The sequence below is a fragment of the Erinaceus europaeus genome, chromosome X (genome assembly GCF_950295315.1).
Source record: "Erinaceus europaeus chromosome X, mEriEur2.1, whole genome shotgun sequence".
NCBI lineage: Eukaryota > Metazoa > Chordata > Mammalia > Eulipotyphla > Erinaceidae > Erinaceus > Erinaceus europaeus.
The window spans coordinates 2,666,191-2,799,436 of NC_080185.1; the positions used below are offsets into that span (position 1 = coordinate 2,666,191).

The 133,246-nt window shown below is 53.2% G+C and overlaps 3 protein-coding genes and 1 long non-coding RNA gene across 7 annotated transcripts; all 4 read right to left on the minus strand.

Annotated features, from left to right (window-relative positions):
• Nucleotides 1–44,866: 44,866 nt before the first annotated feature.
• On the minus strand, nt 44,867–46,883 carry PNMA6A (PNMA family member 6A). The gene is made up of 2 exons (XM_060183219.1): nt 46,370–46,883; nt 44,867–46,300 (listed from the first exon to the last, which is right to left on the minus strand). Exons 1-2 carry the CDS (start codon nt 46,682–46,684, stop codon nt 45,242–45,244), a joined length of 1,374 nt encoding a protein of 457 aa, XP_060039202.1. The 5' UTR covers nt 46,685–46,883; the 3' UTR covers nt 44,867–45,241.
• Nucleotides 46,884–67,715: 20,832 nt separating this feature from the next.
• PNMA3 (PNMA family member 3) lies at nt 67,716–71,776 on the minus strand. The gene is made up of 2 exons (XM_007539071.3): nt 71,398–71,776; nt 67,716–70,893 (listed from the first exon to the last, which is right to left on the minus strand). Exon 2 carries the CDS (start codon nt 70,818–70,820, stop codon nt 69,531–69,533), a length of 1,290 nt encoding a protein of 429 aa, XP_007539133.1. The 5' UTR covers nt 70,821–70,893; nt 71,398–71,776; the 3' UTR covers nt 67,716–69,530.
• Nucleotides 71,777–75,225: 3,449 nt separating this feature from the next.
• LOC107523650 (uncharacterized) lies at nt 75,226–88,519 on the minus strand. Of its 4 annotated transcripts, none has more exons than XR_001601872.2 (6): nt 88,325–88,519; nt 87,080–87,230; nt 86,091–86,582; nt 77,101–77,149; nt 76,627–76,778; nt 75,226–76,535 (listed from the first exon to the last, which is right to left on the minus strand). It is a non-coding gene; the product is annotated as an uncharacterized LOC107523650 (long non-coding RNA). The 4 variants fall into 4 exon arrangements; XR_009547464.1 differs by having other exon boundaries at nt 87,080–87,302; nt 88,325–88,352; XR_009547462.1 differs by lacking the exon at nt 88,325–88,519 and having other exon boundaries at nt 87,080–87,804.
• A 12,366-nt stretch (nt 88,520–100,885) lies between these two features.
• On the minus strand, nt 100,886–104,475 carry PNMA5 (PNMA family member 5). The gene is made up of 3 exons (XM_007539072.2): nt 104,384–104,475; nt 103,685–103,740; nt 100,886–103,538 (listed from the first exon to the last, which is right to left on the minus strand). The coding sequence occupies exon 3, from the start codon at nt 103,433–103,435 to the stop codon at nt 102,116–102,118; it is 1,320 nt and encodes a 439-aa protein (XP_007539134.1). The 5' UTR covers nt 103,436–103,538; nt 103,685–103,740; nt 104,384–104,475; the 3' UTR covers nt 100,886–102,115.
• Between the last annotated feature and the right edge of the window lie 28,771 nt (nt 104,476–133,246).

Below are 133,246 nucleotides of genomic sequence, written 5' to 3' on the forward strand. Positions count from 1 at the left end.
CATGAGAACTGAACACGTGTGACTCTGCTAGCTGGTAAATTTGTAGACCCCTCTGTGGGGTGGGAGGGGGGCCCCAAATATTGAGAGCAGCTGTTGGCCCAAGGCCAATGGTTCCTTGTTACGTGTGGATATTTCCACGTGTGCCCACCCTGTGATAACTAGAAAAAGGTGGAACGAGAAGTGATCGGGGTCGCAGACTCTCCCTTTGCTTGGAAGGGTGTCCGCGGCCCAAGCTTAAGCATGATAATAAAGGCTCTTGCTATTGCGTGTGATTCTGGTCTTCTTTGCGTGAGATTGGGACTCGAACATCTGGGCACAACACCCTCTACAGCCATGAACAGCCTTTACCAGAGCTGATACTTGTTTATCTTACGGGATTAAACATTTGATGACTATACTCAGACTTTATGGACCTAGCGTACTCTGGACCCTTGATGATAATTGCTTATTTTGCCTTTTACCTGCTTCACCCTAATAAAGCTTGTATTGTTTACGCCAGTTCCCAGCTCCCCGCTGTGAATTCTTTTACATGCCTCAGCAGCCCCACAAACCACTTTTTTTAAGTTAAATTACAGAGAAGGAGACTCCAGGCTCCACAAGGGAAGCCAGCACAGGGCTTGGGGCTCATGAGGGTCTGGAACCATTTATCTCTGCCGTGTAGGGGCTTTGCTGAAGGGAGTGACGGCAGAGGTGCTGGGAAGGCCAGAAGAAGGGACTAGTCTGCTTCCACTTAGTCCCCAAACAGCCTGTAAGAGGATTGGACCCAGGAAAACTGGTGGCCGGTCTTGCACAGGCACAAGCATGCATCTGGCTTTCTTCTCTAGAAAGTTCATTTTTCCTGAGTGAGACTTACTCGGGATTTTTAGGAGGACTACCATGCCGAACAAGCCCAGAGCTTATAGGCCTAGGAGGTTCCCTTAAGAGAGCTGTAACAGGAACAGCTCAGTTTCACACTCTCCAGGACCAAGGGATCTGTTTCCCCCGTAACACCCCCGGTGCCTCTAGTCCTGAGGGCACTGCTGGTGGAGCAGGTGACCCAGAAAGGCTGCTGCTCAGTGCTCTTCCCAGGCACCTCATGGCGACCTGGGCATCTGAAGGATCTGTACTAGGAGCATGTGCTTGCTGGGCACATTGCCCCAGAATCTCCAGGTAGTCGATGGGGACCTCTCTGCGAAGGACACGAGGACTTCACATGGAAACTCAGAGCTACTAGAGGCAGCAGCCACACCAAAGCTAATCGATGAGGCAGAAGCCCAGAGTGAGTCAAGCTGTGCCCTGGAACGCATACACCACCTCAGCTTGGTTGGCACCACCCCCACAACCATGCTCAGCCTGGCCAAGGTCACCCTGGTAGAGGACTGTTGGTTGAACTCTGCTGCTCTTGGACCAATTCAGTACTTAGCGGTCCCTGCTCCTGCGCAGAACTCCATTTCATCAGGCAGTAAGTATCATATCAAAGATGCTTGATGAGTCACTCCCCTATGAAGTCCGGAGGACATGTTTAATGTTTGATAGAGACCCAGTGACTGAGGCAGCCTCTTGCAATGATTGGGCATGTACCCACAACTTCCCCAGGGAGCGTCTCGGTCTGTCCAGTAGGGACCTTCCTGGAATGGTGTGAACAGGGACTCAATCGGCCCTCAGGCCAGACCTGACACTCCCCACACCCTGCCCCAAAAGGCAGAGTCCCACAGAGCACCCACGTGTCCCCTGCTGCTTTTCCAGGCTGCCAGGATGTGGTGGGACCTCTTGAGGGACTTGGCAGGGGCCTTTCTGTAACATCCCAGGAACTGGGCTCAGGGGCTCCCAACAGTTGGGAAACCAAACTCCCCTTTAGCTTTCTCTAGTAACAAAACTATAGAAAGGATCCCCGAAAGTATAGTCTTCCCCCTTAGCTTTCTACCACATCGCTGTAACCTGGACACTAAAGGGGGCCCCACATGTACTTAATGCAACCCTTCACTGGGGGGGGGGGTTGGGGATGGGATGGGGGTGGAGAGTGGTGGGGTGGGATGTGGCTGCCGACGGAGCCGATCGCTAAGCAGACGCACTACTACCGGATGCAGGCCCAGGTTCAAGCCCCCACACCATCCACAAGAGCCATGCATCACGGACGGACACGCACAGCACGATTGCAGGCCTTTCTCCTTGAACTTCTATCCTACCAAGGAACGAGCGCACACCACCCGGCCCCACCCTGAGCACCAGCTGGAACAGAGTTCCAGCTGCGGGGAGTTCCAGACCCCATCAATCACCCAAACAAACCCGCATGGAAGGGGGTGGAGAGGCCCACCCTCAACCCGATACCCACAGGAGAAATTGTCATGGGCCCCAAAACAGGCTTAACACCACATCGTGTCAACTTTTAATACTTTTATTGAGTAGAGACAAACCAAGAAAAGAGCATGTAAAGGAATGACACCTGCAGCCCTGCTTCACCACTTGTGAAGCTTCCCTGCTGCCGCTGCCCCCCCTCCCCGTCGCCACCGCCACATCATCGTCCACAGCTGTAGGCTTGTTTCAGCGACACCGCCTCAGCGCTCCTTCAGCTTGTCAGCCAGGCGGTCAGCAGCTCCTTTAGTGTTACAGCCAGCTCCGCGCAGCTCCACGAAGCTAGAGGCTCTGTAGCAGTGGGGACACTGCTCCCCCGACCCCAAAGGCACCATCTCGCCACAGGGTCAGCGCTGCACAGCACTCCGGCAGCCTCCTGTTCCTGCCACGAACTCAGGCAGCAACAGCTCCAAGAGTCTGGCGGGCTTCTGCTCCAGCTGCTGCTTCTGCTCCAGCTGCTGCTTCTGCTCCTCCTCCTGCTCTGGCTGCTGCTCCTGCTTTGAACTCGACCAGTCAACAGCTCACAGACTGGCGGGCTCCTGCTCCTGTGACACAGCCTATGTAGACCACCGCAGGCTCGGGCTCCAGCTCCAGCTCCCCCCGCAGAATTCAGCCAGTCAACAGCTCAGACTCTAGCGGGTACAGGCTCTGGCCACACAGCACAGCTCAGCCTGCCAAGAGCGCCTGCAGATCCCCGTGGGCCCCAGCTCCAGCTCCCCCGTGAATGCCTCGGCCATCCAACAGCTGGCTCACTCTTGGTGGGCTCGGGTTTAGGCTCCTCCTGCGGCACAGCTCAGCCTGGAGGCAGCTCACTCCAACTCCGGCAGGTTAGGGCTCCTCAGGCAATACAGCTCGGCCTACAACAGCTCACTCTCTCCAGCGGGCTCCAGCTCGTCACACAGCACAGCCCGGCCTGTAACAGCTCGCTCAGACTCTGGAGGGCTCCAGCTCCTGTGGCAGCACAGCTCAGCCTGCCAAGAGCTCACGCAGACCCCCGCGGGCTCCAGCTTCCACTGCAAACTCAGCCTCTAACTGACAGCTTGCTTTCTCTTGGTGGATTCGGGTTCTGGCTCCCCCTGCGGCACAGCTCAGTCTGGGACAGCTCTCTCAGACTCTGGCAGGCTTGGGCTCCCACTCATCACGCTCGGCCCGCAACAGCTCTCGCAGACTCACGTGGTGCCTGACCTACACAGCCCCTACAGATCAGGGTCACAGCTCTGTCGGACTCTCAGTGTCTCTGTAATGGCCTCTGAAATGACCCACACACCGCCCCGAGCAGACTTCTCGGAGGCTCCTGGAATCACCTGTTCAGAGGTGTCCCAGTGGGAACTTCAATGGCGACTGCCCGCAGGGGAGCTGCTTATATAGGATGAGTGGGCGGGGCTAGCCTCGCTTTATGCAAAGCAGGGATTGGCATGTGTGTCTGCCTGTGATTGGTGGACACTTCTCTGCGCTGATTGGTGAGCTTTCCCTCCTGCACCTCCCACCCACGTGGTCCCCTTTGCACCTGCACAGGCTTAGCCAGGCCTGGCCTGCCCAGGAGCCAGTGCATGGACCCTGCTCTCCGGGACCGTCCTCCCTGGATATGGGGTGTTACCTGACTTGGGGTGGCCCCAAGTCTGCACTTTCCTCCGGTAGCCTCCATCACCTTCTGGACAGGCTGGGTACACGCGTGCCCACAGATCACATGGACTGCTGGTGCCTGGGACACGGGGCTGGGGGGGAGCAGGAGCAGGGTGGGGAGGGAGAGGGAACCTGAAAGGCTGCTCAGTGCTCTTCCCAGGCACCTCATGGCGACCTGGGCATCTGAAGGATCTGTACTAGGAGCATGTGCTTGCTGGGCACATTGCCCCAGAATCTCCAGGTAGTCGATGGGGGCCTCTCTGCGCAGGACACGAGGACGTCACATGGAAACTCAGGGCTACTAGAGGCAGCAGCCACACCAAAGCTAATCGATGAGGCAGAAGCCCAGAGTGAGTCAAGCTGTGCCCTGGAACGCATACACCACCTCAGCTTGGTTGGCACCACCCCCACAACCATGCTCAGCCTGGCCAAGGTCACCCTGGTAGAGGACTGTTGGTTGAACTCTGCTGCTCTTGGACCAATTCAGTACTTAGCGGTCCCTGCTCCTGCGCAGAACTCCATTTCATCAGGCAGTAAGTATCATATCAAAGATGCTTGATGAGTCACTCCCCTATGAAGTCCGGAGGACATGTTTAATGTTTGATAGAGACCCAGTGACTGAGGCAGCCTCTTGCAATGATTGGGCATGTACCCACAACTTCCCCAGGGAGCGTCTCGGTCTGTCCAGTAGGGACCTTTCTGGAATGGCGTGAACAGGTACTCAATCGTCCCTCAGGCCAGACCTGACACTCCCCACACCCTGCCCCAAAAGGCAGAGTCCCACAGAGCACTCACGTGTCCCCTGCTGCTTTTCCAGGCTGCCAGGATGTGGTGGGACCTCTTGAGGGGCTTGGCAGGGGCCTTTCTGTAACATCCCAGGAACTGGGCTCAGGGGCTCCCAACAGTCGGAAAGAGGAACTCCCCTTTCGCTTTCTCTAGTAGCAAACTATTGAAAGGATCCCCAAAACTATAGTCTTCCCCTTTAGCTTTCTACCACGTCGCTGTAACATGGACACTAAAGGGGGCCCCACACGTACTTAATGCAACACTTCACGGGGGGGGGGGGTTTGGGGGGGGGGGGGGTTGGAGAGTGGGGGGGGGGTGGGATGGGGCTGCCGATGGAGCTGATCGCTAAGCAGACGCACTACTACCCCACGCAGGCCCAGGTTCAAGCCCCCACACCATCCGCAAGAGCCATGCATCACGGACGGACACGCACAGCACGATTGCAGCAGGCCTTTCTCCTTGAACTTCTATCCTACCAAGGAACGAGCGCACACCACCCGGCCCCACCCTGAGCGCCAGCTCGAACAGAGTTCCAGCTGCCGGGAGTTCCGGACCCCATCAATCACCCAAACAAACCCGCATGGACGGGGGGTGGAGAGGCACACCCTCAACCCGATACCCACAGGAGAAATTGTTATGGGCCCCAAACCAGGTCTAACACCACATCGTGTCAACTTTTAATACTTTTATTGAGTAGAGACAAACCAAGAAAAGAGCAGCATGTAAAGGAATGACACCTGCAGCCCTGCTTCATCACTTGTGAAGCTTCCCTGCTGCCGCTGCCCCCCTCCCCGTCGCCACCGCCACATCATCGTCCACAGCTGTAGGCTTGTTTCAGCGACACCGCCTCAGCGCTCCTTCAGCTTGTCAGCCAGGCGGTCAGCAGCTCCTTCAGTGTTACAGCCAGCTCCGCGCAGCTCCACGAAGCTAGAGGCTCTGTAGCAGTGGGGACACTGCTCCCCTGACCCCAAAGGCACCATCTCGCCACAGGGTCAGCGCTGCACAGCACTCCGGCAGCCTCCTGTTCCTGCCACGAACTCAGCCAGCAACAGCTCTAAGAGTCTGGCGGGCTCCTGGCTCCTGCTCCAGCTGCTACTTCTGCTTCTTCTGTCTCCAGCTCCCCCGTGAATGCCTCGGCCATCCAACAGCTCGCTCACTCTTGGTGGGCTCGGGTTCAGGCCCCTCCTGCGGCACAGCTCAGCCTGGGGGCAGCTCACTCCAACTCTGGCAGGCTGGGGCTCCTCAGGCAATACAGCTCGGCCTGCAACAGCTCACTCTCTCCAGTGGGCTCCAGCTCGTCACACAGCACAGCCCTGCCCGTTACAGCTGCTCAGTCTCTGGCGGGCTCCAGCTCCTTTGGCAGCACAGCTCAGCCTGCCCAGAGCTCAAGCAGACGCCCGCGGGCTCCAGCTTCCACTGCGAACTCGGCCTCTAGCTGACAGCTCGCTTTCTCTTGGTGGATTCGGGTTCTGGCTCCCCCTGCGGCACAGCTCGGTCGGCAACAGCTCGCTCAGACTCTGGCAGGCTCGGGCTCCCGCCTATCATGCAACACAGCTCGGCCCGCAACAGCTCTCGCAGACTCAGGTGGTACCTGACTTACACAGCCCCTACAGACCAGGGTCACAGCTCTGGCGGACTCTCAGGGTCTCTGTAATGGCCTCTGAAATGACCCACAGGTACAGCCTCCGCCAACATCTTGGAGACTCCTGGAAGCACCTGTTCAGAGGTGTCCCAGTAGGAAATGCAATGGCGACTGCCCGCAGGGGAGCTGCTTATATAGGATGAGTGGGCGGGGCTAGCCTCGCTTTATGCAAAGCAGGGATTGGAGAGTGTGTCTGCCTGTGATTGGTGGACACTTCTCTACGCTGATTGGTGAGCTTTCCCTCCTGCACCTCCCACCCACGTGGTCCCCTCTGCGCCTGCGCAGGCCTAGCCAGGCCTGGCCTGCCCCGGAGCCAGTGCATGGACCCTGCTCTCCGTGACCGTCCCCCCTGGAAATGGGGTGTTACCTGACTTGGGGTGCCCCCAGGTCTTCACTTTCCTCCGGTGGACACCACCACCTTCTGGACAGGCTGGGTACACGCGTGCCCACAGTTCGCATGGACCGCTGGTGCCTGGGACACGGGGAGGGGGGGTGAGCAGGAGCAGGGTGGGGAGGGAGAGGGAACCTGAAAGGCTGCTCAGTGCTCTTCCCAGGCACCTCATGGCGACCTGGGCATCTGAAGGATCTGTACTAGGAGCATGTGCTTGCTGGGCACATTGCCCCAGAATCTCCAGGTACTCGATGGGGACCTCTCTGCGCAGGACACGAGGACTTCACATGGAAACTCAGGGCTACTAGAGGCAGCAGCCACACCAAAGCTAATCGATGAGGCAGAAGCCCAGAGTGAGTCAAGCTGTGCCCTGGAACGCATACACCGCCTCAGCTTGGTTGGCACCACCCCCACAACCATGCTCAGCCTGGCCAAGGTCACCCTGGTAGAGGACTGTTGGTTGAACTCTGCTGCCCTTGGACCAATTCAATACTTAGCGGTCCCTGCTCCTGCGCAGAACTCCATTTCATCAGGCAGTAAGTATCATATCAAAGATGCTGGAAGAGTCACTCCCCTGTGAAGTCCGGAGGACATGTTTAATGTTTCATAGAGACCCAGTGACTGAGGCAGCCTCTTGCAATGACTGGGCATGGAGCCACAAATTCCCCAGGGAGCTTCTCGGTCTGTCCAGTAGGGACCTTCCTGGAATGGTGTGAACAGGGACTCAATCGGCCCTCAGGCCAGACCTGACACTCCCCACACCCTGCCCCAAAAGGCAGAGTCCCACAGAGCACCCACGTGTCCCCTGCTGCTTTTCCAGGCTGCTAGGATGTGGTGGGACCTCATGAGGGACTTGGCAGGGCCCTTTCTGTAACATCCCAGGAACTAGGCTCAGGGGCTCCCAACAGTCGGGAAACGAAACTCCCCTTTAGCTTTCTCTAGTAACAAACTATAGAAAGGATCCCCGAAAGTATACTCTTCCCCTTTAGCTTTCTACCACGTCGCTGTAACCTGCACACTAAAGGGGGCCCCACACGTACTTAATGCAACCCTTCACTGGGGGGGGGGCTGTTGGGGGGTGGGGAGTGGGGGGGGTGGGATGGGGCTGCCGATGGAGCTGATCGCTAAGCAGACGCACTACTACCCCACGCAAGCCCAGGTTCAAGCCCCCACGCCCCCATCCGCAAGAGCCATGCATCACAGACGGACACGCACAGCACGATTGCAGGCCTTTCTCCTTGAGCTTCTATCCTACCAACGAACGAGCGCACACCACCCAGCCCCACCCCGAACGCCAGCTGGACCAGAGTTCCAGCTGCCGGGAGTTCCGGACCCCATCAATCACCCAAACAAACCCGCATGGAAGGGGGTGGAGAGGCCCACCCTCAACCCAATACCCACAGGAGAAATTGTTATGGGCCCCAAAACAGGCTTAACACCACATCGTGTCAACTTTTAATACTTTTATTGAGTAGAGACAAACCAAGAAAAGAGCAGCATGTAAAGGAATGACACCTGCAGCCCTGCTTCACCACTTGTGAAGCTTCCCTGCTGCCGCTGCCCCCCTCCCCGTCCCCACTGCCACATCATCATCCACAGCTGTAGGCTTGTTTCAGCGACACCGCCTCAGCGCTCCTTCAGCTTGTCAGCCAGGCGGTCAGCAGCTCCTTTAGTGTTACAGCCAGCTCCGCGCAGCTCCACGAAGCTAGAGGCTCTGTAGCAGTGGGGACACTGCTCCCCCGACCCCAAAGGCACCATCTCGCCACAGGGTCAGCGCTGCACAGCACTCCGGCAGCCTCCTGTTCCTGCCACGAACTCCGCCAGCAACAGCTCCAAGAGGCTGGAGGGCTCCTGCTCCTGCTCCAGCTCCAGCTCCCCCCGTGAATGCCTCGGCCACCCAACAGCTCGCTCACTCTTGGTGGGCTCGGGTTCAGGCTCCTCCTGCGGCACAGCTAAGCCTGGAGGCAGCTCACTCCAACTCTAGCAGGCTGGGGCTTCCTCAGGCAATACAGCTTGGCCTGCAACAGCTCACTCTCCAGTGGGCTCCAGCTCGTCACACAGCACAGCCCGGCCCGTAGCAGCCGCTCAGTCTCTGGCGGGCTCCAGCTCCTGTGACGGCACAGCTCAGCCTGCCCAGAGCTCAAGCAGACGCCCGCAGGCTCCAGTTTCCACTGCGAACTCGGCCTCTAGCTGACAGCTCGCTTTCTCTTGGTGGATTCGGGTTCTGGCTCCCCCTGCGGCACAGCTCGGTCGGCAACAGCTCGCTCAGACTCTGGCAGGCTCAGCCCACAACAGCTCTCGCAGACTCAGGTGGTACCTGACTTACACAGCCCCTACAGACCAGGGTCACAGCTCTGGCGGACTCTCAGTGTCTCTGTAATGGCCTCTGAAATGACCCACAGGTACAGCTTCGGCCAACATCTTGGAGGCTCCTGGAAGCACCTGTTCAGAGGTGTCCCAGTAGGAAATGCAATGGCGACTGCCCGCAGGGGAGCTGCTTATATAGGATGAGTGGGCGGGGCTAGCCTCGCTTTATGCAAAGCAGGGATTGGCAAGTGTGTGTGCCTGTTATTGGTGGACACTTCTCTACGCTGATTGGTGAGCTTTCCCTCCTGCACCTCCCACCCACGTGGTGCCCTCTGCGCCTGCACAGGCCTAGCCAGGCCTGGCCTGCCCAGGAGCCAGTGCATGGACCCTGCTCTCCGGGACCGTCCCCCCTGGAAATGGGGTGTTACCTGACTTGCGGTGTCCCCAGGTCTGCACTTTCCTCCGGTGGCCTCCACCACCTTCTGGACAGGCTGGGTACACGCGTGCCCACAGCTCGTATGGACTGCTGGTGCCTGGGACACGGGGGGGGGGGGGAGCAGGAGCAGGGTGTGGAGGGAGATGGAACCTGAAAGGCTGCTCAGTGCTCTTCCCAGGCACCTCATGGCGACCTGGGCATCTGAAGGATCTGTACTAGGAGCATGTGCTTGCTGGGCACATTGCCCCAGAATCTCCAGGTAGTCGATGGGGACCTCTCTGCGCAGGACACGAGGACTTCACATGGAAACTCAGAGCTACTAGAGGCAGCAGCCACACCAAAGCTAATCGATGAGGCAGAAGCCCAGAGTGAGTCAAGCTGTGCCCTGGAACGCATACACCACCTCAGCTTGGTTGGCATCACCCCCACAACCATGCTCAGCCTGGCCAAGGTCACCCTGGTAGAGGACTGTTGGTTGAACTCTGCTGCCCTTGGACCAATTCAACACTTAGCGGTCCCTGCTCCTGCGCAGAACTCCATTTCATCGGGCAGTATCATATCACAGATGCTGGAAGAGTCACTCCCCTGTGAAGTCCGGAGGACATGTTTAATGTTTCATAGAGACCCAGTGACTGAGGCAGCCTCTTGCAATGACTGGGCATGGAGCCACAACTTCCCCAGGGAGCTTCTCGGTCTGTCCAGTAGGGACCTTCCTGGAATGGTGTGAACAGGGACTCAATCGGCCCTCAGGCCAGACCTGACACTCCCCACACCCTGCCCCAAAAGGCAGAGTCCCACAGAGCACTCACGTGTCCCCTGCTGCTTTTCCAGGCTGCCAGGATGTGGTGGGACCACATGAGGGACTTGGCAGGTGCTTTTCTGTAACATCCCTGGAACTGGGCTCAGGGGCTCCCAACAGTCGGAAAGAGGAACTCCCCTTTAGCTTTCTCTAGTAACAAACTATAGAAAGGATCCCCGAAAGTATACTCTTCCCCTTTAGCTTTCTACCACTTCGCTGTAATTTGGACATAAGGGGGCCCCACACGTACTTAATGCAACCCTTTACGGGGAGGGGGGGTGTTGCGGGTTGGTATGGGGGTGGGGAGTGGGGGGGTGGGATGGGGCTGCCGATGGAGCCCATCGCTAAGCAGACGCACTACTACCCCAAGCAGGCCCAGGTTTAAGCCCCCACGCTCCCATCCGCAAGAGCCATGCATCACGGACGGACAGGCACAGCACGATTGCAGGCCTTTCTGCTTGAACTTCTACCAATGAACGAGCGCACACATCCCAGCCCCACCCTGCGCGCCAGCTGGAACAGCGAGTCACAGAGAGAGTCAGGCAGGCGGGTGGGCAGGCGAGCATGTGGGTGGGTGGGCAGGCAGGCAGGCAGGCAGGCAGGCACACACGCACCAGGACACCACTCTAGCCTTTGCAGTCAGTGCTGGGATTCAAACCTGGAGTCTCCCAGCCCTCCCCATCCCACCCCCGCAACGCACACACCCCTTGAAAGTTCTGTGCTCTGCCTGCTGAGACACTGCCCAGGCCAAAGCTGTTGACACTTTTCAGGCAGACCCCAGCTTTATTTTCTGTTCACCCACTTAAGGTGCTTTCTTAGTTCTCCAGAGAAATCAATGTGAAATATGATTCTTGTAGCAGAAGGTGTCTTGGCCTGCCTGAGGATTATTTACCCAGATTATATAGCCTCTTTCAATGTTTACCTTTACAGCAGATGTTTGGTCATCTGACGTGTATAGAGAGGTAAATGTGGGGAGGGGATGGGAGGGGAAAAGGGAGGGGAGGGCCATCTACAGCGCATCACTTCAGCAGGTGTGGCTTAGGGCATGGGATACATCACTTCACACGCACGCCAAGTCCTATCACATAGCACTGGGTCACTTCCTTAGCCGGTCTGCTTGCAGTTTCCTTCAGGAGATCCACTGTCCTTGTGTCCCTGAAGGCAGAAGTTCATGTGCAAGGGGAGGGGGAGTGGGAGGGCAGCAAGTGACTCCAGGCAGTTGACCAAGAGCCTCCTGTGTACGGGTCCTGCATGCTCACTACCAGCCTCATAGGTTAGAGTCTGAGGCCTGGGCTCTAGCCAGGGCTCTCTTCCGGCCTGTCCTCAGGGCTCCTCCTCACGCAATAAGGGAGGGCTGCTTCCACTAGGTGGCGGCGGCCAGTGGGGACTCAGCACATCAGGGATGACCAACCCACATCTGGTCTGTGGGGCTCAAACGCCATCCCGTAATGTGCCTATGAGCAAGATGAGCTGACCCAAAGCAGGGGTGACAGAACTAATCACAGAAAACTTGTTTAAAGCCAGCTTTCTGTCGCCCCCCCCCCCGCCCCGACTCTGGGCTTCCCCAATATGGCATCTCCACACAGCACCAGTGACTCCACTGAAGGATCCCCTCAGAGGCTGCCTGAAAGCTGTACTCAGACTACCCGGACCAGGAGGGGTCTATACTGCTTCCTACGTAGGAGCAACGGTTCTGCAGCAGCCCGTGAGGGGCAACGCCAACTACTCCAACTGGGCCCCCGCAGGGTGCAGCACGGGTAGAAAACACCCCGAATGGCGCTTACATTGGCGCAGGGGGCGGGGCTAGATCTGCTTTATGCAAAACCTGCTTTGTATGAGTTCAGTTCTCATTGGTGGAGAGCTGCCCCGCGGTGATTGGTGGACTTTCCCTTCTTTGCTTTCCCTTGTTGGTGGTTTCTTTTCTGTGCTTGTAGTTTTCCTCTTCTTCTCCTTCTCCTTCTTCCTTTCGTCCTTCTTCTTCCTCCTCCTCCTTCTTTCCCTTTCTCTCTCTCTCTCTCTCCCTCCCCCCTCCTTTCATTCATTCTTTCTTTTTTCATCCAGGAAAGTTTTCGTGAACTATTCCATTCAATACTGATTCGTGCCTTTTGCTCCAATATCTTGTTTAAAAAAAAAACGAATTTGATCTCTATTTACTTACTGGATAGAGATAGGCAGAAATTAAGAGGGAAGGGTGTGATAGTGAGGGACACAGAGAGAAAGAGAGACACCTGCAGCACTGCTTCACCACTCACGAAGATTTCCCCCTGCAGGTGGGGAGCGGGGACTCAAACCTGGGTCCTTGTGCATTGCAACATGTGCACTTAACCAGGTGGGCCACCACCCAGCCCTCCAGTTACAATCTTTATCGTGACTTCTGTTACATGCACCTTCGGTTTTTTTCCTTTTGCTTGTCATCTGTATATTTCTGTCTAAAGGGCTCCTCGACTCTGTTTATAACAGACAGCTTTACCTTTGTCTGTTTCTGTAGGCGTAAAAGTTCATTTATTTACCTTAGTCTTGATTTCTGAAATTTGAAAAGATGTTTTCAACTCTTTTGTCTTTTCTTAATCTCTCCTGAGTCTACCCCCTAATTCCTGAGGTCTTTATTTTAAAAGCTTTCCTTATGTGTTAAAGGAAATAGGAGAGAGAGAGGAACAAGCAAGCATCACTCAGGCACATGAATCCAGGGAGCCCGATACCTTATCCACTGGACCACTTTTCCAGACAAACGAGGTGTTGTTTTTTTTTTTGGTTTTGTTGTTTTGTTTTCCAAACTCATGCTTTTCTTTCACGTAGTTAGTCATCTTCTTAATCCCTTTAATTAGTGTTAAGCTCCGTGTGAACTGCACACATTTCTTTCGGGGGTGTTCTCACTGTCTAGGGCACTTGTGTGGTTCGGCGACCGTTCTTCTTTTGGTCACACTGTTGTACGACTTGCCTCTGATCCACTCATCTCCTACCTGAAATTACTTTTCCTTAACTTGTGAAAGTGGGTATGTCATGGGTGTTGTGGTTTCCCAAGTGGCCAGCACAGTTGATTTTTTGTGAGCTGTCAAAACAGAACTGCTTCCTGAGTATGGCCTCAACTTCCTCTCGCTCACGTTTTCTGAGCTTCTCCTTTTCCTCTGCCACTGCTGTTCTCCTATGTGCGCAGTGTTTCAAGTGCCTATTCTTCAATGGATGTCTGTCCCGACAGCAACTCTGAGGGTTCACTGGGCCTTGCCGATCTCAGTCTTTGGACATTTGAGGGGAGACCACCCCTTCCTCTAGAAGTGCAGAGGTGCCCGCAAAGAGCAGTGGGAGGGGCCCCCCCGCCCCGCCCCACACTGCACCCTCTCCCTCCCCTCCCCGCTCCTGCTCCCACCACCACCCCATGTCCCAGGCACCATCAGTACATGCGAGCTGTGGGCACGCGTGTACCCAGCCTGTCCAGAAGGTGGTGGAGGCCACCGGAGGAAAGTGCAGACCTGGGGACACCGCAAGTCAGGTAACACCCCATTTCCAGGGGGGACGGTCCCGGAGAGCAGGGTCCATGCACTGGCTCCTGGGCAGGCCAGGCCTGGCTAGGCCTGTGCAGGCGCAGAGGGCACCACGTGGGTGGGAGGTGCAGGAGGGAAAGCTCACCAATCAGCGTAGAGAAGTGTCCACCAATAACAGGCACACACACTTGCCAATCCCTGCTTTGCATAAAGCGAGGCTAGCCCCGCCCACTCATCCTATATAAGCAGCTCCCCTGCGGGCAGTCGCCATTGCATTTCCTACTGGGACACCTCTGAACAGGTGCTTCCAGGAGCCTCCAAGATGTTGGCCGAAGCTGTACCTGTGGGTCATTTCAGAGGCCATTACAGAGACACTGAGAGTCCGCCAGAGCTGTGACCCTGGTCTGTAGGGGCTGTGTAAGTCAGGTACCACCTGAGTCTGCGAGAGCTGTTGTGGGCTGAGCCTGCCAGAGTCTGAGCGAGCTGTTGCCGACCGAGCTGTGCCGCAGGGGGAGCCAGAACCCGAATCCACCAAGAGAAAGCGAGCTGTCAGCTAGAGGCCGAGTTCGCAGTGGAAACTGGAGCCTGCGGGCGTCTGCTTGAGCTCTGGGCAGGCTGAGCTGTGCCGTCACAGGAGCTGGAGCCCGCCAGAGACTGAGCGGCTGCTACGGGCCGGGCTGTGCTGTGTGACGAGCTGGAGCCCACTGGAGAGTGAGCTGTTGCAGGCCAAGCTGTATTGCCTGAGGAAGCCCCAGCCTGCTAGAGTTGGAGTGAGCTGCCTCCAGGCTTAGCTGTGCCGCAGGAGGAGCCTGAACCCGAGCCCACCAAGAGTGAGCGAGCTGTTGGGTGGCCGAGGCATTCACGGGGGGAGCTGGAGCTGGAGCAGGAGCAGGAGCCCTCCAGCCTCTTGGAGCTGTTGCTGGCGGAGTTCGTGGCAGGAACAGGAGGCTGCCGGAGTGCTGTGCAGCGCTGACCCTGTGGCGAGATGGTGCCTTTGGGGTCGGGGGAGCAGTGTCCCCACTGCTACAGAGCCTCTAGCTTCGTGGAGCTGCGCGGAGCTGGCTGTAACACTAAAGGAGCTGCTGACCGCCTGGCTGACAAGCTGAAGGAGCGCTGAGGCGGTGTCGCTGAAACAAGCCTACAGCTGTGGATGATGATGTGGCAGTGGGGACGGGGAGGGGGGCAGCGGCAGCAGGGAAGCTTCACAAGTGGTGAAGCAGGGCTGCAGGTGTCATTCCTTTACATGCTGCTCTTTTCTTGGTTTGTCTCTACTCAATAAAAGTATTAAAAGTTGACACGATGTGGTGTTAAGCCTGTTTTGGGGCCCATAACAATTTCTCCTGTGGGTATTGGGTTGAGGGTGGGCCTCTCCACCCCCTTCCATGCGGGTTTGTTTGGGTGATTGATGGGGTCCGGAACTCCCGGCAGCTGGAACTCTGGTCCAGCTGGCGTTCGGGGTGGGGCTGGGTGGTGTGCGCTCGTTCGTTGGTAGGATAGAAGCTCAAGGAGAAAGGCCTGCAATCGTGCTGTGCGTGTCCGTCTGTGATGCATGGCTCTTGCGGATGGGGGCGTGGGGGCTTGAACCTGGGCTTGCGTGGGGTAGTAGTGCGTCTGCTTAGCGATCAGCTCCATCGGCAGCCCCATCCCACCCCCCCCCACTCCCCACCCCCCAACAACCCCCCCCCCCAGTGAAGGGTTGCATTAAGTACGTGTGGGGCCCCCTTTAGTGTGCAGGTTACAGCGACGTGGTAGAAAGCTAAAGGGGAAGAGTATACTTTCGGGGATCCTTTCTATAGTTTGTTACTAGAGAAAGCTAAAGGGGAGTTTCGTTTCCCGACTGTTGGGAGCCCCTGAGCCTAGTTCCTGGGATGTTACAGAAAGGGCCCTGCCAAGTCCCTCATGAGGTCCCACCACATCCTAGCAGCCTGGAAAAGCAGCAGGGGACACGTGGGTGCTCTGTGGGACTCTGCCTTTTGGGGCAGGGTGTGGGGAGTGTCAGGTCTGGCCTGAGGGCCGATTGAGTCCCTGTTCACACCATTCCAGGAAGGTCCCTACTGGACAGACCGAGAAGCTCCCTGGGGAATTTGTGGCTCCATGCCCAGTCATTGCAAGAGGCTGCCTCAGTCACTGGGTCTCTATGAAACATTAAACATGTCCTCCGGACTTCACAGGGGAGTGACTCTTCCAGCATCTTTGATATGATACTTACTGCCTGATGAAATGGAGTTCTGCGCAGGAGCAGGGACCGCTAAGTATTGAATTGGTCCAAGGGCAGCAGAGTTCAACCAACAGTCCTCTACCAGGGTGACCTTGGCCAGGCTGAGCATGGTTGTGGGGGTGGTGCCAACCAAGCTGAGGCGGTGTATGCGTTCCAGGGCACAGCTTGACTCACTCTGGGCTTCTGCCTCATCGATTAGCTTTGGTGTGGCTGCTGCCTCTAGTAGCCCTGAGTTTCCATGTGAAGTCCTCGTGTCCTGCGCAGAGAGGTCCCCATCGAGTACCTGGAGATTCTGGGGCAATGTGCCCAGCAAGCACATGCTCCTAGTACAGATCCTTCAGATGCCCAGGTCGCCATGAGGTGCCTGGGAAGAGCACTGAGCAGCCTTTCAGGTTCCCTCTCCCTCCCCACCCTGCTCCTGCTCACCCCCCCTCCCCGTGTCCCAGGCACCAGCGGTCCATGCGAACTGTGGGCACGCGTGTACCCAGCCTGTCCAGAAGGTGGTGGTGTCCACCGGAGGAAAGTGAAGACCTGGGGGCACCCCAAGTCAGGTAACACCCCATTTCCAGGGGGGACGGTCACGGAGAGCAGGGTCCATGCACTGGCTCCGGGGCAGGCCAGGCCTGGCTAGGCCTGCGCAGGCGCAGAGGGGACCACGTGGGTGGGAGGTGCAGGAGGGAAAGCTCACCAATCAGCGTAGAGAAGTGTCCACCAATCACAGGCAGACACACTCTCCAATCCCTGCTTTGCATAAAGCGAGGCTAGCCCCGCCCACTCATCCTATATAAGCAGCTCCCCTGCGGGCAGTCGCCATTGCATTTCCTACTGGGACACCTCTGAACAGGTGCTTCCAGGAGTCTCCAAGATGTTGGCGGAGGCTGTACCTGTGGGTCATTTCAGAGGCCATTACAGAGACACTGAGAGTCCGCCAGAGCTGTGACCCTGGTCTGTAGGGGCTGTGTAAGTCAGGTACCACCTGAGTCTGCGAGAGCTGTTGCGGGCCGAGCTGTGTTGCATGATAGGCGGGAGCCCGAGCCTGCCAGAGTCTGAGCGAGCTGTTGCCGACCGAGCTGTGCCGCAGGGGGAGCCAGAACCCGAATCCACCAAGAGAAAGCGAGCTGTCAGCTAGAGGCCGAGTTCGCAGTGGAAGCTGGAGCCCGCGGGCGTCTGCTTGAGCTCTGGGCAGGCTGAGCTGTGCTGCCAAAGGAGCTGGAGCCCGCCAGAGACTGAGCAGCTGTAACGGGCAGGGCTGTGCTGTGTGACGAGCTGGAGCCCACTGGAGAGAGTGAGCTGTTGCAGGCCGAGCTGTATTGCCTGAGGAGCCCCAGCCTGCCAGAGTTGGAGTGAGCTGCCCCCAGGCTGAGCTGTGCCGCAGGAGGGGCCTGAACCCGAGCCCACCAAGAGTGAGCGAGCTGTTGGATGGCCGAGGCATTCACGGGGGAGCTGGAGACAGAAGAAGCAGAAGTAGCAGCTGGAGCAGGAGCCAGGAGCCCGCCAGACTCTTAGAGCTGTTGCTGGCTGAGTTTGTGGCAGGAACAGGAGGCTGCCGGAGTGCTGTGCAGCGCTGACCCTGTGGCGAGATGGTGCCTTTGGGGTCAGGGGAGCAGTGTCCCCACTGCTACAGAGCCTCTAGCTTCGTGGAGCTGCGCGGAGCTGGCTGTAACACTGAAGGAGCTGCTGACCGCCTGGCTGACAAGCTGAAGGAGCGCTGAGGCGGTGTCGCTGAAACAAGCCTACAGCTGTGGACGATGATGTGGCGGTGGCGACGGGGAGGGGGGCAGCGGCAGCAGGGAAGCTTCACAAGTGATGAAGCAGGGCTGCAGGTGTCATTCCTTTACATGCTGCTCTTTTCTTGGTTTGTCTCTACTCAATAAAAGTATTAAAAGTTGACACGATGTGGTGTTAGACCTGGTTTGGGGCCCATAACAATTTCTACTGTGGGTATCGGGTTGAGGGTGTGCCTCTCCACCCCCCTTCCATGCGGGTTTGTTTGGGTGATTGATGGGGTCCGGAACTCCCGGCAGCTGGAACTCTGTTCGAGCTGGCGCTCAGGGTGGGGCCGGGTGGTGTGCGCTCGTTCCTTGGTAGGATAGAAGTTCAAGGAGAAAGGCCTGCTGCAATCGTGCTGTGCGTGTCCGTCCGTGATGCATGGCTCTTGCGGATGGTGTGGGGGCTTGAACCTGGGCCTGCGTGGGGTAGTAGTGCGTCTGCTTAGCGATCAGCTCCATCGGCAGCCCCATCCCACCCCCCCCCCCTCTCCAACCCCACCCCCCCCAAACCCCCCCCCCCCCCCGTGAAGTGTTGCATTAAGTACGTGTGGGGCCCCCTTTAGTGTCCATGTTACAGCGACGTGGTAGAAAGCTAAAGGGGAAGACTATAGTTTTGGGGATCCTTTCAATAGTTTGCTACTAGAGAAAGCGAAAGGGGAGTTCCTCTTTCCGACTGTTGGGAGCCCCTGAGCCCAGTTCCTGGGATGTTACAGAAAGGCCCCTGCCAAGCCCCTCAAGAGGTCCCACCACATCCTGGCAGCCTGGAAAAGCAGCAGGGGACACGTGAGTGCTCTGTGGGACTCTGCCTTTTGGGGCAGGGTGTGGGGAGTGTCAGGTCTGGCCTGAGGGACGATTGAGTACCTGTTCACGCCATTCCAGAAAGGTCCCTACTGGACAGACCGAGACGCTCCCTGGGGAAGTTGTGGGTACATGCCCAATCATTGCAAGAGGCTGCCTCAGTCACTGGGTCTCTATCAAACATTAAACATGTCCTCCGGACTTCATAGGGGAGTGACTCATCAAGCATCTTTGATATGATACTTACTGCCTGATGAAATGGAGTTCTGCGCAGGAGCAGGGACCGCTAAGTACTGAATTGGTCCAAGAGCAGCAGAGTTCAACCAACAGTCCTCTACCAGGGTGACCTTGGCCAGGCTGAGCATGGTTGTGGGGGTGGTGCCAACCAAGCTGAGGTGGTGTATGCGTTCCAGGGCACAGCTTGACTCACTCTGGGCTTCTGCCTCATCGATTAGCTTTGGTGTGGCTGCTGCCTCTAGTAGCCCTGAGTTTCCATGTGACGTCCTCGTGTCCTGCGCAGAGAGGCCCCCATCGACTACCTGGAGATTCTGGGGCAATGTGCCCAGCAAGCACATGCTCCTAGTACAGATCCTTCAGATGCCCAGGTCGCCATGAGGTGCCTGGGAAGAGCACTGAGCAGCCTTTCAGGTTCCCTCTCCCTCCCCACCCTGCTCCTGCTCCCCCCCAGCCCCGTGTCCCAGGCACCAGCAGTCCATGTGATCTGTGGGCACGCGTGTACCCAGCCTGTCCAGAAGGTGATGGAGGCTACCGGAGGAAAGTGCAGACTTGGGGCCACCCCAAGTCAGGTAACACCCCATATCCAGGGAGGACGGTCCCGGAGAGCAGGGTCCATGCACTGGCTCCTGGGCAGGCCAGGCCTGGCTAAGCCTGTGCAGGTGCAAAGGGGACCACGTGGGTGGGAGGTGCAGGAGGGAAAGCTCACCAATCAGCGCAGAGAAGTGTCCACCAATCACAGGCAGACACACATGCCAATCCCTGCTTTGCATAAAGCGAGGCTAGCCCCGCCCACTCATCCTATATAAGCAGCTCCCCTGCGGGCAGTCGCCATTGAAGTTCCCACTGGGACACCTCTGAACAGGTGATTCCAGGAGCCTCCGAGAAGTCTGCTCGGGGCGGTGTGTGGGTCATTTCAGAGGCCATTACAGAGACACTGAGAGTCCGACAGAGCTGTGACCCTGATCTGTAGGGGCTGTGTAGGTCAGGCACCACGTGAGTCTGCGAGAGCTGTTGCGGGCCGAGCGTGATGAGTGGGAGCCCAAGCCTGCCAGAGTCTGAGAGAGCTGTCCCAGACTGAGCTGTGCCGCAGGGGGAGCCAGAACCCGAATCCACCAAGAGAAAGCAAGCTGTCAGTTAGAGGCTGAGTTTGCAGTGGAAGCTGGAGCCCGCGGGGGTCTGCGTGAGCTCTTGGCAGGCTGAGCTGTGCTGCCACAGGAGCTGGAGCCCTCCAGAGTCTGAGCGAGCTGTTACAGGCCGGGCTGTGCTGTGTGACGAGCTGGAGCCCGCTGGAGAGAGTGAGCTGTTGTAGGCCGAGCTGTATTGCCTGAGGAGCCCTAACCTGCCGGAGTTGGAGTGAGCTGCCTCCAGGCTGAGCTGTGCCGCAGGAGGAGCCTAAACCCGAGCCCACCAAGAGTGAGCCAGCTGTTGGATGGCCGAGGCATTCACGGGGGAGCTGGAGCTGGGGCCCACGGGGATCTGCAGGCGCTCTTGGCAGGCTGAGCTGTGCTGTGTGGCCAGAGCCTGTACCCGCTAGAGTCTGAGCTGTTGACTGGCTGAATTCTGCGGGGGGAGCTGGAGCTGGAGCCCGAGCCTGCGGTGGTCTACATAGGCTGTGTCACAGGAGCAGGAGCCCGCCAGTCTGTGAGCTGTTGACTGGTCGAGTTCAAAGCAGGAGCAGCAGCCAGAGCAGGAGGAGGAGCAGAAGCAGCAGCTGGAGCAGAAGCAGCAGCTGGAGCAGAAGCCCGCCAGACTCTTGGAGCTGTTGCTGCCTGAGTTCGTGGCAGGAACAGGAGGCTGCCGGAGTGCTGTGCAGCGCTGACCCTGTGGCGAGATGGTGCCTTTGGGGTCGGGGGAGCAGTGTCCCCACTGCTACAGAGCCTCTAGCTTCGTGGAGCTGCGCGGAGCTGGCTGTAACACTAAAGGAGCTGCTGACCGCCTGGCTGACAAGCTGAAGGAGCGCTGAGGCGGTGTCGCTGAAACAAGCCTACAGCTGTGGACGATGATGTGGCGGTGGCGACGGGGAGGGGGGGCAGCGGCAGCAGGGAAGCTTCACAAGTGGTGAAGCAGGGCTGCAGGTGTCATTCCTTTACATGCTCTTTTCTTGGTTTGTCTCTACTCAATAAAAGTATTAAAAGTTGACACGATGTGGTGTTAAGCCTGTTTTGGGGCCCATGACAATTTCTCCTGTGGGTATCGGGTTGAGGGTGGGCCTCTCCACCCCCTTCCATGCGGGTTTGTTTGGGTGATTGATGGGGTCTGGAACTCCCCGCAGCTGGAACTCTGTTCCAGCTGGTGCTCAGGGTGGGGCCGGGTGGTGTGCGCTCGTTCCTTGGTAGGATAGAAGTTCAAGGAGAAAGGCCTGCAATCGTGCTGTGCGTGTCCGTCCGTGATGCATGGCTCTTGTGGATGGTGTGGGGGCTTGAACCTGGGCCTGCATCCGGTAGTAGTGCGTCTGCTTAGCGATCGGCTCCGTCGGCAGCCACATCCCACCCCACCACTCTCCACCCCCATCCCATCCCCAACCCCCCCCCCCCCCAGTGAAGGGTTGCATTAAGTACATGTGGGGCCCCCTTTAGTGTCCAGGTTACAGCGATGTGGTAGAAAGCTAAGGGGGAAGACTATACTTTCGGGGATCCTTTCTATAGTTTTGTTACTAGAGAAAGCTAAAGGGGAGTTTGGTTTCCCAACTGTTGGGAGCCCCTGAGCCCAGTTCCTGGGATGTTACAGAAAGGCCCCTGCCAAGTCCCTCAAGAGGTCCCACCACATCCTGGCAGCCTGGAAAAGCAGCAGGGGACACGTGGGTGCTCTGTGGGACTCTGCCTTTTGGGGCAGGGTGTGGGGAGTGTCAGGTCTGGCCTGAGGGCCGATTGAGTCCCTGTTCACACCATTCCAGGAAGGTCCCTACTGGACAGACCGAGAAGCTCCCTGGGGAATTTGTGGCTCCATGCCCAGTCATTGCAAGAGGCTGCCTCAGTCACTGGGTCTCTATGAAACATTAAACATGTCCTCCGGACTTCACAGGGGAGTGACTCTTCCAGCATCTTTGATATGATACTTACTGCCTGATGAAATGGAGTTCTGCGCAGGAGCAGGGACCGCTAAGTATTGAATTGGTCCAAGGGCAGCAGAGTTCAACCAACAGTCCTCTACCAGGGTGACCTTGGCCAGGCTGAGCATGGTTGTGGGGGTGGTGCCAACCAAGCTGAGGCGGTGTATGCGTTCCAGGGCACAGCTTGACTCACTCTGGGCTTCTGCCTCATCGATTAGCTTTGGTGTGGCTGCTGCCTCTAGTAGCCCTGAGTTTCCATGTGAAGTCCTCGTGTCCTGCGCAGAGAGGTCCCCATCGAGTACCTGGAGATTCTGGGGCAATGTGCCCAGCAAGCACATGCTCCTAGTACAGATCCTTCAGATGCCCAGGTCGCCATGAGGTGCCTGGGAAGAGCACTGAGCAGCCTTTCAGGTTCCCTCTCCCTCCCCACCCTGCTCCTGCTCACCCCCCCTCCCCGTGTCCCAGGCACCAGCGGTCCATGCGAACTGTGGGCACGCGTGTACCCAGCCTGTCCAGAAGGTGGTGGTGTCCACCGGAGGAAAGTGAAGACCTGGGGGCACCCCAAGTCAGGTAACACCCCATTTCCAGGGGGGACGGTCACGGAGAGCAGGGTCCATGCACTGGCTCCGGGGCAGGCCAGGCCTGGCTAGGCCTGCGCAGGCGCAGAGGGGACCACGTGGGTGGGAGGTGCAGGAGGGAAAGCTCACCAATCAGCGTAGAGAAGTGTCCACCAATCACAGGCAGACACACTCTCCAATCCCTGCTTTGCATAAAGCGAGGCTAGCCCCGCCCACTCATCCTATATAAGCAGCTCCCCTGCGGGCAGTCGCCATTGCATTTCCTACTGGGACACCTCTGAACAGGTGCTTCCAGGAGTCTCCAAGATGTTGGCGGAGGCTGTACCTGTGGGTCATTTCAGAGGCCATTACAGAGACACTGAGAGTCCGCCAGAGCTGTGACCCTGGTCTGTAGGGGCTGTGTAAGTCAGGTACCACCTGAGTCTGCGAGAGCTGTTGCGGGCCGAGCTGTGTTGCATGATAGGCGGGAGCCCGAGCCTGCCAGAGTCTGAGCGAGCTGTTGCCGACCGAGCTGTGCCGCAGGGGGAGCCAGAACCCGAATCCACCAAGAGAAAGCGAGCTGTCAGCTAGAGGCCGAGTTCGCAGTGGAAGCTGGAGCCCGCGGGCGTCTGCTTGAGCTCTGGGCAGGCTGAGCTGTGCTGCCAAAGGAGCTGGAGCCCGCCAGAGACTGAGCAGCTGTAACGGGCAGGGCTGTGCTGTGTGACGAGCTGGAGCCCACTGGAGAGAGTGAGCTGTTGCAGGCCGAGCTGTATTGCCTGAGGAGCCCCAGCCTGCCAGAGTTGGAGTGAGCTGCCCCCAGGCTGAGCTGTGCCGCAGGAGGGGCCTGAACCCGAGCCCACCAAGAGTGAGCGAGCTGTTGGATGGCCGAGGCATTCACGGGGGAGCTGGAGACAGAAGAAGCAGAAGTAGCAGCTGGAGCAGGAGCCAGGAGCCCGCCAGACTCTTAGAGCTGTTGCTGGCTGAGTTTGTGGCAGGAACAGGAGGCTGCCGGAGTGCTGTGCAGCGCTGACCCTGTGGCGAGATGGTGCCTTTGGGGTCAGGGGAGCAGTGTCCCCACTGCTACAGAGCCTCTAGCTTCGTGGAGCTGCGCGGAGCTGGCTGTAACACTGAAGGAGCTGCTGACCGCCTGGCTGACAAGCTGAAGGAGCGCTGAGGCGGTGTCGCTGAAACAAGCCTACAGCTGTGGACGATGATGTGGCGGTGGCGACGGGGAGGGGGGCAGCGGCAGCAGGGAAGCTTCACAAGTGATGAAGCAGGGCTGCAGGTGTCATTCCTTTACATGCTGCTCTTTTCTTGGTTTGTCTCTACTCAATAAAAGTATTAAAAGTTGACACGATGTGGTGTTAGACCTGGTTTGGGGCCCATAACAATTTCTACTGTGGGTATCGGGTTGAGGGTGTGCCTCTCCACCCCCCTTCCATGCGGGTTTGTTTGGGTGATTGATGGGGTCCGGAACTCCCGGCAGCTGGAACTCTGTTCGAGCTGGCGCTCAGGGTGGGGCCGGGTGGTGTGCGCTCGTTCCTTGGTAGGATAGAAGTTCAAGGAGAAAGGCCTGCTGCAATCGTGCTGTGCGTGTCCGTCCGTGATGCATGGCTCTTGCGGATGGTGTGGGGGCTTGAACCTGGGCCTGCGTGGGGTAGTAGTGCGTCTGCTTAGCGATCAGCTCCATCGGCAGCCCCATCCCACCCCCCCCCCCTCTCCAACCCCCCCCCCCCCCAAACCCCCCCCCCCCCCCGTGAAGTGTTGCATTAAGTACGTGTGGGGCCCCCTTTAGTGTCCATGTTACAGCGACGTGGTAGAAAGCTAAAGGGGAAGACTATAGTTTTGGGGATCCTTTCAATAGTTTGCTACTAGAGAAAGCGAAAGGGGAGTTCCTCTTTCCGACTGTTGGGAGCCCCTGAGCCCAGTTCCTGGGATGTTACAGAAAGGCCCCTGCCAAGCCCCTCAAGAGGTCCCACCACATCCTGGCAGCCTGGAAAAGCAGCAGGGGACACGTGAGTGCTCTGTGGGACTCTGCCTTTTGGGGCAGGGTGTGGGGAGTGTCAGGTCTGGCCTGAGGGACGATTGAGTACCTGTTCACGCCATTCCAGAAAGGTCCCTACTGGACAGACCGAGACGCTCCCTGGGGAAGTTGTGGGTACATGCCCAATCATTGCAAGAGGCTGCCTCAGTCACTGGGTCTCTATCAAACATTAAACATGTCCTCCGGACTTCATAGGGGAGTGACTCATCAAGCATCTTTGATATGATACTTACTGCCTGATGAAATGGAGTTCTGCGCAGGAGCAGGGACCGCTAAGTACTGAATTGGTCCAAGAGCAGCAGAGTTCAACCAACAGTCCTCTACCAGGGTGACCTTGGCCAGGCTGAGCATGGTTGTGGGGGTGGTGCCAACCAAGCTGAGGTGGTGTATGCGTTCCAGGGCACAGCTTGACTCACTCTGGGCTTCTGCCTCATCGATTAGCTTTGGTGTGGCTGCTGCCTCTAGTAGCCCTGAGTTTCCATGTGACGTCCTCGTGTCCTGCGCAGAGAGGCCCCCATCGACTACCTGGAGATTCTGGGGCAATGTGCCCAGCAAGCACATGCTCCTAGTACAGATCCTTCAGATGCCCAGGTCGCCATGAGGTGCCTGGGAAGAGCACTGAGCAGCCTTTCAGGTTCCCTCTCCCTCCCCACCCTGCTCCTGCTCCCCCCCAGCCCCGTGTCCCAGGCACCAGCAGTCCATGTGATCTGTGGGCACGCGTGTACCCAGCCTGTCCAGAAGGTGATGGAGGCTACCGGAGGAAAGTGCAGACTTGGGGCCACCCCAAGTCAGGTAACACCCCATATCCAGGGAGGACGGTCCCGGAGAGCAGGGTCCATGCACTGGCTCCTGGGCAGGCCAGGCCTGGCTAAGCCTGTGCAGGTGCAAAGGGGACCACGTGGGTGGGAGGTGCAGGAGGGAAAGCTCACCAATCAGCGCAGAGAAGTGTCCACCAATCACAGGCAGACACACATGCCAATCCCTGCTTTGCATAAAGCGAGGCTAGCCCCGCCCACTCATCCTATATAAGCAGCTCCCCTGCGGGCAGTCGCCATTGAAGTTCCCACTGGGACACCTCTGAACAGGTGATTCCAGGAGCCTCCGAGAAGTCTGCTCGGGGCGGTGTGTGGGTCATTTCAGAGGCCATTACAGAGACACTGAGAGTCCGACAGAGCTGTGACCCTGATCTGTAGGGGCTGTGTAGGTCAGGCACCACGTGAGTCTGCGAGAGCTGTTGCGGGCCGAGCGTGATGAGTGGGAGCCCAAGCCTGCCAGAGTCTGAGAGAGCTGTCCCAGACTGAGCTGTGCCGCAGGGGGAGCCAGAACCCGAATCCACCAAGAGAAAGCAAGCTGTCAGTTAGAGGCTGAGTTTGCAGTGGAAGCTGGAGCCCGCGGGGGTCTGCGTGAGCTCTTGGCAGGCTGAGCTGTGCTGCCACAGGAGCTGGAGCCCTCCAGAGTCTGAGCGAGCTGTTACAGGCCGGGCTGTGCTGTGTGACGAGCTGGAGCCCGCTGGAGAGAGTGAGCTGTTGTAGGCCGAGCTGTATTGCCTGAGGAGCCCTAACCTGCCGGAGTTGGAGTGAGCTGCCTCCAGGCTGAGCTGTGCCGCAGGAGGAGCCTAAACCCGAGCCCACCAAGAGTGAGCCAGCTGTTGGATGGCCGAGGCATTCACGGGGGAGCTGGAGCTGGGGCCCACGGGGATCTGCAGGCGCTCTTGGCAGGCTGAGCTGTGCTGTGTGGCCAGAGCCTGTACCCGCTAGAGTCTGAGCTGTTGACTGGCTGAATTCTGCGGGGGGAGCTGGAGCTGGAGCCCGAGCCTGCGGTGGTCTACATAGGCTGTGTCACAGGAGCAGGAGCCCGCCAGTCTGTGAGCTGTTGACTGGTCGAGTTCAAAGCAGGAGCAGCAGCCAGAGCAGGAGGAGGAGCAGAAGCAGCAGCTGGAGCAGAAGCAGCAGCTGGAGCAGAAGCCCGCCAGACTCTTGGAGCTGTTGCTGCCTGAGTTCGTGGCAGGAACAGGAGGCTGCCGGAGTGCTGTGCAGCGCTGACCCTGTGGCGAGATGGTGCCTTTGGGGTCGGGGGAGCAGTGTCCCCACTGCTACAGAGCCTCTAGCTTCGTGGAGCTGCGCGGAGCTGGCTGTAACACTAAAGGAGCTGCTGACCGCCTGGCTGACAAGCTGAAGGAGCGCTGAGGCGGTGTCGCTGAAACAAGCCTACAGCTGTGGACGATGATGTGGCGGTGGCGACGGGGAGGGGGGGCAGCGGCAGCAGGGAAGCTTCACAAGTGGTGAAGCAGGGCTGCAGGTGTCATTCCTTTACATGCTCTTTTCTTGGTTTGTCTCTACTCAATAAAAGTATTAAAAGTTGACACGATGTGGTGTTAAGCCTGTTTTGGGGCCCATGACAATTTCTCCTGTGGGTATCGGGTTGAGGGTGGGCCTCTCCACCCCCTTCCATGCGGGTTTGTTTGGGTGATTGATGGGGTCTGGAACTCCCCGCAGCTGGAACTCTGTTCCAGCTGGTGCTCAGGGTGGGGCCGGGTGGTGTGCGCTCGTTCCTTGGTAGGATAGAAGTTCAAGGAGAAAGGCCTGCAATCGTGCTGTGCGTGTCCGTCCGTGATGCATGGCTCTTGTGGATGGTGTGGGGGCTTGAACCTGGGCCTGCATCCGGTAGTAGTGCGTCTGCTTAGCGATCGGCTCCGTCGGCAGCCACATCCCACCCCACCACTCTCCACCCCCATCCCATCCCCAACCCCCCCCCCCCCCAGTGAAGGGTTGCATTAAGTACATGTGGGGCCCCCTTTAGTGTCCAGGTTACAGCGATGTGGTAGAAAGCTAAGGGGGAAGACTATACTTTCGGGGATCCTTTCTATAGTTTTGTTACTAGAGAAAGCTAAAGGGGAGTTTGGTTTCCCAACTGTTGGGAGCCCCTGAGCCCAGTTCCTGGGATGTTACAGAAAGGCCCCTGCCAAGTCCCTCAAGAGGTCCCACCACATCCTGGCAGCCTGGAAAAGCAGCAGGGGACACGTGGGTGCTCTGTGGGACTCTGCCTTTTGGGGCAGGGTGTGGGGAGTGTCAGGTCTGGCCTGAGGGCCGATTGAGTCCCTGTTCACACCATTCCAGGAAGGTCCCTACTGGACAGACCGAGAAGCTCCCTGGGGAATTTGTGGCTCCATGCCCAGTCATTGCAAGAGGCTGCCTCAGTCACTGGGTCTCTATGAAACATTAAACATGTCCTCCGGACTTCACAGGGGAGTGACTCTTCCAGCATCTTTGATATGATACTTACTGCCTGATGAAATGGAGTTCTGCGCAGGAGCAGGGACCGCTAAGTATTGAATTGGTCCAAGGGCAGCAGAGTTCAACCAACAGTCCTCTACCAGGGTGACCTTGGCCAGGCTGAGCATGGTTGTGGGGGTGGTGCCAACCAAGCTGAGGCGGTGTATGCGTTCCAGGGCACAGCTTGACTCACTCTGGGCTTCTGCCTCATCGATTAGCTTTGGTGTGGCTGCTGCCTCTAGTAGCCCTGAGTTTCCATGTGAAGTCCTCGTGTCCTGCGCAGAGAGGTCCCCATCGAGTACCTGGAGATTCTGGGGCAATGTGCCCAGCAAGCACATGCTCCTAGTACAGATCCTTCAGATGCCCAGGTCGCCATGAGGTGCCTGGGAAGAGCACTGAGCAGCCTTTCAGGTTCCCTCTCCCTCCCCACCCTGCTCCTGCTCACCCCCCCTCCCCGTGTCCCAGGCACCAGCGGTCCATGCGAACTGTGGGCACGCGTGTACCCAGCCTGTCCAGAAGGTGGTGGTGTCCACCGGAGGAAAGTGAAGACCTGGGGGCACCCCAAGTCAGGTAACACCCCATTTCCAGGGGGGACGGTCACGGAGAGCAGGGTCCATGCACTGGCTCCGGGGCAGGCCAGGCCTGGCTAGGCCTGCGCAGGCGCAGAGGGGACCACGTGGGTGGGAGGTGCAGGAGGGAAAGCTCACCAATCAGCGTAGAGAAGTGTCCACCAATCACAGGCAGACACACTCTCCAATCCCTGCTTTGCATAAAGCGAGGCTAGCCCCGCCCACTCATCCTATATAAGCAGCTCCCCTGCGGGCAGTCGCCATTGCATTTCCTACTGGGACACCTCTGAACAGGTGCTTCCAGGAGTCTCCAAGATGTTGGCGGAGGCTGTACCTGTGGGTCATTTCAGAGGCCATTACAGAGACACTGAGAGTCCGCCAGAGCTGTGACCCTGGTCTGTAGGGGCTGTGTAAGTCAGGTACCACCTGAGTCTGCGAGAGCTGTTGCGGGCCGAGCTGTGTTGCATGATAGGCGGGAGCCCGAGCCTGCCAGAGTCTGAGCGAGCTGTTGCCGACCGAGCTGTGCCGCAGGGGGAGCCAGAACCCGAATCCACCAAGAGAAAGCGAGCTGTCAGCTAGAGGCCGAGTTCGCAGTGGAAGCTGGAGCCCGCGGGCGTCTGCTTGAGCTCTGGGCAGGCTGAGCTGTGCTGCCAAAGGAGCTGGAGCCCGCCAGAGACTGAGCAGCTGTAACGGGCAGGGCTGTGCTGTGTGACGAGCTGGAGCCCACTGGAGAGAGTGAGCTGTTGCAGGCCGAGCTGTATTGCCTGAGGAGCCCCAGCCTGCCAGAGTTGGAGTGAGCTGCCCCCAGGCTGAGCTGTGCCGCAGGAGGGGCCTGAACCCGAGCCCACCAAGAGTGAGCGAGCTGTTGGATGGCCGAGGCATTCACGGGGGAGCTGGAGACAGAAGAAGCAGAAGTAGCAGCTGGAGCAGGAGCCAGGAGCCCGCCAGACTCTTAGAGCTGTTGCTGGCTGAGTTTGTGGCAGGAACAGGAGGCTGCCGGAGTGCTGTGCAGCGCTGACCCTGTGGCGAGATGGTGCCTTTGGGGTCAGGGGAGCAGTGTCCCCACTGCTACAGAGCCTCTAGCTTCGTGGAGCTGCGCGGAGCTGGCTGTAACACTGAAGGAGCTGCTGACCGCCTGGCTGACAAGCTGAAGGAGCGCTGAGGCGGTGTCGCTGAAACAAGCCTACAGCTGTGGACGATGATGTGGCGGTGGCGACGGGGAGGGGGGCAGCGGCAGCAGGGAAGCTTCACAAGTGATGAAGCAGGGCTGCAGGTGTCATTCCTTTACATGCTGCTCTTTTCTTGGTTTGTCTCTACTCAATAAAAGTATTAAAAGTTGACACGATGTGGTGTTAGACCTGGTTTGGGGCCCATAACAATTTCTACTGTGGGTATCGGGTTGAGGGTGTGCCTCTCCACCCCCCTTCCATGCGGGTTTGTTTGGGTGATTGATGGGGTCCGGAACTCCCGGCAGCTGGAACTCTGTTCGAGCTGGCGCTCAGGGTGGGGCCGGGTGGTGTGCGCTCGTTCCTTGGTAGGATAGAAGTTCAAGGAGAAAGGCCTGCTGCAATCGTGCTGTGCGTGTCCGTCCGTGATGCATGGCTCTTGCGGATGGTGTGGGGGCTTGAACCTGGGCCTGCGTGGGGTAGTAGTGCGTCTGCTTAGCGATCAGCTCCATCGGCAGCCCCATCCCACCCCCCCCCCCTCTCCAACCCCACCCCCCCCAAACCCCCCCCCCCCCGTGAAGTGTTGCATTAAGTACGTGTGGGGCCCCCTTTAGTGTCCATGTTACAGCGACGTGGTAGAAAGCTAAAGGGGAAGACTATAGTTTTGGGGATCCTTTCAATAGTTTGCTACTAGAGAAAGCGAAAGGGGAGTTCCTCTTTCCGACTGTTGGGAGCCCCTGAGCCCAGTTCCTGGGATGTTACAGAAAGGCCCCTGCCAAGCCCCTCAAGAGGTCCCACCACATCCTGGCAGCCTGGAAAAGCAGCAGGGGACACGTGAGTGCTCTGTGGGACTCTGCCTTTTGGGGCAGGGTGTGGGGAGTGTCAGGTCTGGCCTGAGGGACGATTGAGTACCTGTTCACGCCATTCCAGAAAGGTCCCTACTGGACAGACCGAGACGCTCCCTGGGGAAGTTGTGGGTACATGCCCAATCATTGCAAGAGGCTGCCTCAGTCACTGGGTCTCTATCAAACATTAAACATGTCCTCCGGACTTCATAGGGGAGTGACTCATCAAGCATCTTTGATATGATACTTACTGCCTGATGAAATGGAGTTCTGCGCAGGAGCAGGGACCGCTAAGTACTGAATTGGTCCAAGAGCAGCAGAGTTCAACCAACAGTCCTCTACCAGGGTGACCTTGGCCAGGCTGAGCATGGTTGTGGGGGTGGTGCCAACCAAGCTGAGGTGGTGTATGCGTTCCAGGGCACAGCTTGACTCACTCTGGGCTTCTGCCTCATCGATTAGCTTTGGTGTGGCTGCTGCCTCTAGTAGCTCTGAGTTTCCATGTGAAGTCCTCGTGTCCTTCGCAGAGAGGTCCCCATCGACTACCTGGAGATTCTGGGGCAATGTGCCCAGCAAGCACATGCTCCTAGTACAGATCCTTCAGATGCCCAGGTCGCCATGAGGTGCCTGGGAAGAGCACTGAGCAGCAGCCTTTCTGGGTCACCTGCTCCACCAGCAGTGCCCTCAGGACTAGAGGCACCGGGGGTGTTACGGGGGAAACAGATCCCTTGGTCCTGGAGAGTGTGAAACTGAGCTGTTCCTGTTACAGCTCTCTTAAGGGAACCTCCTAGGCCTATAAGCTCTGGGCTTGTTCGGCATGGTAGTCCTCCTAAAAATCCCGAGTAAGTCTCACTCAGGAAAAATGAACTTTCTAGAGAAGAAAGCCAGATGCATGCTTGTGCCTGTGCAAGACCGGCCACCAGTTTTCCTGGGTCCAATCCTCTTACAGGCTGTTTGGGGACTAAGTGGAAGCAGACTAGTCCCTTCTTCTGGCCTTCCCAGCACCTCTGCCGTCACTCCCTTCAGCAAAGCCCCTACACGGCAGAGATAAATGGTTCCAGACCCTCATGAGCCCCAAGCCCTGTGCTGGCTTCCCTTGTGGAGCCTGGAGTCTCCTTCTCTGTAATTTAACTTAAAAAAAGTGGTTTGTGGGGCTGCTGAGGCATGTAAAAGAATTCACAGCGGGGAGCTGGGAACTGGCGTAAACAATACAAGCTTTATTAGGGTGAAGCAGGTAAAAGGCAAAATAAGCAATTATCATCAAGGGTCCAGAGTACGCTAGGTCCATAAAGTCTGAGTATAGTCATCAAATGTTTAATCCCGTAAGATAAACAAGTATCAGCTCTGGTAAAGGCTGTTCATGGCTGTAGAGGGTGTTGTGCCCAGATGTTCGAGTCCCAATCTCACGCAAAGAAGACCAGAATCACACGCAATAGCAAGAGCCTTTATTATCATGCTTAAGCTTGGGCCGCGGACACCCTTCCAAGCAAAGGGAGAGTCTGCGACCCCGATCACTTCTCGTTCCACCTTTTTCTAGTTATCACAGGGTGGGCACACGTGGAAATATCCACACGTAACAAGGAACCATTGGCCTTGGGCCAACAGCTGCTCTCAATATTTGGGGCCCCCCTCCCACCCCACAGAGGGGTCTACAAATTTACCAGCTAGCAGAGTCACACGTGTTCAGTTCTCATGGTGGATACCTGGTACACCTCCACCGAGATGTATCTGACCAGGAGAAGCAGCAGCAGCAAAAAAAAAAAAAAAAAAAAAGGGAGAGACAGAGAGCAATGTGCTCAAAGTCCCATGCTTTTCTACATTCCTTCTCTGAAGCACCTCCTCAGGGTGAGGTCATTGGTATGCTAATAGTCCCAAGCTCCTGTTGGGGTCACAATAATTCCCCACTTCTGATTATGTACATGGACAAGATATACAGTCTGTTTAAGCATAGGAGAAATAAGCAAATCTTCAGGGATTCTAGGGTTACCCCTGCAAGCTCTGCCCTCACCCCCCCCCCCCCCCCAGAGTGCGGGCCCAGTAACTGGGTATCAGATAAGGGCCCTGTTAGCCTGAAGACCTGTGGTCTAGTACCTGTGTCTAACCCAGAGATGGTCCATCACTCAGGGAACAACAGGGAGGGGATTCGCCTGTGTTTTCCCTCAGAAAGCTTCCACACCCATCTGGGTTCCCGCCCGCAATGTCCGGTATTTCCCAGAAGATGGCGCTGCTCGACCTGAAGAGGAATAAGAGGCCCTGGAACCGCAGAGCACCCCTGAGGAGACATAATGCAAGCTGGCAGGACCTGAGAAACCTGGTGCATCGCATCCAGGGGCAGAATCCCTCTACTGCCCTCCTCTCACCCGTTGCTCTCTCAGTATACCTCATCCTGCTGTCTGCTTTCCTGCTCCTGCTGCCTCCTCCCCAGTTCTCATTTGGCAGTTCCAAGTAAGGGAAACTTACAATGGAATTAATAAGATTATTGGGACTGGAAATTGCTCCCATAAAGGGTGCCAGTCAGCTGTAACTATACCTGTCAAATCAGAAGCAACAACCTACTGTACGGGAAGCGGCTGCCCATATGTTTGTTTTCCTTTTGACAATTCGGGCAGTTGTCTCACAGATGTAAATTGTTATGGTGGATGCCGTTACTGGTCTTGCAAAATTCATGGAGTTCCTGTTGCTTATATTCGGCGCCACAGTACAGCCAACTTGCCAGTATATAACCCTGCCCAACAATATTTTTCTGGTGAAGGATTTCTCAGATTCATCATCCACGACCCTTGGCACCCAAGGTGGGCCTCTGGGGTCACTGGAAAACTTTACTATAGTGCCGCTTCTAACTCTCCCTCTGCTGACATTTTTATCTCTCGACTGTTAGTCCTCGCCCCTAGGGAAATTCAGGTTCATAGCAAGATAACCAAACAAGAGCAGGCCCTTTCTAAAGCCCTTGCTCCTCAAGCCAGCTCTGAGATATCATGGCCAGACTTCCTTCAGTATGCTGTCTCTCTTATTGACCAATCCCCTGCTCTCCCAAACGCTTCCAATTGCTATGTATGTGCCTCTCTCAATAGGCCTCTTCTAGCCGTCACACCAGTAAATAATACTCCAGCTAACCTCACCAGCCTACCCAAGTCTTCTATTTCTGCTGACCTACCACCTCTGACTTCAATTCCTCTTTATGCAGAATCCACTGGTTCTGATTTCACTCTTACATGTTTATTGACCTCTTCTTTTACTCCTAGTGTTCCTCGATGTTCAAGGAACCTCCCCTTGACTTTGAATGTGTATGCACCTCCTCTGTTTGTGTTTTGGTGCAACACCACCCTATATTTTCGTGTCAATTCTTCTCTACCTGGTCCTTGCCTCCTAGTTTCTCTTGTTCCACAGCTGACCCTCTATGAAGAAGAAGAATTTCGTCAGCTGGCGATGGCTACCCACCGGAGGACCAGGCGTGCTGTTTTTCTCCCTCTGATTGTTGGAATCGGATTCACCGCTTCCCTCGGAATTGCTGCTGGAGCTTTGGGACAATCTCTCTATGCTGCTGGACGCATTGAAAATCAGCTCCAACAGTCCGTTGACTTTGCCTCTGACAGCTTGGAGTCTCTCCCGAGACAGATAGACTCCCTTGCCAAGGTGGTACTCCAGAACCGTCGTGGTTTGGACTTAATATATGCAGAACGGGGCATGGCAAGAAGAATGTTGTTTTTTTGTAAATGAAACTGGATTTGTAGAACAGAATGTTGATACCTTGCACAAACTTAGCCGTGATATTAAGAATTCCTTTTCCCCTTTCAATACTAACTCCTGGTTCTCTTCTCCTTTAACTGCTTGGCTTCTGCCTCTCCTAGGCCCTTTGCTAGCTATGGTAGCTCTATCGCTGGTTATTCCTTGCCTCATTCAATTCCTCAAGAAATGCATACGTGACATAATTAATGTTACATTACAGAGAGTCTCAGTTCACCCTTACACTCGTATTCCTTTAGAGGAAAGAAATGCTCTAACTGACATTGATCCATAAACACTGTTCATTAATTAAAGAAATTAGGAGGAGATGTTGGGAACATGTGTGAGCCTGATAGAGCTTAGGGAGAACCACCCCCATCTTTGGATGGAGGTCTGAGAAGATAACCTCTTGGTGAGTCTCTCTCAACCGAGGTGAGCATAAGGGGGGAAACTCACATTGGGTTCTTTCCTTCTTGACTCTCAGGCCCACAGATACCCCAGTACTTCCCTCCATTAACTGCAGGCCACATGGCCACAGATTCACTCATTCAAAGTCACCTTCTGATCACAGAAGAACACACCTTATCACACACTTCATCACACACCTCAGACCCCAGACAAGAGAAATTCCAAACTATATGGCCTTTTGATATTCATCTTCTCTCTGTCTCACCCTATGGGTTGAACCCCTATGCTTCTCTCAAATACCTTTGGATAATTAAGTTGCCTGTGCTATGGAGAATAACTGTCTTGTATCTCATCAATCCCTGTCATACAAGCCCCCTACCATAGGGGCATGCTGATTGTTAAGAAACCTGTAATTTCTGTCATATTTCAACCATAATTAACTTCATTGCTTTTCTATCTAACTCATGTCCACTTTGCTAATAAACGGACTCTAGGACTCTGGGATTCTAACGACTCAGATTCTAGATTCACACTGAGAGTCCCCTGGTGTCTTTTACTTCGTGTCACCCCTGTCATGAGCGAGAAAGAACCAGCCCGTTACCTTTCCCCTGGAGGTCACACTGCCGGAGAAGGAGAGAGACACCCCGAAAGGTGTGCGCTCGTTCGTTGGTAGGATAGAAGTTTAAGGAGAAAGGCCTGCAATCGTGCTGTGCGTGTCCGTCCGTGATGCATGGCTCTTGCGGATGGGGGCGTGGGGGAGTGGGGGCTTGAACCTGGGCCTGCTTGGGGTAGTAGTGCGTCTGCTTAGCGATCTGCTCCATCGGCAGCCCCATCCCACCCCCCCATTCCCACCCCCATCCCACCCCGCTACCACCACCACCCCCCCCCCCACCCGTGAAGGGTTGCATTAAGTACGTGTGGGGCCCCCTTGAGTGTCCAGGTTACAGCGACGTGGTAGAAAGCTAAAGGGGAAGACTATAGTTTCGGGGATCCTTTCTATAGTTTGTTACTAGAGAAAGCTAAAGGGGAGTTTCGTTTCCCGACTGTTGGGAGCCCCTGAGCCCAGTTCCTGGGATGTTACAGAAAGGGCCCTGCCAAGTCCCTCATGAGGTCCCACCACATCCTGGCAGCCTGGAAAAGCAGCAGGGGACACGTGGGTGCTCTGTGGGACTCTGCCTTTTGGGGCAGGGTGTGGGGAGTGTCAGGTCTGGCCTGAGGGCCGATTGAGTCCCTGTTCACACCATTCCAGGAAGGTCCCTACTGGACAGACCGAGAAGCTCCCTGGGGAAGTTGTGTCTCCATGCCCAGTCATTGCAAGAGGCTGCCTCAGTCACTGGGTCTCTATCAAACGTTAAACATGTCCTCCGGACTTCACAGGGGAGTGACTCTTCCAGCATCTTTGATATGATACTTACTGCCCGATGAAATGGAGTTCTGCGCAGGAGCAGGGACCGCTAAGTACTGAATTGGTCCAAGGGCAGCAGAGTTCAACCAACAGTCCTCTACCAGGGTGACCTTGGCCAGGTTGAGCATGGTTGTGGGGGTGGTGCCAACCAAGCTGAGGTGGTGTATGCGTTCCAGGGCACAGCTTGACTCACTCTGGGCTTCTGCCTCATCGATTAGCTTTGGTGTGGCTGCTGCCTCTAGTAGCTCTGAGTTTCCATGTGAGGTCCTCGTGTCCTGCGCAGAGAGGTCCCCATCGACTACCTGGAGATTCTGGGGCAATGTGCCCAGCAAGCACATGCTCCTAGTACAGATCCTTCAGTTGCCCAGGTCGCCATGAGGTGCCTGGGAAGAGCACTGAGCAGCCTTTCAGGTTCCCTCTCCCTCCCCACCCTGCTCCTGCTCACCCCCCGCCACCCCCCGTGTCCCAGGCACCAGCAGTCCTTGCGATCTGTGGGCACACGTGTACCCAGCCTGTCCAGAAGGTGGTGGAGGCCACCGGAGGAAAGTGCAGACCTGGGGCCACCCCAAGTCAGGTAACACCCCATATCCCGGGAGGACGGTCCCGGAGAGCAGGGTCCATGCACTGGCTCCTGGGCAGGCCAGGCCTGGCTAGGCCTGTGCAGGCGCAGAGGGCACCGCGTGGGTGGGAGGTGCAGGAGGGAAAGGTCACCAATCAGCGCAGAGAAGTGTCCACCAATCACAGGCAGACACACACGCCAATCCCTGCTTTGCATAAAGCGAGGCTAGCCCCGCCCACTCATCCTATATAAGCGGCTCCCCTGCGGGCAGTCGCCATTGCAGTTCCCACTGGGACACCTCTGAAGAAGTGCTTCCAGGACTTCCGAGATGTTGGCGGAGGCTGTACCTGTGGGTCGAGTCTGTTCGGGGTGGCGTGCGGGCCATTTCAGAGGCCGTTTCATAAGAGACACTGCGAGACCGACAGAGCTGTGACCCTGACCTGTAAGGACTGTGAAAGTCAGGGACTACCGGAGTCTGCAAGAGCTGTTGCGGGCGGGCCAAGCTGTGTTGCGCGATGAGCAGGAGCCTGAGCCTGCCAGAGTCTGAGCGAGCTGTTCCAGAGCGAGCTGTGCCACAGGGGGAACCAGAAACGGAGCCTACCAAGAGAAAGCGAGCTGTCAGCTAGAGGCTGAGTTCGCAGTGGGAGCTGGAGCCCGTGGGGTCGGCGTGAGCTCTTGGCAGGTTGAGCTGTGCTGCCACAGGAGCTGGAGCCCGCCGGAGTCTGAGCTGTTGACTGGCCGAATTCTGCGGGGGGGGCTGGAGATGGAGCGGCGGTCTACATGGGCTGTGTCGCAGGAGCAGGAGCCTGCCAGTCTGAGCTGTTGACTGGTCGAGTTCACGGCAGGAGCAGCGGCAGCAGCAGCTGGAGCAGGAGCCCAAGCTGGAGCCAGAGCAGCAGTATGAGCAGGAGCCTCAGCCTGAGCAGGAGGAGCAGCCAGAGCAAGAGCCTGCCAGAGCCTCTAGCTTCGTGGGGCCGTGCGGAGCTGGCTGTAACACTAAAGGAGCTGCTGACCGCCTGGCTGACAAGCTGAAGGAGCTCTGAGGCGGTATGGCTGTATAACAAGCCAACAGCTGGTGCCGATGATGTGGCTGTGGGGATGGGGGCAGTGGCAGCGGAAAGCTTCACAAGTGGTGTGAAGCAGGGCTGCAGGTGTCATTCCTTTACATGCTGCACTTTTCGTGGTTTGTCTCTACTCAATAAAAGCATTAAAGGCTGACACGATGTGGTGGTGTCTGTTTTGGGGCCCATGACAATTTCTCCTGTGGGTAATGGGTTGAGGGTGGGCCTCTCCACTCCCTTCCATGCGGGTTTGCTTGGGTGATTGATGGGGTCCAGTACTCCCGGCAGCTGGAACTGTTTCAGCTGGCGCACAGGGTGGGGGCGGGTGGTGTGCGCTCGTTCATTGGTAGAAGTTCAAGGAGAAAGGCCTGCAGTCGTGCTGTGCGTGTCCGTCCGTGATGCGTGGCTCTTGCGGATGGCTTGGGGGCTTGAACCGGGGCCTGCGTGAAGTAGTACGTCTGCTTAGCGATCAGCTCCATCCGCAGCCCCATCCCCCCCCCCAACAACCCTCCCCCCCGTGAAGGGTTGCATTAAGTACGTGTGGGGCCCCCTTGAGTGTCCAGGTTACAGCGACGTGGTAGAAAGCTAAAGGGGGAGACTATACTTTCGGGGACCCTTTCTATAGTTTGTTACTAGAGAAAGCTAAAGGGGAGTTCCTCTTTCCGACTGTTGGGAGCCCCTGAGCCCAGTTCCTGGGGTGTTACAGAAAGGCCCCTGCCAAGCCCCTCAAGAGGTCCCACCACATCCTGGCAGCCTGGAAAAGCAGCAGGGGACACGTGAGTGCTCTGTGGGACTCTGCCTTTTGGGGCAGGGTGTGGGGAGTGTCAGGTCTGGCCTGAGGGCCGATTGAGTCCCTGTTCACACCATTCCAGGAAGGTCCCTACTGGACAGACCGAGAAGCTCCCTGGGGAAGTTGTGGCTCCATGCCCAGTCATTGCAAGAGGCTGCCTCAGTCACTGGGTCTCTATCAAATGTTAAACATGTCCTCCGGACTTCACAGGGGAGTGACTCTTCCAGCATCTTTGATATGATACTTACTGCCCGATGAAATGGAGTTCTGCGCAGGAGCAGGGACCGCTAAGTACTGAATTGGTCCAAGGGCAGCAGAGTTCAACCAACAGTCCTCTACCAGGGTGACCTTGGCCAGGCTGAGCATGGTTGTGGGGGTGGTGCCAACCAAGCTGAGGTGGTGTATGCGTTCCAGGGCACAGCTTGACTCACTCTGGGCTTCTGCCTCATCGATTAGCTTTGGTGTGGCTGCTGCCTCTAGCAGCCCTGAGTTTCCATGTGAAGTCCTCGTGTCCTGCGCAGAGAGGTCCCCATCGACTACCTGGAGATTCTGGGGCAATGTGCCCAGCAAGCACATGCTCCTAGTACAGATCCTTCAGATGCCCAGGTCGCCATGAGGTGCCTGGGAAGAGCACTGAGCAGCCTTTCAGGTTCCCTCTCCCTCCCCACCCTGCTCCTGCTCACCCCCCGCCACCCCCCATGTCCCAGGCACCAGCAGTCCTTGCGATCTGTGGGCACACGTGTACCCAGCCTGTCCAGAAGGTGGTGGAGGCCACCGGAGGAAAGTGCAGACCTGGGGCCACCCCAAGTCAGGTAACACCCCATATCCCGGGAGGACGGTCCCGGAGAGCAGGGTCCATGCACTGGCTCCTGGGCAGGCCAGGCCTGGCTAGGCCTGTGCAGGCGCAGAGGGCACCACGTGGGTGGGAGGTGCAGGAGGGAAAGGTCACCAATCAGCGCAGAGAAGTGTCCACCAATCACAGGCAGACACACTCGCCAATCCCTGCTTTGCATAAAGCGAGGCTAGCCCCGCCCACTCATCCTATATAAGTGGCTCCCCTGCGGGCAGGCATCATTGCAGTTCCCACTCAGGGACACCTCTGAAGAAGTGCTTCCAGGACTTCCGAGATGGTGGCGGAGGCTGTACCTGTGGGTCGAGTCTGCTCTGGCGGCGTGTGGGTCGTTTCAGAGACCGTTACATGGAGACACTGAGAGACCGACAGAGCTGTGACCCTGCCCTGTAAGGGCTGTGTAAGTCAGGGACCACCCGAGTCTGCGAGAGCTGTTGCGGGTCAAGCCTGCTAGTATCTGAGCGAGCTGTTCCAGACCGAGCTGTGCCACAGGGGAAGCCAGAACCTGAATCCACCAAGAGAAAACGAGCTGTCAGCTAGAAGCCCAGTTCGCAGTGGAAGCTGGAGCCTGCAGGGGTCTGCGTGAGCTCTTGGCGGGCTGAGCTGTGCTGCCACAAGGAGCTGGAGCCCACCAGAGTCTGAGCGAGCTGCTCCAGGCTGAGCTGTGCCGCAGGAAAAGCCTGAACCTGAGCCCACCAAGAGTGAGCCAGCTGTTGGATGGCCGAGGCATTCACGGGGGAGCTGGGGCCCACGGGGATCTGCAGGCGCTCTTGGCAGGCTGGGCTGTGCTGTGGCCAGTGCCTGTGCCTGCTAGAGTCTGAGCTGTTGACTGGCCGAATTCTGCGGGGCGAGCTGGAGCTGGAGCTGGAGCTGGAGCTGGAGCTGGAGCTGGAGCCCGAGCCTCCAGTGGTCTACATGGGCTGTGTCGCAGGAGCCCGCCAGTCTGTGAGCTGTTGACTGGTTGAGTTGTCCACGGCAGGAGCAGCAGCCGGTGCAGGAGCCTCAGCCGGAGGAGCAGGAGCCCGCCAGACTCTGAGCTGTTGTTGGCTGAGTTTTTCATGGCAGGAACAGGAGGCCGCTGGAGTCTTATGTGAGCTTGTTTCGTGGGGAGCTGCAGCTGCAGCCGGAGCCCACAGTGATCTGCAGGAGCAACTGGCAGGCTGAGCTGTGCCGTAGGAGAAGCCTGAGCTCTGGTGCCAGAGCCCTCGCCCGGGCAGCGCTGTGCAGGTGACCCTTGGCGAGATGGTGCCTTCGGGTTCGTGGGAGCAATGTCCCCACTGCTACAGAGCCTCTAGCTTGGTGGAGCTGCGCGGAGCTGGCTGTAACACTAAAGGAGCTGCTGACCGCCTGGCTGACAAGCTGAAGGAGCTCTGAGGCGGTGTCGCTGTAACAAGCCAACAGCTGGGGATGATGATGCGGCTGTGGGGACAGGGTAGCGGCAGTGGGAAGCTTCACAAGTGGTGAAGCACGGCTGCAGGTGTCATTTCTTTACACGCTGCACTTTTCTTGGCTTGTCTCTACTCAATAAAAGCATTAAAAGCTGACACGACATGGTGGTGTTGTCTGTTTTGGGGCCCATGACAATTTCTCCTGTGGGTAATGGGTTGAGGGTGGGCCTCTCCACCCCCTTCCATGCGGGTTTGCTTACTCTGAACCCTTGATGATAATTGCTTATTTTGCCTTTTACCTGCTTCACCCTAATAAAGCTTGTATTGTTTACACCAGTTCCCAGCTCCCCGCTGTGAATTCTTTTACATGCCTCAGCAGCCCCACAAACCACTTTTTAAGTTAAATTACAGAGAAGGAGACTCCAGGCTCCACAAGGGAAGCCAGCACAGGGCTTGGGGCTCATGAGGGTCTGGAACCATTTATCTCTGCCGTGTAGAGGCTTTGCTGAAGGGAGTGACGGCAGAGGTGCTGGGAAGGCCAGAAGAAGGGACTAGTCTGCTTCCACTTAGTCCCCAAACAGCCTGTAAGAGGATTGGACCCAGGAAAACTGGTGACCGGTCTTGCACAGGCACAAGCATGCATCTGGCTTTCTTATCTAGAAAGTTCATTTTTCCTGAGTGAGATTTACTCGGGATTTTTAGGAGGACTACCATGCCGAACAAGCCCAGAGCTTATAGGCCTAGGAGGTCCCCTTAAGAGAGCTGTAACAGGAACAGCTCAGTTTCACACTCTCCAGGACCAAGGGATCTGTTTCCCCCGTAACACCCCCGGTGCCTCTAGTCCTGAGGGCACTGCTGGTGGAGCAGGTGACCCAGAAAGGCTGCTCAGTGCTTCTTCTTCTTCTAGCGGTGGCCCTTCTTCCGTAGCCAGTCAACAGCGTCAGGTTGAGCCTGATGTCAAGTTTCGAGACATCCTTCGAATCTGGAGAGGTGGCAGTCGTTGGCTATGTGGGTCATAGTCTGTCTGGAGCCGCAGGGGCAGTTCGGGTCGTCTCTGGCTCAGGGCTCAGTGCTCTTCCCAGGCACCTCATGGCGACCTGGGCATCTGAAGGATCTGTACTTAGAGCATGTGCTTGCTGGGCACATTGCCCCAGAGTCTCCAGGTAGTCGATGGGGACCTCTCTGCGCAGGACACGAGGACTTCACATGGAAACTCAGAGCTACTAGAGGCAGCAGTCTCACCAAAGCTAATCGATGAGGCAGAAGCCCAGAGTGAGTCAAGCTGTGCCCTGGAACGCATACACCACCTCAGCTTGGTTGGCACCACCCCCACAACCATGCTCAGCCTGGCCAAGGTCACCCTGGTAGAGGCCTTGTTGGTTGAACTCTGCTGCCCTTGGACCAATTCAGTACTTAGCGGTCCCTGCTCCTGCGCAGAACTCCATTTCATCGGGCAGTATCATTTCAAAGATGCTGGATGAGGGAGTCGGGCTGTAGCGCAGCGGGTTAAGCGCATGTGGCGCAAAGCACAAGTACCGGCATAAGGATCCCCGTTCGAACCCCGGCTCCCTACCTGCAGGGGGGTCGCTTCACAGGCGGTGAAGCAGGTCTGCAGGTGTCTTTCTATCTTTCTCTCCTCCTCTCTGTCCCCTTTCTGCCGTGCCCCTCTGCTGCCCTCCCTCCATGGGTCTGGCTCCTGGCCATCAGCTGCTGACTGACTGGGAGCCTCCAGTGAGCACGGAGCACGGACACACAGGGAGGCACAGGGGTGTGGGGTGGGGTGTGGGGTCAGGGAACCAGAGAGGCCGTGATACGCTACCCCTGGCACCAGACTGGCAGCAGGCCTGGGCCTGGAGCAGGTGGGAGCAAGTGAGTTCAGGCGGGGCTGAAGAACAGGATCTCGGGAGTCGGGCGGTAGCGCAGCGGGTTAGGCGCATGAGGTGCGAAGCGCAGGGACCGGAGTAAGGATCCCGGTTCGAGCCCCCGGCTCCCCATCTGCAGGGGAGTCGCTTCACAGGCGGTGAAGCAGGTCTGCAGGTGTCTGTCTTTCTCTCGCCCTCTCTGTCTTCCCCTCCTCTCTCCATTTCTCTCTGTCCTAGCCAACAACAATGACAGCAATAACAACAATAATACAACAAGGGCAACAAAAGTGGAAATAAATATTTAAAAGTTAGACAAACTAGAACAGGATCTCCCCCTACTGTGGGCTCTAAGCCCCCCCACCCCCACCCAACCCCACAGGCACAGAAGTGCTCAGGAGAGAAGTCCCACCCCCAGCCCCGCCCCCATGTCCTGGATGCTGTGGAGGACAAGATAGGGGACGACCCCCACCACACACACACACACACACACACACACACACACACACACACACACACACTCATGTTACGCATAATGCTCCCATCGGCAGGCCTGAACAAGCTCAGAGGGGGCCACGCGGAAAGGCCGGGAGGCCTGCAGTCCACCAGGCATCCGGGTCTGCAAGGGTTCCCGCGATTTAGAAGCGTGCAGGCAAAAGCCCTGTGTTGCCTGTCGCTGACGGGCCCTGCCCCTCCCGCCTAGAGGAGCAGTGCTCCTGTCGGGCTGTCTCTGCTGAGCCCCCAGAAGAGCCTGCTGCTCCAGGAGGGCCTGCGCAGAGCAGAAGCCCATGGGGATAATACCTCCTGCAGACAGGAGCGGGGGCTCAGGCGTCCTCAGGGTTGTGACCACCACCGGGGGAAGTCCATCCAGGAGCTGAGCCCCCCGGAGCTGGGGAGAGTAGGGGCGCTGGGGAGCCTGCAGCCAGCTGCCTGCAAGTGCCTTGAGGCTGAGAGAGCAGTGACACCCCCCCCCGGGCTGGGGAGACGTCTCTGTCGGATTGGCCCTCCTCTCTCCCGTGCTCTGTCTCCCCTGAGCACCTGCAAGTGTGCAAGGAGTTCAACACTCCCCTCCCCTACAAACCCGCCCACCCACCCAAGAGTGGAGGTCGTTTTCCCTGACATGCAGACTCCCTGCCGCCCCCGCAGACAGCAAAGTGTGGCCCCAAGCATCTCCTCTGCTCCGTGGGCCTCAGGGGAGCCCAGAGGCCGGCTCCTTCCTTTGGTGGCCTGAGGGCCCAGGTGAGGGTGACATTCCAGTTCTGTGTGTGTGTGTGTGTGTGGGGGGGGGGGGGTTGTCTCTGCTTGTCCTCCCTCTATGTCCCCTTTCAGCCGGGGCCACCCACCTTCCCACTCCCAAAGGCCCCGAGTCTGGGCAGTGAGCCAGGAGTGCTGAGCAAGCCCTGAGGCGAGTGGTTGGGCCCGGGCAGCTCCGGCTCTCTGCAAGGTCCACCTGGTCCCGAGCACCACCCACCGAAGCCCTACCCCATGCCCTGAGAGGGAGGAGGCTGCTCACAGAATGGCTAGCACACCCCCCCTAGAATCCCTGCCCGGAGCCGGCAGAGGGGTGGCCGTAGTGCCAGGGTGCCCTATGGAGCCCGAGCCCGGAGCCCGGAACCCCACCCAGCAGTGCAGAGCTGGGACCCGGTGCCCAGTGGAACCTTCACTGTCAAAGCTGCTCATCACCAGGGCCGCTGGGAGCCCACACCTGCCTGCGCCCATAGGCAGACGCTGCCACTCGTCCGCCCCGTCCAGCCCGGGGGACCTGCGTCCCTGACTCCACAGCAGCTGAGAGAGCTGTGCAGGCGAGGGGCCAGGTCTCTAACCCACCCCTGCCCGGCACCACCCCATCCGCCAGTGGCCCCATCCACAGTGCCCACCGCAGAGAAGAGACTCGGCAGAAACCATTGGTGACATTTATTGAGAAGTGGTCACAGCGTCCAGGGAAGCAAGGATGACACCGAGGGACAGGGAGCAGCACAAAGAGCCCACAGACGCAGACCCGTCCTCTGGCCCAGCTTCCCACGGGGCTCTTCTGTCTTCCCCTGAGGGCTCAGGGCGGGCCTCTGGTGGCACTCGGGACGTGGGCAGCCTTCACTGGCCTGCGGCGTGTGGGAGGTGGTTCTGCCCTGGGCGGCCCAGGACAGTCACGAGGCGCAGGCCAACAGCCGGCGACACTAGTCCAAGCCAGGGAAACAGAGTCACAAGTAGCCGCCTGGGTGCACCACGGACTAAGGCCTGGACTGCTCCCCAGCACGCCCGCCCCACCCCTACTGCACCCCCGCCCCCTCCCCCTCTCCCACCCCCAGGAGCCAGTCCATGCCCTCTGTGCCAAGGCGGCGCCCATCACCCCAATCTTCTTCTCCCCTTTGCTTACCAGGGCCTCCCTCCTTCCTTCCCACTGTTCTCCCCACCTTCTCCTGGGAGCAGGCTCAGGGAGTCCGGGCTGGGGGTGGGTAAGCTAATGGACGGACACACACACACCGCACACCACACCACACCACACCACACCACACCACACCACACCACACCACAATAATAAGCTGCCAGGACCCGGGGCTACACAGGTGAGCAGAGGTGGCTCAGGACAGCGAGTGGCAGTGAGGGACACCTTGGCTGGCCATGGGGCTCAGAGCTCATGCCAGGGCACAGAGGGAGCAGCCAGTAGGCCAGACCTCCTCCCCTCAGGGCCCCACACCGCTCAGGGCTCTGTGCAGGACACTGGGGTGGGGGTCGGGTGGGGGGTTGAACACTGGATGTGGGGGGGGGGCGTTCTGAGGGCTAGGAGACGCCAGGGGGCTTTCCGGGCAGCGGGGTGAGTGGCCCGGGCCTGGCACCCCTGCCTGGCTGCGTGCAGGACTACTCCGGGCTCCCCCGAGCTTGAGCTTACTTGCTGGAGGAGAAAGAGGCCTGGGGACGCCGAGAGGCACCGGCCCTATGGGAGCGGCGCGCACCCCCGGCCCCCGCGGGGGCCTTGAGCCCGTCGGGGGTGCCCTGTTCCCCTGCCTGGGCCAGGCCCTCGGGCTCACAGTTGGGCCCTCCGGGGCCTGCCCGGGAAACAGTGTGCAGAGCAGCGCGTGGGGCAGGGGCCCCGGGGGCCTCGGAGGGCGCCGAGGGCACTGGGTGCAGGACCCCGCCCTGCTCCTCCTGCTCGCTCTCCTGCTCGCTCTCCTGCTCGGACTCCAGCTCCTCTGCCCCCGCCGCGGCCCGCAGCTGCCCCCGCGCCCCCTGGCCGGTGGCCGGCGGCTCGGCCTCCCAGGCCTGGCACTGGCGCAGCAGCCGCAGCAGCTCCAGCAGGGCGGGCGGGCGGCCCAGCAGGCTAAGCTTGCGCAGCGCCTGGCCCAGTGGCGCGGGCGGCGGGGCAGCTGCCAGCACCTGCCGCAGGCGCACGGCGTCCAGCGAGGCGGTGGGCAGCGCGCCCCGGGCGGCCGCCCTCTGCAACAGGCCCTCCAGGCGCAGCACGAAGGCGCCCAGGCGCTCGCCAGGCCGCGGCCGCGCCCCCAGGCATTGCAGGCGCAGGGCAGCCCGCGGCTCGCGGGGCCCGAACACGCGGCCCAGGGCGACCAGGCAGTCCTGCGCAGAGCGCGCCGGCTCCTCGGCCAGCAGCGCCCGCACCAGCTGCAGCGCCGGCCCGCGCAGCCCCTCGAGCAGCCCGCGCCGCCGCTCCCGCTCGGGCAGCGCCCGCCAGGCCAGCAGCAGCTCAGCTGCTTGCTCGCGCCAGGTCTCGAACGCCTGCTCGCCGGGCGCCGGGCGCGGCCTCCCAGAAAAGATGCCCAGGCGCGGGCACCGCGCCGCCTCCAGGCAGGGCCTCAGCGCCCGGATTGCCGCGGGCAGCCAGCTGGGCCCTGAGCCCTGGCCCGCATAGCCCGCGCCCCCGCCCCCGCCCCCGCCCCCGCCCTGTTGGCCCCGCGGCTCCAGGGCGCGCAGCACTTGGCCCAGAGCCTCCTCGCCCGCGCCCGCGCCCGCGCCCGCGCCCGCGCCCGCGCCCGCGCCCGCGCCCGCGCCCGCGCCCACACCCGCCCGCCGGGGCGCGCACACCACGGGCCAGGGTCCCCCGGCGCCGCCCGCCACCTCCCGGGGCACCAGGGCGCTGTCCACCTCGCGCTCCAGCTCCACCAGCGCAGCAGCGGCGCGCTCCCGCTCGCGCAACACTCGGCCCAACACGCTGAAGGGGCCCAGGGGCCGCAGGGCGGCGTCCAGGGCGGCCCGCACCTCCTCCTCCGCGCAGTCCTCCGGGATGCCCAGCACCAGCAGGCCCCTGCGCGCGCTCACGCCCATCCACCGGCACCAGTCCTGCAGCATCGTCACCGCCATCGCCGCCGCCTCCATCGACGCGACCTGCGGGGAGGGGATGGCAGCGTGGGGGAGGGGGGCACCGAGCTGGGGGGGTGGTGGCGCGGGACCTGTGGGAGCCGCCTGGCCGGCCGCGGGGGGAGAGCGGCGGAGGCCCAGGTGCGCACAGCCCGAGGAAGGGGAGGGTGACAGCAGGGCGGTTAGGGCTGCCCCCGGGCCCGCCGCCCCCACCGCGCGCCCCTGCCCTTTGCCCTGACGGAGGCTTCTCCACCGCGCCCGGCGCCCTGCGCCCGCACCTCCGCAGCCCCGCAGCCCCGCAGCCCCGCAGCCCCGCAGCCCTGCAGCCCCGCATCCCGGCCCCGCGCCCCGGTGGGCGCCCACACTCACCCTACCCGGGCTGCGAGGGCGAGGGCGAGAGCTCGTTTCTCAGGCAGACCAGAGTCTTCCAGGCGGGCGGACAGTGTCTGCTCCTCGGGGCGGGGTGGGGTGTGCAGCCTCTGCTCCCACCAGACAGGGGTGCGAGCCAGCCGAGGGCTGCGGCTGGGGGCCCAGGCGCCTGTGCCCTGTGCGCCCGCCTCCCGGGTGGCTGGCTGCCTGTCACTCTGCGCCGCCGCTCGGCTCGGGCACGTGGGCCTCGGCGCCTGCTCGCCAGCTCTCTGCACTGCGGACCCGGGCGGGGGCGGGGGCGGGGGCGGGGGCGCCGGCTGGGAGCGGGGACCCTCCACGTCTCCAGGATGCCGGCTGGGCATTGGCGCTGGCGGGTCACGGGAGCGGGCAGCAGACCCCTCCCGGGAACCCCTGGACTGCGGGGGGAGGGAGTGGGGTGGGGTGGGGGGCGCGCTATCTGCCCCCGCCCCCAGGAGACACCTAAACAAGTGGGGAGACTGGGGGCTGGCGGGCGGGGGGCTGGGGCCTCTGCAACCCTCCCTTGGGACCTGTGTGTGCTGCTGGGCACCTGGCCTGCACAGGGCCTGCCTCCCGCCCCAAGTCCTCAGCAGGACAGGGACTGCTCAGACCTGCAGCCCTAGCTCTCTGACCCTAGGCCCCAGGCCCAAAGGCCCCATGGATGGGGGAGCAGACTGGGACCTCTCCCTGGGCATCTGCTTCTGCGCCCCCTGTGCCCCGCCCAGTGCCCAGTTCAGGTCCCTGGCGAGCGGAAAGGAGGGCAGGGGCCCGGGTTCAGGGGACATTCCCTGAGCGGGGTGGAGGCTGCCAGTGTGTGGCGCTGAGTGCACAGCCGGGGGCGTGGGCACCGAGTGCACCTGGTGATTGGCAGGATCAGGGCACAACCTTGGCAAGGCACAAAGATCCTGGCTACAGCTGGGCAGGGTGCTTCCATACAGGATGCTGAGCTCACCCAGGCACAATGCTCAGACACTGGAGACTGGGGTGAATTTGGGCAGGGTGCTCAAACAGACTTTGGGCATAGTCAGGGCAGGGCACACAGACACTGGACGCTGGGCACAGGCTGGGCAGGGCACACAGTCGCTGGATGCTGGGCACAGCCTGGGCAGGGCACACAGACGCTGGATTCTAGGCACAGCCTGGGCAGGACACACAGACACTGGATTCTAGGCACAGCCTGGGCAGGGTGCTCAGATACAGGACGCTGGCGACAGCCTGGGCCGGACACACAGACACTGGATTCTAGGCACAGCCTGGGCAGGACACACAGACACTGGATTCTAGGCACAGCCTGGGCAGGACACACAGACACTGGATTCTAGGCACAGCCTGGGCAGGGTGCTCAGATACAGGACGCTGGCCACAGGCTGGGCCGGACACACAGACTCTGGACGCCCAGGCGCGGTGTTCAGACAGTGAGTGCTGAGCACAGCCTGGGCAAGACACAGGGACACTGGATTCTGGGCAGAGCCTGGGCACGGCGCTCAGATACAGGATGCTAGACACAGCCTAGTCAAGACACGGGGACACTGGATGCTGGGCACAGTCGGGACAGGGTGCTCTGTCACTGCAGACCGGGTTCAAATTGGGAGGGGCGCTGAGAAACCGGATGCTGGACATAGCATGGACAAGGCACTCAGACATGGATGGTGGGCACCGCCTGAGCAAGGCACCTAGACACTGGACGCTGGAAGCAGCCTAGGCAAGGTGCTCAGACAATGGGTGCTGGGCACTGCCTTAGCATAGCACACAGACAATAGATTCTGAGCACAGCCTGGGCAGGGCACACAGACACTGGATGCTGGGAACAGCCTTGGCAGGGCACACAGACGCTGAACGCTGGGCACAGCCTGGGAAGGGAACACAGACGCTGGATTCTAGGCAAAGCCTGGGCAGGACACACAGACACTGGATTCTAGGCACAGCCTGGGCTGGGTGCTCAGATACAGGACGCTTGCCATAGCCTGGGCCGGGCACACAGACACGGGACGCCCAGGCATGGTGTTCAGGCAGTGAGTGCTGAGCACAGCCGGGGCAGCGCACATGGACACATGATTCTGGGCAGAGCCTGGGCACGGCGCTCAGATACAGGATGCTAGACACAGCCTAGTCAGGACACGAAGACACTGGCTGCTGGGCACAGCCTGGGCAGGGCACTCAGATACAGGACCCTGGGCACAGCCTGGGCAGGACACAAAGACAATGGACATTGAGCACAGCCCAGGAAGGACACACAGACACTGGGTTCTGGGAGGGCCTGTGCAGGGCACACAGACACTAGAAGCTGGGCACAGCCTGGGCAGAGTGCTCAGATACCTGATGTCTGGCCAACTCTGGCTAAGGAACAAAGAGAGGGGACACTGGGCACAGTCGGGACAGGGTGCTCAGTCACTGCAGACCGGGTTCAAACTGGGAGGGGTGCTGAGAAACCGGATGCTGGACATAGCATGGACAAGGCACTCAGACATGGATGGTGGGCACCGCCTGAGCAAGGCGCCTAGACACTGGATCCTGGAAGCAGCCTAGGCAAGGTGCTCAGACAATGGGTGCTGGGCACTGCCTTAGCATAGCACACAGACAATAGATTCTCAGCACAGCCTGGGCAGGGCACACAGACACTGGATGCTGGGAACAGCCTGTGCAGGGCACACAGACGCTGGATTCTAGGCACAGCCTGGGCAGGGCACACAGACGCTGGATTCTAGGCACAGCCTGGGCAGGACACACAGACACTGGATTCTAGGCACAACCTGGGCTGGGTGCTCAGATACAGGACGCTGGCGACAGCCTGGGCCGGACACACAGACACTGGATTCTAGGCACAGCCTGGGCAGGACACACAGACACTGGATTCTAGGCACAGCCTGGGCAGGGTGCTCAGATACAGGACGCTGGCCACAGGCTGGGCCGGACACACAGACTCTGGACGCCCAGGCGTGGTGTTCAGACTGTGAGTGCTGAGGACAGCCTGGGCAAGACACAAGGACACTGGATTCTGGGCAGAGCCTGGGCACGGCGATCAGATACAGGATGCTAGACACAGCCTAGTCAAGACACGGGGACACTGGATGCTGGGCACAGTCGGGACAGGGTGCTCTGTCACTGCAGATCGGGTTCAAATTGGGAGGGGCGCTGAGAAACCGGATGCTGGACATAGCATGGACAAGGCACTCAGACATGGATGGTGGGCACCGCCTGAGCAAGTAGCCTAGACACTGGACGCTGGAAGCAGCCTAGACAAGGTGCTCAGACAATGGGTGCTGGGCACTGCCTTAGCATAGCACACAGACAATAGATTCTGAGCACAGTCTGGGCAGGGCACACAGACACTGGATGCTGGGAACAACCTTGGCAGGGCACACAGACGCTGAACGCTGGGCACAGCCTGGGAAGGGCACACAGACGCTGAATTCTAGGCACAGCCTGGGCAGGACACACAGACACTGGATTCTAGGCACAGCCTGGGCTGGGTGCTCAGATACAGGACGCTTGCCATAGCCTGGGCCGGGCACACGGACACGGGATGCCCAGGCGTGGTGTTCAGGCAGTGAGTGCTGAGCACAGCCGGGGCAGCGCACATGGACACATGATTCTGGGCAGACCTGGGCACGGCGCTCAGATACAGGATGCTAGACACAGCCTAGTCAGGACACGAAGACACTGGCTGCTGGGCACAGCCTGGGCAGGGCACTCAGATACAGGACCCTGGGCACAGCCTGGGCAGGACACAAAGACAATGGACATTGGGCACAGCCCAGGAAGGACACACAGACACCGGGTTCTGGGAGGGCCTGTGCAGGGCACACAGACACTAGAAGCTGGGCACAGCCTGGGCAGAGTGCTCAGATACCTGATGTCTGGCCCACTCTGGCTAAGGAACAAAGAGAGGGGACACTGGGCACAGTCGGGACAGGGTGCTCAGTCACTGCAGACCGGGTTCAAACTGGGAGGGGCGCTGAGAAACCAGATGCTGGACATAGCATGGACAAGGCACTCAGACGTGGATGGTGGGCACCGCCTGAGCAAGGCGCCTAGACACTGGACGCTGGAAGCAGCCTAGGCAAGGTGCTCAGACAATGGGTGCTGGGCACTGCCTTAGCATAGCACACAGACAATAGATTCTCAGCACAGCCTGGGCAGGGCACACAGACACTGGATGTTGGGAACAGCCTGTGCAGGGCACACAGACGCTGGATTCTAGGCACAGCCTGGTTAGGGCACACAGACGCTGGATTCTAGGCACAGCCTGGGCAGGACACACAGACACTGGATTCTAGGCACAGCCTGGGCTGGGTGCTCAGATACAGGACGCTGGCGACAGCCTGGGCCGGACACACAGACACTGGATTCTAGGCACAGCCTGGGCAGGACACACCGACACTGGATTCTAGGCACAGCCTGGGCAGGGTGCTCAGATACAGGACGCTGGCCACAGGCTGGGCCGGACACACAGACTCTGGACGCCCAGGCGTGGTGTTCAGACAGTGAGTGCTGAGCACAGCCTGGGCAAGACACAAGGACACTGGATTCTGGGCAGAGCCTGGGCACGGCGCTCAGATACAGGATGCTAGACACAGCCTAGTCAAGACACGGGGACACTGGATGCTGGGCACAGTCGGGACAGGGTGCTCTGTCACTGCAGACCGGGTTCAAATTGGGAGTGGCGCAGAGAAACCGGATGCTGGACATAGCATGGACAAGGCACTCAGACATGGATGGTGGGCACGGCCTTAGCAAGGCGCCTAGACACTGGACGCTGGAAGCAGCCTAGACAAGGTGCTCAGACAATGGGTGCTGGGCACTGCCTTAGCATAGCACACAGACAATAGATTCTGAGCACAGCCTGGGCAGGGCACACAGACACTGGATGCTGGGAACAGCCTAGGCAGGGCACACAGATGCTGGATTCTAGGCACAGCTTGGGCAGGACACACAGACACTGGATTCTAGGCTCAGCCTGGGCAGGACACACAGGCACTGGATTGTAGGCACAGCCTGGGCAGGACACACAGACACTGGATTCTAGGCACAGCTTGGGTAGGACACACAGACACTGGATGCTAGGCACAGCCTGGGCAGGACACACAGACACTGGATTCTAGGCTCAGCCTGGGCAGGACACACAGACACTGGATTCTAGGCACAGCCTGGGCAGGATGCTCAGATACAGGACGGTGGCCACAGGCTGGGCCGGACACACAGACGCTGGACGCCCAACGTGGTGTTCAGACAGTGAGTGCTGAGCGCAGCCTGGGCAGCGCACAGGGACACTGGATTCTAGGCACAGCCTGGGCAGGGTGCTCAGATACAAGATGCTCGCCACAGCCTGTGCCGGACACACAGACGCTGGACGCCCAGGCGTGGTATTCAGACAGTGAGTGCTGAGCACAGCCTGGGCAGGACACAGGGACACTGGATTTTGGGCAGAACCTGAGCAGGACACACAGACACTGGATTCTAGGCACAGCCTGGGCAGGGTGCTCAGATACAGGACGCTGGCCACAGCCTCGGCCGGACACACAGACGCTGGAAGGCCAGGCGTGGTGTTCAGACAGTGAGTGCTGAGCACAGCCTGGGCAAGACACAGGGACACTGGATTCTGGGCAGAGCCTGGGCACGGTGCTCAGATACAGGATGCTAGACACAGCCTAGTCAGAACACGCAGACACTGGATGCTGGGCACAGCCTGGGCAGGGCACTCCGATACAGGACCCTGGGCACAGCCTGGGCAGGACACAAAGACAGTGGACATTCGGCACAGACCGGGAAGGACACACAGACACCGGGTTCTGGGCAAGGCCTGTGCAGGGCACACAGACACTCGATGCTGGGCACAGCCTGGGCAGGGTGCTCAGATACTAGATATCTGGCCCACTCTGGGTAGGGAACAAAGAGAGGGGACACTGGGCATAGTCTGGACAGGGTGCTCAGTCACTGCAGACCGGGTTCAAATTGGGAGGGGCGCTGAGAAACCGGATGCTGGACATAGCATGGACAAGGCACTCAGACATGGAGGATGGGCACTGCCTGAGCAAGGCGCCTAGACACTGGACGCTGGAAGCAGCCTAGGCAAGGTGCTCAGACAATGGGTGCTGGGCACTGCCTTAGCATAGCACACAGACAATAGATTCTGAGCACAGCCTGGGCAGGGCACACAGACGCTGGATTCTAGGCACAGCTTGGGCAGGACACACAGACACTGGATTCTAGGCTCAGCCTGGGCAGGACACACAGACACTGGATTCTAGGCACAGCCTGGGCAGGATGCTCAGATACAGGACGCTGGCCACAGCCTGGGCCGGACACACAGACGCTGGACGCCCAACGTGGTGTTCAGACAGTGAGTGCTGAGCACATCCTGGGCAGGACACAGGGACACTGGATTCTAGGCACAGCCTGGGCAGGGTGCTCAGATACAAGATGCTCACCACAGCCTGTGCCGGACACACAGACGCTGGACGCCCAGGCGTGATATTCAGACAGTGAGTGCTGAGCACAGCCTGGGCAAGACACAGGGACACTGGATTTTCGGCAGAGCCTGGGCACGGCGCTCAGATACAGGATGCTAGACCCAGCCTAGTCAGGACACGCAGACACAGGATGCTGGGCACAGCCTGGGCAGGGAACTCAGATACAGGACCCTGGGCACAGCCTGGGCAGGACACAAAGACAATGGACATTGGGCACAGCCCCGGAAGGACACACAGACACCGGGTTCTGGGCAAGGCCTGTGCATGGCACACAGACACTAGGTGCTGGGCACAGCCGGGGCAGTGCACACAGACACTGGACACTGGGCACAGCCTGGGAAGGGCACACAGATGCTGGATGCTGGGCACAGCCTGGGAAGGGCACACAGACGCTGGATTCTAGGCACAGCCTGGGCAGGACACACAGATACTGGATTCTAGGCACAGCCTGGGCTGGGTGCTCAGATACAGGATGCTTGCCATAGCCTGGGCCGGGCACACAGACACGGGACGCCCAGGCGTGGTGTTCAGGCAGTGAGTGCTGAGCACAGCCGGGGCAACACACATGGACACATCATTCTGTGCAGAGCCTGGGCACGGCGCTCAGATACAGGATGCTAGACACTACCTAGTCTGGACATGCAGACACTGGATGCTGGGCACAGCCTGGGCTAGACACTCAGATACAGGACCCTGGGCACAGCCTGGGCAGGACACAAAGACAATGGACATTGAGCACAGCCCAGGAAGGACACACAGACACCGGGTTCTGGGCAAGGCCTGTGCATTGTACACAGACACTAGATGCTGGGCACAGCCTGGGCAGGGTGTTCAGATACCAGATGTCTGTCCAACTCTGGGTAGGGAACAAAGAGAGGGGACACTGGGCACAGTCGGGACAGGGTGCTCAGTCACTGCAGACCGGGTTCAAATTGGGAGGGGCGCTGAGAAACCGGATGCTGGACATAGCATGGACAAGGCACTCAGACATGGATGGTGGGCACCGCCTGAGCAAGGCGCCTAGACACTGGACGCTGGAAGCAGCCTAGACAAGGTGCTCAGACAATGGGTGCTGGGCACTGCCTTAGCATAGCACACAGACAATAGATTCTGAGCACAGTCTGGGCAGGGTACACAGACACTGGATGCTGGGAACCGCCTAGTCAGGGCACACAGACACTGAACGCTGGGCACAGCCTGGGAAGGGCACACAGAAGATGGATTCTAGGCACAGACTGGGCAGGACACACAGATACTGGATTCTAGGCACAGCCTGGGCAGGATACTCAGATACAGGACGCTTGCCACAGCTTGTGCCGGACACACAGACGCTGGATGCCGAGGCGTGGTGTTCAGACAGTGAGTGCTGAGCACAGCCTGGGCAGGATACAGGGACACTGGATTCTGGGCAGAGCCTGGGCACGGCACTCAGTTACAGGATGCTAGACACAGCCTAGTCGGGTCACGGAGACACTGGATGCTGGGCACAGCCTGGGCAGGACACACAGACGCTGTATTCTAGGCACAGCCTGCGCAAGGTGCTCAGATACAAGATGCTCGCCACATCCTGGGCCGGACACACAGACCCTGGACGCCCAGGCATGGTATTCAGACAGTGAGTGCTGAGCACAGCCTGGGCAAGACACAGGGACACTGGATTCTCGGCAGAACCTGGGCACGGCGCTCAGATACAGGATGCTAGACACAGTCTAGTCAGGACACGCAGACACTGGATGCTGGGCACAGCCTGGGCAGGACACAAAGACAATGGACATTGGGCACAGCCCAGGAAGGACACACAGACACGGGGTTCTGGGCAAGGCCTGTGCATGGCACACAGACACTAGAGGCTGGGCACAGCCGGGGCAGGGCACACAGACACTGGACGCTGGGCACAGCCTGGGCAGGGCACACAGACGCTGGACGCTGGGCACAGCCTGAGCATGGCACTCAGATACAGGACCCTGGTCACAGCCTGGGCAGGACACAAAGACAATGGACATTGAGCACAGCTCGGGAAGGACACACAGACACCGGGTTCTGGGCAAGGCCTGTGCATGGCACAGAGACACTAGATGCTGGGCACAGCCGGGGCAGGGCACACAGACACTAGACACTGGGCACAGCCTGGGCAGGGCACACAAACACTGGATGCTGGACAAAGCCTGGGCAGGGCACACAGACGCTGGATTCTAGGCACAGCCTGGGCAGGACACACAGACACTGGATTCTAGGCACAGCCTGGGCAGGACACACAGACACTGGATGCTAGGCACTGCCTGGGAAGGGTGCTCACATACAGGACGCTAGCCACAGCCTGGGTTGGACACACAGACGGTGGACGCCCAGGCGTGGTGTTCAGACAGTGAGTGCTGAGCACAGCCAGGGCAGGACACATGGACACATGATTTTGGGCAGAGCCTGGGCACGGAGCTCAGATACAGGATGCTAGACACAACCTAGTCTGGACATGCAGACACTGGATGCTGGGCACAGCCTGGGCAGGGCACTCAGATACAGGACCCTGGGCATAGCCTGGGCAAGACACAAAGACAATGGACATTGAGCACAGCCCGGGAAGGACACACAGACACCAGGTTCTGGGCAAGGCCTGTGCAGAGCACACAGACACTCGATGCTGGGCACAGCCTGGGCAGGGTGCTCAGATACAGGACGCTGGCCACAGCCTGGGCCGGACACACAGACGCTGGAAGGCCAGGCTTGGTGTTCAGACAGTGAGTGCTGAGCCCAGCCTGGGCAAGACACAGGGACACTGGATTCTGGGCAGAGCCTGGGCACGGCGCTCAGATACAGGATGCTAGACACAGCCTAGTCAGGACACGAAGATACTGGCTGCTGGGCACAGCCTGGGCAGGGCACTCAGATACAGGACCCTGGGCACAGCCTGGGCAGGACACAAAGACAGTGGACATTGGGCACAGCCCGGAAAGGACACACAGACACCTGGTTCTGGGCAAGGCCTGTGCAGGGCACACAGACACTAGATGCTGGGCACAGCCTGTGCAGGGTGCTCAGATACCTGATGTCTGGCCCACTCTGGGTAGGGAACAAAGAGAGGGAACACTGGGCACAGTCTGGACAGGGTGCTCAGTCACTGCAGACCGGGCTCAAATTGGGAGGGGCGCTGAGAACCCGGATGCTGGACATAGCATGGACAAGGCACTCAGATATGGATGGTGGGCACAGTCTGAGCAAGGTGCCTAGACACTGGACGCTGGAAGCAGCCTAGACAAGGTGCTCAGACAATGGGTGCTGGGCACTGCCTTAGCATAGCACACAGACAATAGATTCTGGGCTCAGTCTGGGCAGGGCACACTACACTGGACCTTGGGCACAACCTGGGCAGGGCACACTACACTGGATTCTAGGCACAGCCTGGGCAGGACACACAGACACTGGATTCTAGGTACAGCCTGGGCAGGACACAGGGACACTGGATTCTGGGTAGAGCCTGGGCACGGCGCTCAGATACAGGATGCTAGACACAGCCTATTCAGACAAGCAGACACTGGATGCTGGGCACAGCCGGGGAAGGACACACAGACACCGGGTTCTGGGCAAGGCCTGTGCAGGGCACACAGACACTCGATGCTGGGCACAGCCTGGGCAGAGTGTTCAGATACCAGATGTCTGGCCCACTCTGGGTAGGAAACAAAGAGGGGGACACTGGGCACAGTCTGGACAGGGTGCTCAGTCACTGCAGACCGGTTTCAAACTGGGAGGGGCACTGAGAAACCAGATGCTGGACATAGCATGGACAAGGCACTCAGACATGGATGGTAGGCACAGCCTGAGCAAGCCGCCTAGACACTGGACACTGGAAGCAGCCTAGACAAGGTGCTCAGACAATGGGTGCTGGGCACTGCCTTAGCATAGCACACAGACAATAGATTCTGGGCTCAGTCTGGGCAGGGCACACTACACTGGACCTTGGGCACAACCTGGGCAGGGCACACTACACTGGATTCTAGGCACAGCCTGGGCAGGACACACAGACACTGGATTCTAGGTACAGCCTGGGCAGGACACAGGGACACTGGATTCTGGGTAGAGCCTGGGCACGGCGCTCAGATACAGGATGCTAGACACAGCCTAGTCAGACAAGCAGACACTGGATGCTGGGCACAGCCTGGGCAGGGCACTCAAATACAGGACCCTGGGCACAGCCTGGGCAGGACACAAAGACAGTGGACATTGGGCACAGCCCGGGAAGGACACACAGACACCGGGTTCTGGGCAAGGCCTGTGCAGGGCACACAGACACTCGATGCTGGGCACAGCCTGGGCAGAGTGTTCAGATACCAGATGTCTGGCCCACTCTGGGTAGGAAACAAAGAGGGGGACACTGGGCACAGTCTGGACAGGGTGCTCAGTCACTGCAGACCGGTTTCAAACTGGGAGGGGCACTGAGAAACCGGATGCTGGACATAGCATGGACAAGGCACTCAGACATGGATGGTAGGCACAGCCTGAGCAAGCCGCCTAGACACTGGACGCTGGAAGCAGCCTAGACAAGGTGCTCAGACAATGGGTGCTGGGCACTGCCTTAGCATAGCACACAGACAATAGATTCTGAGCACAGCCTGGGCAGGGCATACAGACACTGGATGCTGGGAACAGCCTAGGCAGGGCACACAGACGCTGAACGCTGGGCACAGCCTGGGAAGGGCACACAGACGCTGGATTCTAGGCACAGCCTGGGCAGGACACACAGATACTGGATTCTAGGCACAGCCTGGGCTGGGTGCTCAGATACAGGACGCTTGCCATAGCCTGGGCCGGGCACACAGACACGGGACACCCAGGTGTGGTGTTCAGGCAGTGAGTGCTGAGCACAGCCGGGGCAGGACACATGGACACATGATTCTGGGCAGAGCCTGGGCACGGCGCTCAGATACAGGATGCTAGACACTACCTAGTCTGGACATGCAGACACTGGATGCTGGGCACAGCCTGGGCTGGGCACTCAGATATAGGACCCTGGGCACAGCCTGGGCAGGACACAAAGACAATGGACATTGAGCACAGCCTGGGAAGGACACACAGACACCGGGTTCTGGGCAAGGCCTGTGCAGAGCACACAGACAATAGATTCTGGGCACAGTCTGGGCAGGGTACACCGACACTGGACACTGGGCACAGCCTGGGAAGAGCACACAGACACTGGACGCTGGACAAAGCCTGGCCTGGGCACACAGACGCTGGATTCTAGGCACAGCCTGGGCAGGACACACAGACACTGGATTCTAGGCACAGCCTGGGCAGGACACACAGACACTGGATTCTAGGCACAGCCTGGGCAGGGTGCTCAGATACAGGACGCTGGCCACAGCCTGGGCCGGACACACAGACGCTGGAAGGCCAGGCTTGGTGTTCAGACAGTGAGTGCTGAGCCCAGCCTGGGCAAGACACAGGGACACTGGATTCTGGGCAGAGCCTGGGCACGGCGCTCAGATACAGGATGCTAGACACAGCCTAGTCAGGACACGAAGATACTGGCTGCTGGGCACAGCCTGGGCAGGGCACTCAGATACAGGACCCTGGGCACAGCCTGGGCAGGACACAAAGACAGTGGACATTGGGCACAGCCCGGGAAGGACACACAGACACCTGGTTCTGGGCAAGGCCTGTGCAGGGCACACAGACACTAGATGCTGGGCACAGCCTGTGCAGGGTGCTCAGATACCTGATGTCTGGCCCACTCTGGGTAGGGAACAAAGAGAGGGAACACTGGGCACAGTCTGGACAGGGTGCTCAGTCACTGCAGACCGGGCTCAAATTGGGAGGGGCGCTGAGAACCCGGATGCTGGACATAGCATGGACAAGGCACTCAGACATGGATGGTGGGCACAGTCTGAGCAAGGTGCCTAGACACTGGACGCTGGAAGCAGCCTAGACAAGGTGCTCAGACAATGGGTGCTGGGCACTGCCTTAGCATAGCACACAGACAATAGATTCTGGGCACAGTCTGGGCAGGGCACACTACACTGGATGCTGGGCACAGCCTGGGCAGGGCACACAGACACTGGATTCTAGGCACAGCCTGGGCAGGACACAGGGACACTGGATTCTGGGCAGAGCCTGGGCATGGAGCTCAGATACGGGATTCTAGACACAGCCTAGTCAGACAAGCAGACACTGGATGCTGGGCACAGCCTGGGCCGGGCACTCAGATACAGGACCCTGGGCACAGCCTGGGCAGGACACAAAGACAATGTAAATGGGCACAGCCTGGGAAGGACACACAGACACCGGGTTCTGGGCAAGGCCTGTGCAGGGCACACAGACACTACTCGCTGGGCACAGCCTGGGCAGGGCACACAGACGCTGGATTCTAGGCACAGCCTGGGCAGGACACACAGACACTGGATTCTAGGCACAGCCTGGGCAGGACACACAGACACTGGATTCTAGGCACAGCCTGGGCAGGGTGCTCAGATACAGGACGCTTTCCACAGCCTGGGCCGGATACACAGACACTGGCCGCCCAGGCGTGGTGTTCAGACAGTGAGTGCTGTACACAGCCTGGGCAGGACACACAGACTCTGGATCTTGGGCACAGCCTGGACAGAGAACGCAGTCTGTGGATGGTGGGCACAGCCTGGGTATAGAAAAAGTAGAGGGGATACTGGGCACAGCACGGGCAGGGGAGTCTCTGGAGGCGGGACAAGGTCTCCAAGCAGAGCCCTGGCCCTCCGGAAGCTGTTGCTGCTCTAGAAGCCACTGTGGGGACGGGATGGGATTCCATGAGAGCGTAGGAGAGTCTCCCTGGGTGGCCAGACCCAAGCTCGTCCACACCCGTGTGTGTGTGTGTGCGTTTGTGTGTGTGTTTCTTTCTGTCTGTGTCAGTGCATTGTCTGACTATTTCTGTGTGTCTCTGTTTCTGTGTTATGTGCGAGTCTGTCTTCCTCCGTGTGTCTGTATGTCTGTCTCTGTGTGTGTGTCCACGTGTCTGTCTGTTCTGTGTGTGGGGGGGGAAGGTGGAGAGAGAGAGTGGGAGAGCGAGAGGAGGGAGGGCAGGCCTGTACTGACACACTATCACTTACCCTGTCCCTTGCCCTCAGAGAAACCTTCCTTCTGGGGACCCTGTCATTGGGGGTGGTGAGGAAAGCAGTGCAGTGTCACTCAGGCACCTTAGCCAATGCTGAGTGACCATGGGGCTTTGTGCTCTGCTGCAGCATGGGCACAGAGCTGGGGTCCCCGGGGGCTCCAGAGGAGCCACTCATAGCAGGGGTAGTCAGAGGCACGTGTGTCACCAGACTCCTGGAGCAGAACTACATGGACAAAGTGTAACGCAAACTCGGGGAGGTTCCTTCAGGCCTGGCCTCAAGCTGGACTCTTGCACAAAGCACGTGACAAGAATGCAGGGTTAGGCTCTCAAGCATGAGTTCCTGAGTTTGATCCCTGGAAACACATAATGATGCTCTGTTTCTCCCTCCTCCTCCGTCTATCCATTTCGTTAATAAATAAACGAAATATTTTAAAAGAGAAGGAGAGAGAGAGACAAAAGACAACTGGTGGGTGATTTTGATTCATATGTGGGATCTAGAGAACTGATACACATGAACTTGTCAAAAGAAGAAAGAGGAGGAGGGGAAGGAGAAGGAGAAGGAGAAGAAGTAGAAGTAGAAGAAAGAAGAAGACGAAAGAGATAGAAGAAGAAAGAAGGAAAGAATGGAAGGAAGGAAGGAAGGAAGGAAGGAAGAAAGAAAGAAAGAAAGAAAGAAAGAAAGAAAGAAAGAAAGAAAGAGAAAGTAAAGAGAGAGTATTCACAATTTTGTGAGAACTTTGGTGGCTGTCATGGGGAAAGTGAGTGACCAGAACTGTAGCGGCAAGTGAGGTGTAATCTTACAATCTTGTAAACCATGCGCAATCACAAATTAAAATGGCTTTAAAATAATAAATAAGTGCACTGGTTTTATGGATTCCTAGCTGACTCCACTTGCTCCCACATACATCAGTGTGTGCTGAAATCCAGTTAAATTCCTTCTTTCTTTCTTTCTTTCTGTCTCCATTATTGGAAGGACTAATGGTTAACAATCAACAGTAAATAAAATTGTTCGTACATGTATAAAATTTCTCAGATTTCTGCAAAATACTCCAGCCTCCTGCTTCCTTCACCATCATGTACCAGGACTTGAACCCCTACCTCTGAGTCCTTTACTTTGGTGCAATACAACGGCCCAATCCCCGTTCTACTTTGTGTTTCTCTTCCTGTTCCTATTCCTCAACTTCTGTCTAATTCTTAGCCAGATTTTTCTCGGCCACACTGCTGAGTCATTGCAAGAAGCTTAGTGTTCTGATGGCCCTGAGGACATGGGTTAAGAGCCCAGAGATTCCCTGCTTTCCTACAGGCAGCAATGTTCTCTACTATATGGTTGTCAAGATGGTGCCAGCTGCTGGCACGTATGGCTTCTGTACTAGAAATCTCTTCCTCCCTCCTTTTGTGCCCACTGACTACTCACACCTGCACCCAGCTGTGGATAAGTATGCTTCGCCTGAAGCCCTGTTTTGGGTTTGATGAGGGATGATCTTTTATTGACTTTTCTAGTTAGTTGGGAGAGTTATTACGCTATTGCTGCCGCTTTGTACTCACACCTTCGGGACTCCCTTGTGCACATGTTTGTGCTGTTCTACTGTCTCTGGGACCTACTTTTTTCAGGTAGAAAGACTGATAGAGACAAAAAGAGTGTTCCGGAAGGTGGCGACACACATACCAGAGTGAATTCTGGTTCTCTTTCTCTCTCTTCTCCCATCTTTCTCACAATAAATAAATAAGTACAATCTTATTAAAAGATTAAAAACAGGGAGTTCGGGCGGTAGTGCAGCAGGTTAAGCGCAGGTGGCGCAAAGCGCAAGGACCGGCGTGAGGGTCCCGGTTCCAGCCCCCGGCTCCCCACCCGCAGGGGAGTCGCTTCCCAGGCGGTGAAGCAGGTCTGCAGGTGTCTGTCTTTCTCTCCCCCTCTCTGGCTTCCCCTCCTCTCTCCATTTCTCTCTGTCCTATCCAATGACGACGACGTCAGTAACAACAACCATAACTACAACAATAAGACAAGGGCAACAAAAGGGAATAAATTTATTTATTTATTTATTTTAAAAAGATTAAAAACAGATACAGGGGAGTCGGGCTGTAGTGCAGCGGGCTAAGCACAGGTGGCGCAAAGCACAAAGACCAGCATAAGGATCCCGGTTCGAACCCCATCTCCCTACCTGCAGGGGAGTCGCTTCACAGGCGGTGAAGCAGGTCTGCAGGTGTCTATCTTTCTCTCCTCCTCTCTGTCTTCCCCTCCTCTCTCCATTTCTCTCTGTCCTATCCAACAACGACAACAACAACAATAACTACAACAATAAAACAACAAGGGCAACAAAAGGGAAAAAATAAATAAAATAAATTTTTTAAAAAACTTTAAAAATAAATAAATAAATAAATAAATAAAAACAGATACAGATATAGGGGTGGAGAGACACCACCAGGACTAAGCTTTCACAGGAATTATAGTACCTCCATTTGGTGAGCTGAAGCTCAGACCTTGGCCTCCCACATGTTGAAGCAGGTGCCCAACAAGGTGAGCTATCTCACAAGCCTTTGGACTTGAATGTGTTAAAAAAGCAAGTCCAAAGCATTGGAGACCTCAAAAAGCACAATCCATCCAGGAACAGTAAAGACAGATTTCACAGAGCATGTGGTCTGTCTGGGAGGAGGTAAAAGAGGGTGAAGCCTGATAGGATGATGATGTCCAGGTGAGAAAGTCCTAGTGAGAAGGACACGTGAAATCATGGTGTGATCCTAGGGGTGTTCATAGAGGATTTTAACTCGGTGAAGTTCCTTCAGGTCTGGCCTCAAGCTGAACTCTTGCACAAAGCACATGACAAGAATGCAGGCAGCACAGCAGCCAGCCAGCCAGCCAGCCTCATGGCAACACAGTCAGTGTCTCCACATTTCGAGCCCTGAGTTGGAGGGAAACAGCCCACTGCACCGGGTAGGATCCACTTGTGGCTTCTGAACAAGCAGCAGGCCTGGACTCACACACCAGATTTAAAGACTGAGAGCAAGCTGTTGAAAAGAAAACAGGCCCCAGGACTGAAGATGGAACTTGAGTATAACAGAGAAACCCATGACAAAACTCTCAGCTCAGAAATAAACACAATGAAGTGCTGGTGCTCATGTGGAGTGGCTCCAACTGGGGGCATAAGCCTCCGACCCTCCCTCACCAGTTCTAGTGACTGTGTGATATAGAAAGAGACATTGGGAGATATTCTGGTAGGAACATCCGTTTATTTGTTAATGGGTACAGGCTTTTACACTGAGTTAAACAAAGAACATTTTTCACATATGTCAGAAATTATAAGTTTCTTAAAGGTCAGCTTGCACCCATGGTAGGGGCTGGTATGACAAGAATTGATGAGATACGTAAAGGTCAAGACAATTAGTTTCCATGATGCAGGCAAGTTAATTATCCAAAAGTATTTGAGAAAAGCATAGGGGTTAAACCAGTAAGGTGAGGTAGAGAAGGAGAAAAACAAAACTTGATGTAAATCACAGATTTCAAAGAACACAAGGAAATAGAACATGGGGTTTCACTTCCGGGGTAATGGCAGGGGTGTATGATATAGTGTGTTCTCCTATATGATCAAAAGGTAAAGTTATAGTGAATGTGTGAACTTTGAAGCAAGCAGCCATTTAGTCTGCTAGAAGGAGAATGCACTAAGTATGAGAAGCAGTAGGCATTCTGTGAGCTTGAGAGACTAACAAGGAGAAACTGAGCCTGGGAGACTTTTCCTCTTGGCTCATCTCTATAAGGAGAGAGGCTAACAAGTGGGGTGTCTTTCCAGACCTCCATCCAAGGATGGGAGAGCTCCCCTAACCTCTACCAAGCTTTCACATAGTCCCACAATGGAGAACTATACATTGTAGAGAAAACAGTACACAGATAAATAGGCAAGAATATCGCACAGCACGCTGGAGTCTAGGTGACAGAGACAACTGATTTCTGATAAATACCCCCACCCCACCCCACACATTCACACACCACCCAAATCTGTCAAAACACGTCTTTTCATCTTGACCTCACACCTCTCTGAAAATATGGAATTCATTCAAGTACCCTGTAAGACCCGAATGCGAGGACAAACGCTGCCAACGTGGCAGAAGTCAACAGAGGAAATGGCTTCTGCAGTTGCACGGCAGGAGAAGGGCTTTCAGGCACGGCCTCCTAAAATGGGACTTGAGAGAAAGCAAGCCCTCACACTTCACCCCTTTTGCTTGTGAATAGACAATGTTGAGAATAGGCATCGGTCAGCAAGGGGCTCGGCACTACCACACCTGGTTAAGCAAGCACACATGTTACTAAGCACAAGCACCTGGGTTGGAGTCCCAGCTCCCCTACCTGTAGGGGCAAGGTGTCCAGAGCAGTGAAGCCAGCCTGCACATACACATATGTATCTTTCTCTCTCTCCTTCTCTAGCTCCCCCCTCCACTCACAATTTCTCTATTTTATCAAATAAAGAGGAAAGGAAGGAAGGAAGGAAGGAAGGAAGGAAGGAAGGAAGGAAGGAAGGGAGAAAGAGGAAAGTGGCCACGGGGTGTGGTGGATGTATTGTACAGGCACTGAGCCCCAGGGATAACCTTGGAAGCAATAAGTAAACATATAAATAAATAAATAAATAAATAAAATATGTATTGGCAAGACACAAGTAAATATCCCAACAGATCTATCAGACAAACAACTCCAAATTATTTAAACACACAATTCAGTCATGAAAAAAAAAAAAAAAGACCCCAGGTGAAACCCAGCTAGATAAGGCTGGGAGGTAGATCACCTGGGAAGAAATGTCTGAGCATACACAAGGCCCTGAGTTCGAGCCTCAGCACCACATTGGAGCACCATGAAGGCCACCAGGTCAAGCTCCAAGGTGATGGTGTACTGCTATGGTATCTCTGGTATCTCTCCTCTCTCCCTCTCTCTCTCTCTCTCTCTCTCTCTCTCTCTCTCTCTCTCTCCCCTGCCCCCTCCCATATCTCTACTGGGAAAAAGCAGAATGTTGGTCCAGGAGCAGCAGTATCTTGCATGTATAAAGTCCAAGTAGCACAAAAAGAAAAGATAGGGCAGGAAATTGGGCTGAACTGGACTGTTGAAGTTGCTCGCCTGGATGGTGTGCCTGCTGTGTCAAGGGCAGGACCCAGGTTTGAGCCCAGCCCGAACTTTGGTACTGTGTGGCCTTTCCCTCTCTGTCTCTGTATTTCTGTGGAAGCTGGCGACATGGATAAAGTCCTGGAAATGATGCAATGATGCTGCTGCTGATGATGATGATGAAGATGGAGGGAGAGAGAGAGAGAGAGAGAACCTGAGACGGGGCGGAGGGCATGTGCATCTGTGTGGTGGTGTAACCAGTAAAGCACACAAGCTACCATGCGTAAGGAACTGGGTACAAGTCCCTGGCTCCCACCTGCGGGGTGAGGGGGGGGCCTTTATGAGGCTGCAAGTGTCTCTCTTTCTCTCTCCCTCTTTTATAAATCTTTTTTCTTAAAAAAATATATATTTATTTATTGGATAGAGACAGTCAGAAATCAAGAGGGAAGGGCTAGATAGAGAGGGAGAGAGACAGATAAATACCTGCAGCCCTGCTTCACTGCTTGCACAGCCTTCCCCCTGCAGGTGGGGACCAGGGCCTCAAACCTGGGTCCTTGCACATTGTAACATGTGCACTCAACCAGATGCGCCACCGCCAGGCCCCTTCTCTCCCTCTCTTTCAACCTCTCTCACCCAATTTCCCCCTGTCTCTGTCATAAGAGGAGGCAAGGAGACTTGGACACATATCTCATTAAGGAAGATGTATAGTTTCTTAGCAGAAACGAAGGTGTTCCCTGGCACCAACCGCCACAGAAAATGCACAGAAATCTCTTTGTGGCTTTTCTCAGTGGCCCACTGTCCTCAGAGGCAACAAGTTCAAAGCCAAGAAATGGACGCTGCTGGTGGCCAGGTAGGCCACAGGGACAGCTTGGGGAAACTGTGGAGCGTCCCACAAGAAACAGCCGCCTGTGCTGAGAGCCGGCCGTGTGACATCTAGGGCTTTTGCCAGGAGAAGGGAGGCAGACACACACAGAAAAGCTCAGGTGCAGTGCTCACGGGGCTCTGGTTCACACAGCACGGGTAGGAAGCACTCTCAGCAGCAGGGATCTTCCGATGGGAGCATGCTGGGGCCTGAAGCAGATGGCTGGGTGGCTTCAGGTGCCCTCATGGAGCCCTGTGGCCTGTTCCCAACCAGTCCCATTTCTGCTCTATGTGCGGGCGATGTGGCCAGCCCCCCCATCCCGCCCCCACTTTCTTCCCAGTTCTCCTGTTTGACTCCTCAGAGGCATAAGCAGTGGGAACCTCAAACGGACTCTGTGAAGCTAACAGAGTCTGTCAGCACCCTCTCCTGCACACAAGCACACGCTCGGCCATTAGCACCTGGCCACACACACGTACACCAGGTGCACTCCACTGTGGGCACAGGGATACACACTTATCCCAGGAACACACACACTGTACAGTCTTTGAGTTCTCACGATGCATATGTGCAGATACAAAGGCCCTCTTAGAAACTCACATCAATACATGTGTGCATCCACACAGGCGCTCCCACATCCATGCACACTCTAGTTTGCACACTCAAGTTCAGACACTCACACAGCAGAAGTCTCTCAAGTGGACTCACACACAAGCATCCTCTGCCAAGCATCTGATCACCTGTGAAGACGGTCACCACCACCCCCGGCACCACACTCATCAGCACACGTTACCATGTCTTCCCAAGCAGTCATTCTCGAGCACACTTGTGCACACCCTTGTACTCTGACAGAGCAGGCCTAATTTTGACGTGAAGTGTCTAGCTGCCTTTAACCCCAACATCTCAGTGAGGGGTGCTAGTACCCTTGAGCTCCTTCATTCTCTGGGAGCGAGCTGAGTGATACGGGTCCTGGGTGGCCACCGCCCACTCCCACCATGGCTCTGCTTAGCTCAGCACCTCACTGTTGTCTCCATGGCCACAGCCTTTGGCAATTCCGACACTTCACACCCTTGGTGGATTGCGCCCCACAAATATCCCAGTGTTGACCAGGCCATCCCCCTCCCCCAGCCAGAAAACCCCTGTAGGTCCCTCAATGAGCACAGCAGAGATGAGACAGCTGAAACAGTCAGTGACATTTATTGAGGAGAAACGGTTACTGCAACCACTGAAGCCAAGGGAAGAACAGCACAGGGACTTCTAGGGGCCACTGGTGCTGGGGGGGGGGGTCAGAGCCCTTCTAGCCTAGCAGGCTGCCTCGCTGCTCTGCCCCCGCCTGGTGCCCATGACTCCCCCCTCCCGAGGGCCCGGGAAGGACACTGCCCTGTGTGTTCACATCTGGGGACGTGGCCCTGCCCTATGGCCTGCACAGGACAGTCACAAGTTGCTGGGGGACTGCAGAGAACACTCGTCCACGGCAAGGAAACTGAGTCACAAGTAACAACAAGTCAGCACAGCAGAGCGCCATCCCCAGGGTCCCCCTCCCAGTGCCCTCCCTCCTTCCCGGTGCAGATCTTCCTTCAGAGCCGGCCGCCCAGAGCCAGCCACCCTCAGCATCCCACCTGTCCTCTGTACTTCCAGTGTCTGGGCTGGGGAGGGGGAACTGATAGAAAGGGACATACAGCACAACAAGCAGCAGGTGGCCTCGAGCTACACAGGTGAGCAGAGGTGGCTCAGAGCAGCAAGCAGCATGAGGGGCACCCTGGTTGCCCCCGGGGTTCACAGCTCATGCCAGGGCACAAAGGGGGGCACCCAGTAGGTCAGACACCCACCCTGGGTGCCAACACTTGTCACAACTCTATACAGGGATCATGGCAGATGGGGATGGGGTGGGGTGGTCACATCACAGGGGGGTCACTTCACAGCCTGCAGGGACACAGTTGGGCTTGCTGGGACAGGAAGCGCCTGCCCAGGGGGTGATGATTGGGGGTTCCAGGCCGGGAGTCCCGGCGGCTGGTACTGTTGTCCAGAGATAAGGACGAGCAGGCAGAGCAGTGGTCCATGGGGCCAGTTCTGGCCTCCTGGATGCGCTTCAGGTCATGGGCAACTCTGAGGGAACAAGAAGAGCAGACAGCACCCCCCCACCCCTCCTCTCTTCCTCCCCCACTATCTTCTTCACCTCTTCCTCCTCTTCCTCCTGCTGCTTTGGATCAGAAAACTGCCTAGAACAACACTCACTCCAAAGCCAGTAGAGGCCCCACTTTCCAGGCTCTGTGCAAGCTCTGCACAGGCTCTGGCCTGGGGTCCCTTCCTCTCCCCGAGCCTTCTGGCTAGCTGGGGATGGGCTGGGCTGGTCCCAGGGACTCTGGGTCTCCTGCGCCCCCCCACCCTGTCTTCCTAGGGATTCCCCTAGAGCCATGTAGAAGATTCTGAAGATGGACTGGACCCAACTACACCTCTCTGGGGCACAAACTCCATGCTGCTGCCTTCAGGTAGGAGGTCCTCTGGGGAAAGTATCTCAGGGTCCCTCGAGGCCTGGGTGCTGAGCAGCATCATTAGCTCACTACTCTCGGGCTGAAAGTCTGGGGGTGGCCAGAACGCAGGGACATAGCGCTGACCACTGACCCCAGCTGCACCCTCGTCAACCTGTGCCATGCCGGGGACCCTGCTGGAGGCCCAGGGGCCCCAAGCTCTGGGTGTAGTGAGCCCCCGCTGATGGCGTCTCAGATACCTCCGGGAGGCCCTGAACTGGACCCTCCCTGCACCTGGGAAGGCTTCCCTACCGAACTCCATTCCTACGGGCAAGGAACTCGAGGGCTCGGCCTCCGCCCAGCTGGTCTGGCCCTGTGTCCTGCTGCTGTGCCCCGCTCCCTGTGACCTTCCCTGCTCCTCTGCACCCTCTGTGCTGCCTGGCCCCTGCCCACTGCAGAAACTGCTGGCCTGCTCTCTGGAGCCTTCTTGGCCCTGGACTTGGGGTGGCTCTCGCCCCAAGCCCAGCTCTAGTTTCCCAACACCATGGCATCCTCTCGCTTCTGCTGCACCAGGGGCTCATTTGGGGGGTTTTTGCATTCAGCCCTCATGTGACCTTCCTCTCCACAGTTGTAGCAAAACGTGTGGCGCTTCCGTTTTCCTGCACCCCGGGAGCCTGCCCTGCCCCTGCGGCGCCGAGAATGGATGCCACCAGAGCCACACAGGCCCCACAGACTGTTGGCCATGCCTGGAGGCCTCAGGCCCACCGTCAGACCAGTTAGGCCCTCCCCCTGGGGCCCGAAAGTGTCCTCCCACTCCTCCTCCTCTCGAAGGAGCTTCACCAGAGCCAGAAAGCCTGGTGGCCGCCGCCTCTGCCTCAGGAGCTTGAGGCGCTCCCGCAGCTTGTCGGGCAGCACGGCAGCATTCAGCACCTGCTTCAGCCGGGCCTGGTTCACGTTGCGGCGTGACACAGCGTTCTTCTCCACGGCTCTCTGGAGCAAGGGCTCCAGGCGGACCACGAAGCTGGAGACCCTCTCGCCAGCCTCCTGGTAGGCTTGGCAGAACTTGACGTGTGCAATCTTACGGCTCTCCACCCGCCCAAACACCTGCTGAAGGGCAGCCAGGCACTCATCCACCGTGATGGCAGAGTTGTGCGCCCGCAGCCCGCTCACCACCTGCAGCGCCGGGCCTCGCAGGCACTCCATCAGCCGCCGCCGCTTCTCCCAGTCGGGCACCTGCCACATTCGGAGCACCTCGGTGGTGTGCTCCAGCCAGGCCTCGAAGGCCAGCATGCCCGGGATGGACATGGTGTTTCCGGAGAAGACCCTGAGCTCACGGTACAGCACCTGCTCCAGCAGCGGCTGCACCGCCGCACCCAGGGTCTGCGCCCAGGCCCAGAAGTCGGGGGAGATGGTCACCCTGGGCACCAGGCAGTGGGTGTCCGTGCCCAGCACTCTGTTCATGTCTGACACCGTGCGCCTCTCCTCCTCCAGGAAGCGGTTCAGGCGGTTGAGAAACTCGCCATCGGAGTTGCGAGGGCTGATGACCACTTCCCAGGGTCCCCCCTTCCCGAATATCTCCCGGGGCACCAGGGCGAGGTCCAGATCCTGCGCCAATTCCAGGAGGAAGGCCTGGGCGTTCTCCTCCCTCCTGAACATCCTGCCAACCACTCGGTACCTGCCCAGGGGCCCGAGAGCCACCTGCAGGGTGTCATCCAGTTCCTCCTCATCGCAGTCCTCAGGAACGCCCAGGACTAGCAGGCACCTCTGGCTGTCCAGGTGCTCGCCCCTGCTCCAGTCCTGCAGCAGGGTCACCGGCATGTCGCCAACGCTAGAGGCCCATCGAAAGGGGTGTGGCCGGCGCGGGTCTGGGTGACTCCCAGCCCCGCACTGCCTGGGGGGAAGGGACGGGGCGTCAGAGCCCGCCCCTCCCGCCCAGCCGCCCCTCCTCCTGCTCCTCCCCCATTCTCCTCTGCCCTCCTGCCACCGCCCCCGCCCAAGCCCGCACCCCCTGCCCCCACCCCAGCTCCCGCGTTCCGCACCCCGCACCCCCAGCCCCACACGCCCTCCAGCCCAGGTCCCCGCGCCCCCCACCCCAGCCCCCACGCTATCCAGCCCCACACGCCTCACTCAGCCCAGGCCCCCCGCGCTCTCCGCCCCCGCGCCCCAGCCCCCATATTCCTCCGCCCAGGCCCCTGCGCCCAGCGCCCCCAACCCAGCACGCAGGCTCTCAACCCTCTCGCCTGCGCCCCCCGCCCCCAGCCCAGCTCCTGCTCTCCACTCCCCCTCCCGCTCTCCCTTCCGTGCCCTGTCTGTGCAGGCTGTCGCGGTCACGCTTGTCCTGGCCGCGCGGGGCAGCAGGGTCTGCGGGGCAGAGCGCACCGTCCGGGGAGGGTACCTTCTGCGCGAGACGTCCAGGTGCAGCTCTGGGCAGTAGCCCCTGAGGGGCTCAGATGGTTAGGGGACGGCGGGAGCGGGCAGCTGTCCCTCCTGCCCGCTCCCCGTCGCCCACAGGGCGCAGCACGTGGGCCGCGGCGCCTGCTCCTCGAGCTCTCTGCAGTGCGGACCCCGGGCGGGGGCGCAGCTGCGAGGCGCGGACCCTCCGCGTCGCCCTGGAGACCGCCGGGCCATTGGCGGGCCTGGGTCACGCGACCAGCCTGTTGCCAACGCTCTGGAGCCCCAGGACCTCTGCTGACGTCACCAGCGCTTCCCCCACACCCGAGGGGCCTCGGGCACAGGTGGGGGAGCTCTGCCCCTCCCAGTCGTGACATCGCCCCAGGGCTGCACCTCCCCCACCTGATGTGCCAGCAGCTACTGCCAGTCTCGGAGGGAAGGAGCTGCAGACCCCAAGGGGCTACCTGGCCCATTGCTGCGCCCCCCACAGGGACATAGAGCGGGGCTAATGGGCATCCCCTGGGCTTCTTCACCTCATCCCACCCCATCCCTACTCAGGACTATCTCAGTGCCACTGGGGAGTCCCTGGTCCCGGTACCACCCTGTGCAGTGGGTGCCATGCCCGCCCACCTCTTTGAGGGGTGGGGATGGAGGAATTTGTTGCCTCAAGCTGATAACCCAGTCTTTGGATTCGCTCCAATTTCCCACCTGGGGTGCTCAGGCCAAGTGCCTCAACATGCTGTTCTCCACTTGGGACAGGACCTCTCAGGCCTGCCTTTCCCTTCGTGCTGGAGTGGCAGCTTGGGGAAGAGCCAGCTGGGTAGATGTTCCTGCTGTCTGCAACTCCACAGGGAGAAGCTTGCAGCTGCAGAGGGGCGGGGTCAACCACCCTCCAGGTCTACAAAGCTACCTAGTACCAGGTGTTGTCAGGAAGCCATATTCTGGGGGTGCCTGCAGGCTGAGAACGAAATGGCAGTGACCCAAGGGATTGCTTCTCCTGGGACACTGGAGTCCCTCCACAGGCACCTCCACAGCAGGGCCCGCTGACTCCTCGCCAATCTGAAGGTGTACTGAGCACCATCCTCATTTGACTAGGGAGACCCACAACTTGCCACTCCCGCCTAACTGGACCCAAGACTGGTCCCAAAGGCCCTTTGACCAGAATTTGGACCGCTTCTCCCCTCTGGCCCACGCTGGAATCTATTTCCCCTCCGTCCTTCTATCCATTATCGGTCCTGTGAGAGTCCCCTGGTGCACGAAGAAATGGGCTCCATCCACTTGAGAATGGAGGGTTTTCTTCTGCTCTGTCGTGGAGACTGATGACAAGTGGCCTTCCTCCTAAAGTGGTAATTCACTCTTCATGCCAGATTGGGTGTGGCCTCATCAGGAATGCCTGGGAAGTCTGCATGTGTGTGTTATCCTATAAGCATCAGTGAGTTGATTTAGGATCCATCTCTCATAAAACACTCAGTTGCCAAATTCCAAACCATGTTTATTTATTTTTTTACTGGATAGAAAGAAATTGAGAAGGAAGTGGGAGATAGAAAGGGAGAGAGATAAACACTTGTAGATCTACTTCTTCACTTGGGGTGGAACCCCTCAGGCCCACCTTTCCCTTCGTGCTGATGCAGCAGCTTGGGGAGGGCTCTCTCCACCAGGGAGGAGCTTATGGATTTCCCCCTGCAAGTGGGGGCCAGGGCCTTGAACCCCAGCCCTTGTGCACTGTAATGTGCGCTTAACCAGGTGTGCCACCACCTGGCCCCCCAAACCATCTTTCTGTGACCCGAAAAAGACAGTGACACAGCATGGTCATTGGGAGGCCCACATCCCAGGCCCAGTTTGCCACTTAGGGCCCAACCACCTGCTCACCCTACAGAGCAGGAGCAAGGCCTAGAAGAGAGGCATGGCTGGCCCATGGTCGCACTCTAAATAAATGGCACAGCCTCGAGCGGTCTCATGGACCTTCTCAGTAAAACCAGGACAGAGGGGCGCTGGGGAGGTCTCTGGGGAGTCACCTGGATACCCCAGGTAGGTGCATAAGAGAGCTCTGTGACTGTCCTGGATATCAGCAAAGGGTTCAGGGCTGACTCCAGCCCTAGCCATGCCCCTTTATATTGTCAGAATGCTGACACTTCTGGCTTTCTGATGGAGGAACCCTGGGAACTGCGGAGCTGCCAGATTTCCTGAGGACCCGCAGGTTTCTGGTTTGTTGCCTCTGAGGCATAAGGCATCAAATGTGCTGAGTGCACAGACCAGTGTGGGTCTATCAGAAGACTCCACCTGGGGGCTTAGCATTTCTGTTCCAACCCCCTGTCTTTTACCCCTAAAATCTCCAGTGATTCTTAGTGGGGTGGGAGAGAGAAGGCTGGAGGTGGAAACAACCCCCCTCAGCACACATGCAACCTCTTGAATGTCATGGCACAGTGCTAAAAAGCCCCCTGTCTGCCATAAAGAAGTGGGTCACAAACATAAACTCCACTTCAGTTTACACACCAAGCAGTATTATGACTGAAAGGCAATTAAGATAGCATTGTAAGCAAGTCCCATAAAGGGATTCTCAAGTATCCTCTCCAGGTAATAAGCCTCTGCCATCTAAAACTGCAGCCCCAACGGGGAGGCTGCAGCTAGAGGGCTGAGGGATGATTACAGGCATGGGCCACTTTCCTGGGTCCTGAACGGGGTCTCCAATAGTTCCACGGGCATCTGTAGCCTGTACCCAAACCAGCATTTCCTGGGACCCATCTGGAGTGCCAGGTGCAGCCGGCCTCCAGGAGGCCTCACTTTCTGTGTGTGCGTGTGTCCCTGAAGCCTGCAGGGTGGCAGTTCAGACACCTCCTGACCGGGCCTGGCCCAGCCCGCAGAGCTGACACTCCCACCATGCCCTGCCAGGAGCTGGCAGTCCTGTGCTCTCTCCCAGTGTGGGGTACTAGTGTCAAAGCAGGACCCTCCCCCATCCTACCCCCGGGCTGATGGCAGGGCCAAGGTGCAGGAGCAGCAGTGTCTTTCTTGCCATTGTAACAGAGCAGGGACAGACTGAGTTGACAGGAAAGAGAATACTAAAAGCTAATTTGCGAAAGCAGCACTGAGAACTCTTAGAGAATTGTTGAATTATGTTTCCTGAAACAAAACAAAACAAACAGGAAAAAAAAAACCCTCACAGTTGACAGGGTGACAGCATTGTAGATGACACAAGAGAGCTGGGAGTGAATGGCATTGAGGGCTCTCCCGGGCTGCTGGGAGTCATGAGGGCAGGAGTAGTGAGTGATCTTCAAGCCCCTGGAATGAGGGCACCCTCCAGCAAAGCTCCCCAGCCACACTGTTCTACTTTATCTTCCTTCTGCTGCGCTCACCAGTGGGTACAAAAGAGCATCCTGTCCTGCTTGAATCCACTGTGGAGCTACCAGGCAGGCCCGCTCTAACTCTGGATGGGACGCTGGACAGCAACAACTGGCTCACAGTGGAACAGCTGGTGGGGCATGCACCACACAAGAGCATGGGCCAACCAAGAGAAGTACCTTCTGTGGCTAAGTGCCCTGTAGGCACTTCAGGCAGTGCAGGCTGGGAGAGGAGCAGCTGCAGAAGGCTCTGCTCCCCAAAAACCTCTCAGGGTCCTCCCCATCCCTGAGTGCCAAGCTTGTTCTGTCTGCACAGCCACCCTTCGATGCCCACACAGTCCAGGGATCCAGCACTGGCTACTGCAGATCTCACCGCCAGAGCCTGCCCTGCTCCCGCTATCTTATGGGCATGCCTGTGACAATAAGGAGACTGAGAGAGTAGATAGGACATTTTATTAATCCTTCCAAGTGTCTGCTGCTGTAGAAATGTGTAATGGTTTGAGTAAAGTCACTTTATTTTACTTTTTTGTTTGTTTTTCTCCCAGAGTACTGCTCACCTCTGGTGGTGCTCGGGATTGAATGAACCTAGGCCTGTGGCGCCTCAGGCATGAGAGTCTCTGCAAAGCCACTGTGCTGTCTACCCCCGCCAATATCAGGTGGCTGGTATTGTTCAACATAAAGTCACTCGTATCAAGGGGATTATCCAGGGCTCGGGAAATAGCATCATGGTTCTGCCAAATACTTTTCCTGCCTAAAGCTCTTAGGTCCCAGAATCAATCCCCAGCACCACCATAAGCCAGAGCTCAGCAGGGCTCTAGTCTTTCTCGATGACTTTTTCTCTGTATCTGTATCACTAAAAATTAAATAAATTGGAGTCGGGCAGTAGTGCAGCGGGTTAAGCGCACGTGGTGCAAAGCGCAAGGACTGGCATAAGGATCCCAGTTCGAGCCCCCGCTCCCCACCTGCAGGGGAGTCACTTCACAGGCGGTGAAGCAGGTCTGCAGGTGTCTTTCTCTCCCCGTCTTCCCCTCCTCTCTCCATTTATCTCTGTCATATCCAACAACAACAACATCAACAATAATAACTACAACAGTAATAAAAAACAAGGACAACAAAAAGGAAATAAATTAATAAATATTAAAAATCTTTAAAAAATTAAATAAACAAAACATTTACTTTTAAAAAGGGGAATATTCAGTCAGAGGATTCCTGACAATTTGCTGTGTGTGTCTGTCTCCACTGGGTTACTGCTGGGGCAAGCACTCTGACCTCTTGCAGTCTTTTAATCAAATACTATTTTGCAAATAAAATCTAAAAAAAAAATCTTTAACTTAATCATAACTGCAAAGTCCCCCTTCCCAAGTAAGGTGCTATTTACACAGTCTAATGAGTATCCATGTGTTATGGGGAGGGGGTGCTGTTCAGTCTGCTACAGGCATGATCTGTGTCACTACACTACCTCTTTTCCCTGGATATCCTGGAAAGTTCCTGGGAATAACTGTCTGAGAAAATGCATGCAATGGATACAGTACTGGCTCTTTGGTTGAAAGATTATTCTAGGCATTTATATACCCCACCCTACTCTGGAGTCAATAGTTCCGGCTCCAGGTTGAGGGGAAGGGTGATTCACGATGTCCACTGACAGTGCTTCTAGGGACAGACCTAGGCTTCACACATACTTCATGGAGGCACAACTGTAGGACAGAGAAGCTCTTTTTGCATTAACAATAACCGTGTCACGTGGCATGATCTCCATGTCCTGACAGGCCTTTCTTCACACACCCTCTGCAAGAGTGAGGATGGAGAGCTAGAAAGAGACCACATGAAGAGAACAGAGTCAGTCTGCCATGCTCACCTCCACAGCATACCACTCTGCCTAAAACTTGCCAAATACACACCAGTGTAATGGTGTCCACCTTCAACAAGGACAACCAGGTTCAAAAAGGAGTTGAAGAAGGACTTCCACTTTTTTTCAGTTGTATCATTTATGTCTCTAAGCATGGAGCGAATGTGAATGTCTTGTTTGTACATAGTTTTAAGAAAGATAATCCTACATTCAAAGGGGGGGGGCATCATGAGTGGTGAAGCAGGTCTACAGGTTTCTCTCAACCTCTCTATATCTCCCTCCTGGATTCTCAATTTTTTCTATCATATCAAATAAAAGGAACACACACACGGCTTATTATTCAAGAGGAAAAACAAGTCATCAAACAAAAATGATCCTCCTGGAGTGAATAAACCCAAATTACCAATGTCCATGTCCATGTTGATCTGTATGACCGTGAAGCAAAGAAGATTTCTAGGAGGAACACTGTGTGGGTGACGGTCTCCCTTCTGTGGACAAAGGGAGCAGAGATGAGATTTTGACTTACCCAGTTCTTTCTGTTCATCACCACTTGCTTGCGTTGCTCTACAAAGAAACTATAGTCAGGAAGAATGGGGGGGGAACCAAATGTTGGCCTGACCAGCCTATGCTTTCCAGTTGTGTGGTCAAACTGCTGTCTGTTTGGTGAAGGCATGAGATGCAACTGACACTTAAATGAGTGAACTTTGAGTGGAACAGATTACCTTCCACAATATGAGCTGGCCACTCCCAAATAGTTGGAAGTCTTAAAAGACTACATTTTCTCAAAAATGAGGATTCTGCTTCCAGACTCCCTCCAGATTTGAGTTACAGCACCAACTCTTCCCTAGATTTTCAACACACCTGCCTGTCCTGCAGAACTCAGATACCACAGCGCCTACACCACAAACAAGCAAGCCAACTCCTCAAAACCTACATGGATGCAGATGGCAGAGATCTAGTGCTGAGAGTTTGAGGCTCTAGCAGGGGAGTGCAGCTACACTTGTATTGTCAACCAGTCTGTCTCTGTTCAGAAAAGGCCATCCTCTTGGGCCAAGCACATAACTTTTGGAGGGATATGCATGAAACAGTGAGAGAGGAAGGGACATGTGCCCAGCCCACCACATCATCCCCATCAACCCTGGCATCAATGGGGTGGCAGACGTCACAGCCAGGTTGCACTCAGGTCTTTGTTTTCCATAGCGAGAGTCTGGTGCCTATGCAATTTCACTGCTTCAGTTGTCTTTTCATTCAGATAGATAGAGATAGTGATTGATAGACAGAGCTTCCTCTAGTGCCAAAGCATCTTCCATGTGTTATTAGGGGGCATGTGGCAAGAAGCTTTCCCTATCCAGTGATATCTCTAACTCAGCCCCACAGACAGGTGAGTCAATCTCTAAGCATGGGTGCAGATGACAGGGATGTAACCAAACTTGATTAGATATAGATGAGAAACAGGCAGGGAGTAAGGGAAACAGACAAATCCTTCAGTGGTTCTACTTTTCTGCAGAGTAATACCAGGAGCACAAGAGATAATAACAGGCAAATGAAGGCATTTCTCCATTTGAGACTGTTTGAAAGATGCTATGCAGCTGAAAAGGCCTGCTTTGGAATTCTGACTAACCCACATTTGTGTTTTTGATCAATCAAGCTGAACTTTACAGATTGTGCTAATGTATCACCATGAACAAGGGGAATCATGGGAATGGCCAGTTGCATCACATGACAATCAAAGGATATAGCTTAATACTCAGCTCAGCAAATGCCATCCATTTTCACTGATAAAAGCTTTTGGTTTAAGCCAACAGAGCAGTGGAAAGCAACTGAAGGGTTCTGAGTAGAGAAAATATGGCTAATGTGTTTTAAGCCTTTTTTATTTCTACCAGAGCACTACTCAGCTCTGGCTTATGGTGGTGCGGGGGATTGAACCTGGGACCTCAGAGCTTCACGCATTAAAGTTTCTTTGCATAATCGTTATGCTATCCCCCCATCCCTAATTTGTTTTTAGAACTAATTCTGGCTGCTATGTGGCTCTCCCTGCATCAGAGGGATCAAAGTAGATGTGAGGGTCTATGGCCATACCACCCTGAACACATCTGACCCCAATCTCGTCTTACCTCAGAAGCTAAGCAGGGCAGGGCCTGGTTAGTACTTGGATGGGAGACTGGGGACCTGGGAATGCTGGGTGCTACAGGCTTAAAAAAATGGCTGTGAGCACATAAGCCAAGGTGGTGAGCTCACTGACGAAGTGAAACTCTGATTCTAATAGGTACTAGGATGTGGAATCCAGCTTGTTTTTAGATAGACGCAGAGAGGCAGAAAGAGACCACAGCAATGAAATTCCCTTCAGCACAGTGGTGTTTGGGTTCAGACTCGGATCTTACTAATGGCAAAGCAACACACTGCCCAAGTGAGCTCTTGTGCTGGTCTACACTTTCTGTTAACTGGACTTCTGCTTTTCAAGGGTATTTCAGGGTGGGTTTTTGCAAGCAAATCCTCTCACATAGAGCCAGAAGAGTTCACTAAAATGTGACCAAGAGGTCAGATGCAAACCACTAAGGAGCTACTGAAGTGACTGGGACCTAAGGGAGCACCATGACGAGAGAAGACAAACAGGTTAACTGACTTGTGGCAGCTGTTTCGCCACAAGTCAGTGGGCTGGTGCCTAGTTTGCATGCAGGGCAAGAGGCTTTGAACCCCAGGCAGCTGAAGCAGGTTCAGCTGCAGACTGAAAGCCAGCAGAGCTTTCAGGCGTCTTGGAATTCTTTTTGAGAGGCAAAGCTGCAAGTAAATAGGAGGGAGAGGCTGGATGTCGCTGGCCTGCCTCTTGGGACTCAAACTGCACTCTGAGGTGGTGTGCAGTAAGGAAGCAAGTTACTGAGACAAGAGGTGATTAAGACTGAGAAGAGTCTTTGACTGTCTTGTAGCACAAAAAGAAAGATAGGGGCTGGGTAGTGGCACACCGGTAGAGCATCCGCACTACCATGCATGAGGAGCCAGGTTCAAGCCCCCAGTCCCCACCTGTATGAGGAAGCTTCAAGAGCAGTGGAACATGGAACCATGCTATCAGTGTTTCTCTTTCTCTCTCCTCCTCTCCTCTCTCCACTATTTTTCTGTCTCTGTCTTTTAAAGGAAGGTGGAAATGGGGGGGGCTGTCAGGAACAGTGGAGTCATTACGAAGGCACTGAGGTCCAGCGATAACCCTGGTGGCAGGAGACGTGTAGGGAGAGCGTATAAGAAAAGTTATATGTAACAGGAAAGAAGTAAAGCTGTCTTCATCTGCAGGCGGCATGGTCTACGTAGGAGACACTTCCTCAGATCTATTCAAACAGCCATTACAAGTGATCGAAGAGTTGGTCACAGACGGAGGCCCCAAGGAGGGAGACTTCAGGGGACTGTGGGGACAATGTTCATTAACACAGTTGTGAGTCTGGCTTCACACGCGTGTGGAAGGCTATCTGCATTGCTCAAGTTGTACACTTTGATAGGCATGTGCTAATGATGCCAGTGTAAATTCACCTAGATGAAAAGACGAGGAAGTGAAAAGGAAGAGGGAGTAATGGAGAGGACAGGGTCTGAAGGTGCCAAACTGGTTGAAAAAATTATCATGGCAGGGAGTCTGGATAGAGAGCCGGATATATGACTCACTGTTAGAAGAAATGGCATTCTGAAAGGTGACCGGGGACCCTGAGGCATGTCCTGGCCCTCTTGTCTGAGCACAACCTCCCTCACCCTTGGATGGGCAATGCCTCTCTGTCCCTCAGTTCTCAGCACTCATGTCCCTTTGCCAAGGGAACCCCACTTGCCCCCGCCCATCCTATTGAGCCTGGGTTCCCCTCCAGCATACTGAGGGGTCACTGGCAGCGCTCACCCTTTCTAGACTTTCCACAGGAGGCATCCCAAATATGAGGACACTGTCTCCAACCTCAGGGGGAGCACAGTGCCTGGTGTGTGTGTCTGCCCAAGGTGGTACCTGTGCAGTGCCCTCTGAGGTTTCCGTTTCTTCACTGAAGACTGGGGTCTGTTAGTGCAAAAGCCACTCAACACTCGCTTTGATATACTAAGTGCCTTTAAAGTAACCCGACGAAGGAGACTTAGTCAATTAAAGTCTGCCTGCATTGCATACCCCAGGAGATATTTCCCATGTCTGCTGGTTATTGATTAAATACAGTCCTGGATAAGACCTCAAATCACAGGCATCGTTCAAAACTTCTGATCTAGAGACTCCCCACCAGATCAGTGTGTGACATCACCTAGACACTTGAGTCCCCTCCCTGACCCCTTCCAAGAGTCCTCTTGTCCTCCTGTCCTTGTTTGGAAGTGTGGAAGTGTAGCCCACCACTAGCCTCTGGACAGCTACTCCAACCCAGTCCAAATTGTTTGGCTGCACAAGCATCCATCAGGTGGACCCCCAGTGCCCACTGTGCTGAAGGATGGCACAGGCCCTCAGCAAGTACAGCCTCACCGAAGCTATGCAATACAAGAGCAAGGGGACTCTGGAAGGGACTCTGTGGGGAAGAGTACTCCGGCTCGCTCATGAGGAAGAAGTTCGCTTCTTCAGTTGTGACAATTCGAACCAGTTGTGACAATTCAGATGTCCATGAAGTCAGGATGGAATGAGAAGTGTAAGCAGCTTCTTGAGAGGCATAAAGAGGCACAGGAATAGGCAGAGCACAGCAAAGGTTGGAATCCTGTGGAAGGAGATGGAGACAGGAGGAGGCCTGGGCAAAGAGCTTCAGCCTGTGATGCAGCACTGAGAAAGTTCTGACAGTCAAACCCGGAGCCAAGGTGCAAAGAGGGTCTGCAGAGCATTCTTGGACTGAGCAGGAGTGACTCCAGGTACCACTGTGCTAAGTCACTGACTAAAGCTGCCCGAGACCAGTGCAGTCCCTGCTCAGATGCTGCACTGGATGCCAGCGGCCATCTGCACCCCTCTGGGGAAGTGGCATCTGAGCAATACACTGCCACTGCTGCCACGGGCCACACATTGTGCCGCACAACCCCCCTTGTCATACATGCACCTTCTCCATAGTTGGCATGGGCTCTAGTCCTAACAAAAAACTTGAAAGAGAAGCTGGGGCCTCTTCCCACAATGACAGCTAAACTACACCCTTTCGGGGAACAGAACCACCTGCATGGAAACAAACCTGGAAATCAAAGGAACTTTCACAGCAAGGACAACCAGTCGGCACGGATGTGCTGAGGACACAGACAGAACTCCCCACGACCTGCTGCCCCTCATAACCACAGGTCACAACTGGGGAAGAGATCTTTACCCTGGGCAACAGAGAAGCAGGTCACACAGAGCCCTTGGCACCCCTTTTCCATCATAACCCTACACTTATTGCCATGTGAGACTACAAAGGACACGCCGCCTTCCTGAGGACCACTGCAGCCTCACTGAGCAGGCCAATGGACACCACGTTGGAAGTTAATGTCCACAGCAACAGACCTGGGGCCGATTCTGGAAGGAAGAGAGGGAGGAAGGAAGGAAGATGTGCTCCATCTCTAGTTAGCAGCATATTTTCCTGGGCTCTGAGAGACACTTGGCAAGTTCTAACTCCTCAGCGGTGCAGACACAGCCTACTGTCATGGGCCCACACTAGACCGATAGCAAACCTATCAGCCAGCAAGTGCCCGCCACCTTGCAAAGTAGAGTCGACTAGCAAAGGGGTCCACCACCTCCTCGGCCTCCTTGCAGACCACTGCCTGCTAGGGTCTGCTCTTGGCTAGTCCTAGAGTGTGTGCTGACGCTGGCTGGCGATGAAGGCCCAGCACCCCTCCAGGCCTGAACCTAGCTGCTGCCCTGCTGCCACTCACACACAACTTGGCGCCCCTGATCCCCACTCAGGCTGGCTCGACCTGGGAACTACAGCCCTGCCAGGCTCTGGGGGCTACAGACCTGTGCTCACTCCCCAGGCCCACTCAAACACAGACTTCTGACCCAGGCCTTCATGCAACACCAAGCATGATGAAAGGGCAGAGGAAACCACTCACACTAACGGATCAAGACAACGGCCTGAGGAAAAAATCAGATTCAATGGGCCCATGCAAACGTCCTAAAGAAGACTTCGAAGCAACAATCCTAATAATGCTCACTGGGGGGGGGGGTAATTAAGACAGAAACACAACAAGGTTGGAGACAGTGTGAAAACTATCCTAACAGACATCACAGAGCTAAAATAAATAAATAAATGAATGAATAAATAAATAAATAAGAAAAAACAGTGCTAAACTAAAAAAATACAGTAGAGGTCATAAGATAGTTCACCTAGTAGAGTTCATGCGCAGCCATGCACATGGGCCCAGCACCACATAGGAGCAACATGCAACACAAAGGGTAGTTCCAGCAATGGCGGGATGGTGCTGTGGTGTCTCTCCTCTCTCTTTCTATTTCAAATTTAAAAGGTGAAAATCAGTCTGCCAGGAGCAGTGCGATTAAACAGATGCAAAACCCTGATAACAATAAAAAAGATACAGTGCAGTGGCTCAACAAGAGAAAAACTAACGTCAAAGGCTGCAGCCATAAGCTCGAGGATAAGGCCGAGGCCACCATCAGCAGCAAAAGAAAAAAGAACTAAAACAAAATACTTGGAGAGAGTTCAGAGACAGCAGAGGGACAGCATCTGCATCTCAACAAAAACTCTAAATGCGAGAAAGTACTGGCATTATATATTTAAAGACCTAAATGGAAAAGACTCCACCACTACCACCACCTGCAGCCTTCAGAAAATACCTCTGTCCTGTGGAGAACAGTCTGGAAAACTCTCAGAAGGCTAGAAGTGGGCCTACCCTATAAACTTGCAATTCCTCTCCTGGGGATAGATCCTAAGGAACCCAACACACCCATCCAAAAAGATCTGTGTACACCTGTGTTATTAGCAGCACAATCTGTAACGGCCAAAACCTGGAAGCAACCCAGGTGTCCAACAACAGATGAGTGGCTGAACAAGTTGTGGTCTATATACACAATGGAATACTACTCAGCTGTAAAAAATGGTGATTTCACCGTTCTCAGCTCATCTTGGATGAAGCCTTAAGAAATCATGTTAAGTGAAGTAAGTCAGAAACAGAAGGATGAATATGGGCTGATCTCACTCACAGGCAGAAGCTGAAAAACAAGATCAGAAGATAAAACACAAGTAGAACGTGAACTGGAGTTGGTGTATTGAACCAAAGTAAAAGACTCTGGAGTGGGGGTGGGGTCCTGGAAAAGGATGACAGAGGACCTAGTGGGGGTTGTATTATTATGTGGAAAACTGAGAAATTTTATGCATGTACAAACTGTTGTATTCACTGTTAAATGTAAAACATTAATCTCCCAATAAAGAAATTTAAAAGGGGGGGGGGGGAGTCAGGTGGTAGCACAGGGGGTTGAGCACCGGTGGCACAAAGTGCAAGGACCGGCATAAGGATCCCGGTTCCAGCCCCGGCTCCCCACCTGCAGGGGAGTCACTTCACAGGCGGTGAAGCAGGTCTGCAGATGTCTTTCTTTTCCCCTCTCTGTCTTCCACTCCTCTCTCCATTTCTCTCTGTCCTATCTAACAATGATGACATCAATAACAACAATGATAATAACTACAACAATAATAAAAAAACAACAAGGGCAAGAAAAGGGAAAATAAATAAATAACTAAATATTTTTTTTAAAGAAACCACCTCTGTCCAGCTAGGTTATCACTCAGGCTTAAAGGGTTATCCAGATAAACAACTGTTAAAGGAATTTACTACCACGAAACCATCCTTACAAGAAATGCTAGTGGGACTGGTATAAAAAAAAGGAATATTAAAAAAACTCACTCAGGAGGTATGTAAGGAAGCAAGACAAAGGGACAAGAAAGGTCAAATGAAGACAGGTCTTTGATTTAATACTGCAGAACTGAGGCCACCAAGGACTCTGAGGGTGCAGATCATAAAGATATAGGGTACCGTGGATTTGGTAGAGGAATATTGGTACTTTGGTGGTATGTATGGTACAGTAACACAGGTGGAAGAAATGTGAAACTCTACTTCTAAAATATTTGCAGTTTTATAAACCAAAGTTAGCTCAAAAATAAAATGAAACAGAAGTGGTGAGCTGCAGTACAGCCTTATTGATGCAAATGGCATTACACCCGCAAGAGGTCCTCCTCATCTCCCTCCTCCACTGCCCATTTAGCACTCCTCCAGCCTCCACTACCACCTCTGAAGCCTTGGTGAATTCTTAATCTCTGAGGAGTCTGACTTCTGGTTAGAATTGTTCCACTTGACTATTCAGTGTCCCAGCTGGGCGAGGAGTCAAGAGTCACTCACCAGATCATCTCAGTCCCCAGTACGATTCTTTCTACTCACAATGAAGCAGTAGCCCTACCTCTTCCTTGATAAATATAACCTAGCCCTGCCAGTGAAGCTTTGTACCTGTCCGCAAGATTGTGACTCACTCCTTGCACTTCTCCTGACTGATTGTAGTAGGAAAAGAATGCATCCACCAAGTCAACGACGAAGGCCTCACTACTCAGTTTCAGAAATAGCAGTGTTATTTCGGAAGCCTGGCTCTGCAAACCTGTGAGAAGGGTAATTCCCTCTTTTTTTTTTTTTTTCCTAGTGTTCAGTTCCCACTGCTGAATAAGGGCAAGCTCTGCATCTGTTAGAAGAGCTCACAGGATTTGCAACTGAGAGTATGACTTACTGAAGCCTAAGCTCTTACACAGTCTCCAGAATCAGTCTGATTTCTGCAGAAAACAAAGTAGGTGAAGAGATCATGAGGCCCGTCACCCTCATATCCTTCGGCTCTTGCAGAGTAACTCTAAGGCTAGAGAAACATCTCACTGGGTAGGGTGCCATCATCACCGTGTGTACAACCCAAGTGAGAGAACTGGTGCCACACAGGAAAAAGGTGAAAGCTATGGTACAGTGACTTCACGGTGTGTGTGTGTGTGTGTGTGTGTGTGTGTGTGTGTGTGTGTGTGTCTATCTGAGGGAGAATGTGGCCCAGAGCAGTGACTTGAATGTGCACACAACAGACAAGTGGCTCTGATCTCTGTCATGCTTCTTGTGATATCACTTACCAATCTTGTCCATGGGAGAGAGGGTGCTGTTTCATACTGCTGCACATGACTTTTGCCAATGTTACAATTATAAGAGAGACACATGGAGTTGGGCGGTAGCGCAGTGGGTTAAGCACATATGGCACAAAGCGCAAGGACCGGCGTAAGGATCCCTGTTCGATCCCCCGGCTCCCCACCTGCAGGAGAGTCGCTTCACAGGTCTGCAGGTGTCTGTCTTTCTCTCCCCTTCTTTGTCTTCCCCTCCTCTCTCCATTTCTCTCTGTCCTATCCAACAACGACGACATCAATAACAACAACAACAATAACTACAACAACAATAAAAAGACAACAAGGGCAACAAAAGGGAAAATAAATAAAATAAATAAGTAAAAAATAAAAAAATAAGACAGACACAGAGAGCCCCATGAAAAACACACCACTACTACTCCTATTCACACACACCAAGAAGGCCAATAAAAGTCTCATTACTTACATAGTTGAGGGGGTCTGTGGAGATGGTGAGAAAAGGGCTCAAACAGTTGCAAAACATCTGCTGAAAGCAAGAAGGATGATATGGGTTTTAACTGTAGTCAGGAAGTGGGGACAACTTGTCACTGTAGGCAGAGGCATGCAAAAGGAAGTCTCTATCCAGCACCAAAGTACGGAGCGCCAAGGCTTATCTGTCAGTTTGACCAGTTCGAGGGACACAAGAAGAGCAAAGGCTAGCTGAAAGAGTGTTCCTAAAGGGAGTAATGGTGCTAGAGACAGCTCATATGACAGAATGCATGCTTCCCGTGTGAAAAGGCCCAGGTTCATCCCACCCCAAGCCCCAGACCATGCAGGAGAACCATGGAGGCACCAGGGCACCAGGGGAGGCTTCATGAGTGGCAGAGCTGTGCTGTGGTGTCCTCCTTCTATCTCTGCTTCTGCATCTAACAGAGGAAAGAGTCCACCAGGAGTGGTCAAATCACATCGGTGTGAAGCCCTGTCAAATAACTAAATAAAATAGAATAGAATAAGAACAAGAAGCTGTATTTCTTCCCCTCGCTGGTTGCACTCTGAGAAATAGAGAATTTTAGGATTTGAAAGGCAAATTTCACAATGACCTGCATTGTATCTGCCCTTAAGTTGGGAGCAGGTAGCTACTAGAAGACATCAAAATCTAATAAAGCTAAAAGGCAGAACCTGTATGTGGAAAGGGAGAGGACATTGTCATCAATGTCAGCACAGCAACAGGGGCTCAGGATGAAATCTCCAGGTGGAGAGAATAGGACAGTCGTAGCCAAGATGCCATCACTGTTGTAACAGTTGAGCTTCAGATAAGTGGCACAGAGGGCTTGTCTGAGCGTGAACAGTGATGTTAGGTTTCCAAGTCAATGGAAGTGGCTGGGGCACTTCCACAGCAACAGGGACGGCAGGGAGTGAGATAACAAAGAGGACACTATAGCAGACAACACTGAGAATCATCCAGACTCACTTAACCCTCCATTCCTAGCCTTTGGACTGACTGTCAAGCAACATGCCTACAAAGCCCATGAAGACATTAGCAGCAAAGCTACCCAGGAACCGGAAGTAGTAATAGTGCTATCAGAGGAGAGCAAGTCCCAGATGTGAGAAGCCTGGCTCTGCAAATCTGTAAGAAGAGCAATTCCTTCCTTGCTTCTAGTGTTCAGTGCTCACCTCTGAACACGGGCAAGCTCTGTATCTGCTAGGAAAGAAAAATCAGGGAGCTAGCACAGTGGTGATGCAAAAGGACTTTCATTCCTAAAGCTCAGAAGTCTCAGGTTCAACCTGCTACACGACCATATGCCAGAGGGGAGAGAGAGAGCGAGGGAAGGGAAGGGAAAGGAAAGGAAAATGAGAAAAAAAAAGTAAAAAGGAATGAATGGAGGGAAGGAGGGGGACAGAGTAAACATGGAGGGAGAAGGGGAAAAGGAAGAACAAAAGAGAAAATGAATGTGGTCTGGGAGGTGGTGTGGCGGATAAAGCATTGACTCTCAAGTATGAGGCCCTGAGTTCAATTCCCTGCAGCACATGTACCAGAGTGATGTCTGGTTCTTTCTTTCTCTCCTCTCACCTTCTTCATGAATAAATAAATAAACTATTTAAGACAGAGAGAGAGAGAAAAAGTGAGAAAAGAAAAGGAAAGGAGACATGAAGAGGAAAAGGAAAGGGGGAGAGGAGGGGAGGGGAGGTGGAGAAAAGGAGGGAAAAAATCAGGCTCCTCAGTTGCAGTTCTTCTTCTAGCGTTTGCCCTTCTTCCATAGCCAGTCAACAGGTCAGGTTGAAAGCTGTCAGGAGCTGCTTGTTGCTGGCTTTGAAAGTGACTGGGATCCATGTGGATTCAGTCGGCTAGGAAGGATCCTCAGTTTCCCCATTGAATGGGGACTCACGGGATGCACCACGAGAAGGTCGATCCAATGCATCCCAAGTTGCAGTAGTGAGGAGCTAAGGCAGACCTGGGGCCCAGGGCCCGGTGTGCGGGGTGACCAGAGACTGGGCCCCTCCTCCCCCACCCCGGTGGGCGGGGTGCAGTGCCCAGAGCCCCCCCCCCCCCAACCCAGGACACGCTTCCCGCCTCCCGTCGCTTGGGGGCCCCGATCCCACCCCCCGCCCGTGAGCCTGGGCGGGAGGGACAGGCGCGCTCCGAGGCGAGGACCCGGCCCGGCCAGCAGGCCCCAACCCGACAAGCGAGAGAGCGCCCCCCCCAGCCCGCCAGCCCCCTACCACCGCCGCCCGGCTCGGCTCGGCCCGGGACCTGCGGAGAGGGGGCGGGGAGGGAGCCCGGAGCCCGCCCGCAGGGCCAGAGGAGCTCCGCGCCTCATTCGCGATCCTCGCGCGCCCCCTGGAGGCCGGCGCCGGCGCCGCAGCACCACGGTCCCGCCGAGGATGCGCCGGCGCCGGCAGACATTTTGCTGTGCGGCCGGTCGCCCTTCCCGACGAGCATTGCGACCCCAGCTCGCGGCTCGAGCAAATGGCGGGGCGCGCAGACGCACAGAGGCCGAGACCGCGCTCATTGTGGCGCGCAGGCGCACAGAGCACATTTGCGCCGGCGTACACAGGACGGGCTCAATCCCCCCCCCCCTCGGGCACATGCGCACGTTAACCCAAACACATTTATTTACGCCTCCTCTCTTGATGCACCAAAACCGAGCATGATGTTTTTGTGGTCGTCCATTTTTCTTTCCTCTTTTTTTTTTTTTTTCCCCGAATGTGTTATTTATCAGATGATACGTTAATAGAAGTAAAGTTCCACACCACTCCTACCACCAAAGATCTGTGGGCCCCCCCATTAGTAATACCCAAGGTTCTCCTCAAGTCTTAAGAGATAGGATGGCTGCTTTTCTTCCTCCGAATCTGAAACTTCTTTGCTTCCCACAGAAGAGCCCTGGAAAAGTAGTTCCAAATAGTGAATAGCCACAATATAATTGAGGGGGATATTAAAAATAGCATTAATCCATCACTCAAAGCTGCGACCAACACTTTTTATTCTTTCCAATTCTTACTTTTTTTGAAATAAAATGTTCCTCGGCTCCACAATGGACAGACAGGCGGATCTTTCAAACCCACAGTTTGGCAAACCTAGGGGAATGTAGCCAACCAAAGTGTGTCTTTCATTTCTTATTCACTTGCACCTTGGCAGCTGGATTGGGCTTGGAATGTAACCAATCCGCCTCATGCTTAGTCTTACATGTACCTTGATGACTCACAATGTGACCCATCCGTTCGCACATTACACTTGTACTTGAGTGCCCCTGATTGGTGCACATTGTAACCAATCAAAACGTACCTTTTCCAAAACCACCCTGCACCCAATCATGCGCACCAAGCTTGAAAAGAATGTAAGCGGCTTTCCAAACTAAGGGGACGTTCTAGGAAAGCATGAGTCCGCTAGATTCAGCTGGTGTAAAATAAAGTATCTGCCTACCCTCCACGTGGTCTCAGCCTCAGACTCATCTTTTGGATCTTCTGTACCTCAGAGCTGAAATACCTTGGAGCAATAACACTCTTGAACTGTAACACTCGGAGCTGTACCACGAATATTTCCACAACAATTTCAGGGACGTTCCACACAAAGCCAACAGTTCACTGCCACATTAAAGAGGATTTGGTGGCTTGGTGTCATCTGGTCTGCAGAGTTTCGTTCCTCTGTTTAGCAGCTACTGCACCCTACGTGATGACAATCATTAGCAATTAAAGCAAACCACAGCCATATTTCCACTCTGCCTTCACAATACCACCATGCTTACTCAGAGCATCAGTCTCCTGTTGCCCTGTACAATGATAAATCATTCAATAATTGCCCACATCAGGAGCAAAACTTGGCTGAAAGAGTTGGTGACATACACTTATGACAATCGGTTACTTCCAAGGAAGGCACAAGGACTTCTAATGACCTAGACACACTTTTCAAAATGTATAGGAACCAGAGAGGGTAATGTGCACCTGGTTAATTGCACACATTACAATGTACAAGGACTCAGGTTTAAGCCCCCACTCCCCACTTGCAGAAGGAAAACTTCAAGAGCAGTGAAACAGTGCTGCAGAAATATGTTTCTCTCTTTCCCTATTTCCTCCTTTCCTCTCAATTTGTCTTAGCCTCAAATCAATAAATAACAAATAAAATATTTTTAAAAGAACATATAGGAATGGAAATTAATATTTCCCTAGAGAGAGGACACGCTTTCCTCACTTGGACATTACTTTTTTTTCATTAGATCTGGAACTTGACGTACACTAGAACTTGACCATGAAGTGTCCGCCTGAACCTGCCTCTGAGGCAGGGTCTGTCCTGTGGCCATAGTGGGCTGTTCCTTCTAACTGTTCCAGTCAAGCAAAACTCTGAGATCCAACCACCAGGAGGCAATCAGTCTATCTATCAGTCTCTATCCCTTTCTGCTATGGTCTCTCTAGCATATTGCTTCTTCTGTCGGCTTTTCTCAGAAACAAGACGTCCATGGAGAAGTCACACGCTGAGAGAACGAGCCCCATTTTAGAGACACCATCAGACACCAGGCCACTGTCCAGCCTCACAGCCCATGGCAGACCCTCATCCAGCAATTTTCATTTTAGACCAAAGGCTGCCATGATTCTCTCCCTTCTGAGTCTGTTCCTTCTAGGGAGTATACTGACCACTGGCATGTGCTTATCTCACTTGATAACTGAGTGACTTTTTACTTCACAACCTTTGGCCATCTCAAATATCCTTGGAAAATGTAACCTTTTCTTGATTGTCTGATTTTCTGTAGTTGCTCCAGTGAGATCAAAAGTTTGTCTTGACCTTCCTTACCAAAAATCAGACCAGCCACACCAAGCCATGGCTGGCCCCTTTCATTTACCATAGAATTTCTGAAGGCATGTGATGAGAACAGCAGCATGCAGGGAGGGGTGGGAGTACTGCCAGAGGCTCATGCATGATCCATCCTGACATATTCAGGTAAGAAGAGGGAGACACACAGAGAAATTTAAAGAGGAGAGACACCACAGCACTCAAACTTCCTCCGGTGTCATAGTACTCCCATGTGATGTACTAGAGACTCAAACCTGGACCCACACGTGGAAAGGCAGACTCCTGGCCAGATGATACATCTTTGTACCCCCCGAGAAAACAACTTTTGAGAGACTTTTTTCTGAACTTCTACCTAAACCATTTATGGTATAATAACCCATCTCACTCACAGTCTGGACATTGGATCAAGACTCAAGTGTGTCTCTGGGGAGAAAGCATAATGGTTCTGTAAAGAAAACTCTCATGAATGAGGCTCTGAGGCTCCAGGTTCAATCCCCAGCACCACCATCAGCCAGAATTGAGCAGTTCTCTAGTTAGTCTCCCCCCCCCCGTGTATCTTTTCTTTCTATACATCTCTCATTAAAAGCATATATATTTAAACACCTAAGTGTAGGCCTGTAAGTTTCCAGAACACCTCTTTAAAAAAAAACAAAAAAACTTAGCATTAAGTCCATAAAGCATGGGACAGGGTGGCCCATAGAGTGGCACAGTGGATAAAGTATTGGACTCATACATAAGGTCCGGAGTTCAATCCCTGGCAAATCAGAGTAATGTTCTGGTGTGTGTGTGTGTGTGTGTGTGTGTGTGTGTGTGTGTGTGTGTCCGTGCATGCACACACACTTTCTGTCATAAATAAATCAATTTTTAAAGAAAAGACATGGGGTGGATATTTCTGCCCCAACTACCAGTACATTGTAAAGTGTTAACCCTGCTGCTAATGTTCAGTCTGCCCTGGGCTCACTAAGCACCCCCATTTGCGAATCTGTAAGTAATCAGTAATGTCACTTCACTTCGCCTGCACAGCATTATTGGAACTGTGTCTTTGATGAACATGACCACATGGATTTCACTTCCCCAAAGTGGGAGTTGGGGTATTCGCATGCTTCCCTTGGACCTCATGTGCCATCTCACTTAGTAGGCAGTAACTGGCATCTTCTGAATTCACTGTCCCAGCTCCAGTTGTTGAGCACTAGGCACTAGTGGTATGCAGTACACACCACCTGTAGACACACGAAGGGAGGTGATCCTGATAGGTTTCTAAATTCCCCCAAGGTTCATAGAACCTGGGAAACTGCGGTTGAGAGGTTGCTTTGGTTTCTTGGCTATGCTGATAAGAAGCAGGTTAGTCCTACCCAGGAATTGCCAATGGAGAAAATGCGGACCTGATCCACTTAGTATTTTTCCAAGACTGATTTTAGCTTATCATCTGTTTGAATGGTCAAAGCCTTCCTCCCTCCACCCCACCGTCTTTAATAATCTTCCTGAGCTTTGATGTCGAATGCTAGCACAATGGGTCATTGTGAAGCCAGGCTTAGAAACCAGATATTGGCTTATTGGATCAGGTGTAACTGAGAGCTCCCTTACAAGTGACAGTTCCTATAACGTAGAGGAAAGCCACAGCCATGTTATTATCTAAACTGATGTCTCAGTCTCTCCTGGAGAGACATAACCCACCAGTATCTCTGGTGGTGTTGATGTTCATGGAAACATTTTGCAGCCTATCTTAGGAACATTTGGGAGAATGTTCTGGGTTGCAGTCACAGATTCCATGGAATGTTTTGGATACAGTTTGTGAGGGGGAAGGGGGAAAAACAACTAACAGAAAGATGGGGACAGTGAATAACAACATGGCAATTGACTAAGTGGATACAAGAGTTCAGCATAGTGACAATGCACTTGCAGATTACACTTGACAGATATAAACACAATAATAAACTCACAGGAGGAAATGGCCCCAAGATGTCACTCAAAGGGTTTGTAACTTGACTGTCAGAACTACTCTCCTCTCAGACTGCGCTGGGTGCGGGTGTTCCTCCAGTTTGTGCTGGACCCCAGGCAGCCAAAGTGCATCTGCCCTTGTCCTCTGGGAGCTTCTGTCATCAGCACATGTGACGCTCTACCAGGTGGACTGGCAAACCTTTTCACCCTGTTTTTGAGAGTGTGCTTTGATGCATAAAGTTTGAAATGTTGATAAGGTCCTACTTACCTACATTTTCCTAGGATGTGTGTGCTTTTGGGTGTCACTGCCTAATCCAAAGTCAAAATTACAAGCAAGTATACTCTCTTCTGCTCCGCAGTCTCAGCTCTGACATGCAAGTGTCTTCTATAGTTCTAGTTACTTATATTTTTGCATAGGGTGTGAATGAAATAAGAGATCCAAATATTATTTGTTGGCCTGGATGATTTTACAGGTCAGCAAACTTAGAAGGTTTGAGTCATGTGGTCTCACTGTTGACATGGGGCAGGTTCTTTCGTCTCTCTTTGCTTCAGTTTCCCCATATATAAAATAGAGAGCTAGAATAATGGCTTTGTTGGGGGTAGTGTAAGAACTAAATGAAAGGGCTGAGTGGTGGTGCACCTGGTTGAACACACAGGTTAGCATGCACAAATAAATACCTGGGTTCAAACCCCCGGTGGTCCCCACCTGCTGGGTGAAAGCTTTGCTAGGTCTTATGCATGGCAAAGAGAGCACAGGAGGGACCAGACGGTGACACACCTGGTGGAAAACACATGTCACTGTGCACAAGGACCTGGGTTCGAGCTTTATGAGTGGTGGAACAGTGCTGCAGGTGCCTCTCTCCATCCTCCTTCTCCTTCTCCTCCTCCTCCTCTTTCTTCTTCTTCTTCTTCTCCTTCTCCTTCTCCTTCTCCTTCTCCTTCTTCTTCTTCTTCTTCTTCTCCTTCTCCTCCTTCTTCTTCTTTGTCTCCTCCTCCTCCTCCTCTTCCTCCTCCTCCTCCTCCTCCTTCTTCTTTTTTGCTTCCAAGGTTATTGTTGGGTTTCAGTGGCTGCACTACAAATCCACTACTCCTAGGGGCCACTTCTTCTTTTTTTTTTTTTTATTCGATAGGACAGAGAGAAATTGGGGGGATAAGGGGGAGATAGAGAGAGAGAGGGAGAGAGAGGAACTGACAGCTGCAGATCTGCTTCACCACCTGTGCAGCATAATCCCCTGCAGGTGGGGAGCCAGGAGCTTGGACCAGGATCCTTATGCATGTCCTTACACTTAGTCTCTATCCAATAAACATGTAAATAAACATTTTTAAAGTAAATCTTGAAAAAAATGGAGAGTGGCCTAGGAGGTGGTACAATGCAATAAAGCACTGGACTCAAGTATGACATCCTGAGTTCCATCCCTGCTATCAAATGTGCCAGAGTGATGCTTCTGTTCATATTCTCTTACCTTCTCTTCTCTTCTTTCTCTTCTTTCCCTTCCCTTTCTCTCCTTCTCTCTTTCTCTCTCTCTCTCTCATTAATCAACCAACCAGTAAATATTTAGCAACCTGGGAAGTGTCACAGTAGATAAGGCATTGGACTCTCAAACATGATGTCCCTGGTTCAATTCCCCAGGACTGCAAGTACCAGAGTGAAGCTTTGGCTCTCCCCCCACCCAGTCCATATAAATAAGTCAATCTTTAAAAAAATAGAGGCCAGGTGGTGGTACAGCTGGCTGAGTGCTTATGTTAACATGCTCAGGGATCTAGGTACAAGACCGCTGTCCCCAACTGCAGGGGAGTGAATCAGTAGTGAATCAGGGCTGCAATTGTTTCCCCCTTCTTTCTTTCCCTTCCTATCTACTCCTTGACTCTCAATTTCTCTTTGTCTTTATCCAAACAAATAAATTAAAAGAAAATAAAAGAAGTATAGTGATTATGCAAACAGACTCTCATGCCTGTGGGTCCTAAGCCCCAGGTTCAATTCCCCACCAACATAAGCCAGATTTAAGCAGTGCTCTGGTTAAAAAGCAAATATTTAGAAGAACTAAATGGACACATGCATGCAGTTCACAGCACGTGCAGTGTAAATGTGACTCTGATTCTCTTGGCCAGACCCTTCCAGAATTTTAATGAAAGAGCAATGGTATATGCTCTCTACAAAATGCACTATCAAATAATACTATTTGAGGGGTCAGGCTGTGGCACAGCAGGTTAAGTGCACATGGCACAAAGCCACAGGTACCAGCATAAGGATCCTGGCCTGAGCCCCCGGCTCCCCACACACAGGGTGGATCACTTCCCAGGCGGTGAGGCAGGTCTGCAGGTGTCTGTCTTTCTCCCCCATCTCTGTCTTCCCCTCCTCTCTCCATTTCTTTCTGTCCTATCCAACAACAATGGCAGCAATAACAATAATAATAGCCACAAGAATGATAAAAATAATATAATTTGGCTGAGTTTCAAGGCACAGAGCAGGAGCTGGCCTGAGAGGGACAGCAGGTGGACGACAGTGCCAGTCTTAGGAGTGTGTGTATGTGGGGGGGGGTCTCAAAAAAAAAAGAGAGAGAGATACAAATGTGACTATCCATTATCTTAGCACCATGTGTTGCAAAGACAATTCATTACCCACAGAAAATCTTGACATCCTGATTAAGGCAACAATCAACCAGAGCTACAGGTCTATGTGTAGACTCTGGATTCCATTCCATTGACCTAGTCATCTGTCTCTATCATGCAGTCTGGCTGCAGCTTGCCACAAATACTGTAGATTTGTGTTGAGTTTACAAATGAGTTGCTGAGTGTTTACCTGTGCTGTTAGTTTTCAAGGTCACTAGAGTTATTGGAAGTCCCTAACAATTAAATACAAATTCTAGAACTGGCTTCTTGGCTTCTGGAAGAAAGGAAGCCATTCCGGGGCTTGATAGGAAATGCACTGAGCCTGTGGGTTGATTTGGAGAATACTACCAACTAAACAATATTAAATCTTCCACTCTGTGAGTGTGGGGTATATTTTCATTTTTCTTTTGTTTTAAATTTCTTTATTGGGGGATTAATGTTTTACATTTGACAGTAAATACAATAGTTTATAGCATTTCTCAATTTTCCACACAACAATTCAGTCCCCTCAAGGTCCTCTGCCATCCCTTTTGGACCTATACAATCCTGCCCACCCACTCCAGCGTCTTTTACTTTGATGCAATACACCAACCCCAGTTCAGGTGCTACATGTGTTTTCTCTTCTGAACTTGTTTTTCAATTTCTGCCTGTGAGGGAGATCATACCATAATCATCCTTCTGTTTCTTACTGATTTCACTTCACATAATTTCTTCAAGCTCCATCCAAGATAGGCTGAAAATGGTGAAATCACCCTTTTTAGTAGCTGAGTAGTATTCCATTATGTATCTAGACCACAACTTGCTCAGCCACTCATCTGTTGATGGACAGCTGGGTTGCTTCCAGGTTTTGGCTGTTACAAATTGTGCTGCTAAGAACATACGTATTGTGGTCCCAGGTGGTCTTGTTTGGTATTCCTAGTTGGCCCGGGAGAGGAAAGAAGAGAAACACAGCTGCTGCTCTATAACCCCGCCTCCAGAAGTCTCTCAAAACAATTTTCTAAGCTGTCAAATGAAAATACCAAAATGGTAAAAATCACTAGAATGGCCAGAACTACTAGATAAAAGCCTCATTTTTCTATGTCCTTTGAAATTTCTTTGAACAATGTCTGAGAATTTTCAAAGTTCACATCTTGCATATCTTTGATTAAATTGATTCACAAGAACCTCTTTCTTTTTATTGCAACTGTGAAGAAAGGTCTTTCTTCTTTAATTGCATTTTTAAAAATTTTTATATTTATTTTATTTATTTATTCCCTTTTGTTGCCCTTGTTGTTTTATTGTTGTAGTTATTATTGTTGTTGTTGTTGTTGGATAGGACAGAGAGAAATGGAGAGAGGGAGGGGAAGACAGAGAGGAGGAGTGAAAGATAGACACCTGCAGACCTGCTTCACCACCTGTGAAGCGACTCCCCTGCAGGTGGGGAGCCGGGGTTCGAACCGGGATCCTTATGCTGGTCCTTGTTCTTTGCGCCACCTGTGCTGAGCCCGCTGCACTACAGCCCGACTCCCCTTTAATTGCATTTTAAGAAAGTAACATATATTTAATACATCTTGGGGAGTGACATATTATCAAGCATGTGATTTGCAAATGCCTTTTCTCATTCAGTAACCGTTTTGTCACTTTGTTGATTGTCATTCTATGAAGACTTTTTTTCCCATTTGATGCCTCTATTCTATTTATTTCTTCTATGGTTTTCCTTTCTGTTTGTTATATTTGTGTTTGGCTTGCATGCTTTATAGCCTGCAGGTGTATGTTTAAGTTATGATTTCAAATCTTGAATCTATTTATTGATTGATGGGGCAGAGAGAAATTGAAAGGAAATGGGATGGTGAGAGAGAGAAAGAGAGAGAGAGAGATGCAACTCTGCTTCACTGCTCATGAAGCTTCCCCCCTGCAGATGGGGAACAAGGGCTTGGACCAGTGTCCTTGTGCACTCTAACTTGGGCATTCAACTAGGTGCACCACCACCTGGCCCCACCTTTCTTGTTTCTGTCTTGCTTCCTATCTGCTCACTGCCTTACGGTACCCTATGTGTCCTGATGCTTGGTGTTGTCCTTGTGTTCATCCACCTGTCAACACACTGCAATTTCTCTTTAATTTGTTCCCTGATTATTTGTTATGTAGGTGTCATTTAACTTCTACACTTGTGGACTTTCCAGTTCTTCTATTTGGTGGTTCCTAATCTCCCTCTGTGATCTGGCAGTACACAGCAGTCCCTCTTTGGCCAAATCTTCGTTTTCACTGGTTTCAGGGACCCTTGATCAAGCTCAGTCTGGAAATGATCATGTGTAATAAGATATTATAATATAGATTATTTTGAGAAAGACCACAGTTGCATCACTTTATTGTGGTATAGTCTTATAATAACTTTTTTAATTTTATTTTTCTTATATTTGATAGGACAGAGAGAAATTGAGAGAGGAAGGGAAGATAGGAGGTAGACTGAGAAACTTCAGCACTGCTTCAATGCTTATGAAGCTTTCCCCTGCAGATGGGGAGCGGAGGCTTGAACCTGGGTTCTTACACATGGTAACATATGCACTCAATCAGGTGCATTACCACCCAGTCACTATCACCACTTTTTTGCTACTTGCTAATGTCTTTTAAAATATATTTTATTATCCTTATTTGTTGGCTAGGCAGCCATAAATCAAGAGGGAAGTGGGTGATAGGAAGAGAGACAAGACACCTGCAGCCTTGCTTCACCACTCACAAAGCTTTCCCCCTGTAGGTGGAAACCAGGGGCTCAAACTTGGCACATAGTAACATGTGTACTCAACCAGGTGTACCACCACTTGGCTCCATTTGCTAATATCTTATTGTGTCTCATGTGTAAGATAAGCTTTATGTTAGGTCTGCATTGTAGGAAAAATGCAGTACATGTAGGGCTTGGTATTCTGCAATTCCAGTTATCAAGTGAGGGAGGGGGTTTTGGGGGTGGGGCTACTATATACAAAATAGCTGCTCTAAAGTTTTGTCTGTCTGGTCCAACAACTGAGCTTCCTTGGAAACAGTTTATCTGAATCTCCTTCCTGTATATAGAACATTAAAAAAAAAAAAAGCTCCTGATTTTTATTGAAACTATATGTCACTGCATAGCAAATATGGAAGCCAGATGCTCTCCTTTCAACAGGGCTTATGGGGCTACTGTCACCCATTGAGGACATTGGTGTTTGCTCCATGGCCTTTCTGAACTGATTGTGTAACATCTATCTTTGTCTTGTGCACCACAGAAGTAGCTGATGTCTCAGCTTGGTAGTGAGAAGCCTCTGTTTCACTCACAAATGCAGGGGTTAAGTTACATGGGCTTGGCTAAAGACCAGACAGCAGCAAATGAGAAGTGGTTAAAATGCACACCCAGCAGAGGTGCCTGCGATGAGAACTCCTAGCATGAAGAGACTCCATAGTGAAATCAGTTACATGCCTTTGGGCTTGTCCAGGGATGTAACAGAAAGCTTGCCTCCCCATGTTCACCTCAAGCCCCTGCAGTCACCTTAAGCAGCCTTCGGTATACGAAGACATAAAACAGCAGGACCAACTCCAGGATGAGAGTACCAGGTGCTCAGCCTGCGCAAGCTGGTGTCCCCTTTCATTCCTGAAGTGACTTTACTTACTTCCCAAATGCCAGGGTTAGGTCCTTCGCAGAGCTGGGTGATATAGCCCCCTAAACTGACTCACCAACTAATGGTTAGTTCTGCCTTCATCCGATTCTCACCAGGTAGTCTTCTTTTCCCTCTTTATTCTCTGGAATTCCCGTCCCTGCCTCTCTTGAAACAAACACCCTGCCCTCATTAGAACAAGCAGTGTTGATCAGTCCAGGTCTGTCAACCAAGCAGTGACAACTGAGCCCCCAGTGTGCTGTCACCATGTGACAAAAGTCCCAAGGAAGCAGGCCCTCATACAGGCCCCCCACAGGCCTCATGGCATTTGATTTGCTCCATATTCTGGAAGTTGAGTTCCATCTCACATATGATTATTAACTTTGACTACAGTGCAGTTAGACTGGAGACAAATGTATCCCAAGAGTCAAACTGGGGCCTGGAACCCAGGATGGACTTGAACCTGGGGATAGCCCAATTGCTGGAAGAGCAAGTTCAAGGTCTGGTTCTTAGTGTATAAGCTTTATATACTGTGCCCGCATGAGAGGAGGGGTCACGGAATCCCAGAGATTATACAAAAAAAGTGATTCTGACACAGGCCTCTTCCCCAGCCATCATCTACACTGAGACAATCAGGTGAAGGTCTTCACTTGTCCTCCGCCCTGTGGACCCATTTTGGACCTGGAGGTTGGCCCTGAAGGACTGGGTGTTTTGTGACTTGCCAGCTAGTGGCCACCAGGACCTCAGCTTTTTTTTTTCTACTAGAGAAATTGAGAGGGCATGGGGAAGGAGAGAGACAAGAGACTCACCTGAAGACCTGCTTCATCATGAGGCTTCCCCCTGCATATAGGGATGGGGGGGGCTTGAACCAGGTCCTTAGGCCTGGCAACGTGTGTGCATCATCTCCGAGGTCCCTCAGCTTATATTCTTGTCATAGAAGGTGTTGGATGCTTGGGTAGCCTCTCCAGAGCCAGATAAACCACCCTCTGACTCGGGAATTCCATGTCTGTCCAAGACAAGATGCTGGCTTCAGTCTGATCTGACAATTCACCTTTGTAATGCCTCAAGAACTGCCCCTGCAGCCAGGTTCTGAGGGCAGAGTCTCTGACGTGGGTAGTGGTGCCACACCAGACAGGCTACCTCAAGATCATCTCCTGATGGAGAAGCCCCTACCTTTCTTGTCCACTCACAGGCATGAGCACTCTGGGAGCCCTCCCGCTGTCCCCAAGCCTCCAGGCTCCCAAAGACCCCATGTGGCTACACATCTCAACTCATCATGGGTGGGCACCTCCTCCCAAGTCCTGAGTTCCTAGTGGGGATGTCAAACTTCAAGTTTGGGCACTTTGTGGGACCAAGTCCACAAATCAGCCTTGGATGCTGGCACCAGGCCCTGCCCACTGCCCCTGCCCCTCCAGAAGCCGATGGTCTCTTTCCTGGGGGGGGGGGGTCAGCAGTCATATCTGCATCTCAAACACCAGAGGACCCCACAGATCCTGCCCCCAGAAACCCCACCACCCACTTGGGGTACCATGCCTTTTGCCCTCCCACCCCCAGACCCCTATGAGCACAGTACTCAGGCCCTCAATGACCACGACAGAGGCGAGACTCAACTGAAACACATTTATTCAAGAGGACAGTTACAACCAGTGAAACCAGATGGCATAGGAACTTCTAGTGGCCACGAAAAGCTCTAGCTCAGTTGCCCGTGATCTCCCTCCCCAAGACCCACTGACATATGTGCCCATTCACTTCAGGGCACCCTCCAGTCCACACACTGACCTGCAACCCTGCCTTGTGGCCTACACAGTGACAAGATGTTGGAGCACAGCAAGAGACACTTCTCCAAGTGGAAGAAACTGAGTCACAGGTAACAGCAGGGTGGCACAGCAGAGCACAGTCAAGGACTGCTGCCCCATCCCTGCCCACCACATCCAGTTCGCCCATCTTGGGGGGTGGCCTGAGTGCCAGCTGTCCTCATCCTTTTATCCTTTTCTTCCTAGTGAGTGGGGACCCAGGACCAGCCCAGAAGGCTGGCACCCTGGACAGGTGTCTCCGATGTCTCTCAGTCTCATACATCTGACAGACGTGCTCCGGTGTCACCAAGCCCTAAGCATTTGGGCCTGGCCTTGGCTTTGGCGTCGACTGCTGCTCAGTGGTGCTTCCCAGTGGGGCTAGTCCTCTAGAGCTCCTGGTTGCTGTCTGGGCTTCTGGTGGCCCTGCATGAAAAAGAACAAAACTCCCCACCCCATTGGTTCAAACAAAACCTGGTGCCACAGTCAGCATCTCCTCCTCCTCTGCCCTGGATGCCACACGCTCCAAAGCCACCGACTTCCCCACCTGCCAGGCCACACCCAGGTCTTGCCCTGGGCTTGGCTTACTTAATGCTGCCAGCTGGTGTGGGAGGAACCTGCCCATCGTTGGCTAGGCTGGGCTGCTCACAGGGACTCTTGCCTCACTGGCGCAGGGGTTCCAGGGTGCTGCCTTCCTGGGGCTCCCCTAAAGCGGTATAGATGATTCTGAAGACGGGCTGGACCCTCCGGACGCCCCTCCAGGGCACAACCTCTCTGTTGCGCCCTCGCCTCTGGGACAGGCTCGCCCTGCCCTGCAACTCAGCTGTGCTGCACCCAGGCTCTTCAGGTATCTCTGGCCTCTGGGTAGCTGAGTCCTGGGCACTGGGAGGTACCCATGCCTGACCCTCTACGGTGGCGTCACATGCTGGTGGCCAGCATACAGCCCTGTGGAGGTCACTGTCACTAGAGGCCCCTGCATAAGCCTCTGCCACACTTGCATCTCTGCAGGAGGTCCAGGGACTTCTTGCTCTTGGGGCTGTGGCCTCCTGCTTCCTTGAGGCCCTGCTTTGGGCACTCCCTGTGCCTCTTAAATCTTGGTAAACAGATTCTTTCCTGTCTGGAGGGGAGCCAGGGGGCATGGCCAGAACACTAGTGTCTGACTCCTCCTCTGCTTCACTCCAGGGTACTTCTTTCTCTGGGGTCTTGGCACTCTCCAGGGACCACTCCTCCTCCGCCTTGATTTCTCTCAATAGGTAGCGGAGGGTAGGTGAACCTGGCGAGCCTCTGCTTCCTAGGGCTTGGGTTGGCTCACTGCCCCAGCCCCCTGCTCGTTTCCCGACTCCTCAATGGCCTGGCCTGCAGCGGTCTGCTCAGAGGCCTGGCTGCTCTCAGCATCGCCCAGGCAGGAGGGGCGCCTGCGCTTAACAGAAGAGGTCATGGCCTCCTGCAGCACCTGTGCTCCGGGCTCACTTGTTGGAGCTTCCGGTTGCTGCGGGCACATCTGAGGGGATGGTGCAAACAGCTCGGCTACCTCAGCCACAGCTGCCCGTCTGCCATGGGCCCTGCGGCCCCTGCCTATCTGCCTGCCCCTCTCCTGAGGCCTGCGCAGACTGTTCTCCCAATCTTCATCATCCTGAGTGAGTTTAATGAGCTCCAGGAAAGTGGGTGGGCACCCACGCTGGTCCATAAGCTCCAGCTTGCCCCGTAGGGTGGTGGACAAGTTGACCCGAGCCAGCAAGTGCTTGAGGCGGATACTGTCAGAGCGCTGGACGGACAGGGGGCTGAGCTGCACTGCCTTCTGCAACAGGGGCTCCAGGCGGAGCAGGAAGGCTGAAGCTTTCTCCCCGGCCCGTGGGAAGGTGTGCAGGAACCTGAGCTGAAAGGTCTTTTGGTCGCCCCTGTCCCCAAAGATCTGCATGAGGGCGGCCAGGCACTGGTCCACAGTAATGGAGTCGTTGCTGGAGCGCAGTACCCGGACGACAGACAGGGCAGGGCCCCGCAGGCTCTCAATCAGCCGCCTCCTTTTCTCAGGCTCAGACACCTGCCACAGCCTCATGGTCTCAGTGACCTGCTCCAGCCATACATCAAAAGCCTCCTCATCTGGGCCTGGAAACGAGTTGCCGGAAAACACTGGCAATTTCCGGTACCATAGGCTCTCCTGGGGCATCTGCAGGACCACAGGGCCGCCCTGGGCCCTAGGATGCACCTCAGCAGTGCTCTTCTCAGGGGGTCTAAGCCCCAGGATCTGGGCTACATCTGACAGTCTGCGACCCTCATCTTTGAGGAAGTTGTTGAGCCTATTGATAAACTCCGGGTCTGAATTCCGTGGCTTTACCACCACATCCCAGGTGCCTCCCCTGCCTTGAATCTTTGTGGGCACCATGGAGTAGTTGACATTGTCTGCCAGCTCAATGAAGACCACCTTGGTGTTGTCCTGCCTGCGGAACATCCTGCCTAGCATGCGGTAAGAGCACAGAGGATGCAGGCCTATACGCAAGGTCTCCCTGATCTCTGCCTCACTACACTCCACAGGAATCCCTAGGACCAGCAGGCCCTTCCTGGGGTCCATGTCCATGCCCTTGCACCAGTCCTCCAACAGGACCACAGCCATTGCTCCCACCTTCTCTGGATGGGTCTCACGGGAGCAGGAGCCAGCACAGAAGACTCTGGAACCTCCGTTCAGCTCTGGAGGGGAAGCGCCAGGGATCTGCAGTCTATACCCAAATAGAAAGCACATCATGAGTTCCCACGCCCAACCACCAAGAGCCCCTATCCCCTCTCCAAGGCTTCTGGGGCACAGTTAATACTTCCCACACCTCCCCAGGCCTAACTCTTCCAAACATATCCCTTCCTTGCTCACCTCCTGCTGGGGCTTCCTCCCCAAGGTCTGAGGGCTCAGCAGCAGCCTGCGAGTACCTGCAGGGAAGGCCAGTGTCACCAAGACAGCACAGGACTGTGCCCATCCAGAATCAGGGCACCTGCCAGCCCCCTGCCTCTGGGACAGATGCTGGAGATGATCCCACACACACACAGCTGGGGTCCACACAGTAGGGGAAGCAGGGGGATAGGAGAGCACAGGGGTGTAAGTTAACAGAGACAGGAGACAGGTAGGCCAGAAGCTCCCGTCAGAGAAATGTCATGTACTAAGGTTCAAGCCGAAGAAGCAACAGGTGATGAAGCCAGCTTCCAAAGAAGCCTTTGACCACAAGGGGCTTTAAAGGCAAGGAAGAACCTCTGCGGGACTGGAGAGACAATATGATGGTTCTGCAGAAAAACATGTGAGATCCCAGGTTCAATCCCAGCACCACCACAAGCCAAAGCTAAACAGTGCTGTGGTGTGTGTGTGTGTGTGTCTCTGTGTGTTTGTGTATATGTGTGTGTGTGTGAGAGAGAAAGAGAATCTAATTAAAGAAAATATTTCTAAAGAAAACTCTAGAATCAGAGCTTGTGTTCACAAATCATGTGGCAGTGTGCCTCGGGCAACTACCCAGGAGAATCTACATATCCCATCGGATAGACAACCCTACCCTACTCGGCCTGGCCCAATTCCCCTACTCACCAGAGAGCAACGCAGTGCTGATGGGAGCTAGGCTCCACCCAGCGGGCCACGGCCCGCTTTCTCGCTCCTGGTGACTACTCCTAGGGCCTGCAAGACAAGACACATGGTTCTCATGGCTCTGTCCAGGCAGCCTGCTCTGGCTGGACGAGCTGCATTCTGAACAGGCTTCCTTGTGCCCCTAGCAGACCCAGGGACACCCAACACAGTTCCAGCGTGGCCCAACATTTTAGGAGAGGAACTGAGAGGAACCCCCAAAATCTGGCCTCACACACGTGACAAAAGCAGCAGCAGTTTAACCAGACATCCACTCACGGGGCTGCAAGCCGAGTCACCCTACCGGCTGCAGGGGCTCATGGCTGGCCTTGGGAAAACATAGGAACTCTGACATCCCACCTTTGCAGACCACCTCACCTTCATTGCTGTTCCAAGCCCTGCCCTCCAAACCACACCCACCCAAGCCCCGCCCACAAAACCACACCCACCCAAGCCCCACCCTCCAAACCACACCTACTCAAGTCCCGCCCACAAAACCACACCCACCCAAGCCCCACCCTCCAAACCACACCTACTCAAGCCCCGCCCTCCAAACCGCACCCACTCCAAGTCCCGCCCCACCTAAGCCCCACCCCCTACCACCAGTCCCCACCCCCACGCAAACGCAACTAATTTTTTTGGCGCCCACCAAACTTTTTTTTTTTCCTTAGAGGCAGAGAGGATTCTGGGAAAAAGCCAGCTTGTAAAGCGTACATTCCACCACGTGGAAGGACGCCGGCACCAGGCCACAGCATGGGAGCGCCCGCACAGTGGGGGCTTCCTAGGCAATGCAGGAGCGCTGTGCTATCTCCTTTCTCTCCTCTAGTAAAAAAAATCTACTGGAAGCAGCGGAATCCTACAGAAAGGAAGCCGCAGATACGACCTGGGCAACAAGTCACAAATAAGGAAAAAAATAAAGTAAAATAAAATAGCCATAAAAACTAGAGTGCAATAAAGGGAGAGACACCACCGGGTTTGCCATGTGCACAAACGCTGGTCCTTGTCCTTGCACATGATAAAGTCTGCACTAACCGCATGAGTTCTCTCCTAGCTCTTACACTGAACTAGACACAAGCAAGGGAGACGCAACCCTGAGACAAAGGGCCTTCCACGTGGTGCCGGACTCGAGCCCTCCCCCCTCCCCCCACACACACACCGTGTTAGCTCTCCAACCCTCAAACCCAGTTCTTGCAGGCTATCTCAACCCCCTACCGAAGTCTCATTGCCAAACAGGCCCTCTGGCTCAACGGAGCCCACACTTGGCGTCCATTAGTCAGATGGCTCAAACTTACCCCTTCCCAGGCCCCAAAATAAGCCGTGAACCACACACACCCCGGGTTCCATCTGCACACCACACCACGCCACCTCCTGGAGTCCCCCCACACCTCCACACACTGCAGGCTCGCTAGCACAGGCACCTTTGTTCGGTGAGAGCTGGGAAAGTGAGGACAGGCCCGAAGCACTTTCTCTCTACAGGGGGAGGCCTAGCCACTGAGGGCTCTGGGCAGGTTTAGGAGTGCTGGTCCCAGCTCAGCAAAGGGCAGAGCAGTGGCATGGCAGGCCTGCACTAGCAGGGTTCGGCGTTCTGCCTAACCCAAAGCTACCCTTGGCCCGTCGGTACCCCCACCCCCAGTATTCTGCACTGCTGTCTGTGCCAGGGCCCCACACTCACCGGCTGGAGAAACTGGCTAGTGGGCCACACCGGTCCAAGGCCGGTCCAAACCCGCTCACGCGGAGGCTCAGACTGCAAGGAGGGAGGAACAGTGGTGGCGAGAATTTATAAGGTGGGAAGACACGCCCCCTCGGGAACCAAGCATGGCCCCCAGCGCCTGCGCAATCGCAGGGGGAGCCCCTCCCCCCCTGTGAAGGGGGCGTCTTCCCAGGCCCCTGTCCCGAACCCAATGCCCCTGGTGTCCCACTGACTTGTGACAGTGATGGGGATAGCTGACTTTGCAGGTCCAGACTGCGTCCAGCCCTAGACGAGCCAAGAGGGGCCCCCCACTCCCACCACATGGAACGCCCACCCCCACCCCCACTAACGCTCTCTGTAGCACATGGCTAGACTCGGTAGAAATTGGCGGGAGCTGCTCTACCGGTCTCCAAATTTGAATGTTGCAAGTAGGTGCGGGCCGGGTGCATAGCAAGATCCCTGAGGCGTGTGAGCCAAAGGGTAGATCGAACCCGCTTTTTTTTTTTTTTGGTACAGACTGTGCTGGAGTGACCAAACCCTTTTTTTTTTTTTTTTTTTTTGGTACAGACTGTGCTGCAGTGACCGAACCGCTTTTTTTGTACAGACTGTGCTGTAGTGACGGAACCGTTTTTTTTTTTTGTACAGACTGTGCTATAGTGACCGAACCCGCTTTTTTTTGTACAGACTGTGCTGTAGTGACAGAACCATTTTTTTTTGTACAGACTGTGCTGCAGTGACCGAACCCGCTTTTTTTTGTACAGACTGTGCTGCAGTGACGGAACCCGCTTTTTTTTTTTTTGGTACAGACTGTGCTGCAGTGACCGAACCCGCTTTTTTTTTTTTGTACAGACTGTGCTGTACTGACCGAACCCGCTTTTTTTTTTTTGGTACAGACTGTGCTGTAGTGACGGAACCCGCTTTTTTTTGTACAGACTGTGCTGTACTGACCTAACCCGCTTTTTTTTTTTTTTGGTACAGACTGTGCTGTAGTGACCGAACCCGCTTTTTCTTTCCTTCTTTTTTTTTGTACAGACTGTGCTGCAGTGACCGAACCCGCTTTTTTTTGTACAGACTGTGCTGTAGTGAGGGAACCCGCTTTTTTTTTTTGGTACACACTGTGCTGCAGTGACCGAACCCGCTTTTTTTTGTACAGACTGTGCTGTAGTGACGGAACCGTTTTTTTTTTTTTTTGTACAGACTGTGCTGTAGTGACCGAACCCGCTTTTTCTTTCCTTTTTTTTTGTACAGACTGTGCTGCAGTGACCGAACCCGCTTTTTTTTGTACAGACTGTGCTGTAGTGACCGAACCCGCTTTTTTTTGTACAGACTGTGCTGTAGTGACGGAACCGTTTTTTTTTTTTTTGTACAGACTGTGCTGCAGTGACCGAACCCGCTTTTTTTTTTTGGTACAGACTGTGCTGTAGTGACGGAACCGTTTTTTTTTTTTTTGTACAGACTGTGCTGCAGTGACCGAACCCGCTTTTTTTTGTACAGACTGTGCTGTAGTGACGGAACCCGCTTTTTTTTGTACAGACTGTGCTGCAGTGACCGAACCCGCTTTTTTTTTTTTTTTGTACAGACTGTGCTGCAGTGACCGAACCCGCTTTTTTTTTTTGGTACAGACTGTGCTGTAGTGACGGAACCGTTTTTTTTTTTTTTGTACAGACTGTGCTGCAGTGACCGAACCCGCTTTTTTTTGTACAGACTGTGCTGTAGTGACGGAACCCGCTTTTTTTTGTACAGACTGTGCTGCAGTGACCGAACCCGCTTTTTTTTTTTTTTTGTACAGACTGTGCTGCAGTGACCGAACCCGCTTTTTTTTTTTGGTACAGACTGTGCTGTAGTGACGGAACCGTTTTTTTTTTTTTTGTACAGACTGTGCTGCAGTGACCGAACCCGCTTTTTTTTGTACAGACTGTGCTGTAGTGACGGAACCCGCTTTTTTTTGTACAGACTGTGCTGCAGTGACCGAACCCGCTTTTTTTTTTTTTTTGTACAGACTGTGCTGCAGTGACGGAACCCGCTTTTTTTTGTACAGACTGTGCTGTACTGACCGAACCCGCTTTTTTTTTTTTTTGGTACAGACTGTGCTGTAGTGACCGAACCCGCTTTTTTTTGTACAGACTGTGCTGCAGTGACCGAACCCGCTTTTTTTTGTACAGACTGTGCTGTAGTGACGGAACCCGCTTTTTTTTTTTTTGGTACAGACTGTGCTGCAGTGACCGAACCCGCTTTTTTTTGTACAGACTGTGCTGCAGTGACCGAACCCGCTTTTTTTTGTACAGACTGTGCTGCAGTGACCGAACCCGCTTTTTTTTTTTGGTACAGACTGTGCTGTAGTGACGGAACCGTTTTTTTTTTTTTTTTTATACAGACTGTGCTGCAGTGACCGAACCCGCTTTTTTTTGGTACAGACTGTGCTGCAGTGACCGAACCCGCTTTTTTTTGTACAGACTGTGCTGCAGTGACCGAACCCGCTTTTTTTTGTACAGACTGTGCTGTAGTGACCGAACCCGCTTTTTTTTTTTTTTGGTACAGACTGTGCTGTAGTGACCGAACCCGCTTTTTTTTGTACAGACTGTGCTGTAGTGACGGAACCCGCTTTTTTTTGTACAGACTGTGCTGTAGTGACGGAACCCGCTTTTTTTTTTTTTTGGTACAGACTGTGCTGCAGTGACCGAACCCGCTTTTTTTTGTACAGACTGTGCTGTACTGACCGAACCCGCTTTTTTTTTTTTTGGTACAGACTGTGCTGTAGTGACCGAACCCGCTTTTTTTTGTACAGACTGTGCTGCAGTGACCGAACCCGCTTTTTTTTGTACAGACTGTGCTGCAGTGACCGAACCCGCTTTTTTTTGTACAGACTGTGCTGTAGTGACGGAACCCGCTTTTTTTTTTTTTTTGGTACAGACTGTGCTGCAGTGACCGAACCCGCTTTTTTTTGTACAGACTGTGCTGTACTGACCGAACCCGCTTTTTTTTTTTTTTGGTACAGACTGTGCTGTAGTGACCGAACCCGCTTTTTTTTGTACAGACTGTGCTGCAGTGACCGAACCCGCTTTTTTTTGTACAGACTGTGCTGCAGTGACCGAACCCGCTTTTTTTTTTTGGTACAGACTGTGCTGTAGTGACGGAACCGTTTTTTTTTTTTTTTGTACAGACTGTGCTGCAGTGACCGAACCCGCTTTTTTTTGGTACAGACTGTGCTGCAGTGACCGAACCCGCTTTTTTTTGTACAGACTGTGCTGCAGTGACCGAACCCGCTTTTTTTTGTACAGACTGTGCTGTAGTGACCGAACCCGCTTTTTTTTTTTTTTGGTACAGACTGTGCTGTAGTGACCGAACCCGCTTTTTTTTGTACAGACTGTGCTGTAGTGACGGAACCGCTTTTTTTTGTACAGACTGTGCTGTAGTGACGGAACCCGCTTTTTTTTTTTTTTGGTACAGACTGTGCTGCAGTGACCGAACCCGCTTTTTTTTGTACAGACTGTGCTGTACTGACCGAACCCGCTTTTTTTTTTTTTGGTACAGACTGTGCTGTAGTGACCGAACCCGCTTTTTTTTGTACAGACTGTGCTGCAGTGACCGAACCCGCTTTTTTTTGTACAGACTGTGCTGCAGTGACCGAACCCGCTTTTTTTTGTACAGACTGTGCTGTAGTGAAGGAACCCGCTTTTTTTTTTTTTTTGGTACAGACTGTGCTGCAGTGACCGAACCCGCTTTTTTTTTTTTTTGGTACAGACTGTGCTGTAGTGACGGAACCGTTTTTTTTTTTTTTTTGTACAGACTGTGCTGCAGTGACCGAACCCGCTTTTTTTTGTACAGACTGTGCTGTAGTGACGGAACCCGCTTTTTTTTTTTTTTTTTTTGGTACAGACTGTGCTGTAGTGACGGAACCCGCTTTTTTTTGTACAGACTGTGCTGTACTGACCGAACCCGCTTTTTTTTTTTTTTTGGTACAGACTGTGCTGTAGTGACCGAACCCGCTTTTTTTTGTACAGACTGTGCTGCAGTGACCGAACCCGCTTTTTTTTGTACAGACTGTGCTGCAGTGACCGAACCCGCTTTTTTTTTTTGGTACAGACTGTGCTGTAGTGACGGAACCGTTTTTTTTTTTTTTTGTACAGACTGTGCTGCAGTGACCGAACCCGCTTTTTTTTGTACAGACTGTGCTGCAGTGACCGAACCCGCTTTTTTTTGTACAGACTGTGCTGTAGTGACCGAACCCGCTTTTTTTTTTTTTGGTACAGACTGTGCTGCAGTGACCGAACCCGCTTTTTTTTGTACAGACTGTGCTGTACTGACCGAACCCGCTTTTTTTTTTTTTTGGTACAGACTGTGCTGTAGTGACCGAACCCGCTTTTTTTTGTACAGACTGTGCTGCAGTGACCGAACCCGCTTTTTTTTGTACAGACTGTGCTGCAGTGACCGAACCCGCTTTTTTTTGTACAGACTGTGCTGCAGTGACCGAACCCGCTTTTTTTTGTACAGACTGTGCTGTAGTGAGGGAACCCGCTTTTTTTTTTTTTGGTACAGACTGTGCTGCAGTGACCGAACCCGCTTTTTTTTGTACAGACTGTGCTGCAGTGACCGAACCCGCTTTTTTTTGTACAGACTGTGCTGTAGTGACCGAACCCGCTTTTTTTTTTTTTTGGTACAGACTGTGCTGCAGTGACCGAACCCGCTTTTTTTTGTACAGACTGTGCTGTACTGACCGAACCCGCTTTTTTTTTTTTTTTGGTACAGACTGTGCTGTAGTGACCGAACCCGCTTTTTTTTGTACAGACTGTGCTGCAGTGACCGAACCCGCTTTTTTTTGTACAGACTGTGCTGCAGTGACCGAACCCGCTTTTTTTTTTTGGTACAGACTGTGCTGTAGTGACGGAACCGTTTTTTTTTTTTTTTGTACAGACTGTGCTGCAGTGACCGAACCCGCTTTTTTTTGTACAGACTGTGCTGTAGTGACCGAACCCGCTTTTTTTTTTTTTGGTACAGACTGTGCTGCAGTGACCGAACCCGCTTTTTTTTGTACAGACTGTGCTGTACTGACCGAACCCGCTTTTTTTTTTTTTTGGTACAGACTGTGCTGTAGTGACCGAACCGCTTTTTTTTGTACAGACTGTGCTGTAGTGACCGAACCGCTTTTTTTTGTACAGACTGTGCTGTACTGACCGAACCCGCTTTTTTTTTTTTTTGGTACAGACTGTGCTGTAGTGACGGAACCCGCTTTTTTTTGTACAGACTGTGCTGTACTGACCGAACCCGCTTTTTTTTTTTTTTGGTACAGACTGTGCTGTAGTGACCGAACCCGCTTTTTTTTGTACAGACTGTGCTGCAGTGACCGAACCCGCTTTTTTTTGTACAGACTGTGCTGCAGTGACCGAACCCGCTTTTTTTTGTACAGACTGTGCTGCAGTGACCGAACCCGCTTTTTTTTGTACAGACTGTGCTGTAGTGACCGAACCCGCTTTTTTTTTTTTTTGGTACAGACTGTGCTGTAGTGACCGAACCCGCTTTTTTTTGTACAGACTGTGCTGTAGTGACGGAACCCGCTTTTTTTTGTACAGACTGTGCTGTAGTGACGGAACCCGCTTTTTTTTTTTTTTGGTACAGACTGTGCTGCAGTGACCGAACCCGCTTTTTTTTGTACAGACTGTGCTGTACTGACCGAACCCGCTTTTTTTTTTTTTGGTACAGACTGTGCTGTAGTGACCGAACCCGCTTTTTTTTGTACAGACTGTGCTGCAGTGACCGAACCCGCTTTTTTTTGTACAGACTGTGCTGCAGTGACCGAACCCGCTTTTTTTTGTACAGACTGTGCTGTAGTGACGGAACCCGCTTTTTTTTTTTTTTGGTACAGACTGTGCTGCAGTGACCGAACCCGCTTTTTTTTGTACAGACTGTGCTGTAGTGACCGAACCGCTTTTTTTTGTACAGACTGTGCTGTAGTGACGGAACCGTTTTTTTTTTTTTTTTGTACAGACTGTGCTGCAGTGACCGAACCCGCTTTTTTTTGTACAGACTGTGCTGTAGTGACGGAACCCGCTTTTTTTTTTTTTTTTTTGGTACAGACTGTGCTGTAGTGACGGAACCCGCTTTTTTTTGTACAGACTGTGCTGTACTGACCGAACCCGCTTTTTTTTTTTTTGGTACAGACTGTGCTGTAGTGACCGAACCCGCTTTTTTTTGTACAGACTGTGCTGCAGTGACCGAACCCGCTTTTTTTTGTACAGACTGTGCTGCAGTGACCGAACCCGCTTTTTTTTGTACAGACTGTGCTGTAGTGAGGGAACCCGCTTTTTTTTTTTTTGGTACAGACTGTGCTGCAGTGACCGAACCCGCTTTTTTTTGTACAGACTGTGCTGCAGTGACCGAACCCGCTTTTTTTTGTACAGACTGTGCTGTAGTGACCGAACCCGCTTTTTTTTTTTTTTGGTACAGACTGTGCTGCAGTGACCGAACCCGCTTTTTTTTGTACAGACTGTGCTGTACTGACCGAACCCGCTTTTTTTTTTTTTGGTACAGACTGTGCTGTAGTGACCGAACCCGCTTTTTTTTGTACAGACTGTGCTGCAGTGACCGAACCCGCTTTTTTTTGTACAGACTGTGCTGCAGTGACCGAACCCGCTTTTTTTTTTTGGTACAGACTGTGCTGTAGTGACGGAACCGTTTTTTTTTTTTTTTGTACAGACTGTGCTGCAGTGACCGAACCCGCTTTTTTTTGTACAGACTGTGCTGTAGTGACGGAACCCGCTTTTTTTTTTTTTTTTTTGGTACAGACTGTGCTGTAGTGACGGAACCCGCTTTTTTTTGTACAGACTGTGCTGTACTGACCGAACCCGCTTTTTTTTTTTTTTGGTACAGACTGTGCTGTAGTGACCGAACCCGCTTTTTTTTGTACAGACTGTGCTGCAGTGACCGAACCCGCTTTTTTTTGTACAGACTGTGCTGCAGTGACCGAACCCGCTTTTTTTTGTACAGACTGTGCTGTAGTGAGGGAACCCGCTTTTTTTTTTTTTGGTACAGACTGTGCTGCAGTGACCGAACCCGCTTTTTTTTGTACAGACTGTGCTGCAGTGACCGAACCCGCTTTTTTTTGTACAGACTGTGCTGTAGTGACCGAACCCGCTTTTTTTTTTTTTGGTACAGACTGTGCTGCAGTGACCGAACCCGCTTTTTTTTGTACAGACTGTGCTGTACTGACCGAACCCGCTTTTTTTTTTTTTTGGTACAGACTGTGCTGTAGTGACCGAACCCGCTTTTTTTTGTACAGACTGTGCTGCAGTGACCGAACCCGCTTTTTTTTGTACAGACTGTGCTGCAGTGACCGAACCCGCTTTTTTTTGTACAGACTGTGCTGTAGTGAGGGAACCCGCTTTTTTTTTTTTTGGTACAGACTGTGCTGCAGTGACCGAACCCGCTTTTTTTTGTACAGACTGTGCTGCAGTGACCGAACCCGCTTTTTTTTGTACAGACTGTGCTGTAGTGACGGAACCCGCTTTTTTTTTTTTTTTGGTACAGACTGTGCTGCAGTGACCGAACCCGCTTTTTTTTGTACAGACTGTGCTGTAGTGACCGAACCGCTTTTTTTTGTACAGACTGTGCTGTAGTGACGGAACCGTTTTTTTTTTTTTTTGTACAGACTGTGCTGCAGTGACCGAACCCGCTTTTTTTTGTACAGACTGTGCTGTAGTGACGGAACCCGCTTTTTTTTTTTTTTTTTTTGGTACAGACTGTGCTGTAGTGACGGAACCCGCTTTTTTTTGTACAGACTGTGCTGTACTGACCGAACCCGCTTTTTTTTTTTTTTGGTACAGACTGTGCTGTAGTGACCGAACCCGCTTTTTCTTTCCTTCTTTTTTTTTGTACAGACTGTGCTGCAGTGACCGAACCCGCTTTTTTTTGTACAGACTGTGCTGTAGTGAGGGAACCCGCTTTTTTTTTTTTTGGTACAGACTGTGCTGCAGTGACCGAACCCGCTTTTTTTTGTACAGACTGTGCTGCAGTGACCGAACCCGCTTTTTTTTGTACAGACTGTGCTGTAGTGACGGAACCCGCTTTTTTTTGTACAGACTGTGCTGTAGTGACGGAACCGTTTTTTTTTTTTTGTACAGACTGTGCTGCAGTGACCGAACCCGCTTTTTTTTGTACAGACTGTGCTGTAGTGACGGAACCCGCTTTTTTTTTTTTTTTTGGTACAGACTGTGCTGCAGTGACCGAACCCGCTTTTTTTTTTTTTTTTTGGTACAGACTGTGTGACGGAGTGACCGAACACGCTTTTTTTTGTTACAGACTGTGTGCTGGAGTGACCAAACCCCCTTTTTTTTTTATTTTATTTTATTTAAGAAAGGATTAATTAACAAAACCATAGGGTAGGAGGGGTACAACGCCACACAATTCCCACCGCCCAATCTCCATATCCCACCCCCTCCCCCGATAGCTTTCCCATTCTCTATCCCTCTGGGAGCATGGACCCAGGGTCATTGAGGGTTGCAGAAGGTAGAAGGTCTGGCTTCTGTAATTGCTTCCTCGCTGAACATGGGCGTTGACTGGTCGGTCCATACTCCCAGTCTGCCTCTCTCTTTCCCTAGTAGGATGGGTCTCTGGGGAAGCTGAGCTCCAGGACACATTGGTGGTGTCTTCAATCCAGGGAAGTCTGGCCGGCATCCTGATGACATCTGGAACCTGGTGGCTGAAAAGAGAGTTAACATACAAAGCCAAACAAATTGTTGAGCAATCATGGACCCAAAGCTTGGAAAAGTGGAGAGGAAGTATTAGGGAGATACTCACTGCAAACTCTAGTATACTTCTGCTTTCTTACTTTGGTGCCATACTCCAAACTCAGTCAATTTCTGCTTTGCGTTTCTACTTCTTCTTTTTTTTTTTTTTTTACATGCATAACGTTCCCCAGATTCCCATTTAGCAATACAACCCCCACTATTTCATTCATCATTTTTCATGGACCTGTATTCTCCCCACCCACCCACCCACCACAGAGTCTTTTACTTTGGTGTAATACTCCAATTCCATTTCAGGTTCGACTTGTGTTTTCTTTTCTAATCTTGTTTTTCAACTTCGGCCTGAGAGTGAGATCATCCCATATTCATCCTTCTGTTTCTGACTTATTTCACTCAACATGATTTTTTCAAGGTCCATACAAGATCGGCTGAAAACGGTGAAGTCACCATTTTTTACAGCTGAGTAGTATTCCATTGTGTATATATACCACAACTTGCTCAGCCACTCATCTGTTGTTGGACACCTGGGTTGTTTCCAGGTTTTGGCTATTACAAATTGTGCTGCCAAGAACATATGTGTACACAGATCTTTTTGGATGGATGTGTTGGGTTCCTTAGGATATATCCCCAGGAGGGGAATTGCAGGGTCATAGGGTAGGTCCATTTCTAGCCTTCTGAGAGTTCTCCAGACTGTTCTCCACAGAGGTTGGACCAATTGACATTCCCACCAGCAGTGCAGGAGGGTTCCTTTGACCCCACATCCTCTCCAGCAATTGCTGCTGTTACCTTTTCTGATGTGTGACATTCTCACAGGAGTGAAGTGATATCTCATTGTTGTCTTGATTTGCATTTCTCTGACAATCAGAGACTTGGAGCATTTTTTCATGTGTTTCTCGGCCTTTTGGATCTCTTCTGTGGTGAATATTCTGTCCAAGTCCTCCCCCCATTTTTGGATGGGGTTATTTGTTGTCTTGTTCTTGAGTCTGGCAAGCTCTTTATATATGTTGGTTATTAAACTCTTATCTGATGTATGGCATGTAAAGATTTTCTCCCATTCTGTGAGGGGTCTCTTGGTTTGGGTAGTGGTTTCTTTTGCTGTGAAGAAGCTTTTTAATTTGATGTAGTCCCATAGGTTTATACTTGCCTTAGTCTTCCTTGTAATTGGATTCGTTTCATTGAAAATGTCTTTAAAAATTATGCGGAAAAGAGTTCTGCCAATATTTTCCTCTAAGTATCTGATAGTTTCTGGTCTAACATCCAAGTCCTTGATCCACTTGGAATTTACTTTTGTATTTGGTGAAATACAGTGATTCAGCTTCATTCTTCTGCATGTTTCAACCCATTGTTTCCAACACCATTTGTTGAAGAGACTCTGCTTTCCCCATGTAATAGTCTGGGCCCCTTTGTCAAAGATTAGATGTCCATAGGTGTGGGGCCTCATTTCTGGGCTCTCAATTCTATTCCACTGGTCAGTGTGTCTGTTCATGTTCCAGTACCAAGCAGTTTTGATGACAATGGCCCTATAATATAGTTTGAGATCTGGCAGTGTGATGCCTCCAGTTCTGTTCTTTTTTCTCAAGATTGTTTTGGCAATTCTAGGTCTTTTCTGGTTCCAGATAAACATTTGTAGCATTTGTTCTATTCTCCTAAAAAATGTGCTTGGGATCTTGATGGGGATAGCATTAAATTTGTAGATGGCTCTGGGTAATATATTCATTTTGATGATGTTAATTCTTCCAACCCATGAGCATGGAATATCTTTCCACTTCTTTGTGTCTTTTTCAATTTCTTTGAGTAGTGACTCATAATTTTCAGTATACAAGTCTTTCACTTCTTTGGTTAGGTTTATTCCTAGATATTTTATTGTTTTTGTTGCTATAGAAAAAGGAACTGATTTCTGGATTTCAATTTCTTCTAACTTAGTGTTTGCATAGAGGAATGCCACTGATTTTTGAATGTTAATTTTATAGCCTGACACATTACTGTATTGCCTGATGATTTCCAAAAGCTTCTTGCTAGATTCCTTAGGTTTTTCCATGTATACTATCATGTCATCTGCAAATAAGGAGAGTTTGACTTCTTCTCTTCCGATCTGTATGCCTTTAATTCCTTGCTCCTGCCTGATTGCTATGGCAAGAACTTCCAACACTATGTTGAATAGTAATGGTGATAGTGGGCAGCCCTGTCTAGTACCTGATCTGAGGGGAAATGCTTCCAGTTTTTCACCATTGAGTATGATGTTGGCTGTAGGTTCACTATATATAGACTCCACTATCTTCAGGAATTTTCCATCTATTCCTATTTTTTGTAGTGTTTTGATCATAAAGGGATGTTGTATTTTGTCAAAGGCTTTCTCTGCATCTATTGATATGACCATGTGGTTTTTGGTCTTGCTTTTGTTGATGTGGTGGATCACATTGATTGATTTACGTATATTAAACCAACCTTGCATGCCTGGGATAAACCCCACTTGGTCATGATGAACAATCTTTTTGATATACTGCTGTATCCGGTTGGCTAGAATTTTGTTCAATATTTTCGCATCTATGTTCATCAGAGATATTGGTCTGTAGTTTTCTTTTTTGGTTGTGTCCCTGTCTGCTTTTGGTATCAGGGTGATGTTGGCTTCATAGAAGCTGGCAGGGAGTATTCCAGTGTCTTCAATCTTCTGGAAGACTTTTAAAAGTAGAGGTATTAGTTCTTCTTTGAAAGTTTTGTAGAATTCATTTGTAAAACCATCTGGTCCAGGACTTTTATTTTTGGGGAGATTTTTGATAACTGTTTCAATTTCATTAGCTGTGATAGGCCTGTTCATATTATCCACTTCCTCTTTACTTAGTTTTGGAAGTTGGTAGGTATCTAGGAAATCATTCATTTCTTCCAGGTTCTCTAACTTGGTGGCATATAGTTGTTCATAGAAGCCTCGCATGATATGTTGAATTTCTGCAGTGTCTGTTGTGATATCTCCTCTTTCATTTACTATCCGATTTATTTGGGTCTTCTCCCTTTTTTGTTTTGTGAGTCTGGCTAAAGGTTTGTCGATCTTGTTTACTCTTTCGAAGAACCAACATTTACTTTCATTGATCTTTTGTATGGTTTTCCTATTCTCAATGTTATTTATTTCTGCCCTAACTTTAGTAATTTCTGTCCTTCTGGTTGCTTTAGGGTTCCTTTGTTGTTCTTCTTCTAGGTCTTTAAGATGTGCAATCAGGCTGTTTATTTGTGCCTTTTCTTGTTTCCTAATGTGTGCGTGTATAGCTATGAACTTCCCTCTTAGGACTGCTTTAGCTGTGTCCCAAATAGTTTGATAGCTTGTGTCTTCATTTTCATTGAACTCTCGAAACATTTTGATTTCTTCCTTGATTTCCTCTTTGACCCAGAAGTTGTTAAGAAGTGTACTGTTGAGCTTCCACATTTTGGCACTGTTACTAATCTTTTGTTGATTGTTAAGTGTTAGTTTAATTCCACTGTGGTCTGAGAAGATGCTTGGGATGATTTCAGTGCTCTTGAATAGGCTGATGCTGTCTTTGTGGCCTAACATATGGTCTATCCTTGAGAATGATCCATGTGGATTTGAGTAAAATGTGTATTCCAGTTTCTTGGGATGAATGACTCTGAAAATGTCCAATAGTTCTAGTTTATCTATCTCTTCATTTAGCTCCCTTATGTCTTTACTGATTTTCTTCCTGGATGGTCTGTCAAGTTGAGAGAGTGGGGTGTTGAAGTCCCCTACTATGATTGTGTTACTGTTAATATATTGCTGTAGCTCTTTCAGTAGAAGTTTGATGTATTTAGATGGCTTCTCATTGGGTGCATAGATATTAATAATTGTTAAGTCCTCTTGATTGACTGATCCTCTGAGCATTAAGTAGTGTCCATTCCTATCTTTTTTAATCTTATCAATTTTAAAGTCTATCATGTCAGATATGAGAATAGCTGTTCCTGCCCTTTTTTGTGGGCCATTGGCTTGAATGATAGTTTTCCATCCTTTCACTTTAAGTCTGTGTTTGTCTTGTTGCGTTAGGTGAGTTTCCTGTAGACAACATATTGTTGGGTTGTGTTTTCTGATCCATCTTCCTACTCTGTGTCTTTTAATAGGTGAATTCAGGCCATTCACATTTATTGATATCAAAGATTGAAGATATTTTAACGCCATTCGTAGAGTTTTAGAGTGTTTTGATATATGTTCTATTTGTGGTGGTCTGGTTGTTTATAGGAAACCTTTCAGAACTTCTTTCAAGGCAGGCTTGGTGATGGTTGCTTCCTTCAACTGTTGCTTGTCTGAGAAGGTTTTGATGCTTCCATCTAGTCTGAATGACAATCTAGCAGGATATAGTATTCTTGGCTGAAAGCCTTTCTCATTGAGCACTCGATAGATATCTTGCCATTCTCTTCTGGCCTGTAGTGTTTGTATGGAGAAGTCTGCTGCTAATCTTATGGGTTTTCCTTTGTAGGTGACTCTTTGTTTTTCTCTTGCAGCCTTGAGGATCCTTTCTTTATCCTTATTCCTTTCCAATCTAAGTATGACATGTCTTGGTGTCTTTAGGTCTGGGTTAATTCTGTTTGGGACCCTCTGGGCTTCTTGAATCTTTATGTCTTTGGTGTTGTCTAGACTAGAGAAATTTTCAGCTATTATGGCCTGGAGAATGCTTTCTTCCTCCCCTTCTCTTTCTTCCTCTGGTAAGCCAATAATGCGTATATTGTTTCTTTTGAAGTCATCCCATAGGACTCTGTTGTTGTTTTCAGCATCTCTTAATCTCTTTTTGAGTCCTCTTACTTCTTTTTGAGTTGTCTCTAATTCATCCTCAATCTTGCTAATTCTGTCTTCAGCCTCATTGATTCTATTCTCTCTGCCCTCTACTGCTTTCTGGAGTTCATCTATTTTGTTGCCCTGCTCTGATACTGTTTTAGCTTGTTCAGCTAGTTGCCTTCTTAGCTCAGCAATTTCAGCTTTCAGCTCTCTAATAACCATGAGATTATTAGAATTTTCTTCCATATTCTCATTTGTTGTTCCTGCAGTTCTGATTACAATTTTTTCAAATTCTTTACTCACTCCTGTTATTATTTCCTTAGCTAATATTTGGATGTTGAACTCGTTGTTTTGTACTTCGCCCTCTGGAGGACTTTTAGCTGGACTCTTGTCCTGGTTCGAGTCTCCATTATTTTTTCTTGTTGTTTTAACCATTTTATATAAGTTAACAGTTTTTTCAATCCCTGAGTTGGAGTTCAGTGGTGTAAAAGCCTTTTTTTTTTCCCCTGTAGGCTATGGTAGCCTGAGGGCTTTTAAACTATCAATAGGCTTCTTGGCTTAATCAATGACTCCTGACCAAGAGATAAAGCAGGGTGTGGCAGAGATAATCCAGTGGTTATGCAAAGAGACTTTCACAGCCCCTCAGCTATGCCACCGAGGTATAGGTCTTCTCCTGAGTTTCCCGGTTAGATCTCTGTGCCCTGGTGTCCCTCCCTCTTGCTGCTCCAGATTCTGAGGGTAGTAGCAATGGAGACTCAGAGTTGTACTTGGTGAGTCTCTGGGGAGTCCTTTCCTCCCTTCAGCTGTCCCCTTGTTGGTGGAGCAGACTGGAGGTGGTGTCTCCACTGACAAACTGTCGAACTGTTAGCAGTCACTTAATCTCTCCTTAGGCCCCTCTCTCCTCTCTGTCACCAGCCACGCGTGTTTGTACTCACGGGTGATTTACTGGGTTTCTGTGGTCATTCTAGTCGTGTCTTGTTTCGGTCCGGGTGGTCTCCTTTGGTATTCCTAGTTGATCCAGGAGAGGAGAGGAGAGGAGAGAAAGCGATCTGCTGCTCGTAGCTCCGCCTCCGGAAGTCGAATCCCCCTTTTTTTTTTTTGATATAGACTGTGCTGGAGTCACCGAACCCGCTCTTTTTTTTTCTAGTACAGACTGTGTGCCGGAGTGACCGAACCCGCTTTTTTTTGGTACAGACTTTGTGCTGGAGTTACTGAACCCGCTTTTTTTTTTTGGTACAGATTGTGTGCTGGAGTGACGGAACCCGCTTTTTTTTTTCTTTTGGTACAGACTGTGTGCCAGAGTGACCGAACACGCTTTTTTTTTTTTTTTTTTTTTGGTACAGACTGTGTGCTGGAGTGAGGGAGGAGCTGGGGACTTGGACAGACTTCACCAGGCCATGGAAGTTTTCCTGGTTCCGGTGGCCACCTGGGCCCCGATCCTCAAAGTGCTGTTCCCACGGGGGTGCAGGACCCAGGCAGTGCCCCGGCAATATTCGGCTCCAAGTGCAGCCTGCCGTTGAGATCCCCGAGCAGGGTGGAGGGGGGACTGCATTGCTTTTGCAGTGTTACTCGGCTACTCGGAGTTCCGTGCACCCACCTAGGTGAGGACTCTTTAGGTACCTGAGAAGCCCAACCCCTTCTCATACTGAGAGGGGGTCCCCCCGGTTTTATGAGGAGCACTTCTTCTTCTGGAATTTCACCACAAAAAGCTGCCATGTGGCATGGCCAAGCACCTTGCACACAGCTCTGCTACTTTTCACCAAGGACTCTCTCTCTCTCTCTCCTCCCAGGGTTATGGCTGAGGCTCCATATGCTTCTTTTTTTTTGGATACCGAGTGAGAGAGAGAGAGAGAGAGAGAGAGAGAGCAAAAGAGGAAGCACAGTGCTAGCCCTACACTTATGAAGCTCCTCCTGTAATTATGCCATTTGTCGTTAATATTCGGGGCTCCAGCAGGCCAGGCTAGCTTGGCGGTAAACAGAGACTGGAGGACACACGGCTGGGCCGGGAAGCTGTATTTCTTTATTCACGAACCACGATTCATAAACTATCCCAAACTAATCACCACACAGATCTGTCCTGCATCCTTCTCCTCTGGCCTCCGGGCCAAGAACCCCGGAACTACATAGCATAGGGGGCAGGGATAAAGAGGGGCACAAAACTAGCAAGGGCCAAACCAGTTCTCTCAGAGGTGGGGGGGAGGAGACCAAACCAAGATGAAACATACCCCCTTTTCTTTTTAACTAAATGACCACAGTATCAGGGATGTGGGGTGAACAGAAACCTATATCATACAGGCATTTTCAAAAAAGAAACTGGTACAAACATGGAGGAACATGTAAGACAAGAACCAGTGTGCTGCCAGGGGAAGGCCTGAGGGGGCCATTTTTTGCCTCTGTGGGCAAAGCTTTATCAGCTAAAGAAAATTTGTTGCCTCTGTGGGCTAGCAGGACTGGGACTTGGGTCAGCGTGTGTTCTATGCAGTGAGTTACTTCCCGGTGCTCCACTGGGACTATGTCCACTTCTGGTCCTCCCTTGAGAAAGTTCTGCTCTGATTAAAGAGCATGTTCTCAGTGAACCTGGAAATAAGTGAAGGGGAGCCTGGGGGTGGCGCTCCAGGTTAGGAGCACATAGTTCTAAGCTCAAGGATTGTACAAGAATCTGGATTCAAGACTCCTGCTCCCCACCTGTAGGGGGGTGCTTCACAAGTGGTGAAGCAGGTCTGCAGGTGTGTGTGTCTCTCTCTCTTCCTCTCTATCTCCCTTCCCCTCTCAATTTATCTTTGAATAAAACTGGGGGGGTATCAGTGATGGTTTTGAAATCTGCCTGAAAGCCCACTCATATGGATACACAACACAAGGCTGCATTTCTCCTGCTGCAGAGTGCAAAGAATAAGCCTACTTAGCACCCATCACCACGCCTAATCGCCCAGATTTCTGGCCATGAGAACTTTTTTTCTATTTTTTTATTAGTGATTTAAAAAATTCAGTATAACAGGGGTGCAATTCTATACTGATCCCACCACCAGAGTTCTGTGTCCCCAGTCCCTCCACTGGAAACTGCAGAGGTTCTCCCAAGGTCACAGATATGGGTTGGGAAATATACACATGTGATGGATAGATGATAGATAGATGATAGATAGATAGATAGATAGATAGATATCCCATTTTTTCTATGGTCTTGCTTTTTAAAGTCACAGCTACACCTATACCTGTTACTACTTCCAAATGCTTTTCCTTTATTTCTCTTCTCTCTCTGGTTCCTTACAGAATTGGAGTTCAGAACCTTCTGGTCACTTTCCCCTAACATTTTTCCACCTCTGGGAGTATGGACCAAAATTCTTTTGGGGGTGCAGAAGGTAGAAGGTCTGGTTTGCATAAATGCTTCTTCACTGGACATGGGCATTGACAGGTTGATCCATACCCCCAGCTTGTTTCTGTCTTTCCATACTGAGGTAGCAGCCATGAGAACTTTTTTTTTTTCGTCCAGAGTTATTGCTGGGGCTCAGTGCCTGCACTGTGAATCCACTGCTCCTGGGGGCCATTTTTCCCATTTTTGTTGCCCTTGTTGTTGTTATTGGATAGTACAGGGAAAAATCAAGAAAGAAGGGGAGGACAGAGAGGGGGAGAGGTAGATACCTGCAGACCTGTTTCACCACCTGTGAAGCGACCCCCCTGTAGGTGGGGAGCCAGGAGCTCAAACCGGTATCCTTAAGCCGGTCCTTGTGCTTCACACCATGTGCGCTTAACCCACTGCGCTACCACCCAGCCCCCACGAGAACTTTTAAGGCTGTTACCTAGCGACTTTGAAATACACAGTGCTCTCCCCACATGGGCACTGCGCCTGCGCCATTGTTTCCCTCCTCCAAGGTCATTGCCCATGAGATTACAAAATCCCTCCAGGGTGCTCCAAGATTACTGTGCTGGAGATTAAATAAGTGCTCGTATAAATTGAATGTTCCTAAAGGTCCCAGAAACAGAATAAAACAGTCATATTCTGACAAGGCTTTGTTCCCATGGTGATCTTGTTCACATTTACTTAGAATACTCGCCCTGAAGCACTCAAAATCTGACATGCTGAGGCTTGCAGTTGGCTGTGCATGCGTGACTCTGCTAAAGGCCAGGAGGAGACAAAAGTGTAGGACTGGGTTGTGGAACATTGTCAAAGCTCAACTCTGGTGTTCTCTGTCACAATAATTTTTTAAAATATTATTAGTCTGCTTTTGATCACAAGTAGGAAAACAGTTCTTGATTTTTTTCATGGTGATTCACTAAGAAAATATTCTGCATCATGTGGTCCAGGAGGTGGTGCAGTGGATAAAGCATTCGACTCTCAAGCATGAGATTCTGAGTTCGATCTCTGGCAGCACATGCACCAAGGCAATGCCTGGTTCTTTCTCTCTCCTCCTATGTTTCTCATTAATAAATAAATAAAATCTTTTTTTAAAAAAAAAGAAAAAATATTCTGCATCTTATCAGAATAATGTTCCCTGTGTTCTGCTGGGTTTAGCTTGTCTTTATAGTCACTGAAAAAGAACTGGGCCTTCCCTTTTTTGGAAAAAAAATATTTTCTTTTCTTTCTTTCTTTTTTTCTTTGCCTCCAGGGTTATCACTGGGGCTTGATGCCTGCACTACAAATCCGTTGCTCCTGGATGCCATTTTGTTGCCCTTGTTGTTATTATTGTTATTGTTGTTATTGCTTTTACTTTTGGATAGGACAGAGAGAAATTGAGAGGAGGGATGACAAAGAGGGGGAGAGGAAGATAGACACCTGCAGACCTGCTTCACCACCTGTGAAGAGACACCCCTGCAGGTGGGGAGCCAGGGGCTCGAACCAGGATCCTTATTCCCGTCTTTGCCCTTCGTGCCACATACAATTATCCTGCTGCACTACCACTCAGCCCCCAAAATAGGCTTCTTTTTCATTTTATTTATTTATTGTTTTACTGTATAGAGACAGAGAGAAACTGGGAGGTGAGGGGGAGACAGAGAGGGAGGGAGAAAGAGAGAGAAAGAGAAACACCTGCATCCCTGCCTCACCACTTGTGAAGCTTCCCCCCTGCAGGTGGGGACCACAGCCTTGAACTCAGATCCTTGCACACTCACCCAGGTGTGCCACTGCCTGCCCCCCAAATCAGGGCTCTTTGTGGCTGTGTTTCCTTCTACATTTATTTTTGAACCCTTTAGCCTATTTGATTAAATAGATAGCCCGAGAGTGTTTCTCACTGCCCCATGAGCTACATTAGAGTATTAAACTGTGGCCCCACAGAGGAGAGAGCCACCTAGAAGCATCACATGACCCGAGACTGTTAAATGGGAACAGAGTCACACAAGAGCTCTCTGGACTCCACTTTCAGGAACTGCTTGTGTCCTTTGCTGCCAGAGTATTCACTGATGCCTTACATCTGCATAATTCCACTCTTCCCAGTGGACTCCGTTTCTTTTCAGATAGAGTGAGAGACAGAAGGGATATAGAGAAAAGAGAGAGGTCGCAGCACTTCTCCACTGCTCAGGAAGTTTCTCCTGTGTACTTTATGTCTTGGGCTTCAACTTGGGACCTTGCACATGATGAAGTATGTACCAGGTGAGTCATCTTCCAGCCCCCGGAATTTTTTTTGATGTTTGTATTTCTTGTGATATAAGAGTAGAGATATGGGAGTCGGGCTGTAGCGCAGCGGGTTAAACGCAGGTGGCACAAAGCACAAGGACCGGTATAAGGATCCTGGTTCGAACCCCGGCTCCCCACCTGCAGGGGAGTCGCTTCACAGGCGGTGAAGCAGGTCTGCAGGTGTCTATCTTTCTCTCCTCCTCTCTGTCTTCCCCTCCTCTCTCCGTTTCTCTCTGTCCTATCCAACAACGACAACAACAATAATAACTACAACAATAAAACGACAAGGGCAACAAAAGGGAATAAATAAATAAAATAAATATTTAAAAAAAAGAGTAGAGATATATAGCACAAATAATTAAACCCAGGGTTTCATGCCCTTAGGTACACCAGCAGAGACTTCTCTCTGTTCTTACAAGGGACTGTTAACATGCTAAATCTGAATTTGAGAGATTGGGAGGTGACTTGGCCAGGAAAACACAGTTCCCTATGTGCAAGGATCTGGGTTCAAGCCCTGCCTGTCCAGGGGAAACTTCACCAGTGAGGGAGCACTGCTATGGTGTTTCTCCTCCTCTTTGTGTCTCTTTCTGTCTCTCCTACTCTTCGCACCAAATGCCAAAAAAAAAAAGTCTGGCTGAACAGCTCGATTGGACAGTGCATAGCCAGGCCAGGTTCATATTCAGCCCCCACTGCATTGAAGCAACCTTTGGTGCTTTTCTCTCTCTAGCCCTACCCCCTTCCCTTGTCTTCTTGTCTGTCTCTATCTTTAAAAAAAAAAAGTCTCCCAGAAGTGATGGAATTGTGCAAGCATGGGGCTGGGTGGTGGTTCACCTGGTTAAGCACACGTTACAGTGAGCAAAGCCCCAGGTTTGAGCCCCTGGTCCCCACCTGCAGGAGGAAAGCTTTGGAAGTGGTGAAGCAGTGCTGCAGGTTTCTCTCTCTCTCTCTCTCTGCCTCCCTCCCTCCCTTCCTCCCTCTCTCTCTCTCTCCTTTTCTATCACCCCTTCTCTCCTGATTTCTGGCTGTCTTTATCCAACAAATAAAGATAATTTAAAAAAGAATTTTGCAAGCAATGAAGCTCCAGGGAAAAACCTGGAGAAAAAAAAAACTGAATTTGGAGGGCTAGGACGATATTTCACCAGGCCTAATAATTTTTTTGCTAAACATTTTTCTGAGGTTCAAACCCTGGCACTATATGTGAAGTGCTATATCACCAGGGGAAGCTCCCTATTTGAATGAAAAAGTGGCTCAGATTGATAACTGATGAAATTGAGCATTCATGAGAACCCAGCCCCAACAACACAATTCTGAATTTGACAAAGAACGACAGAACAAGGCTAAAAAAAAAAAAATCACATCCTCATCCCATTCCTGCTCGCCTTGATCCTCTGGAAAAGAGAAATGAATTAATCCCATTACAAGCTGCAATTACAGAAGGAACACAGGAAAACCCCATTGTACCCAGAAGACCGGCAGGCCAGGTGGCCTCAAGCACCCTTCCTACTTCTCCCAGCATCCACCTCCTCTTTTTCCAGCTTCTGCTCTGAGGTACAGAAGCAGTGCCAGAAAACAAAGATATGGGGCCATAGGTCAAAGCCTGGCTCCTGGCTCCTGGCTCCTGGCTCCTGGCTCCTGGCTCCTGGCTCCTGGCTCCTGGCTCCTGGCTCCTGGCTCCTGCCTCCATTACATTCCAGGCTGTAGTTCTAAAACCATTCCCTCCTCACAGAAGCCGATATGACAGTGGCTATCTGTGGCACTTTGGCAACGGGCCTACTGGCCACTTCATGTTAAAGCTTCCTGATATCTCCACTATTTTACTGTCCTGAACTCAAATTCTAAGTAAGGGGTGTGTGTGTGTGTGTGTGTGTGTGTGTGTGTGTGTGTGTGTGTGTGTGTGCGCGCGTGTGTGTGTGCGTGTGCGTGTGTGTGTGAATGCGCTGAGAGAACAGTGCCAGTGACACTCTCTTGCACCTCACAGGCCTGGCTGCTCAAGCAGGTGAGCAGTAGGCTCAGTGCAACAGCCCCTGTGGAGCTAGGTACCAGGTACTGAAACAGTGGTCCCTCACCATCACCTCTCCAAGAGTTCTTAGGAAACGCTGTCACTTTCAATCTTTATGTGATGCCAGGGCCTTGAGAGTGTGCAGTACCAACAGCCTCCCCCCCGCATCACCTTTCTCATTCTTTATTTGGTGGAGAGAGAGGAGAGACACCACAACACCGCACCACCACCCACGAAGTTCCCCCCCCCCGGTGTTTTCCATGTAGTGCTGGGCACCATCCCAGATTTTTATGCAGGAAGCTATATGCTCTACCTTCTGAACTGTTTCCCAGCCCCCAGGAGCATGGGGACAAAGCAGGCTCAGCCCACTCAGAGTGATGACCTTTTTTTTTTTTTAAACTTTTTTTATATTTATTTATTTATTTTCCCTTTCCCTTGTTTTTTATTGTTGTTGTAGTTATTATTGTTGTTGATGTCGTCATTGTTGGATAGGACAGAGAGAAATGGAGAGAGGAGGGGAAGACAGGGGGGGGAGAGAAAGACAGACACCTGCAGACCTGCTTCACCACCTGTGAAGCGACTCCCCTGCAGGTGGGGAGCCGGAGGCTCGAACCGGGATCCTTACTCGGGTCCTTGCGCTTCACGCCATGTGCTTAACCCACTGCGTTACCACCCGACTCCCAGCAATGATCTTTTTATGCTGTTCAGAGATGAGTGGTTCTCAAACAAAACTGACAATGATTTTATTTTTGGGTCTAATGAACTGAAAAAGCAGCAAAGAAATATTTGTGTATTTTAGAAAATGGCTTCTCCACCAAAAGACTGTGACCCATCCCTCCCACCCACTCCCACCCCCCACTGGCCCAGGAAGCTGCATGGGAATGGTGTTTATATACACTCCTAACAAAATGTAGACATATACATCACTAGTTAATTAATATGAGAGGGGGAAAATCAATCGTATGTCTCAAAGTTTTTCAAAACACAAACTGAATCTTTTAAATATATAGGCTGTGTATTTGATATGCGGACTCTCTCAAAAGCCTAGACCAAGTAGATCAGAAGCATCCAATAGCACAAGATACTGGGTACTGTACAGCAAACCCTAACAAGAGAACTTTTCAAAGTTAACCCAATTACCATATAATGTGATGATAACATTAACTATCCATTGTCTTTTTGAACCCTTCTTCTAGCGTTTGCCCTTCTTCCGTAGCCAGTCAACAGCGTCAGGTTGAGCCTGATGTAAAGTTTCGAGACCTCCTTTGAATCTGGAGAGGTGGCAGTCGTTGACTATGTGGGTCATAGTCTGTCTGGAGCTGCAGGGGCAGTTCGGGTCGTCTCTGGCTCCCCAGCGATGGAACATAGCAGCGCACCGGTCATGGCCTGTTCGATAGCGATTTTTGAACCCTAAGACAGCAGGAACCTCACATCTCCACTATACAGCCCCTACTTCCCCCAGTCCTAGAACCCTTGGATGGGGCCCACTTTCCCGTATGCCTTTCCCAATCCATATCAAATAATATTGCATCCGCCGATCGCAACCTAACCAACGCAACAATTGCCACCTCAACATGCTTCACTTCAGACTGTGTCCAGAGACTTCACGTGTGGAATGACAACCCTTCAACTTCATTACTCGGGTGAGACCTTTCCTTTCATAGTATACTCTAATTTCATCTCAGGTGGTTCACTTTCTAACAAAGTCCCAAAACCTAGAGATACACCAGTTTCTGTGAGAGAGAGCATATGTTCACACGTATCCATAAACTACTGCAAAATATATACCTGAAAGCAGAAGTACACTAGAGTTTGCAGTGAGTACCCCCCTAACACTTCCTCTCCACTATTCCAAGCTTTGGGTCCATGATTGCTCAACAATTTGTTTGGCTTTGCATGTTAACTCTCTTTTCAGCCACCAGGTTCCAGATGCCATCAGGATGCCGGCCAGGCTTCCCTGGACTGAAGACCCCACCAATGTGTCCTGGAGCTCCGCCTTCCCAGAGACCCACCCTACTAGGGAAAGAGAGAGGCAGACTGGGAGTATGGACTGACCAGTCAACGCCCATGTTCAGCAGGGAAGCAATTACAGAAGCCAGACATTCTACCTTCTGCAACCCTCAACGACCCTGGGTCCATGCTCCCAGAGGGATGGAGAATGGGAAAGCTATCAGGGGAGGGGGTGGGATATGGAGATTGGGTGGTGGGAATTGTGTGGAGTTGTACCCCTCCTACCCTATGATTTTGTTAATTAATCCTTTCTTAAATAAAAACAAATAAATAAATAATAAAAAATTAAAAAATAATAATAATAAAAAAGAAAAATGGCTTCTCCAAGAGAGCCCTCTTCTTCATGTGACACAGAGATGAGTGGGGGGTGCTGTCCTTGCTTTCCTATTACAAGATCAGACACAGACCCTCCAAATGCTCACTCGTTTCATCAGTGTCATGTGATTTCACTGGAAATCACTTTGTATGCACTGATCAAATGGAATCAATCGTTTTGAATTAAAGCTTCTCCTTACTAAGTGTGTACTTTTTAGTTTCTAATCCTTTACAGTACAGCACTCACTTTAAGGATAGAGTCTGGCGAGTTGTGGCAAATGTCCACAATTCAGAATGGTTCTCCTGACATGGACAGAGATAGGGAGAGGGAGAGACACTAACAGCGCTGCTGAGGTCTGGCCTTAGTGGTGCTCGGGGTCGACCTGTGAGATTCTGGAGCCTCAGGTATGCAAGTTCTATGCTTTACCACTGAACCATCTCCCCAATCCCTAAAATGCATCTTTCACACCCGTTAAAAAAAATGCGCCCTTGTGATTCTACTGATAGCACCCCCTCAGAAAGGCAAGGTCACAGGGGGACAGAGAATAGGTGGCAGCTGCCAGGTGAGCATGACATAGAGGCAAAGGCCCAAGGTGATGTCTCTTATATGCTCCCCATTTTAATGAGGGTGACACTGAGTTCTCAGATGTAGGGCAAATGTCAGCTGTATGCAAATGTATGCAAATGCATGCCTAGTTGTTTGTATGCTAGATCTACTCCAATGAAACTGTTCCCATGTGGCTGTGTGAACAGCATTCACTGAGCATGGCCAGCACAGTCCCCGGGTCCAGGAGGGAAGTCTAGCACAGTAGCATACATTCTCAAGTGGAAGGAGATTGCAGAAGGGCCCCAAGAGGAAGCTGTGCAGAGTTCCCAGGCAGTGTGTGTGTGTGTGTGTGTGTGTGTGTGTGTGTGTGTGTGTGTGTGTGTGTCAGAGGGATGCAGGTGGAAAGCAAACACTAGGTATGGGGGATGTACACTTAGTGCATTCCCTGGAGCCTCCTGTGGGAAAGAAGGTAGGGCACGCTCCCAGGCAGGAAGGACAGAGGGCAGGGAGTACGTGACCTCACACCTAATGGAGGTCAGGGAGGGCTGAAGCCCAGTGAGCCCCACTGCCTCCAGGACTAGCCTGGATGATGCCCAGCTTTTCCCAGAAGCCACTAGGTGAATGCCATGTGCATTCTCTTTGCTTTCACACTCAGAGACCGAGGGCTGGGCCTCTTCTGCCTTCCACATCAGGTGTGCACCCCTGGCGCTAGGTTACTGAGCCCAGAGACACTTGGATCAGCGGCTCCAAGGTTCCACTGCACGTGGTTCTTGTTGTCCAGGGAACACCTAGTTCTCCTCTACTTGTGCCCCAATTAAACCTTGGCACTGCCGTCTAGAGACAAAATACTAAAAGTAGGCGCCACCCATGAGATTATTTCCATGCTACACTGAGGGCAAAAGTTAGTGCCACCCTGCTAGACAGCCTCCTGGGCACAGGGAGAGAGGAGAGACACCAGAGCACCAGTTCACCATCCATGAAGCTCCTCATGGGGCTGTTGATGGTGTTTCCATGCAGCGCCTGGGCTCAAACCCAGAGCCTTGTACTCGGTAATGTGTGCACTCTACTAAGTGAATAATTTTCCAGCTTCCTCACCCACACAATTGAATATAGGGTTAGGAAATGGGTGGAGAGACCCTAGGGTGCCGCTCTGAGTGAGCACAGAACTCAGTCTCACAGTACAGAGGGGCTCTCTACACGCATACAGTGTGGGTGTAGAGGGCCTGGGACAGAAGACATTTGGAGGAAGGTTTAGGTTCTTCTTGGGGAGTTGTGATCCAGAGAAGGTTTGGAAGACTTTGCTGGGAGGGTTGCTGTGGGGTGTGTGTGTGGGGGCCCCAGTCAGAAGAGGATGAGTACTGGGCTCCATACTCCCTGCTCACTAGTCGAGGGAGTCCCCGAGTGGCCTGTCTTCCATTCATCTTGATACAGACTTCTCAGCCTCCCCTTCCACCCCTAAGCTGGATCAAAATTTAGGAGGCATGCAGGGCATATTTTTGTATATGAAACTCAGAAGCAAGGGAGCATGATGGGTCACTAAGGTGCTGGCAGCCTTGGGCTCTGACCTCAGTGAACAATAAGGTAGTCTGGAGAAGTGCAGCTGCGGAATGGGAAAGGAATGCATCTGAGAGGTGTGTGCTGACAGCCACTTGCAGAGTTGGTGGAACCAGGGCCGCTTGAGTGGGGAGAGAACTGATGGGGGTTCTTCTGAGCATCTTCATCTGTTGGGGGGCTGGGGTCTGATATATAAGACAGCGGCTACAGATCACTGGTTGTTTATGGGCAAAGGAAGGCAGACTGAGTCAACTGAATAAAGCATTTTTCAAGGGGGGGGATGTGGTGGTGCGCCTGGTTGAGCAAACATGCTACAATGTGCAAGGACACAGGTTCAAGCCCCGGTCTCCACCTGCAGGGGGGAAGCTTCACAAGTGGTGAAGCAGGGACCCAGGTATCTCTCTGTCTCTCTCCCTCAATCTCCCCCTTCCTCTGTTTCTGACTGTCTCGTCAGATAATAAAGATAATTAAACATTTTAAAGAAAGCAAGGAGCTATAACTTTAAGTAACAATAATGCTTTTCCAGAACTGGGATGTTCCTCAGATAGACATGTAAAGACCTCAGCTCCTGGCCATCCAAGTGTGTGTAAGGGCTGGGGGCTGCCTGTTGAGGACAGTAATGAACGGAGAATGGACCACCAAAACAAAACACTCCGTGTTATGATCTGATGCGCCTACTCCTTGGGTACACATACTTCCAAGATCATGCCAGTTTCTCTTTAGGTACTTTTTAGTACTTATATTTTTATTTGATAGGACAGAGAGAAATTGAGAGGGAAAGGGTGATGAAGTGGGAAAGAGACAGAGAGACACCTGCAGCCCTGCTTCACCACTCATGAAGCCTCCCTCTTGTAGGTGGGGACCAGAGGCATTTTTTTTTTTTTACTAGAGCACTATTCAACTATGGTTCATGGTAGTGAAGGGGACTGAACGCGGGATGCTGGAGCCTCAGACATGAGAATCTCTTCAAATAACCATTATGCTATCTACCTCACCCTCGAATTTTTTTTTTTTTGCCTCCAGGGTTACTGCTGGGGCTTGGAGCCTACACTATGAATCCACTGCTCCTGGAGGCCATTTTTCCCATTTTGTTACTCTTGTTGTTGTTGTTGTTACTATTATTGCCACCACTGCTGTCGTTGTTGTTGGATAGGACACAGAGAAATGGAGAGAGGAAGGGAAGACAGAGTGGGAGAGAGAAAGACAGACATCTTCAGACCTGCTACACCACCCGTGAAGTGATCCCCCTGCAGATGGAGAGCCGGGGGCTCGAACCAGGATCCTTCCGCTGGTCGGTCCTTGTACTTCGTGCTATGTGTGCTTAACTTGATGCGCTACCGCCCAGCTCCCTACAATCTGGCATTTCGTAACACATATATGTGCCTTTGTACAGAATAGTTTCAGGAACCAAGTGAAAACAAATCTCACAGCCCCAAACACCATGTTTCACACGTGAAAAAAGGAAACTGCAGCACTGGCACATGCAATACCTTACTGTTTATTATAATTGCATATGTGAGTGGAGTGAGTATGATTAGAACACTAGGCTAGTGCAAAGAAGCAAATGTGAGACTCAGCCAGCCCTCATCCTTAAGCCTACGGAATGCAGTACCTGTTATGCA

Excerpts from the sequence above, each read along its gene's own strand:
- PNMA6A (XM_060183219.1), bottom strand. The coding sequence starts at position 46,684 with ATGGAGGCGGCGGCGATGGCGGTGACGATGCTGCAGGACTGGTGCCGG. Across the intron at positions 46,301-46,369 it reads GCGCGCCCCGGCGGGCGGGT|GAGGCTCTGGGCCAAGTGCT; the intron begins GTGGGCGCGGGC and ends GGCGCGGGCGAG.
- PNMA5 (XM_007539072.2), bottom strand. The coding sequence starts at position 103,435 with ATGGCTGTGGTCCTGTTGGAGGACTGGTGCAAGGGCATGGACATGGAC.
- PNMA3 (XM_007539071.3), bottom strand. The coding sequence starts at position 70,820 with ATGCCGGTGACCCTGCTGCAGGACTGGAGCAGGGGCGAGCACCTGGAC.